Source organism: Tiliqua scincoides, chromosome 2 (genome assembly GCF_035046505.1).
Source record: "Tiliqua scincoides isolate rTilSci1 chromosome 2, rTilSci1.hap2, whole genome shotgun sequence".
NCBI lineage: Eukaryota > Metazoa > Chordata > Lepidosauria > Squamata > Scincidae > Tiliqua > Tiliqua scincoides.
Window position 1 is genome coordinate 192,796,012 of NC_089822.1, and position 114,711 is coordinate 192,910,722.

The 114,711-nt window shown below is 43.0% G+C and overlaps 1 protein-coding gene across 1 annotated transcript; it reads right to left on the reverse strand.

Moving 5' to 3' along the window:
• Window positions 1-3,784: 3,784 nt before the first annotated feature.
• PDGFRB (platelet derived growth factor receptor beta) lies at window positions 3,785-90,478 on the reverse strand. Its single transcript, XM_066615000.1, has 23 exons — window positions 90,215-90,478; window positions 48,658-48,865; window positions 44,336-44,623; window positions 43,155-43,421; window positions 42,243-42,385; window positions 39,664-39,838; window positions 39,010-39,202; window positions 37,292-37,407; window positions 28,623-28,749; window positions 26,736-26,941; window positions 25,507-25,601; window positions 23,232-23,364; window positions 21,463-21,567; window positions 20,535-20,645; window positions 19,892-20,045; window positions 18,411-18,580; window positions 18,060-18,169; window positions 14,943-15,065; window positions 9,625-9,736; window positions 9,225-9,324; window positions 8,999-9,104; window positions 7,361-7,605; window positions 3,785-7,042 (listed from the first exon to the last, which is right to left on the reverse strand). Exons 2-23 carry the CDS (start codon window positions 48,707-48,709, stop codon window positions 6,937-6,939), a joined length of 3,237 nt encoding a protein of 1,078 aa, XP_066471097.1. The 5' UTR covers window positions 48,710-48,865; window positions 90,215-90,478; the 3' UTR covers window positions 3,785-6,936.
• Between the last annotated feature and the right edge of the window lie 24,233 nt (window positions 90,479-114,711).

Sequence of the window (114,711 nt, forward strand, 5' to 3'; positions counted from 1 at the left end):
AGAAGTATATTCTCCAGAAACAAGTCCCTTAAATTTCAATGGCAATTTGATATAGTGTGTTTATCATCAGGGCCATGGAGCTGCACTAAAACAGACAGCGTACTGCCACCTACAATAAGGCACAGTCAAAAGCCACAGGTGACCATTCTTACTCTCTGAATGAACACAGTGGCAAACACAAGCCAACTCAAAGCCATTCTGTGTTATTTTGCATCACCAGCTTGCTGGGACAGGCTTAGAAGTCAGACGCCCTTTTAACACTCCCTGGAAACCACGTCAGAACAAAGACAAATGTTCTCACTGCATTTCATGCAAGGTGGTTTCATGGACCAATTCCAGTTTTACTTTCTTCCGAAAAAATATCACATACATTTGAATCAGTACTTGGCAGGGCAGTACGGGTAGATTCTCACAACCAAAGCAAATCAGAAGAGAAGACCACTCCTCTCTGAGCTTCTTCATGCATCAGTGTTCCAAATATTATTTATTTCAAATTTCCACCCTGCCTTTCAATCAAGTTATTTAATGATTCCTGGTTGTGAGGAAGCAAGATCAGAGCAGTGAATCAGAACTCAGTGGGCAGTTTCCTCTGTGGATGGATGCTATACAGCTCACATTGAAATTTTAATTATTCAATTGGTTTATTTCTCACGGCACAGTTTGATCATGGCAGCTTTAAACATTCCTTGAAAGAAAAGATAAAAAAGCTTTCCTTTAATTCATTGGGTTTGTATGAATGCTAAGCCTTTAAAAAAGTGCAAAACAGATTTGCATTATATCAGACTCTGAATGTAATTTCTTTCTATATAAATAATGCAAGAAGAGATTATCTAAAGAGGGGATTTCCTTTTGGGTAACTACAAAGCACATCAGTAACATTTTACAGTGCCAAGGGAACCAACTGCAATTCTCCAGCCTCTCTCCCGGTGTCTTTAATTTCTCCTGAACCACTTTCACTATTACTGAATAGCATGCCCATTCCAGAAAGCTGGTGAAACTATACTGTAGTGGGGGTGGGGCGGAGGCTTTGAATGCCAGTATTTGTCAACTCCCATTAAAAATACTTTGCTTAATTGCACTTCTGTCTCCCGTCCTTAAATTGTCAAAGGACCAGTTGGCCCTTGGAAGAGTGGACAAAGTAACTTGCTTGCAAATAAAGTCCACTGTGCTCTGGTTAACATAGCAACAAAAATAAAACTCTGCACTACTCTATTTCTTTTACTAAATAAAATACAAACACAGTCAAAACAGAAAAGGACAGACAGAAACTTTAAAAAAATTGTATACACATTAATCTCAAAAGCAGTTTAAAATATAGACATGTAACTCAAAACAACCATACTGTGACAATACTCCTCTGGTATACTCTGGCTACATAATAGTAGTGATAGGCTGGCAGACAGTGTGGAATACTGGATCCAATAACACTGAATAACTACATATTAAAATGTTATTGAAAGTTGAGCATTGAGAGAAAAGAATCCTAGAGATGAGACCAAAATTGCAAAAATAGATTCAATATACTTTTCACATTGAGCATGTTTTCAGCTAGAATGCAGGGATTTGGTTTTGACTCATCTCTAGCCAGTATTAAAATAAAAATGTAATGTAAAAACAAAAGCCCAAGCAAGCCAAAATGACCACAATGTAAAAATATAAATCATAAATTCCCTTTGGGGGGACAACGACAGACACACTCACGACAAACCTCACACAGGACAAATTTATGGCTACAAAATTCATAGTAACACGAGTTCATTGTTTCAACACCTTGTCCTCCTCCCTCCTCCTCTGCCCACACAAATTTTGCCATATGTCAAGGTCTGTCCTGCATAGAGCAGTTCAGATTTCTTCCATTAATGTGAAAGTTTATGAGCCAGAATCCCCTGGGGCCTGAAGTCATCTGGCAAGTGGGGCCCGGCAGCATTTGAAAAAGTGGCACCTAGCCATTTGGGGGCTGAGTGAAGGGAATGCCCCGTAATTGCTGGAGTTCCTTACTAATAGTTTTTTTTTTTTAAATAGCCATTTAGCTTTTGATTTGCCTGGCGAAGTTTGGAGAAGTAGCTTCAAAAGGCCTTCTGTGGGAAAAGTGAACCCTTAGCCTTGGCCACCTTCAAATGGTCCTAAGACCATCCTGCAATAGTTATGGGAAAGTTGCTAATGCTGCTTCAGTGGAGCCCTACCTTGGTGCTGCCACCTAGATGCTCCATTGGTCCTGGTTGGAGTCGGTTTCCTTGCAGAACTGTTAAGTCTTAGCTGCATTGTCTCACTATAAACTTGAAAAGTTATTCAGCTCAGTACAGCAGAAGGCAAATCAGGTTATTCATCCTTGTCCAGGAAGCTTGAATGCAGTAGAGCACATCTGCACAACATTACAGGTAATGTGCTAGATACAGCAAATGTGCATTTTAGGCTATGCTGAAACATCTTGATATGAAACCTCTGGGACAAATGTGAAATGTGCAATCCAAATTCTGATTAACTAGAGCAGGGGTGCTCACACTTTTTTGGCTCGAGAGCTACTTTGAAACCCAGCAAGGCCCGGAGATCTACCAGTTTTTTTACAATGTTCGCGCCATCATAACATATAACATTTATGTGTACAATGTATGTTGGTGTACCTTGAGCCCCACTGAGTATAACAGGACTTACTCCTGAGTAGACATGCCTAGGATTAGGCTGTGAGGCTGCAATCCTAGCCACACTTACCTGGGAGTAAGCCCCATTGAGTACAATGGGCCTTACTTCCGGCGTTTCCTCCCAGAGGCACCTGAAGGGGGGGGTCGGCACTCCGCGATCTACTCATTTTGCCTCGCGATCTACCGGTAGATTGCGATCCACCTATTGAGCACCCCTGAACTAGAGAAATTAACTGGGAGGGAAGAAAAAGTAGTCTATTCTGAGGACCTGAAAAGAGATCAGCTAAACTAGGACATAACATTTAGTAATCTACAAACATGCTGTGGTTAGAACAAAAAGTTCAAAAAAGCCTGGTATAGTGGTCTTACCTCCCAAGAACCCTCTCTGATATTGCTGCCTTGAAGTCTAAGACCTGTGATTTCGAGAGCAGCATAATCAAGAAGGTGGTGACTATATAGAAAAAGGGCTGTAATTCACAGTGTATTTAAAAGCTGAAGGGGGAAAGATGCACTTTATGGACTGGAAAGAGATCAACCCAACACTGGCCATGACTTACAGAATGTCCTCACTGATAATGGCTAGAGAATAAGAGCAAATATAACGATGGAAATAGAGTAGTGATGGTGATGGTCAGTGTTAATGTCTCATTTTTCAAAAATGTCAGCATTACAATAAATTGATAAATTGAAAAAAGAAAAAATAACCTTTCAAAAACCCATATATATAGAAGATATAGGTAGAAAAAAAGGTAGAAAAAAGAGAGCAGATGTAACTAGTTAGTTGGCAACCTTCAGTCTCGAAAGACTATGGTATCGTGCTCTGAATGGTGGTTCTAGAACAGCGTCTAGTGTGGCTGTAAAGGCCGATTCGGGAGTGACAATCCCTTCCACACTGGGAGCAAGTGCAGTTTGTCCCTGGTCTGTCTCCCTGGCTATGGGCCTTCCTTCTTTGCCTCTTTGCCTCAGTCTGTTGGCCAAGTGTCTCTTCAAACTGGGAAAGGCCATGCTGCACAGCCTGCCTCCAAGCAGGCCGCTCAGAGGCCAGGGTTTCCCACTTGTTGAGGTCCACTCCTAAGGCCTTCAGATCCCTCTTGCAGATGTCCTTGTATCGCAGCTGTGGTCTACCTGTAGGGCGCTTTCCTTGCACGAGTTCTCCATAGAGGAGATCCTTTGGGATCCGGCCATCATCCATTCTCACGACATGGCCGAGCCAACGCAGGCTTCTCTGTTTCAGCAATGCATACATGCTAGGGATTCCAGCTCATTCCAGGACTGGGTTGTTTGGAACTTTGTCTTGCCAGGTGATGCAGAGGATGCGTCCACCTGGCAGATGTAAGTTCCACCTGGCAGATGTAACTACTGTATCTGATATGGAGCCAGCTGCATTAACAAAAGCTAGGATTCAATTACAGTAAAATAGCTGAGACAGAGTCAAATGTGCAAGGGAAAAGTTAGGGAAGATTTGAAAAGCAGCTTTCTAACAAGTACCTTGATGGCTGAGGTGAGTTCAAACCTGATCTACACATTATGCAGAATGAGAAGATGGACTGAAACAGAATTCTGAATTGTACCACTTTAGTGCTAGCTCTGGACAGTATCACTTCTGGCTATATGTGGGAGAATCACATTTTTTATCCTCCTCCATTCAAAAAGACATTTGCATGTAGTTTTAACTATTATTTTTTATGAGAAAAAAAACTGCTGAATAAAAAGGCAGAGTATAAAATTTTTATATAAGTTTTACAATCCTCTATCTCTTTCATATTAGTTAATTACATGTATTTATGCAAATAATGCAATGCTGTAAACAATGTAAACTGCAGTGTGAAGTGGTATAGACTAGAAGTCTACCACTTCATCTGCATGATTTGCAGCAGGGTTGGCCAGCCCTAAGGGTGATGGAGGCAGCTGCTTCGGGTGCTGAGTTGTGGGGAGCAGAGAACTGATGTAGGGTGCCCTGCACCCTGCATCTGCCTGCCGCACCCCTTTGGCCTGCTGCCAATGGTGCCACTTTAATCAGCTTGTGAATCATCTTCTGGCTTGCTGAGAGAAAGTGGCAACGCACCTCTTCTTCCAGCACTACTACTGCAAGCAATCGTGGTGGGAATGCTGCAAGATGCAACAGCCCTTGCCCACTCCGTAAAAAGGCCAGATGGGCAAGGAGGAGGAGGAAGAGGCAGAACTTCTTTATACCTCCTTTTCGTACCTTCAGCTCTGGCATCACCTCCTCCTGCTTGTTCTGTCTGGTCCTGTTTAAACAAACTCACCTCAGCCCCCTCTCCTTGTGAGGAGGTGGGGAGGAGGCAACAGCACCAACAGCAGTGTGATGGTGGCACATGAAAATTATAGAGCTTTTTAAAGAAATGTTTAATGGGGGTGCAGGAGTGGCAAACCTGCCCCAATTCAGGAGGCCAATCCACTCAAGTTGTTCCTGACATATAGATTAGTCTCAAGGCACACTGGCACAGATTCTTCATGATCCACTTAAACAGCATGTATTGGCAACCTCAGCAACCTACTATCTCATTTAAACGTTTGGTTGACCAAATAGCCTCTGAGAGCACAAAGACTGATAGTCCCCTTCACTGGAAGAGGAAGGAGGAAGTGGGGTTGAATGAAGCAAAAACCCCTCAAAGTAACATTTTTCTACATTCTGTTTTGAAAAGGAGATGTTCCTCTTTCAGGTTGTAACTTTCCTCTTGATTCCCGAGTGTCTCCCAAGCTCAGCCCTCAAAATGGTTTGTGACTGCAGACTGATATGCGATGCAAGTCATGCCATAGGCATGATCTGCGATTTCCTTACAGACTTGAAGATCAACACTCTGCCTTGCCATTAGGGAAGAGATTTTCAGTTTTTTTCATTGTATGGCACAGACAGATAAAATTATCAAGGCAAACCAACAATTTTTTGAAAATTGACAAAGCACAACATGCTTCTGGTAGGGGGCTCACCCCCCCCAAAGGTCCTACTAATAAATGATCCTCCCTCAACTCCTGCAGCACATATGCAAACCATTCATAACACAATGTGTCATGGCACCGTGATTGAAAATTGCTGCACTAGAGGAAGAACAGAGCTCACAACCAACAGGTGTTATCAAAGACTCTCCAAGGTAAATCATACTGTTGCCTAACACGCAGTAAGCCTTTCATCCCACAAGGTGCACTGGAATAAGGAGATAGGTTTACAGTCTTTTTTCATCTTCATACTGGCCCTCATACTGGTATGTTCCCTTTATATGAGTGATATAGAGAAATGTGGAACTGGAATGTCTTGCTGTTGCCTTGGTTGAGTAATTTGCTGTCCGTCTCCATTTGCTCTCTGCTCTTGAGCAAGACAGATGCTGCTTTATGTCTAAGTCTCTAGTAGAATATCACAGATCCCAGGAATCTGTGGGTACCTATAGTCCATGGATATTTGGAACTGTCCCACAATTCTTTTGGTGTTGGGTCCCAAGCCCACGAACCCATGAAAGGAAGAGAAGAACTCAACTGAAATGCCTGAGTTTGCTCTTCTGTTGCATCCAGTCATAATAATGTATATTATCTTCTGTGAATGGAGAATCCATTTAGTGTTTACATACTGGCTAAGATTCAAGGCTGATCAGTTCTTCCTGTGTTTCATTAGCAACCTAAAAATCACCCTTGTGCATCCATTCATCTGATCATCCACATTTTTAGGACAAGTTTTCAGAGGTGAGACTTGATACTCTAGTGATCTAAGAAGTAATTCCTTGAGCAGCTGCTAGTCTTAAAAATAAAATTGAAAAAAAAAAGTTGAATAAAAGGAAGTATTTCCTCAAGAGAATTCCTTCTCTTTGACTTGACGCGGCATGGTCATGCATTACTTGAAGGAAACCAATTTTCTCTGTAAGTTGCTTTCTCCTTCAACATGCTGGTGTGCCTGTAAAATGAAGGCATGTGAAATTTTGCATCAAGTTTCATGACATCCTGGGTTAGCAGAGAATGTGAATAGAGAATGAAGTGCTGGATGATGGAATGAAAATGGTCCCTTTTAGGAAAAGCAAAAAGCCACATAAAATGCCATGCAACATAGTCTTTCCACTATGCTGATTCAGTCTACAATCTTATTGGTAGAAGTGGATCTACTGTTGGCCACAGTAAAGTTTTTTTTCTGGTTCCTGGTGTTCCTGCATTCCACTTTAGGTTGAAAAGGAAGGAAGGAAGGAAGGAAGGAAGGAAGGAAGGAAGGAAGGAAGGAAGGGCAGTTTGCAGCTGATGTGCCAGTCTGTGATTGGAACTTGCCCCTTATCCTACAGACACAGGTCTAGTTATTCTAGCAGTCTGCCTCCATTTCTGGTGCTTGTTCCTCGTCTTGCTGTGAGACAAGAGGGCTGTCACAGGATATGGTAGATGATGTGTTTGCTTCATTTAGTGTAGAACTAAAAGAGTGAAAACAAAAAGAGAGAATTTTATTTCTGCCTGCAGCAGGCACTATAAAACACACAGCTGCACAGTGTGGGTAGTGAACAGGCATACTATTTTGATTTCTGAAACAAGTTCTGTTTTTTAAACAACTTGCTAAGAAGTCTTGGAAAGTATATTTCTCCAATATACATAGGACATTTCCATTAGACTTTTCTGCTCTCCATTATTTTCACATGCCTGCAGAGTGTGCAATGTATACTTTCAAACTTTGGAAGTATGGAAGTGAATAATGTCCCAACAGGAGAAGGAATCATGATATTCAAATTTGCTACCTTGCGCAGCTGCTGGAGGCCTCTTGAGGGGTGTCATTGGCTCCTTCTGGTTTAGGGTCTGGCAGAGGAATGATGTAATCATTGTCCAGTTCATTCTGTTCCACAGCTGTGTAGAGGACAGAGCTTGAACTGGCATTAGAGTTAGCAGGAGACCTGGAATTGTTGAGTCCTACATTCCTGGGCCTTGTGCGGACAACAGCAGGATGGTCACTCTTCAAAAATTCTTCACTAACCTGTTGGTACTTCTGCTCTCAAATAAGGGAAAAAGGACAGAAAGGACTTGTCAATACATAAGGGGCACATGGAGTGTTCCTGCAAGGAGCATTCTTGGCATGTACTCTCCATCTTATGCAGAAGCTAGTTCTGTACTTCAGAAAACATTATGATGTTTCTGCATTTTACTGGTTCTAATGTCTACTGAACTTAAATAATGTCAAAGCCCTTCATTAGAGCTCTGATTCTGAACACACTTACTTAGAAGTAAGACCCAGTGAAATCTATGTAATTTATTCCCAAATAGACATTTTTCGGATCAGGCTACAATTATTATTATTAATGGTATGTATATATCACTTTTCAACAGAAAGTTCTCAAAGTGGTTAATTTTTACATATACAACCCAACAAAGGAAATGTGAAAGTAGACAGCCTGCTTTCAAGTGTCCACACTCTGTTTTGGGGCATAAGCCAGGTTGACAACATCCTAACATTAGTGTTCCCAGCTTCTTACATAAGCATAAACAAGACAAGAATAGGCTATTTGTGTTTTAAGATGCCACTTAAATATTGCATGATTATATGAAATGACTGCTTTGAGCAAAAAATTGAATTTAGATGTTCGCATTACCAAAACTGCATATTACAGTTCCTAAATTTAGTTTAAAAATTAATATCCCCTCCTATTCAGGAAGGTGCTCAAGGTGGCTTACAATATAAAACTTAAAAACAACAATAAAATAATTGCAGTCAGGTGATTTCTGTCTGTACCTATCATTTACATCTTCCCAATTTCCCTTTCCTTCTTAATGCTGACCATCTTGTTTGAAAAAACACACAAGCTGCGTATTTGAGATTGAAATACAGCTCAATGGAACACACCTATACTTGTATGGGACTACTGTATTCAAAAAATTCCAAGTTTCGTATTTTTTAAAAGTGACTTTCTAGTCTTTGAGTCTGCATTTGAAGAACACTTTTAATATTGTTCCTCATGTCTAACAAGTGTTACTTCTCCTATATAACCTAGCAAAGTAAGAAAACAAGGCCTAATTTAGAAATTAAGGTTATCTAAAGGCTTTTGACAAAGAGGCAAATAGTATGGTTGTGGAACCAGGCAATTAGCTGCATTGTGAAGTGGCACCCATGTGGTCTGAGTTGGTTTCCACAGCAAATCTGCATGCTCTTAAGAGTATAACTTAGAAATGCAAGTGGTAATGACAAAGCCAAAATCCACCAGCAAGTATTGACAGTAATGGACTCACCCTTCTAGCCTCCTTGGTTTTTCTGAAAAACAGTCCAATCTTGGAATTAATTAAGATTCCGGCCCCAGTACACAGATCACCAGTTATAAGCTATATTTGTTTCTGAAACAGGGCCATTCTTCTTTTCCCTTTATCACTTCAACCCAACAGTATCCCACCTTTTTATAACTTTCTGCTAGCAGGTTCCCCAGGAGGGCCACTAGTTGCAAGAAAGAAGGTCGTATCTCAAATTTCTCCTCCCAGCATTTCTGCATGATCTTATAGCTGGAGAGATGTAAAAGAAACAAAAATTGTTTTGAGAAATGCTGTACTGGTAGGAACGAGGGCATCTTCCAGTATGAAAAATATCAACGCTACATGCAAATATATCCTGCTAATACTCACATTTCGTTAGATGCATGCGTAGGCTTGGACATCCGATAGCCATGTTTGATAGCATTATAGAATTGCTCGTTCATAGGTAGTTCAGGGTATGGAGTCCCACCTGGGGGAATAAAAAAGGAGCTTCAGCAGAAAGGTGTCAAGGAACCCGCCCCCTCCTCCACCTTCTCATCATCAGTTCAGTAATGGCAAGGACAAATGGCTGTTGTTGGTGGCCCGTCCAACTTTGAGAGACGGGATTGGGATGAAGATACTTATGATGCAGGAAGAAACAAAGGAGACCTCTTTTTCATGTAGTCTATGGAAACTCACCCACATTTCTTTTCGTCTTGTACAGAGGAACTGTGAGAAGCATAATGTATCAAAAAGTAGCTAGAAGATGACACTGACTGATGTTGCTTACCCAGAGTGAATATTTCCCAGAGAAGGATCCCAAAGGACCACACATCACTCAAAGTTGTGTAGAGGTTATTGAAGATACTCTCAGGAGCCATCCATTTCAAAGGCAAGAAGGTCTATAAGAAAAATACACAGTAGGAATGCTTTCAAGTTGTTGGACAAGAAATCTGCAGTTGTCACCTCTATGCTAACAAGGAGATTATTTATTATTATTAACAGTATTTTTAACAGTATTTATATACCACTTTTCAACTAAAAGTTCACAAAGTGGTTTACAGAGAAAAATCAAATAAATGGCATCCTGTCCCAAAAAGGCTCACAATCTAAAAAGATGCAAATGAATACCAGCAGACAGCCACTAGAACAGACAGTGCTGGGGTGAGGTGGGCCAGTTACTCTTCCCCTGCTAAAAAAAGGAGCACCCACTTGAAAAAGTGCCTCTTACCCAATTAGCAGGGGTTAATTTCATTTTCATTTTTTAATGGAGCTTAATTTTGCAAGCATCAGAACTACCCTGTCTTTGATTTAGAAAGCTGTTTCTCATTTATGAAAAAGTAAACTATTATTTTTCAACTCTGCTCAAGAGGAAAGCAAAATGTAATTTCAAGCTGGCACTGAATCAAGCTGCATCCTCACCAGGACCACGGGAGCTGGCCTATCAATGGACAATGCAGCTCCCATTGAACAGCATGTTGCAGGGAGAAGTACACAAGTAGAGTTACTCTTTAACTCTAGTGCCAACACCTCCTTCCAGCCTGCTGTGGGTGAAGCCATACTGATACGCTTCCTTGCTCCTTTCCTCACTCCTTCCTTGCATGCTCCCTTTAAACAAAACAGGAAGCAGAGGACACATTGGGAGTGCAGCCAACATGTTCCATATATTATTATTAACAGTATTTATATACCACTTTTCAACAAAAAAAGTTCACATTGTGGTTTACAGAGAAAATCAGACAACTAATGACTCCCTCTCCCAAAAAGGCTCACAATCTAAAAATCCTGATTTGTTTAAAGGAGCTACATGAGGAAGGAGCAAGATAAGAGTGTAGGGAAGTGGACTAGTATCACTGTTGCCACCTGCAGCCTCCCCCCCAAATCATGCAGAAGGCTGAGATCCACTTCCCTACCTACACATGTTGTTCCTTTCTTGTGCAGTATTTTAAATAAAACAGGAAGTGCAAAACATGCTCCTAACATGTCACACACTTCCTGTTTTGTTTAAAGTGATTATGCAAGGAAGGAGTGAGTTAAAGGGGATGGTGGCTGGATTACTGCCTCCCACGTGGATTTTTTAAGGGGAAGTGTATGCAGGGGAGTGGTGATGGCAGGATTTGCAAACATGCAGCTTAGGGTGAACACTGGTTACAAACATTCTTGACTTATAAAAGCAAGTCTAATATATTTATTACACTAGTTTCCAATAGGGAGAATTACTAGGGAGGTCACTCCCACAGAACTTAGGCTGTCTCAGTAGGTGCTATACACATCTCAGAGTCCCCCTCAGGTCAGACAACAGGCAATTTTCACAATGGAGAGAGGTGAAAAGCAGTGTGCCCCAAGGATTAGCCTTGGGACTAGTGTTTTTTGACTTGTTCATAAATGACCTGGAGTTGAGGATAAGCAGCAAGGTGGAAAAGTTTGTAGATGACACTAAGTTTTCTGGGTGGTGAAGACCAGAAGCTTTTGTGAGGAGCTCCGGAAGGATCCCTCTAAACTGGCAGAATGGGCAGCAAAATGGAAGGTGCATTTCAATGTAAATAAGTGTAAAGTCATGCACATTGGAGCAAGAAATCAAAACTTCTCATATACACTAATGGGTTCTGAGCTGTCTGTGATGGATCAAGAGCGAGATCTTGGGGTGCTGGTGGAAAGCTTGATGAAAGTGTCAGCCCAATGTGGGTGGTGGTGAAGAAGGCTAATTCCATGCTTGGGATCATTTAAAAAGAGATTGAGAACAAAACAGACAATATTATAATGTCATTGTATAAATTAATGGTAAGGCCACATCTGGGAAAATGCATTCAGTTCACCACATCTCAAAAAGGATATAGTGGAAATGGAAAAAGTGTAGAAAAGAGTGAGCAAAATGATTACTGAGCTGGGGCACCACCCTTACAAGAAAAGGCTACAGCTTTTGGAGCTCTTCAGAAAGAAGGCACCTGAGAGGGAGCATGATTGAGACATATAAAATTATGCATGGGATGGATAGATTGGATAGAAAGAAGTTCTTTTTTCCTTCTCACACAACACCAGAACCAGGGGGCATCCACTAAAATTGAGTGGTGGGAGAGTTAGAACAGGCAAGAGAAACTTTTTTTTAACCCAGTGAGTAATCTGTGAAACCTCTTGCAACAAAATGTGGTGATGGCCGAGATGCCTTTAAAAGGGGATTTCTTTAAAAGGACAGATTTCTGGAGGACAAGTCCATCACAGGTTACAAACCATGAGAACTATATGCGATCTCGGGGTTTTAGAGGTAGCCTATCTCTGAACGGACTAGATGGGCCACTGGCTTGATCCACTGGGGCTCTTCTTACGTTCTTATATCCTCAACATATATCCAATAGAAAAGATTGAGCTTAAGAAGCAAGATCTCTCTTTCTTCCCTCATTAGCTCCCCAGCCCACCCAAACCAGCTGGTTCTGTTTTTCTCACCATCTTTAGTGGCTTGCGTGCTGTTGTTATGCTACCATTACCCCAAGCTGAAAAGGACATTTACGCAACTAGCATCAAAAATAATCTCCAGGAAGGATTGCGAAGGGCCAAGGTTTCATTTCCTATTTAGTGGGAAGAGTGATAGGGTAAGGAGATGTGAGTTCTGTCCAAGTCCTACAGAATTACTCATACAAGGATCTTGGTTAAATTATTTTGGCCAAGTCTCAGTCTGTGCATTTGCACAATTGGGTCAAGTAAAAAAAGAAAAGGGTATTTTTGAAGATTTCTGTCTTGAGGTATGTAAGTAGTAGAATGCCTTATGTTTAGAGGGCCTTATTCCTTTGTATAAAGGAATTTTTATTTAGTAAAAATGGTTGCCACGATAAGTAGGACTCAAGTATCTGAAAGGCTGTCATACAGGGTGACCCAAACAAAAACAGAACCCACAAAACTTTGAATAAAACTGTTAATTTTAATTTTTCTTCTTTTTTCTTTCAGGGTATACAAGTCGACTTTGTGCATGAAATATTGGAACAATAATCTTCCCCAATATGTCTTGGTCAACCAAGGAAAAGTTTCTTGAAATTTACTGGACCTTTGTAGGATTTAATAAAATTTTTATGGGTTCTTTTTTTGGGGGGGTCACCCTGTACAACGGAGGACCAAACAGTTACAGGTTAGTAACTGTATTGGTTGTTCTGTATTGGGTATTCTGTGCACATCTCACAGTCTCACATCTGGGAATATGTCTGTGCTGACTACAAACAAGACCTTCCAGAACACTCTGGAAAACCAGAACACTCTGGAAAATTAGGAATGCTTAAGTCTTCTCCCATGCCCAGTAGCACTCCACATGTGAACTGAGGAGATGGAGTCGGAGCCTTCGCCATTCGGTTCTATATATTAACCTGCACAGAGCAGAGGGCTAAGGACACCCTCTATCATAATCCTTGAATAGTATAGGGATAGAAGGTGGGATGTGTGTTCTACTAAGTAGCTACTCAAAGAACAACTACAAATAAACAAACCTCTTCTAAGTGTCATCCTTGGGAGGGTAGTGACGTAGCAGGAAGTAGGATTAACAGATCATCAGTGACTACTGAGAACACACTTTTGCTGAAACTCCCACACTTACAGTCCCCATGTGTAGTACTTGATGAGAGCCAAAGGCAATGAGCTGGTCACTGCTCTGCACCAGCAGCAACAGTAGAAAATGGTATTGACTATCCACCCAAAAATTCATAGAGCAAAGACAGGATTGTGTTTCGTTAAATCTCCTAAAGGCTACAAACAGAGAATGAGAGCCTATAGAATTATTTAGTCCTTTCCAAATAAAATGCCATTCTCTTCTCTCAAAGATTGAATAGCCTTCTTGCTGGAGACAGAATAACCTGGTGTGACTTGTGAAACTGGGAGACCACCTTGGGATTAAAAAGCACATCAGGAGAGAAGAGCACATGTTCTTGAAGAATTGCAAATATTGGCATTTCACTGACATTCATCACAGTCAGGGCCACCAGAGCGATCACTTTATAAATAAGTCAATGAAGATGCCATAGTGTCAGGGGCACACAGAGTTTGTCAGACAAAGAAGCCAAGACTAGAGGTCAACCAGATTGGAAATTCTGGGTTGCATACAGAGACATATCACAGTCAAACCACTGAGAAAATACATCATCAGGCCATGGGGAAAAAATGGAGACCCCATTTGGTTGACAATATACTTAGTTAAGGACCAAGAGAACCTGTGATCCTTGAGAGAAGCCAAACAGTATGTGGGAATTCACCCTGAGATTGAGTCCAACTGAAGGCAAAGAAGGTAGACATTGCCCACTGTGGCAAGAATCAGAAGTGTATGAACTAAGTTTGGTGAGACTGGTGTGGAGCAATGACCATTGAAGTAGTCTTGCTGTCTGGTATATTTCAGATGACTCAGGAATCAGAGGGAGCAGAGGAAATGCATAAACCACTGTGAATGACCAAATTAGGTGGAATGCACTTGCTACTAACCTTGGGTCAACTGGAGCTCTGGAGAAGCGCATTTGTCACTCCTGGCAGTGACGAAGAGATCTATTGCTGAAGAGACTCAAGGATGAAACAGGTTGTTTGCCACCTCACTGAGTAGGTTCTACTCATCAATCGGCAGAGAGATTCTAACAAAGTATTGCTTCTTACTGTCACATAAACTGCTGTGAGGCAGACACACCACAGTAGAGAAACCATTGCCAAACAGATTTGTGAGGGCTTAATATTTTTAGAAAGTGCCTATGAAAGTATTTTCTTTCCCTTCATCTCTTGAACTAATTGCTTCTGGTTTCACTCAATTCACCATGTTATCTGAAGTAAACCTGATTAGGAACCAGCCAAAGAAGGTGCTGCATTATTTTAAGCATGAACAATCATTGAGAATTGCTTAGAAGAATCCAAGATGGTGGCACACATGCTGTTCAGTGAACCACACTGACACCCAGCCATTCAAAGCAGACTCTTACATATGTTTCAAGATTGCTAGATTTAAGTGGGAACCAACCTCTCCCTAATGAGTGAAAGGGAACAGGGCTGGAGTTAGGCCTTGATCCCAAATTCTGAGCCCAGCCACTTCCAACACAGTCTCTGTTCCCGTGTAGATAAATGATCACCCAGAGTCAAGGTGATCTCACTACTCACATTGCCTTTGGAGATGTAATTTGAATCCCGCATGATGTCTCTAGCTAGGCCAAAGTCACAGATCTTCACCAACTTTCCCTCACAGATCAGCACATTTCTTGCAGCCAGGTCCCGATGGACGCACTGTGTGACAGGGAAGAGACACATGACATACATTGTGAGTCTGATCATTGCTGATGGGTTCCGCAGCAAGGTTCTTTAGATCAAAGCAGCATTGAAAGGAAATAGTGTGAAATTGTAATGAGAGGCTGTATATATAGACAATAGTTAGGGTGAGTACATGTCCAAAGAGGCACACATGTAGCTCTCCTCAAAAAAAAAGGCAGAAAAATGTTCAAGGTTACTTCTTCCTCTAAGCCAGGGGTTTCCAAACCCTGGCCCTGGGGCCAGATGTGGCCCGTGGAGTGCCTCTATCCAGACTGTGGCCAGCCTCTGATCCCCTGAGAGCCTCTGGCCCAGTTGACCAAACACAACCAGAGTTGTGCTTGTGGGGTGGGGGAATGGGGGTCCATTTAAGTGTGTGTGCTTTATTTCTTGGGCTGTGTTGGTGCTTGGAGAAATCCTGGACATTTGAGCCCATTCATTCATTCATTCATTTCAGTCATTCATCTAAGTCCCATCTCTAATGCATTTATTTAAATGGTATAATTAATTCTTTTTCTGGCCCTCAACACCATGCCAGGTATTTGATGCGGCCCTTTGGCCAAAAAGTTTAGAGACCCCTGCTCTAAGCAATGGTTTGCTATTCAAGAACAGTTTTTCCTATTTCCTTTTTATTAATGAAATTTACTAGCACATGCATGAGGTTGTCTAGTCAATTGCACCAGTCCTTTTCCTTGGGGGAGTACCCACAATTAGGAATCCATGAACAGGAAAACATGACCCAGCCTTCTCCCCACCACACACTATCAAGGCTCTTTCCATTACAGTTGTACAGTTGTCAGGCTACCAAAACTGCAATGGAATGTATGCAATGGTGGCATTTGATTTCCACAGCTCCACAGAAGCAATAAGCAATACACAACACAATGGAGGAATTATCTCTATGCATATTGAGCCTCTATGAGTTGAGCTCAGTGTTTGACATTCAGAACTTCTGAAAAGGATCAGGCACACCTTGATTACACTTCCATTTCTCATCTCTTATTGGTCTCATTTTCCTACCAAGAGCTGTTCAGTAGCAAACTAGAAGTGCTTTCCAACAGTAGGTTTACTCTACAGTGCATGAAGCCACTTGTGGCATCTGTATTGACATGTGTCATGTTTCATAACAATGCTGCCTTGTGGGAATGCACCCTGGAAATAACCACAGTTCTTACGTGTGGTAACCCTTGGTGGTCAGTTTGTCTGCACAGGTTTCTTACCAATTTTACCATGTTTCCTGTTCTCATGCCTACGAGCAAAGAAATTTTTTAAATGGATTTCTCAACAATTATCAAGAATTATCTATTGTGTAACTTAAATGTTACACAATACACGAGGTGTGTTATATTTTCTGTGTGTGTTATCTTTTCTGAAATCAGCCCATCTGAAATGGAATCTGGATCTGTTTGTGGCAACATATACTACTTTGCAATTCAACCTGAAAGCAAATTTACATCATCCAAGAAGAGCCTAATGCCCAATACCAATACTTCTGTCCCAAGTAGATAGAGACTGTGGGTAGCTGATGGCTGCACAGCAGAACTGCATACTGAAACAGGGCATGGAATTCATAATCACTGCATTTTTAAAGCAAGATTTCTAGTTGCTGAGCAGTGCAATCCTATACTCCAGGCTTATTTGATGCAGTGATTAGCTCCTTGGACATCACACTGATGGCACACAGATGTCACACCAATAACATGTTGATGTCAAAATGATGATACAAGAATATCATAACAATGATGTGCCAATGCTGCAGTGATAATGAGCTGATGTCAGGACGCCACTCCTTAGCTTTGTCAATGTTTCCAAGCATGCTGGGATTTTATTGGGAAGGGAAGGGCCAGCGTTGCCAGAACAGGTTTGGCAGATGGCCCTTGTTACACCAGCATCGGTGTGCCATCAGCACGGCATTGTCAAAACAGGCTATGACAGACTTCATGCTGGTTTCCATGTGTTCTTGGCACAGTGTCTGAATAGGACTGGGATTTAAGATTGATAAAGGGTCTAAACTCCTGAAGATACTGCAGGAGCCAGAGAAAAACAAAAGCTCTATTTATTTGCAGTGGCAGGTAAAACTTCAGAGGATGCTTGGGTTTTTCCTCCCCCCCCCCCATGACTACCAGAACCAAAATAAACTATAGTTTCATTTATTTACATAATTTATATCAGCCACCAAATCCTGCTATTCTTGGCACAGAATTTGGCTACCTTTATTCAATTTGTTTTCGTTTTTTTAGTGCATTGTACGCACAAGCTTACAAGGAGCACTTTCTACAAGTGAAATGGAAAAACATTCCATCAGTCGGGAAGAAGCATACTTTCGAGAATAGTTACAATTTTTAATGGCATCTCTGAAATTCAACCTGAGCCCTGCATGCAAAATAGGTGCTATACAACTGAGCTATAGTCATCTCTTTATGACTTACCTTCACAGAGAAGAAATAAAAATTCTACAGCAAGAACATGCAGTCTAGCTTCTTGTTCACACACAGAGGTGTTTGGGTAAATATTGTCTGTTTGTTAGGAAAAGGGAAGCAGTCATGTCTAAAGGGTGATAAATCAGCACCTATTAACACATGAATCAAATGTCCTGCCTAGGCTCATGAAAGACCAACTGATGTGCTTTCCCTCTCCTTTCCGCATCTGTCTTGTTCCACAAACACAAATTCACAACAGGTTCTTCTCCCCTGAAGACAAGCATCCTTTCACACATTTTATTAATTCTGCATACACAAATTACTACCATTAAGAATATTTACATACCACTTTACAACAAAAGAGTTTGCAAAGCGGTTTACAGCAAGAGAAATGAAAAGATGGTTAACTATCACAAATTGACTCACAATCTAAAAAACCTAAGAGACCCCAGCAAACAGCCAGTGGAAAAGGTGCAACACTGGGATGAACAGGACCGCTGTTCTCTCCCTCCTAGATACACAGAGAGAGTCCTCTTTGCCTAGTTATACTTACATTTTTGGAAGCTAAGAACTCCATTCCATTGGCCACTTGGAAACTAATGCCAACAAGATCCATGTAGCTGAGGAGAGGGGACTCATTTATCAAAGTCACCTTTTCTGACACTGGAAAACACAAAACAGGGATACGAACTATGTTTGTTATTTGGCTTTCAAATATATTGAAGAGACTCAAAACTGGCCCAGAGCCTCTCAGGCATTCATAAAGCCCTTGAGACCAAGAAAATTCTTGAAGCTTTCCGCATTGGACCAATGATAGAATCACTAGAGAACAACACCAATAAGCTCTTCTTCATGCTGGCTCGCAGGGTAATGAGCCAGGTTGTATCCCCATGACTTTCCTTACCTGATGGTGAATAGCTGCCCAACTCATAGGTGGAGGTGCCATAATTAGAAGAGTCGATGTCAACATACTTGATTTCACCCTTCATGTCTGACATGGGCACATAATCCAAAGACTCATCCTTACTCATATCCATGTAGCCCCCATCACTGTCCACAGATAAAGCAGTAAGGCTGCAAAAAGGAAGGAAGTTTATTCAAAACGTGCTTTTGTGCCATCAGGACAGGGCTGTGGCAAAGAGTGGTTCAGATTAACAAACAGGAAGAGAGGAAGCACAACTCAATTGCGCTTTCTCCTATAGTTTGTCTATAGCATCCTAAGCCACCCAGATATAGGCAGAGAAAATACAATACAAATGAATCCATGGATAAGACAGCAGTATCTGATATTCAAAATTATTTCATTTATATATTTATTTAAATTATTTATATCCTACCTTTCTGAATAATCAGAGCGCACAAGGCAGCATACAACATGGAGGAAAAAACAAGTTAATAAAAATACAGCTAAAGTAATAGGTTCAGCATAAACTGAGTAGATAATCATGTATTTGCAATTAAATATGGTCATTTTGTATCAAAATGATAATTTTGCCAGAAAGTGCCTAAATAAATATTTATACAAAATACCTGGCATGCTTTCAGCAATTAAAATGTAGGCAACAGCATATGTATGCAACTTAAACAAACAGATTTGACAGTGACTTCTCAAATTTCCACAGAAAAGACTGACCTCTTAAACCAAAGACAAACAACTGTCAGCCTAATCGTAACTTGTGCTGGAACAGGCAGGCCAGCAGGTTTGGGGCCAAAAGCAGCGCAAGGGCAATCATTTCCCCTTACCCCATGTTGTGCTGCAGCAGCCCCAAAGGGTCTACTCAGATCTGCGCCACCTCAGGAGGTGGCGCAGATTCAAGCAGAATGGAGCAGCCAGAGGCTGCTTTGCGCCACCTGGGAACGGGGTCAGCATCCAGCATAACCGACTTCCATTCCCCGCCTGCCCATCGCCCACCCTCCCCCACCCCAGAATGCCTCCCAACCACCTCATCCCTGCCCTCCCCACATCTCCCCTCCAGATCCCTACGCCAATCAAGTTCGGCCAGCACAACTCACCCTGTCCCCGGGGCCTGCGGTGGTGCGGGGAGGCTAGCGCACATCCATGCGCCACCCCAACTCCCAGAAGAGTGGCGCAAAAGTGCTTTACAGCACTTTTAAGATGCTCTTGGGTGGGCGCAAAGGACTTGTGCTGGCCCAAGTCCCTGTTAGGATTGCGCCCTGAATCTGGTACTGAATCTAGAGAGTACACAACCACTGGGGGAAATTCACCTTTGTACTGAATATAACATGATGTTATTTTGTTTTACTAAGAGGAAATAATCCCCAAGTTTTTGTTTTAGTGTGCCAGAAAGATAATGACCCTGTAGATAGTGATAGAATAACAGCAGCATGCACAAAACCAAGAGGAGACTGTTAATTCATAAGCACCTCTGCACCCTGTCCTCATTAGGGGCATTCCCATATGTCTCTGCTTCTTGCTTGACTTTCTCACTGCAGCACTGCAAGAAGGTATGCTTGTTCCGGTGTAGGTAATCCACCAGGTCTCCATAGCGACAGTACTCCGTTATGATATAGATAGGCCCTGTGGAGAAGCAGATCACCTCTAGTAACGGAATCTAAGAATAGGTTTCTTTGCCATAAGGTCTTGACTATGGGTCTGTCACCACCAAAGTGGTAAACTTGTGTGGATTGGGTCACTGCAGGCTGCCAGTCCCTCTGGTGTGTACTCACATGACTGAATGGTACTCAAGCAAAAATCCCTGCACAGAAAAAAATGCCATGTGAAAACAGAAGTCTAGGCTAGATCTTTACTAGTTTTCTGTAGTGTGACAAGCTGGTTAGTGACAGGAGAGTTGAAAATTTGTCCCTCCCCTCCAGTAGCAGTCACAGGAATGAACAAGCCTTCTTCCTGTCTAAAGGCAGGTTGGCAACCCAGGTTAAGATGAAACCTAGTGATGATAAACTCAATGCAAGATTTTTAAACAAAATTAAGTGCATCAGGTCAGGACAAGACAGGATAGGGTGCAGGGACATGATTCAAGTAAAAAAAAAAATGGGATTAAACTGGTACCTCCTTTGGTGCAGGCTCCAAGCAAGTTGACAATGTTCAAGTGAGGCCCAAGGTGACTCATGATCTTTAGCTCAGACATCAGTGCCTGCTTCTCACTGCTTCTGGCAGTAGCTGTAACATGGACAGATTAAACAACATAATGGAGAACAAGAACTGTTTCAAGAATAAAAAGAAGGGAGTGACCGGGACACATCCCTGCTCCTTAGAAGACATTAACCTCAGAAAAGACTACCACTGGGAGATTAGTGGGAAGCCAATGTTTATGAACACCAATTTGGATATGGGCAGACAAACCATATGGCCAGATGGGCCACAGCTCAGGAAAAGACCACTTGCTTTGCACACTGACGGTCTCAGGTTCAACCCCCAGCATCTCTAGATACAGCAGAGAAAGATTCCTGGCTGAGACCCTGGAGAACTGCTGTCAGTCTATGTTGACAATACTGAAACAGATTCAGTATTCCAATGTGACAAACGTCCTATGTGACAAACTCCTTTTGGATTCTACACAAAGGGCATATTCACTTGCCCCACGTGGCACCACTAAAAACCCTTTCATGTGGCAGTATTCCATACAGCTGGGTGTAACACATGGTAAAAACAATGTCACGTGTCACAGTATGGAAAGGCGCCCTTATGGTTGTAATTTATGTGGCAAAATCAGATGTGAACTGAAAGTCATTCCACATTGCACTGTACATAAGAGGTGACTAAAAGTTACTGTGCATTTTGTGAAAATATTTTGCTTAACTGGCATCCTTTACATATACCAGAAGACCAAGGCCAACCACTGGATAGACAAAAAGAAGAGCAATGGGTGAGGCACATAAGTGGCAAAACACAACAGGTAGAAAAATGGGAGGTAGGAGAAGACACAAAAGCATTTGAATGTGCATATGGTGTAGGAAAGTGATAATCTCAGACTCACACTTAAGCATTTTCACAGCAACCCTCATGGTGGACTGTGAGTGGCTCAGGCTGTGGGCTATGGCTTCCACCACTCGTCCAAAGGCTCCAGAGCCCAGCGTGCGTCCTGTAGCAGAGACATGCACAATGTTTTATCTATCCAAAGGAACACAAAAATTCATCTACTTTAGGCCTTGCCAGCTGTAAACATGTATGAGAGGAGTCCACAGAGCAGCTGTATGGAAAATATTCAGCTCCTTACTGGAAAAATTCAACAGCATAAACTATTCCATTGGGAAATGACTAAGGTTGGCAGTTATGTTGTCTGGAAAAGAGCTGGTTTCCGCCTGACTGATAAGGCGCTAGTCAAGATGCATGAGTTCATGACACAAAACTCATTTCTTTCTTCCAAACAACACTGTATCCATTCTGAGAGTCACCACTAGATGGGGAGCAAATTGCAAATTACACAAAAGAGATGAGATTCAAAACTAGGAACTTCCTGAAGTGTCATTCTGCCTCTTAACCAGATCAGTTCTTAGTAATGTGGCTTATTCACAAGGAAGGTTTGACGTGCACAAATCTACCGGTTATGGGAATGTGTGCTTGAAAGATCATTAATTTAAATGAGAATCTATTTTCAATAACTGCATTTGTTGCTCACATTGAATCCATCAAACCGTGGGTTGCACTGCTAGCTACTCTCAAAAAAGATCTTTCCTGAATGATTAAAGCCTTCAACAAATGTTTTTTTAATCCCCCTTGCCCCTTTTCCATCTCTTTCAGTTTGCATAACCTCTCATGTAGTCCTGCTAAGCAACAAACCAGAGTTTAGACCTTTCTCACTGAAGTCCAGAAGAAAATCCCCCCTTGAAGGAGCTATCCACCCTGAGGGGAAAGCAACAATTGGAGCCAACAGCAAGTTCAGGAGAGACTATTTCTGTCAAGGCCTAAGCACTGGTGGAAAGGGTCAACTCTGCATATGCCATAGCCCCCCATTTGGATCATGTCCTATCCAGATTGGGCCCATGACCTGATATGGATTAGGTCAACAAAGAAGGATCTGGACATGTTTACTGACAGCTTTGACTCTAGGGGCAATCTCAGACATATTCCTTGTAGCACCAGCCAGACTTTGCTTTCCCCCTTAAGTCACTGAACACTGCAATGTTGCTGCCACACCACAGAAGTTTGGGGGACACATTTGACTGACCACCTTTCTTCTATCCCTCTCGTTTCAGTTATGGTCAGTTGTATCTGGGCATGCATGCACCTCTCAAGAAAGAACAACACTAACAACAATCAACATGTGTGGTCACTGGACAGATGATGACATTGAGCGAACTCCCTATAAGTGAGTGAATCAACCCCAGACTAAAGACCAGTCCAGAAGTACCCAAAGACAGGGGCAAATTGTGCATTAATTATGTTGGCCTAACACTACAATATGTCATAGTATTCTGGTTCCCCCTAGTGGTACATTGGCCATATGAAAGTAGTGTACTATTTATTCATGTGAGGGTTGATTTGGTGTGGCTTCTAAATTCAGAAATAGGGCTTTGAAGTACTAAATCCAGCTTTTACCATGTACTGGTTTTTAGTATCCTACTGGAGAGGAGTAAAGAAGAGGGTTCCACAAGGAACAGTAATGCTTTTGCTCTTTGAAGAACAGTAGTGGAAAAAGCACAGTTGCTAGTGCACCACATGTGGCTATCCAAGTGGGAGAAGATACAGTAAAAGGAATCTGTCCCTCTGATTTACATCCTTTCCCCTTGATGTTCCTCTTCTCACCCAGCACAAGCCTGTCCCGTGGAACCTCCCAGCTGGAGTCATACGGCAGCTGCATAGGGTCCACATAGATATATTCATGTCCATCAGAGCTGATTGATTCAATCACCTTCCAGCGGATTTCATACCGAGGTTTCTGGACAGAGGGAAAGCAAGATGTTATAGAGAATGGCTGTGCTATGTAGGTCACAGCAGAGCTTGCAAGTCAAAGCAAGAAGATCTCCACCTATTTTGAAAGGTGCATCATGTCTACATATATGCCCATATAAAAGCCTCTCTTTCCCCATAGACCAGGGGTGCCCAAAACCCAGCCAAGGGGCCACTTGCAGCCCTCAGGGACTCACAGTCCGGCCTGTGGGGAGCCTCCAATCTCCAATGAGCATCTAGCCCTCCGCAGACTTGCTGGAGCCCATACTGGCCTGATGCAACTGCTCTCAGTGTGAAGATGACTGTTTGACCTCTTGCATGAGCTATGGGACAAGTGTTCCTTCCACTGCTTGCTGTTTCACATCTGTGATGCAGCAGTGGCAGTGAAGGAAAGGCTAGCCTTGCTTTTTGCAAGGACTTTTATAGGCCTTGAGCTATTGCAAGATCTTCATTCATTTATACAAGTTCCATCTCTAATATATTCATTTATGTAAATTTATTCAAATTTGAAATGTAAAATTAATTCAGCCCCGACAGTGTCAGAGAGATGATGTGGCCCTCCTGCCAAAAAGTTTGGCCACCCCTGCCCTTTTATTGGAATCACAGAAGATCTGGCGAGGAGGTAGGATGTGGTGTCAGCAGTGGCCCCTTTAAGGGTGAAGACCTGGGCATTCAGCTGGGAGTGTGCTGCACAGCAGCTGAAGGCAATAGGGCCTTTAGACATCAAAGCACCTGATGAAGGGAGAGTTTGGTGAGGGTAGTAGAAGGAAGAGAGCTTGAGGAAGGGGAGATGGGATTAATGGACTTTGGAGACTGCTGGAGACACTAAGGTTGGTGTTTGGCTGCCATGCCTAAGACCTGTGGAGGACCAAGGAGCTGCTGTAGTGGCAGGAGGCTGCTGGCAGGAGAGAGGACCTCTGCAGAGTGAACAGGTGAGCTATCCTGTTGGTGGAGTCCAGCAGGAGTGCAAGGCAGAACTAGAGTCATTGTTGGGTAAAAAAGGGGAACTAATTTGCTAAAGTGGGCATTAATTCCCCAGGCAAAGCTTGGACTGGAAATCTGGCAGCCCTAAACTAAAGGAGACCTACAGCAAAATGGCCACAAACAACTGCACAATAAAGTGCAGTTCCATTGAAATCAGTGGGTCATAAGTTAGCACAGATGTTCTGGATTGCATACTGTATATTTTCTTCCAGAGAAACAGCAAGCAACAATTTGTAGACAATGAGTTATACTTCCTATGTAAAGTTTAATACATCAGAACAGGAGAGCACTGGCAGTTGTGGAAAATGTTTGCTTTTTCATCCTCAAACCTCACATTTTTGCTAACTTAGTTTTTGGCAAATTGGGTCAGGGTGGGGTAGGAAAATGACTTTTAGATTCTGGAAAAGATCTTGCAAGTTTTAACTTCATCCTACTAGCTTTGGTGAAAAGCTGATCTACCACAGACCTGGGGACTTTATTGAATCAGTGGATTTTGTATGAATCATTTTATTTGTATTTCAGACTTAACTTTCAGGACTGGCATATTGACAATCCATAGTAACATGAACTTCAGCATATCAGCTATGATTCTTGCCCCCCTCCCCCAGCATCTCCAACAGTTTAAGAGTTAAGACTTAACTCAGTCAAGGAATTGCCATTGGCATTCAGCAGGCATTCATTCTAAAAGCCATAAGTTGGTTTAAGATTGACCTGCCAGCCTTTGCAGTTCTTTCACTGAGGGTCAAACAACATGGAACATTAAGCATGTCATTAAGAAAGAGGATGAAAACTAGAAGGATCTCTTTATCCATAAAAAATTAGCCATCGAAGGGTGCGTATGATGTGTGCCCCCCCCCAACAACATTGATCCACTCCCCCCTGCTGTGTTCCCACCAAAATTTGCTCCCCTAAAGTGGCTATTTGCCCCAAACTGGCTATATGCAACAACTTACAGCTTTGGGAGCAAAGAGAAGAGCAATTTTCAGTGGTAAATTGAAATAAGGCGGAAGTGTAAAGCCTCCCCTTCTAACACACCAGGCTCCCCCACAGCTTCTTTCTAATATTTTTTTAAAGCCCATTATGCTAGTTTCAGTATAGCTTGTTCCTTAACACAGAGACAACAAAAGGAAGGCAAGCTCACTTTTACCTTTCGCCACACAGCAATGAGGATTACCAGGAAAAGAAAGATGAGCACCAGCAAGCCCAGGATGACTGAGATGATGATCACTTTAAAGGGCAAATCTGAAATAGTGAGTGCATATAAAATTCTTCAGACTTCCTCATTCATTCATGGTTGGAGAACCTCAATGTTATCTATACTTGCAGGATACTCAAACACAAATTCGTTTAGATTTCTAGGATGTTTTTCAACCACAGGACTTCTTAAAGTAGCTAATAACATCCAACAGTCACTTATAGAACAAAATACACACTCACTAATGACAGTTCATCTCTCACTGAGAAAGGAACAATTAACCATCTTATCCTGAACCTCTTGTTCTCTTCATTCAAACACACACCTGATTTCATGCAAACAATTTTGGAAGAGCATTTCATCTTGTAGAGATACTTTGCGTGAGATCTAATAGCAAGCAAGATCAAAAGAGACCGAATTAAGAGGCACAAAAATAAAATTTTGTGTTCCTTATGTTATATCTATTAGTCACTTTCTTTTGATCTTGTTAGACTGGGCACAACATGTTTGCTGTAGAAAGCAGCATGAAAAACCTCCTGCGTGTAGGATCCGGGCTCTCGTAAGAAACTGAGTCAAACTAGTACATCCTACATCTTGACCAGGAAGATTGAGACCATGCAAACCCCTCTCAGATATTACAGGAATATGTGGAAGAGTACAAAGCAGGACCATGCATGCCTGACCTCATATATATATAATAAGGTCTGAAAGGAGCCCTTTGTAGGGCATCCACATGATCAGGACTTCTGCTTTTTCAGAGGTTCTGATTGTGCAGGGCCTTCCACAAGTGCAATTGTATGCAGGGAGTGGGGTTCCTTTCCAGACCACCTTGTGAATAATTATTGAAAACTGAATGGTGAACAGATAGTTCCTAATAAATCAATATTAACAACTCACTGTCAGTTCTTAGACTAGTCAATAACTCATTTCCTCATTTTTTGCTGTCCCCCACAACTGCCTCAGACCTTGCATTTTTTTTTTTGCATGTCCCATCCCCTCCCTTGGAAGATGGGCTCTTTTCAAACCTGAATTGAAATTAACGAACAATATGATAAAAATGCATTGATGTGCTTGCCAGCTAGATGGCACTTTATATTTCCTTTGTCTCTCTCCAACTCCCAAACTTAATGTGTGTGTGTGCAGCACACACGCACACAATATACAGGAGATACAAAACTCACTGTGTGGGGCCAGGCTGATTGTCTTAGAGTGTGTGTTTAAGCTATTTTCAGTGGCACATCTTATGTAGACTGGCTCATCCACCCTGTAGAGGCGCAGCTTGCTAGAAACAATGTAAATCTTCCGGTCATCTTGGTATGTGGTGTTTGTCCGCAGATCCATCTCTTCAGAGTTGTTTCCCAGGATTTTAATAGTGTCCCTAGTACACCTGTTATGGAAGGCAGCAGTCACATTTCATTTGCTCATGCTACATCTGTCATACAACCCAGCCCATGCACGTTTCTTCTGAAGTAAGGACTAAATCAGATGGAAATGCCCCTTCCCTTTTATCGCCTTAAATAACACAGTGCATGAAACCTGAAATACCATGAAACTGCAGCAGTGACGTGGGAGCTTTTAGCTTTTTGTCCCTATTGTGGTCTCTACCTGGATTGCATTCACTGAAAGCCAATGGAAAGGACACAAGCAAGGGGACACTGCGGTAGGAGGGGAGCTGAAGCATCCCTACAACTTACTGCACTTTTGTGCCAATTTGGACCCTGGTGTGGCATTAAGAAAGAGAAAAATAAAACCATGTAACACATTTGTGGTAACATTTAATTTGGTCTTAAGTCTCACTGGGACTTACTTAATAATAAGCATGCACAAGACTGCAACCTGAGAATCTAATCTTGACCCACAGTTAAAGCAATGCAAGGCATAGCCTGGAGGTACATCAGGCAACAGCTTTGCTGATACTAAACAGGGATGGGTTTGACCAAAACCTGGATGGGAAACTACCCACAAACACAGTGCATGCTGCCTTGTGTCCCATCATGGGAAGATGTAAATGCAGCGATGATAAACTTCCAGCAATCTCTCCCAAAGTGGCCTAGGAAGTTATGACTACCTCCAAGAAAAAGCACACTCTGAGAAGCAAGGAACTGGATTGTACAAAGCTTGGCCTATTTGGGGGCAGATGTAAGTAAAACCAAGTGTGTGTCATTTGTACATATCTGGGAATGCACCCAGAAATAGGTGATTTCAAACTGAGTGGGAACCTCCATGTCAACATCAAATGTTGGGGGCAAACAATAATGCGGTTCTGTTGCCTACCCAACTTGTGAGCTTTTCAGAGACATTCGGCGGGTTCTACATGAACTACAAAACATTGAAAAATGGACTTATGTTCTAATTTATTCAGGGTATAGTTGAGGGGAAGTGGGGTGGAGGCCCAGAACTTTGCCTACAACAGAAACAGTGATGTCATCTGCAGGACCATTCATGTGTTGTCTCTGAAATGACCTTAGCCAAGAGCAGGCATCAAGCTCAGCAGAAGGTCCACTGAGAAATTTGTCCAGTGGGACATGCTACTGTCTAGCTCGTCATCTTTTCCAAAGGCTGCCTGAGAGGTAGTATGTAGCTCATGTGGCATCAGGTGACTCATTAAGGATCCTTCAACATAGCAGTAATTTCATTATTTGAGGATATTTTTGATGGCTACTGAACTGACAAAGTGAAAAGGCAGTCTCAGGGTGACAGTAGAGACTATGCTGTGTGCTGCCAGTGACTATGCTATCATGTGCTAACTGCAGTCTTCTCACAAACACCAGGACTTACCTTATACAGAGGCATGCTGCTGGTCAGTATTGCCTATGCTGACTGTCAGTGGCTTTCCAGGGATTTGGGCAGGAATCTTTCCCAGCCTGCCTGGGAGATGTTGGGAACTGAATCTGAAATTTTGTGCATGCAAATCATGCACTTTGCTACTAAGCTACAGCCCTCCATGAAAAACAAAGTCACCTGAATCTGTGTCATGAGATTTAAGGGACAGAATCCCATGTGCACATCTTCAACTCCACTCTAAGCACAATAATACCAAGTGCATTTTGTAGAAGCAACTTCCTCACCGTTTGTCATCTCTACAGTTGTGCCAGACCACCTGTGGTGAGGGCATTCCTTCTGAGATGCACGTTATTGTTTGCTCCCCATTGGCAGCGTTCCTGTTCGTTCTCAGATCAGTCACCTTGGCTGGAACTGGTTACATGGGAGAAAGGATATAAGACCACAAGTAACCGGTTAGAAGTCAGGAAGGAAAAGACTGGACAACTTTCATGATGGTCTGAAATATATAGTAGGATCCACTAAAAATTTATATTATAACTGGTATTTTTAAACTTATTCATAAATCACCCGTTGGCAACCTTCAGTCCTCCAGAAAGACTACGGTATCGCACTCTGAATGGTGGTTCTGGAACAGCGTCTAGTCTGAAGTTAACATTATAGGTGACAACAAATTATTCAAGAGGAGAAAACCTCAGGCCAATTCTGATGGGAACCAAATGTTACAAGGGGTACAAAAGGTTCCCATCACCTTGATTGCCTTTAAAACCATGAAAGCAGATATGGGAGAGATGATGGACTGAAGATGAGGGAATGCTTTATCTCTTTCTCCACCCACCAGACCTTCTCTGCAAATCTCTCTCACATCTGTTTTTGACTTTTTTCCTAACTGGGCTCCAAAACAAGCTGCTCAGCTAGTGGGAAAAATGTTGCATGTGGTACTAGAGAAGCAGAGGCAGAACAAGGGGAGTAGTACCTACTGGCTAGTGTTCAGTACATCCCTTCCTATTCTGCACTTCACTGATTTATGAGGTCAGCAGCTGAATGCAGGGGGAAAGAAACTGGTTAATATCTACTGCCATCATCCTAGGCTGGGGAAACCAGGCAGAGGGGGGCTGTCTGGGAAAGACCTTTCCCTCCTAGGACAGAATGAACCTACTAATTCTTCTTTAAAACCAAATCACAGTAGTAAACCCAGTGGTCCTAGAAATGGGACAACCCACTCAGTAATCAATAAACATAGTCCACACAAGTATAACTAGTTTATTAAAAGCTCAAAAGGAATAAAACAAATTGGGAGTGGAGAGAAGTATAACAGACTGATGGAAAAATGTCTAGATAGCCATAAAGAGATAGCTTGATAAAATTGGATGCAGTTACTAGAAATGCTCAACAGGGGTAACAGGGTAAATACTTAAGAGAAAACAGAAATCCTTAAAGGAGAAAGTTTGCAGCCTGACTTGGTGTGGAAAGAGTAAACAAAACAAAATTAATTCCCAAAGGGCGCAATCCTAACCCCTTATTTCAGTACTTTCCAGCACTGGCATAGCAGTGCCAATGGGACATGTGCTGCATCCTGCAGTTGGATGGCACTCAAGTGGCTCCTCAAAGTAAGGGAATGTTTGTTCCCTTACCTCAGAGCTGCATTGCCCCATGTTAGTGCCGGAAAGCACTGACATAAGTGGTTAGGATTGCGCCCAAAATGTGTTTAGCTAAAAAAAGTCACTACCACTAGCAGCCAATGCTGTCCCAGGAATGCTGGCCTTCTGCACTTACTGGAAGTAAGTGGGTATACCTTCCACAAACCAACAGCTGGTTCCAGTGGCAGACCTGGCAAAACATATCTCTCCAGGTGTGTGCAGGAACTTATATCAACTGTTTAGTGATGATACTAAATCAGATGGGGGTTACTCAATTAGATGAAGGGAAACCACCTAGCCATTCCAGCCCACTCCTCTACCTAGAGAGATGGGTTAAGTTCACCAATTAGCAGCACATGCCAGTTTCAGTAGGAGGGCTGGCTAAGAGCTATTGTCTTCAGCTGGTCCCAGATATGAATTGCAATTCATATCCTGCACATGTGGCTTTTTGGGAATACTGTTTCAAATAACTTCAGAGGACCATCCCAAGGCAATAGCTGCTGCATCCAGGATGCGAGCAACCTCTTTGGGAGGAGACAGAAAAGTCCAAAGTCCGGGGGGGGGGATGGGACAGGACTAGAAATGTTCAAAACTAATAGGCGAAAATGAGTGGAAATGTGGTATTCATCATAGGTGAGCATTTCTAGGGCAAGACCAGCTGATGCAAGAGGATTAAGACGCCTCTCCCACAAAATATTCTCTATTACTTCTTGTTGATTCTGGACCTCTGTACAGCTTTTAGTACTATTTACCATGGTATCCTTCTGAACCTCCTGACACTTATGCAGCTCATGGGCACTGTTTTACAGAGGCTCCACTCCAACCTGTAAGGTGGGTTTCAAAAATTGTGTTGGGGGACTGCCACTCGACCTCATGGTTGTTGGCTTATAGGGTCTATCAGCGTTCCATCTTGTCCCTCATACTATACAACTTCTATATGAAGCCACTGAGACAGCTGCACGGGTCCAGGGCTTAGAATGCAATGCCATCAGTGAACTATCTCTCACTTTCATTTCGTGCATGGAATCAGTGCCTGGCACTTGTGACTGAATGTGGACTATTAAACAGAACTTAACAAAGGGGTTAGTCAGTGGAGAGCTGATTCTGTATGGTTCACAGCCTGTTCAGGATGCAACTGCACTCCCAGTTTTGCTCCTGCAGACACAGGTGGCAGCTGTGGCCAGGCATGTCTTTTCCCAACTCTGGGTGTTGGATCAGCTACAGTCCTTTCTGAAGAAAGCAGCTCTGATTATAGTTATTCATCTACTATGCACTACTGCAGTGGTATTCAAACTGGGGCATTGCAACGCCCCAGCCTGAGGGCCCTGGTCTCTTCCCCTAAAGGAGCAGGGGCAGCCAGGAGGCAGGGAGGAGGCAGCAGCGCGATCCCCAGGAACGCACAGCTCAAGGGGGAGGCAGGGGCTTGGGTACACTTGCCCAAGCCTCCTGCAGCCTCAGGGGTGCAGAGAGCCCTGCGCGACCTTCTGCAGAGCTCCCCAGGTCAGGGAAAGTGGGGCAACTGCGCCTCGCCTCTGCTAAACTAGAAGCGGAGCACAATTGACGGAGCTGCAGGGACTGGGTGCGGGGAGCGAGTGCCTGCAGGGCTCCCCAGATCAGGGAAACAGAGTGGAGAGATCGCGCTACACTTTCGGTTTAGCAGAGCGCGATCGCCCCACTCTCTTAGTCCCTGCAGCCCCCTGAGCAGCGCGATCCTAGGGATCGTGCCGCTGCCTTCTCCCTGCCCCTGCTGCCTGCCCACCCCCACAAAGACTTACTGCGGGTTTCAAACTCCCTGAGAGTTTGAAAACTGCAGAACTACTGTAATTTAGCACTCTACTTGGGTTGCCCTTTAAAAAGACTGACCAGAAACTGCAGATGCTTATAGATGCTGGTCATTACCTACAAAGCCCTTGGAACCTGGGTACCTCCAGGACCATCTCCTCCCAACATCTATCTGCTCACTTTGAGGGGATACATGACAGGGCCTTCTTAGTGGCAACCTCCCAATTGAGGAATATCTCTCCGTAGGAGATCTGGCTGGCTGGCTCCAATGCTATCTGCCTTCAATCTCTCTCTTGAGTTCTTTTTAGTTCACTTGTTCCTTTTGTCCATTATGTTCTTTGTTGCTTTCGCTGTCTCAAACATGTGTCTATGATAGACACTTGTAAAATGATGCTTTATGCGTAACATACATTTAAAAAGTTTTTCTTCTTCTCCCAAAACAGTCTCAGGTAATCCAATGAAACTAATTTGCACGGATGTAGGACAAAGTAGATAGTACAGTATGTCATTAAATTATAGAGTCCATAACTCCCAGGATGTAGTAATGGCCATTAGTGTAGGTGGCTTTAAAAGGGGATTAGGAAATTCATAGAGGAAAAGTTTATCAGCAGCTATTGGTTACGCTTGCTATATAATAGTTTCAGAAGCAGTATGCTCAGGGTCAGCCCCCTAAGAGCATCCAATGCTGCTCCTCCCTCCATTTCCCATTTCTGGTCCTTGCTCATCCAGTCATTCTTTTTGAACAGCAAAGCAAGGGCAGTGAAGGGGGAGTAGCTGGGAGAAAAAAATAAGCAAGAATGTGCAGGAGTGGCAAAGCCAAAACATAAAACATGGAGGGAGGGAGTGGATGGAGAGCATTTAGGTCAGATATTTCAGATATGCTACTGAATATCAGTGGCTGGGGAACAACCAGAGAGGGATATTCTGACATGCCCTACATGTGAAACTCTAGAGGTATCCGTTTGGTCACTGCAGCAGACAGGATGTGCGGCACTTGTGTTGGAATTGCACAACAATGTTGTCACCTCTCCACAGCACACACACAGGACATAGTTTTAATATGTCCCTGTTATTTTTCCCAGCCTCCTTCAACCCACCAATCCCTAATTTCCCAATGATCATGTAACTGATTGCTATTATCTGAAATTATTGCCCAGCAGTCATTGTCGTGTACCTAATTCCTCCACATCTCTCTTCACCCTTCAGACAACTACATGGTTTATCACACCATGGTTTATCATAACCATGTGCGTGCATGCAAGAACATAAGCTATTACAATACTATTACAATGGTATCTGCTTAGCAAGAGACTATAAAAGATGCAAATCCGGAGCCCTGCTGGTGTTGGAAGGATCCCTATCTGCTAACTCTCATTACCACACATAAACAGCTGCAATGCAGGTAAAGCTTTTATTGAAGAGCATGAGTGACTGAATGAGCAAGACAGATGTAGGGTTACCAATCTCCTGGTCCCGGAAGGGCTTCCTTGCCTTTGAAAGCTGCATGGCAGACAGAAGAATAGCAGAGGCAGTCTTCCCTTTTGCTTCACTGGGCCTGCAGCTGTTACACAACTTTCTCTCAAGCAGCTTAAAAAGACACAAGGGCTATGTAACAACACATGGTGGCACCTCTACAGGAAACAGTTGGATTTGCACTACTCCTGCTGCTAGAGGAACTGATGTAGACTGTGCTTCCAATCTGCACTGCACTTAATGTGGAAGCCATTCTTGCCTCTATACCTATTGGAAGGCTGCCTGAATAGAAAGACACAGGGAAAGGAATGAGTAAAGATCAACATCTATAACACGTAGCTCCTATGTGCTGAATGCTTGGTCAGTGGGAATAAATGACAGAGTGTCACCACTAAGGTGCTCTTCCAGTTTCCATGCCTCAGCTCTTTTCTTCTGCTGGAGATGCCCTAATGCCTATATTTGGAGATTTACTTGGTGGCAATAATATTGTCACTGGGACACCCATCAGATGTACCCCTGACTGCAGTTACTGTTTATTCTGCTCCATCTGCTGAGGTCCTGACCCTGCAAGGAAAAAGGAGTCATCAGTATTTGGCCAGTAGCAGTAGCAATGACTTGAGAGAGCTGTCTGGATTTCGTCAAAAGACATGGCTGTGATCTCCACTTCCTTCATTGATGGATGGTGGGAGCATGTGTGAATTTGGGGTTTATGGCTAAAAAGGACCACCCTTTCCACCTAGGATATGGGACACACTACTACTACCTGCTGGGGAAAGGACTGATCTTTAATCAATATATTGCTCTCCCACATTGCAAGGGGGGAGGGATAAGGGATACATGCAAAGAAGTTAAACTTTCAGGCATGGATTTCCCCTTGCTTGCTTACCTGTGTGGATGCTTTGTCCTTGCATCTCCAGTTGTGGGACTGAGGTAGAGGTTCCTGATGTGTCTCAGGCATCCTAAGGTCCCTGTAAGGGGTTCTGTCTATTGAGTTCACTGGCAGTATTTTATCATACACTTCTTTTGCCTGCACAACATTGTGCCATACCAGAACAGGGCCAAGGTCTCATGAAGCACAAGCCACCAATAAAGTCCTGCTCCTTCCATGACATACCCCCCATTGCAACCCATTTGCACCAGAGAAGGTACATCAGTGCCTGGCTCTGCCAACATAACATTATGCTGGCATGACTGTACCTCTATGCCAGCACATCGATCTTCAGAATCTGCTATTGTAAAGAATCTTATTTGGATGCCTTTACTTCTCCAGCCGGCACAAGCCAGGGTTAAGATAGTGTTGAGGCTCAAGATTCTGTACATACATATAACTTTCCATAACACTGTTAGATGTTTGTTGTTATGATGCTGTCATGTGATGCATTTAATGATTTACATTTGGTGTGTTATGGCTGTTTCTTAGATGAAGTGTTTTTAGATGAAGTGTTTCAGATGAATTGGTTATTCACTTTCAGGATTTGAAACAGAAAAGCAGTATGTAATATAAATATATTGAAATAAACAAATACACAGAAAATTGTGCACTGTTAATCCCTGCTTTAAAAAAAAGGGCATTGCGGAGCTGAGGGAGCTAAAGAAAAGGAAAACTGACATGATTAGAGGAATCTTACTCAACTTTTAACATAATCCTTATAAACATACGAGTTTCTAGCCAAAAAAACAGAACACAACTGAATGGGAACATGACAGATGATTTAAATATTATGAACAGTGTAAGGAGAGTGAGCAGAGAGTTCTCTGTCAAAATACTACAACATGGGGACACTTAATTACCATGATTATCTATACAGTCAGGACAAACAAAAGGAACTACTTCTTCATGCAGTGCAGGATTAACTCATGTAATTCATTACAATAAGATCTGAGGGCTACTAATTCACATGCCTTCAAAAAGGAACTTTACAAATTATAGAGAAATAGATCTACGATAGCTAAAAAGACAAACCTCTACAACAGGGGTGCTCAAACTTTCAGCTTTAGGGATGCTGAACCTTTAACAAGTGTATAGAAGAGAGAATTGCAGCAGGTGCAACTTGTCATCCCACAGATGACAAGCTGCACCTGCTGAAATTCTCTCTTCTATACACTTGTTAAAGGTCCAGCATCCCTAAAGTTGAAAGTGTGAGCACCCCTGCTCTACAATCAGGAAGAGCATGCTCCAGATCACCAAATGCATAGAGGAAAACAAGGGCTGGCCCAGGCATGAGGCAAGTTGAACACTTCTTCAGGTGACCAATTGGGAGAGATGGTGGGAGCTGCCCCATATTGTGCACCCAGCTGCTGCCTGCCTGGACGCCAAACTTATCTCTTGCTACTGGAGAATGGGGAGAGCTTACTTCCCTTTGACAAGTCCAGTGCTAATGCTGTCACCATCACTTCCTAAGGAGGGACAGCTAGGAGCCCAGCATTTTCTCTGCAGCCACTAGAAGATGCAGAGGAGGCACCACTGGACCCATTAGAGGGAACTCACAGAGCAGCGCCAGCTTCCCTCCTGCCTCTGAGACCAGCACTGCTGTCTCGACACTTACGTCCTCTAATGCCCACAGAGGGAATGTTGGGAGGTTGCATTCCTTCCATCAACCACTAGAGGGAGTGGCAGCAGCACTGGACTTGGAGGAGGGAGGGACGCTCTCCTCATGTTCCTTGGCAGGCAGGTGAACAGACTCCCCAGCACACGCCATTCAATTATGCATTCTTGAGGGGTGTACATGTACTGGATGGGATAGGGCAATGGGCAGCAGAATTTGGGAGAGGTGGCAGAATTCAGGTGGTGGTTTGGCATGGACTGTCCCTGGGGAAACAAAAAAAATGGTTCTCTCTTTGCAAGCTTCCCATTAGCAGCTAGAGTGACTTTTCGAAACAGACTGATACACCGAATGGAACCTCTGCTCTGATCTAACAAAGCAATTCTTATGCTCTTAAAAATGGCCTGGTCCTTGTCCTCTCCCTGCATCAACTGAAATTTGGCAGGTGGACATACATGACAGGGTTTTTTTCCAGCAATTGGGACCCCTAGAATGTTATCCCAATTAGGCTCAAAGGGCAACCTCACTAAACTTCTAAGCATGATCTGAGCATGATTATGGTACATATGCTGCTCTTGAAAACTTTACTTGCTCTTTTAAGGCATTTTAGTTTCCTTGTGGTTCTTTTACCCTGCTAACATTTTAATAGCCCAATTCTAACCTGTGTTGAAACAGGTAGGCCAATTGGCCTGCGTCATATCCAGTGCAGGTTAGGAGGTGGCTATGGCAAAATTTGGAGTGAGGGAATATCTATCCCCTTACCCCATGTCGCATACCAGCCAGCCCTATGGGGCTACTTGGATCTGTACCAGCGAAATCGATGACGCAAATTCAAGCAGCCCAGTTGTAACAGCAGACTGGCCAGGAAGGCGGGGGGTTAGGATCTGGCCTAAGTTGCTGAGGCAGACCCACCCCCTCCCAGGCCTGGAGGGGACCTCTCCCACCCCCTCCCACCCCCTCCCAGGCCCACCAGACTTCTCTCCCCCACCCTACCCCTGTCCCAAAACACACCAATTCCACCCTCCTGTCACTGTCTCCAACCGCCTGTACAGCTGCCCTCGGCCAGCACAAACTTACTCCATCCTGGTGGCATGGGGGACGGACGGACCATGCACTGGCTCAGCCTGCTCTAAAGGAGTTGCAAATGAGCTTTACTGCACATTCGCAACACTCCTAGACCAGCGCAGGGGACTAATGCAGGCCCATCTCTCTCTCTGCACTGAGCCCTTAATTTTTAAAATTTTTGTATGTAAGCTGCTTTGTGGGTTTCTGAAAGAAATGGCTTATACAACCTCTAATAAAATAAAATAAAACAAACACTTGCGTTTACATGAGTGTTTGCGTGAGTAACCTCTTTTTCCATGGCCTGTTTCATAGCAGTTTTGGCCAGTGGAAGTGCTGGGGCAATACCCTTTGCATCGAGGCACACTTGTCCCTTGCCTTTGCACGGGCTGGGTCTAAATACAGACCACCTTCCATTGCCTATACAGGATACATTTTGCAAAGAGATGTGCTCACCATTTATCTGTAAGTAGAAGGACAGCTCCTGAGATTCATCTTCATGGAATGCTCGGACAGTGTAAAAACCTCCCTCACTCTGTTTTACTCTTACGAGGTTTAGGGTAGTTTGGTATCTGCAGGAAAGAAAACCTTAAAGCAATTAAGATGCTGGAGAAGATTTGAAGAGCAGAAAACCTGACATATTCAAAAGGGATATTTACACCCAAAGAGAGAAACCTATTTCTTTTTAGCCCAGTTAGGTTTAATGACACTTGCTATTGTGCTACTGGCTGTTTTTAATTGCCTTTAACTGTTTTTATATTATTGAGTGTGAGCTGTTGGGGGGGGGGGGCTAAAACACAACCTACAACTATTTTAAACAAAATAAATATTGTTGGGAGAATCCAGAAAATTAATATCATGTGTTGAACAAGAAACTTTCTTTGTTAAGATAGGAAAATGCCAAGTTGTCTTTATTAAACTACATGTTTAAAAGACAATATTTTGTGCTTTAGAAATACAGGGTAGCTATTACACTCATTACTTGCTGTACACACTTTTCTACATGCACACAAAAACACACCATTTCTAATCTACTTCTCTACGTGTGTAGTTGTGAGTTGTGTGCATGTAATACTTACTAGATGTTAATAGTCAGCTGTTTTAAATAAGCAGAAAGAGGGGCATGGATTCAGGCCCCCACATGCACAAGCTAGCACTCAGTGCAATCAAGGCTGACTATTGCAATAAACCAATGCTGGTGCACACACTCACAGTAGCAAAAGGAGTCACAGGTGTATCCCAAGGTGCTGGATGTGAGTCTTTCTACCCCACCCTTTGTACATATGGGATACAATTCAGCCAAGGAATGCATGTACTTGCGTGATCTCCTTCCCACACTGGGGAAGACACACGTGTGTATCCCAGTCAATAGTTACTCTGCTTCCTTGCTCCGAAGAAGTTAGAAGAGCATAGATGGAACCTGCAACAATTTTGCGAAGCTGACAACTAAGATGGGCTCTAGCTAAAAAGCTGACTATGCCTCCAACATTTACAACTCGATGTCAGCATTGCATCTGTGTCTATTCTTATACCTAATTTAACCTCCTGCAACCCAACCCAGTTCCCTAGGAAAAATATTCCTAGTGAATAGGTGCAAAGCCTATTACTTAGTAAACCCACTGCTGTCTAAATTCAACTTCATCAGTCTTTTCCAGTTGGAGCTGAGATGTCAGAGAAGAAAGGATTCACCATTCCTATCCCACATTCGTGTTTTATTTTTCAAGTAAGCCTCTACCCAAATGTGACAATGGAATAGATATGTGAAGGAAACATATGTACTGTCATGTCTAGTTTGGTGCCTATATCATGCCTGCATTATCTGGAGCCAACAGCAGCTGAGGGTGTGCAATTTAGATTGGGAGAAAGCATAACAAGAAAGGGTTAAACAACCCCAGACACTGCACTGCTTGCCTGATCAAATGATCAAACTTCCTGACACTGCTACATGTACATACAGTTATTCAGTACCTAGCAGGCTAGAGTTACTAACTGCACCTGGGAGGTGGGAATGGGAATGCAAAACAAAACTTGGCCATTTTGCATATATACACAAATTTAAATGTATGTAAATTAAAAACAGTTAATCCTAATGAGAAAAAAATGCCTAGTTGGCAAAAAAAGCCAGTTAAGCTGGTTTAAAATTGGTCAGGCCAATCTAACAACAGGAAGCTTACCTGGTTTCTGACAAATTCCTGCTGCTGATTGAAAATTCACTGTTGCTCTCTGAAGTCAAGGGCTGATTGTTCTGTAACCAGATGATGGTTGGACATGGATAGGCTTCAATCTGCACACTGAACGTGCGGCTTTTGTGCAATTCAGCAAATTCAGTGTCATTCAGATCAGTGAGGAAAGCGACAAAGCCACGTTCTGAAGAAGAAAGGGCAAAACAGAACAGAAAAGTCACATGGAAACAGAGTAATCTTCGGCTTCACCATCCTTTCCTGTGGAGTGTAGTGAGGGGGAATAGGAGAAAGCCTGCATAACAGGGCCATTGATGGGGAAAGGAATATAGTCTCGGCTTGAACACCTAAATGAATATCCAATTTTTGGAAAACTGAGCTTTGACTTTCATATTTTAAGAAAGCACTCTCATTCCCAAATCTAAGGAAAAGTTCTTTGGAGATGGATACTCTGTGCTATAGAGTGATGGAATCATAAGTAAAGCTCAGAACAGGTTTTGTGAAGCAGGTCAGCAATCATCTACATGACATGCTACTTAGCCCTAGTTTATTTCAGTACCTAAAATAGCAACACATGTTTGATATCTTAGGAAACTTGGAATCTGAACATCTCAAGTTGGTGACAAGCAAAAGTTTTGGCAAACATACCAACCACTTTGATATACTTTTCTTTCGTTTCATGTTGTTCGTGGAAGGTTTCAGTAGCCTTACAGATATATAGCCCTTCATCTTCTAGCCCTGCATTGTGGATGGTTAGGGTGGAACTAGTATGATGGCTGGTCCCTGGTAAAAATTTTGTATCTGGCTTCACTTTTTTGCCCACCTGCAAAGAACAGTGAAGAGAATACACAATGCAAGCAGCACTTGTGATACAGGAATTTAAGTTTATTACGAGTTTGTTAAACCCAAGTTTGCACCATTGCACCATTATGCAAAAGACTATGTTCAAAGTATTAAAGACACAAGGCATTAGGCACACCTGTCTGAGTTATTCAGGAGGGTACATCTTACTTCTCTACTAGTCATTTGCAATCTGCTCCTCCTACATCATAATTCAGGTGAATTGCTTATCAACAAATGAGTATATCTGATGATGGAATGTCAACAGGAGAAAGCACACTGCTGGAGGGTCTGAAATGCATGAAATTAGATGACCTATATACTGTTCTCTATCTTCTACACAAGCAGCAGACCACCTGCTCAGTCTCTTGCCTCACCAGTGGCATAGCAATAGGGGATGGTGGTGTGGCTCACCCTGAATAAAGCCATAAGGAGGTGCTAAGGATTTGCCAGTGTTACTCCTGCTCTGGCTGTGCCAGCCTCAGACATGCTGCAGGCCAGTTGGCAGGAGGCTCAGTTGTCACCAAAGTGTAGCAGACAGGCAGGACCAGCAGAACTAGCCAAAGCTGATGCACACCTGCGCCTAGAGCGCCATGTTTGGCTTCTTCTCCCTCTGGCAGCAAAAGCTTGGCAACCCAGAAGTGACATGATGATGACATCACACCACTGCCCAACTTGTGTTGATGAGCACCTGACTGGGTGAGGCCACCTTCCTCGGGATGCCACTAAGCCCTACTACCTTTTCAGTGTGTTTTTCAGTTAATTGGACAGCTTTCTCAGACCTAGCTAAGCACACACAAAACTTTCAAGCTATATTTTCAGACATGGAAATGAATTGTAGTAACTCCCTTGATGTTAATCAAGAAGTGGAAAACTGACCTCAATCACGTCTGCAAGGGAAGGAACACCATTTTGCATCTATGCCACAGAACCTTTAATGGCCAGAATGTGCTTGGAAGTTCTTTTGTGGTAAAAAGCAGCCTTTGGCAGACAACATGAGCACTTCATTAATTTCCTTCTCATTCTATCCCAGGTGCTCAGAGATGCATAAAATAGCCTCATTATTAATTTGTTGCAGTGAGGATTCTTATATAGTGGTGCTAGATTAGATGTGTGTTTGTGGAATTCCTGCATGAAATTCTGCTTCTCTAAAATCACCAATGATGGGGACCTTCATTACACTTGCATTCCAAAAGAAAAAAAAGAAAATTTCTGGATGAAGTTAATATCCTATGTAGCTCAATGTCATGTCACCGGATAGACAACTCTTGAGGCTTTAAAATAATATTATAAAGGGAACAAGACTCAGAATAATCTTGTTCAGACCTATCGTTTCTGCATTTAAAAAACTAACACTGGGAAACTCCATGTGCAAGTATTTCATCTTGGTGAACATAATTTATATTCCTATTCTAATCCAGAGATTCACATTTAACAAAAGACCCATTCCTGACTCCCATCAGAATTCTTTGGATCTCTCTGACAGTCAAATCCTAACTAACTTTCATGACAGTGCACACAACTCACCTGCTAGTGGCCAATTTGGAGCTGCCATCATAAATGGCAGTGGTATTGGTGGCTCACTGCCACAGCCAGCTACCCTGCAGGAGCACAGGTAAGCCAGTGTGGAGGGTGGGAGGAACAAGGCAGGGAAGGGAAATGTTGCTCTCAGACTTCATGAAAGAAGTGTCCATACAGGAGTTGGGTGGTAGATTGGGAGGAAGAGGGTGGATCTTGGTGGCAGCAACTTGTGCTCGGATCCTATCCGTATTTTCTCCCTTATTCTCCTTGGACTTAGACCAGCAAAATAGCTAGTGTAGATTCAAAGAGGCCCACTGGGGAAGTGAAGGCTTACCCTGAAGCCTTCACTTGAAGAGGCCTTCATGACTGCCTCCCTCACCGCAGAATGCAGTGTGTGCCCTGTTGGAGTGGCTGCATCAGCACTTTGGGAGTTAAGACTGGGCTTTGAATATAGCTAAGAAAACACAAAACCAACATTTTCACCAGTACTCCTCATACTCTAGTTCAAAGAAGAAAAGATTCAGAATCACTTGTGTGGTATGCTTTGAGTTTCCAAAGTGACACAGCAGAAGAAAGCTACAAAAAACATCTAATACCAATAGAGTAGTTTTACACTGATAACTTAGAACAGTCAGTTCAAGTCATAGGAATATGCATCATAAGTCAGTCATTCATCTTGTACTGACTGAAAGTGTGTTCACACTTGTGGCCCAACTTCTACACTCAATGGCTGCATCTTTGCTGTAAGTGCCTACCCTTCTACAGAGAGGCCTATGTCCTGTTAGCCCATCATACTTGCTAAGTTAAGATCAGGGAAGGATACAAAACCCAAAAAATAAACCAAAAAAGCTCACATGTTTGCTTACCAATAAGCCAGGATAACTCCAAGTGTAATCAATCAACTCAATGTCTCTCACTTCACATATCACAGTGATATTTTCACCTTGCTTCACAATGCTCTGCACAGCACTGATAGAAATGTTAATAGTGAAGGCAGGACTGGAGGAAACTATATAGATGAAAAATTCAAAGTAAGATAAAAGGAAACCAAGCCACAGAAACTTAAATAAGGATCAAGCTACATGACTGAAAATCAGCCCTGGTTGTGCACCGTCCAATACATGACAAAGTGGACTTCCCAGTGAGGGAGATGTCTGATGGTTGCACCACCAGCCAAATAAATTGCACAGCTGGTTCAATTTACAATGCATGATGAAGTGAGTAATTTTTTCAGATACATCATCATAAGCTCAAAAATGATGGCTGCACGACGGGCACATGGACAACATCATCATTTTGGACCCATTCCTATCCAACTTTGTAGCCTGAATACAACCGCAATGCAGCCCTGAGGTAAGGAAACAAATGTTCCATTACCTTGAGAAGGCTTTCATGACTGCCCCTCAGTGTAAGACGCAGCACACGTTCCATTGGCAAGGCTGCATCAGCGCTGGAAAGTTGGATAGGATTGGCCCCTTTGTCACCAGGCAATAGTGCAAGCTGACATCTATGCAGACATGGCCAATTTCAAATCATGTGAAACACCCCTGAACCCTGAATGGGCCCCGTGCCAATGGGTTGTTCTATACTTTGGGGAGCTAGGTGGACTGACTTCCTCTGCAGCAGGTTCTCCTTGCAATAGTTTGATGGGTGGAATCTTCCTGAATATAAGGCTATGCTGTTGCATTTCAGTGCAAAAAGACTGCAAGGGGAGGAGATATTGTGATTTTCACTCAGAAGATCAATTCATCTAACCATTCCCTTAGGCAAAGGCTCACCATGGATGATGTAGACATAGTATGGTATAGAGTCATACTCCTGTCCATCCAGTGTTGCTCTGCAGATGTAGGCCATGTCTTCAAATACCCCTTTAAAGCCTTGTCTAGGGTTATATGTGGCAGGAACTGGGTCTTCAATTCTCTTTTCATAAAGCGTCACTGGAGTGTTGGGGTCTGTCACACGACATGGGATAATGTTCTCCACATGACCTCCACTGAAAACAAATGTGTCCTCCATATTGCTAGGGAGAAAGGGCAAAGACGGATCTGTAGGAGGAAGAGGGGGGACAGAAACCACTTAGATAAAATATAATAAGCCAGCAGAAAGCATAAAAAAAGAATAAGAATAAGAGAACTATGAAGACAGCCTCAAATCACTGCAAGGTATATTCTTTTTGCTCCAACAACTCCTAATTCTAGCTAAGACAGGAGATAAATGGGGTGAATGCGAACAAGTGGTGTTAAGTATGTAATAACATATCTTTAGTGGTGAATCTGGAAGACTCCAGTAACATTTTTCTTTGTTCAACGTCTCTGGGCAATGCAGCATTTACTCTCTAGTTTGGACTTATAAATATACCAGTTCAATGTAATGTTAATTTAATTCTAATATATTTCCCTACAATGGATTATGGTCAGGGTGACCGGATGTCATAACTGCAAAAAGATGACAAGGCACCCCAAAATGTAGGACATGACAAAATAAAAACTAAAAACATTTGTATATTCATTTCATGTGGTTAGTTTAAATGCTACAATACTTATTATTAAATTTAAAACTATAGTACATATAATTTACTACATATAATTTATTAATTATAAGAAGGCTATATGCTGCATGCAGGGGCCTGGCTCACAGGAAAAAGGAGGGCATTTAAGTTCTTTTCCAGGACACGAGGCTCAACAGGAGGGCATGTCCTGGAAAAAGAGGACATCTGATCACCCTGGTTATGGCCAAAGATGGTTGGTGCTAAAGGGACATGTTTAAGGCAAGGACGGGACAGAGCTAGAAGGATGCATAACATTTTGTTTACCTACACCTCAAATCATATTCACTGTCCCATCTATTTTCATTCAATACCACTTTTGTAAAGACACTAGCCTTCCAGAGTCGCACACCTTCCACAAAGAGAAACACAGTCACACACTTAAAAGGAGCATGGATTCATAGACACCAGTACCTGGCACAAAAATGTAGATGGCTTTTTCTTCCACTTGTCCTTGTTTTGGGGGTTGGCTATAGGTACAGGAATAGTCGCCGGTGTGGAGGCCAGTTACATTCCAGAGTGTGAGGGTGCTAACAAACATGTCGCCTCTTTGGTCCATCATGGTGTCTAAGGTTTGTTTGTTGTCCTTTCTCCAGATAACCTCATTATGCCCAGAGCATGTCAGAGAAAAATTGCTGGAAAGACTGAGGATAACTTCAGGGTCATTAGGAAAAATCTCCAGAGAGGTGATTTCTGGCAATCCTTGAAGAAATTATTTGGAAAAAAAAAGTCATCAGGGGGACACCAAAGCCTCAGAAGGTCACACTGGTCAATAGTAGCATGCACACTGATGAACACAGGAAGTAAGATCAGGAATAAGTTCAAGTGTGCATAACATTTACATTTGACCTGCCTTAAAAGTTAAGCCGCAATTCTTTAGACAGAAGCGATTCTGAAATTAGACAGTAACAGATGTTTTACAAACAGTAAATCTATAGGCATACATCAAATAATCTTATGGCGCTGTAAAGGCTAACAAGTTTATTACAGCAGAAGCTTTTGTAGGCTTTAATCTACTTTGTTATTTTTGCTGCTGAACACTAACATAATTACCTCTCTGGAAGTGAAATAATCTGACCCACTTTCCCCACTTCATGTTTTATATCAAAAAGGAGGTAAGTTTGATATTGGTCTGAAGCAGTACAGTTGAATACTTCTTTGCACAGATGCATTTGGGCAGAATTAGATGTTTTGAAGAATGGGGTTCCATATTTGCCCATTGATGTCAGCATGATAGAAACAAGTTAATTCAGGAATCTTACACAGGTGCAACAAGTATTGTATTGGCAACCTTCAGTCTCGAAAGACTATGGTATCGCGCTCTGAAAGGTGGTTCTGGCACAGCGTCTAGTGTGGCTGAAAAGGCCAATCCGAGAGTGACAATCCCTTCCACACCGGGAGCAAGTGCAGTCTGTCCCTGGTCTGTCTCCCTGGCTATGGGCCTTCCTTCTTTGCCTCTTAGCCTCAGACTGCTGGCCAAGTGTCTCTTCAAACTGGGAAAGGCCATGCTGCTTAGCCTGCCTCCAAGCGGGCCGCTCAGAGGCCAGGGTTTCCCACTTGTTGAGGTCCATCCCTAAGGCCTTCAGATCCCTTTTGCAGATGTCCTTGTATCGCAGCTGTGGTCTACCTGTAGGGCGCTTTCCTTGCATGAGTTGCAACAAGAAGGCCTTACATTTACAGGGAAACCTTTTCTCTTTAGGAATGCCTTGGTACTAGCTTTTTAGTGTTCCATTTAAAGGGGGACACTATTACAGACAGATTTATTTTTACTTCACAGAAATGAATCTGATCACCCACTGCTGTTCAGAATCAGGCATTTTATTTATTTATTCTAAAATTTAATACCCAGTCTTTCTGATCTTAGAGAAGGAAGCTCAAAGTAGCTTACAAATTAAACAGCTAGAGAGTCTGCCACAGCGCATATCTCTATTGTGTGTTCTTACTAACAGATTGTATTGGAGAGATCTAAGCAAGTCTGGAGATGAGAGAGTAAAATCACAATACAACTAGAAATAAGGAAATCTTTGGGAAACGATAGGGCAGACGTCTTCCTGAACTACTTCCTATGAGCCCATCTTAGCTGCTGGCTTCATAGTTTTGTACAGAGTGCCTTCCCCAGTGCAACCAGACAGAATTAGGGCAGGCACATAGGAAGGATGTGCTATACTCCTCACTGTTTAATTGTGACCCCACAAGTATGTGCATTGGCTGTGAGAGAACACCATCTTTAGCCATTAGCAGTTTCCAATTGCATAGCACAGAACAAAGAGGGAGACCAATTTTGGAAGTCAGAATGTTTCAGATTAGAAATCTGCACTGTAATGCTGCTTTACAAAAATGCTAGCAGCATGCTAGCCCCTCACACAGTATTGCTGGTTACAAAATGTTCCCCACAAATATTTATTTTAAAAGATGTATGCTCAGCCTTATTCTCTCTAGAGACTGGAGGTGGCCAACTGCATATTCCAAAATACAATAAAACATAAAACACGCATTCAACAAAATACAGAAAACATCATAAACACCACAACTGAAGGACAAGAACAAAACCAAAAATCTGGAAAAACTGGAAAGAAGTCTTCACAGAGCAACAAAAAACAAGTACAGTAAAACTGTAAGAAGCTTTACTGTAAACCTGTAGTAAACTTGTAGGAAAAGGAGAAGTACAGTAAACCTCCCAAGGTTCCCTTCCTGCTTGAGATTACACTCGAGAAAAAGGAACAGCGTGGGAGACTCTGTTCACCCAGGGCCTCTGAGAAGAATTTTATCAGGGGGTACAAAGTTTCTTTTGGGCCGCTTTGCAAAGGGGGAGGGGTGAAACAGAGCAGGGGAGAGTGGTGACAGGCAAGCAGGGGCGAAGCAAGGTGAGGGGAGGGTAGAGACAGCTGGAAAAGTCTTTGGAGCCCAAGTCTACCAACCCATGTGGCATCAGTAGGGTACCCAGCATCCCCAGTCATGGTAGTGTCCCCAGCATCCCATACGGGCAACAAGACGGAGTAGATAGGAAAATGACAGATCCCAGGAAATTTCTGGGCCCCCTCCTTTGGCTCCTGGGCCCCCCTTTTGACCTTGGGCCCAGATACAAATTACCGCCTTTACCCCCCTCTCCTAGGCCCTGCGTTCACCTTGTTGGGTCACAAGTGTGCAGTTTTGCTAGAGTGTTTTTAATGCACAAATGAATGATTTAAGGCAATAGCAGTGCTGTTGTTCAGACATCATTCAAGCAGGGGATCAGCAAAGTAGAAAGGCAGCGCTTTGGCTTCAAGTGAATCAACACAAGCACCTCTAGTTGGTCTGCCAGACCAACTAGAGGGGACAAAGTCAGTTCAATTACACACAAATAAGTGCTTGAGTTTTCATTCTAAGGGCAGTCAAGTTTGATAATTCTGAACAATTTCTGCTCATCCTATCACAAGTGTTCACATTACCTGTGAAACACACAGGTAATGCAGAGATACTCCTATATAAGTTCCTTGCTGAATTTCAAATAGACAGGTACAGGAGTTATCATAAAAACAGAATTAGAAGTTTGAGCTTATAATTACTTTGTTCTGTGCTCATTTTACATTAAAGTCATAGGAAATGCAGTGAAAGTTCCCTGAGAAAGTTCCCTGAATGTTTTCAAAATGATAGATGCAGGAGTTCCCAAGAAAATGTAATACTTTTGTAATACTTATGTAATAATAATACTACTGAACTGTCGCATTAATACCATGTTGTAAACTTAGGGGGGTTTGGGGTGCTCAGAGTTCTTGGTTCTCGAACCCTAAAGCCCTCAAGGCCCCCTGTTCAGTGGTACTGCCACCACCCTGTACATGCCAGTCCAGGTACACTGAGACCCTCTAGGCTTAATTCTATCCCTTGCAGGCACTGAGCGCTTTCTCCAGTTCAAGCTTCAGTCCTCAAGTTACTAGACCTCAATGAACACTTGGTAGCTTGCTGAACGGCTAGGCAGGATTCTGAACCTTTGTCCCTAACAGCCAATGAAACAACTTAGTAAAAGAGATTTTAGTTTATTAAATACATAAGGTTACATAAGTTACATAAGGCAGTAAATGCTAGAGGCATAAACATCTAGGAAACAAATCAGCAATAAAATAATAAAGCTAGCTGGCTATCTCTATTAATCCCTAACTCTCACCTGGGTCAGCTACTCTTGTAAATCTCTTAGCTCCAGGCTACCTGTCAGGCCAGATACCCATGTTGGACAATGGAGCTCCCAGCGTGCAGGATGTTGCACCCAAAATCTCTGTCCAAGAAGGACCCGGACCCCCTTCCCCTCTTCTTCTAACTGCTTGGAAGCCTCTTTCCACACAGGGAAGACAAAGTTCCAGACAGTTAGACAGAGATAAAGAAAAGAAGGGGGAAGAAAAGTCAAACAAAAAAGCTTCTTTGCTTCAGTTTGGAGCGCTTTGGAGGGATCTTGCTTCCTTGAGGACTCTCTCAAGAATGGGATCACATTCAGTTCAGAATGTGATCTTTTCCAATCACTTGCATACTCCTAGAGCAAATCTGCTTGGCAACAACAGAAAAACAGAACCCGATTACGGCCTAGAACAAAATATGAAATGTCAGTCCTTCAAACCACAGGGTCCCAGTGCTAGTGCATCTGTCAGCATAATAGGATACAACTGATACCTTTCCTTTCTCTTCAGGCATCCTGTGCATCATGGGAGTTTCATGAGCAGCCCACACTTACATATTAGGTGTTTGTGCATGTTGGGGTATTTGCTTACCTGTGATGAAGAGAAGCAAGAAGATGATCATCTTTAGAGGAAGAACTAGCATAGTGATTGATGGAAGTCTGATTGATTGATGGAAGTCAGGGAAGTGCTCCCTGGGGCATTTGGTGGGCCACTGTGAGATACAGGAAGCTGTATTAGATGGGCCTATGGCCTGACCCAGTGGGGCTCTTCTTATGTTCTTATGATAGCAGGAGCTGCCCTGTTAGAAAACAAATTGTGATGAGAAGAAAATGGAAAGAACCCAAGCTCCTTGGAAGAAGGGTGGGGTTTAAATGTGACAGCAATAAAATAAAAAAAATTATTTAAGGCACTTCTTTCCTCAGTTGTTGCCAGCCCCTTTCTCAACATCCAGCATAGTCCTTCCATGTAGGTGAGTACAGACAACGGGCAATGAAATTCAAAGTACATAATCTTGAGTTTAAGAAAAGTTATCTTGCTTTGGATGACAACATTTTGACTATGAACAATGAAAGAGGGTCCTACACGGAAGGCATATCCGCACTACTGCAAATCCTTGATCTGGTTATGCACTGTTGATACATAACCAATCTCTGCTATCCCCCCCCCCCCACTATGAGTTGGTTGTACTGACTGCTCACTTATACGGGAATAAACCATGTGTTTCAAGGAGCAGATTGAAGCAATCTCCGGCATGATTGCTCAACTTCAGTTTGGAGCAATGTTGTCAATGGATCATCACCACAAAATTCCAGTTTAATGAGGTAAACAGAATCTTGCAGTGTCACTGTATTTTCTGCCTCATCTAAGGACCAACTTACTTTACCAGCTGGCTGGAGAGGAGAGAGAGAGAGCACGCAAATTACAGTACTAGTTTTTTGGCATGGTAACTAACTTCCGGTGCTCCAACACATTTCCTACTGATGTGAGAATCACTATGGCTTCTACCACTTCGCATGTGAATAGGACATTTCCAAATCGAACAACTTAGCAGACAACATTCTTTTTATAGATGAGGAACTGAGACTGAAATGCAAACCTGCCTGATTCTACACTTATTTAATTCTATCAGAAATACTATAAACGACACTTTTTCATATTAAAATAACAATGCTACCAATGTACAATAAAATGTGCTTCTCTTTAGTTGGAACTAAGCATTGCAGGAAGCATGGAGTTGCTTTTGACTCTTACTTATAAGCTGGTTTGTGAGATGAATTGCAAACCTCCAGTCCCTAAATACAAAAGCAGAGATATGGCTTTAGCTAATTATCCCAAGATTCATACTGAAGGATTCTGTAACAGGACATTATCCAGAAAGTAAGGTGTTTAGAGGTCTTATTCTCTTGTCCATCAAAAGTGCAATATTGTCCTATTTGGGGATGGCCTCTAGAGATTATTTTTAAGAACATTGTTTCTCAAACTGTGGGTTGGGACCCACTAGGTGAGTCGCGAGCCAATTCCAGGGGGGCCCCTAGTCATTTCAAAATTTTATTTTTAATATATTAGACTTGATGCATGCTATGTCACTGCATTTGCGGAAATATTACAGATAAAGATAAAAGTATATTAAAATATACTTTTAACAGGCTATTGTGTATATGCTTTTAACAATGATAGCAAATGGGACTTCCTCCTGGGTAAGTGCGGGTAGGATTGCAGCCTAAGATTATTAAAAAAGTTCCTGCTTCATGATGTCACTTTCGGTTGTGACATTACTTCCAGTGGGTCCTCACAGATAACTGTAAAAAGTGGGTCCTGGTTTGAGAACCACTGATTAAGTGTATTCATATATAGGCTGGCCCTCATTATCCAAGGGGATTCCGTTCCCAAAACCCCTGTGGATACCAAATCCACAGATGTTTGAATCCGTGAATTTTGGGGTTACCTTGACCCTCTGGACCTGTACTCCGGTCAGGTTTGGATGGTTACAGCTCGTACACTTCACAAATTCAGAACCAACGGGCAGGAGGTCTGGTCTAGAGGGTAGAGCCTCCGTCTGCCTGAAGATAACATCCACAAGGTCGCCAGTTCGAGGCCACCGGCACCGTGCGACCTTGAAGCAGCTGACAAGCTGAAGCCGAGCTATTCCATCTGCTCTGAGCATGGGAGGATGGAGGCCAGAATGTGAAGCCAGATCGGAATGAAAAACCTGAATGTAGTGGTTCTTGAAAGAAAGAACCTTCTTTCAATTGTAAAAATCCCTATTTAATAAGGGATTTAAATAAGCCTGCCTATGTAAACCGCCTTGAATAAAGTCTTGAATAAAGACCAAGAAAGGCGGTATATAAATACCTGTTGTTGTTATTATTATTATTATTATTCAAATCTAAAGGTACCGAACCCGCAGATAATGAGGACCGATCAGTCCTGCTTTTCAATTTGAAAAGTTTACAAAGTAGTTTATATAGTTAACTAAAAATGTTTCCTTGTCCCAAAATGCAAGAAATCACCCTTTCTTTTAATGCGTTCCAATGTCCATATGGAAATTCAAATGCTAACGCTATTCCATGTCATACATTTTAGCATGTCCCCTGATTTATTGAATTCTATGAAAGATGTGTCAACTTTCCTTGCAAGGAAAGTTTATGTTAGCATGTACACAGTAAACCTCTGCTATTTTTAAGCTTATCTTGTCTCATTTTCAATCTTGTTTTCTGTATTAATTGTTTATTGGACATTTTTGTATAGTCCATGTGCACAGTAGGAGCCTTATTTGGCCAAAATTATTGGAAAATGTGCACACCTACTATAGGTGTAAGTTCAATTGAATACCCACTGTATTCAATTGAACTTACACCTATAGTAGGTGTGCCTTACCTCCAAACATGCAGGAACCAGCTGTAAGATTAGGTGCACATTTTACTCCCATGAAACAAGGGGAATTTGATAACTATACTGGTCAGGTGTAAGATATCTCTTCGGGAAAGCTGCCCATAATTTAAATGTTCCTAATTTCTAATTACAGTTGCTTTCTTTATTCAGTATATTTCAAAGAGATATGTGAAACTGCTACTTATGATCAATTTCATTTCTAATGAAAACTGCCTTGTTCTCCTTCTTAAAAGGACACATGAGTGCATATGTAGACATATACCTATCTTTTCGAGTATCAAGCACAATTTATTAAAAATGAATTTTAAAAATCAATCCACAAGCAGACCAGACAGAGGTGAGTGGCAATAATGTGTGATACTGGTCATGAACTATCTACAAGTAGATAACCATGACAGGCACACTAAATTTTAAATATGACTATTGCATCAGTTACAAGTACTGCATGTTTCTGGGGCTCAACTCAGATCTTCTGTGGTACAGATTAAAGCAGTGTGAAAGCCAGAAAAATTGGGAGACTATGGTGCAACACACAGACCAGACATTATGAAAGAACAAAATGACAATGGGTAGTATGTGCTATGATATCAATACTGTCTCCATATCTCTGCATATCAATTTTTTGCATGCAGTCTAAATCACAACTATAAAGGCGCTATTCTACAAGGCACCTGGGCTGACACAAGTCCCTTGCACCGGCCCAGAAGTGTCACAAAAGTGCCACAAAACACTTTTATACCACTTGTTTTGTGCCACGGATGTGCACCAGCCTTCCTGTGCTGATATGGGTCCAGGGGAAAGGGTGAGTTGTGTCAGCCGAGCTCAGGTGACACAGGGGCCTGGGGAGGGCAGGGAGGAGGCGGAAGGGAAGCGTTTTGGGGCAGGGGAGGGTGGACAGGGAGCAGTAGAGCCAGGATCTGACAATTATGCTGGATCCTGACCCCGTTCCCAGGTGACCCAGGGCAGTCCTGGGCTGCTCAGATTTGCGCTGCCTCATCAGGTGGCACAAATCTGAGTAGACCCATTGGGGTCGCTGCAGTGCAACACAGGATAAGGGGAAATGTTTCCCCTTGCCTCCGGCTGCGCCGCTTTTAGCACCAAACGTGCGCTGGATGCAAGTTAGTATCACACTCTTAATGGCACAACAACAGAACTGCAACAGTAACTTAATTGGATACCCTTTACAGGACGAATGTATTGATATTCCATCAGGAACAGTCTTCCTTCAAATAACTACATAAGCCTGGTTGCATAAGATACTGGTTGCACTCCAGTATCTATGGCTGGCATATGCAATTAATGATGCAATGTCAGATTCAGTTGGGTTCCTGATCTTCAACATGCCAATTTCATCCTTTTATTAAAAAAAAAAAAATTCCTTAGCCTTTTCCCCCTCTCTTTCTCTCATGCTCTCTGTTAGGTCAACGCAAAACAAAGCAGATATTTGTGTTAATTGTTACACCAGGTAAGAATATTCCCACTTGTTCAACCATATCTCCATCCACAAAATAAATCTTTTCACTTGGCTCACAAAAATAATCACCTCAGTCATACCTTCTTTTCCTTTCCAAAACTGCAATTCACCCCTCACGTGCTGAGGTGAATATGTGGAAAAAGAAAAAATAGCCAAAGAAAAATGTAAAGGGGAAAGTTTCCTATTGCATAAAAATAAAGGAGACAATACCTGGGAAAAGAAAACAGCTTGAGGGAAGAGTGAACTAGAATTGCCTTAGGATTACAACTGGTTTAGCAAACAATTCTTGCTGCAGTGTTCTGCCTTTACAGCAACTAAAGGATATGTGGCTTTAGAAATACAGTGCATGTACTGCTAAATTTGCCCCTTAGAGTCAAAGTAGAGAGACAGTTCAAATGGAGCATTTTCCCAGTCACACAGAGACAGAGGGATCTGATTTTACAGCAAAATTGGTACACAGGAGAGGATTCTCCTCAGCCTCAAATGACTAGCTATGAGGAGGGCGTGAGTAATCCAGAGACCTACCAAAGTCCTAGATGAGCATTTTCTGGACACGAGCCTAGGCTTTTAGGTCTCAAGATAAAACTAGCAAAGAGTGGTGTGTACGCATGTGTGTGTCAGAGGGTCTTTTAACGATATTTTAATTGCATGCAAATTGAAAAATTTTATTTTGCTTTGCTGGGGGGGGGGGGTCTTATTATTTCTTTTACCCATGCAAGACTTTGGGCTGAGGCATGCTGTAATTCTAAATAAATAAATATTTCCTTGCAACTAACTAATCACAGCCTTCCCCTTCCCTCAGCAAAGTTAAGATTAAGGGCCTTTCTGGACAAGTGTTTCAAAGAAACGGGCAGATGTTGTTCAGCTGCACAGGAAATACAAACATTTTCCTTCCCTCAGTGGTGGGCAAATTCATTTTCCCGGCACTTGGACCACAAGATGATGTTGCTGAAAAATGCAACATCCCTCAGGCTATGCATTCCCAACCCTGGTAGAAAGACCTAGCATAAGTGTTATGAGCACCTACTGGTTAATGCCCATGGTATCACTGGTAAATGGAGAAACAGCTTTCTCTCTGCCCATTAATCATCCATAGTGAGAATATTTTAAGATATCTGTCAATTTTCAATTATTTTTCTGGAGACTGAACATTGCCTGCTGTTCCACAGTACCAGGAGTACACATGTAACCATCACAAGTTTGAAAACAATTTTATCGAACACCAGAAAGAGTAGGGTATATTTCCTTGGGGTACTTCCCTTCGCCCTTTGCTTTTAGCTGCATTCAGTATCCCTCCTCTTTTGCAATCACAACTGGAGCACATATGTACCCTGTTTAGTTTCTTTTTCTTCTGAGGGAAAGAAAATGGCAAATAGGCACAGTGCAGATGTTCCTCCTGCAGTAAGACTGTCTGTGGAGCCAGGATATTGCATCACTAGGCCAGATTGTTAGCACTTGCATGGCAAAAACACATTTTTACACACTGGGTCACAGGATGTGGCTTCCACACAGATGATAATCTCCTTTTAGAAATTAAACACTGGTGCTTGCCACAATAGTGCCTAATAGGTCAGTCATTAGTCTTTATCCTCACAACATAGTGGGAAGATGTTATCTACACTGCAAGGATAAAGGCTGAGAACTAGGGAATACCAGACATAACAGAGTCCTGTAACATCTCAAAGACTGTCAGCCCAATCCGATCCTGCACTGGAACAGGCAGGCAGGTCGACTGGCCCGCGCAGTATCCAGCGCAGGGTTGGAGATGCCTGTGGCACAACCCAGGACAAGAGGAATCAATTCCCCTTCCCCTGGGTAGCATGGCAGCAGCTCAAATGGGGCTACCCAGATCTGTGCCACCTAAAGAGGTGGCAAGGTCTGAGCAGCTTGGTACAGGACCAGGCCATCTAGGAGAGGGGTTAGGATCTGGCCTAAGTGCTGGATCCTAACTCCCCAGGCCCTGTCCACCTAGGCCCTGCCTTCCTCCCTAGAACACCCCCATTTTGCCCTCCCCCCACCTACCCTGAACCCCTGCGCTGGCCGAGGCAGGCTGGTGCATACTTAACTGTCCACCAGTGCAGCGGGGCCTGATTCAGCCTCCAGAGGCCGGCGCACATCTGTGGTGCTGGCCTACCTCCTCCCAAGATGGTGCAGAAGTGCTTTATGGCACTTTTGAGACACCTGGAGGCCTAGGGTGCACTTTGGATTGCACTCCGTGACATAGGTCCCACTTAATCAGATGGAAGTACTCTAGCCTACGAAACTTTATGATGCAATACTTCACAAGGAGTCCTTTAAGGAGTCCATGGGACTCTCTATTCCTGCTCCTTCCAACCCCTTTACTGTGACAGATAGGTTTGGCCTGGCAATTGGCATGGCATTTGGCATTCCTATCTCCAAGAAGGCTAGCTATTCCAGAAAGGGAAGAATACTTCCAATCTATAGATGAATGTTGCTAATGGATAATAGAGTTTCAAACAAAGAACAAGAGGTTGCTTGCATAAGAATGCCCAGCAGACCTTTAGGTTATCGAACCAGCACTGTAGCTCCTGGGGATTGTCCAAAAAAAGGAAAAATAGGCAAAAATAGGGCATTTGTCACACTCTTTTACACAGCTCTGAAAACATATTTCAGCTCCTTAGATCCTTGGTGCAAACATTTAGGAGCCCAGGTAATGAAACACCTGAGATTTTCTAGCTTTCATTTAGAATTACAACCCTTCCTTATTAAGATCATATTCAAATTTAAATTACCAAACTCATACTTTCATTAAGAGAAATCAGATTTTATTCAAGAAATTGATTTAAAAATTATTCCGTGCACACAATTTATTAGTATTACAAACAGATACTGATACAAGATGAAATTAGATAAATAGTTGCTATATAAGGTAATGTTTCAAAAGGACAGCTTTTATTATCTATCTTGGATAAAATGCATCTCATGTGGCCCATGTGGCTCCGTGGCATCTGAGATCAGAATATCAGGAACTGCTGCTTATCCCTGCACAAAATGTGTCACAAAATTTTTCCCCTACTGCCCTCTCTGATTACTCCCTTCCTCCCCCCACCAGCCTTGCTGATCTCCCCTGAAACCTGCCTATCTCCTTGTCACCACGTTCCTCCTCCTCTTTATGGTTCCCACATAACTCAAAAGGCAGAGAGGATGGGAAGGGAGGAAGGTAGTGGGGATTTGAGTTGACACTGGTGGTCTAGAGCTGCTCCTCTCTCCACATCCTCCTCCTTCCTACCATCTGAAATGGCACAGACAAAGAACTGGAAATAAGAGCAATCATGATGGCTCCTTCATCACCATGCTGCCACCAGGTCACTACCTCTAATGCAGCCATTTTCAACCACTGTGCCGTGGCACACTGGTGTGCCGTGAGTGGTCCACAGGTGTGCCACAGGAATTTGGGGGAAGGTCATTTATTAATAGTGCCAATGGGAGATGTGAGCCCCCACTGGCAGCATGGTGTACCCTGTCAATTGTCAAAAACCTGGTGGTGTGCCTTGACCATTTTAGTGCCTTGTCAGTGTGCTGTGAGATGAAAAAGGTTGAAAATCACTGCTTTAATGTGTCTCCTGTAGTCTTACCGAGTCTCATTAGCAGGCAGGCCTTGATCAGACCAAATAAAGCTGGTTGTTCCTGGTTCAAATTTCACTTCAGCTGTGAAGAGGTTATTGGTTCAAATTTCACTTCAGCTGTGAGCTGGTGGCTTTAGGCAAATCACAATTTCTGCTCCCCCGCTCATCACACTCTCTAATATAAGGATGATATTAATTAAATTTACAGTTCTATTTTCAGGATTAACAAGATAGTGTATTGTGAAGTGCTTTGAACAGTTGAAAGTGTTGTGTAAATGTTATCATATTTATATCCAACATCAAAGAAAGGCAGTATCCTCATCTCCATCTTAATCTGGCCAGAATGAACCCAGAAATGTAAAAAGGCGGTTTTGTGCCTATAATGCCATGGAAATCAAGAGCTATAAACCAGAAGTCCCACTGCCATGCCAAAGTCTTACACTGCATTAGCAGTGTCCAAAGACTGCGCCAAACTGACTGCAGGAACCGTTATTGAGCCATTGTGTCTTGGCTTCATGGTTGCCTGCTCAGCACTGAAGGGGAAATGAGTTTTAAATGACATGTGGTCATCAGGTATTTTTCTTATTCTGTCACTTTGGTTTGAATTAATTGATTTACCAGTAAACCCCAATGTGTTTCTAATTTAGTCAGCAACTTTCTCAAAAGTCCCAGATTTCTTTCTTTTCTGCTTTCCTGAATTCTGTTCACATGAAAAACTTACTTCCTGTTTACTTGGCTTTTGCAGCATTCAGATGCCATGATTCCTCTCCATCACTGAAAAATAATCCTGATTTAAAATAAGGATTTTGTTTTGGGACAAGTTTGAGTTCATTTCAATTACAATCTGAAATTAAAACTATATGTTGTGTATCATTAACTGAGACAAAAGTGCAAACTCTACAAACCATCTAAAAAACAGAAACTAGCATGTCAGAAGAATTGCCATTACTCAATATATTACCTAAAGCAGGTTTCAATAAGTGGCACACCTGGGGGTCAAATGCCCCAGGTGCCACCCAGAAGGGGGTGGCGCCATGACCCACTCCCCCATCACTGTTTTTATTGGTGTGGTCCAGACCTGCACTGACAGTGGCTGTCCTCCTGCAGCCACTGTTGCTGTGGTTCTGTTCCAATCTGAGGGCAGCTCTTTTCTCCTCACCTTTAAAGAAAGGGGAAGAGAAGACTGCAGCCCTCAGAATGGTCAGGTAGCTGCACCTGCCTCCTCCAATTTTGGAGGAGGCCAGCATGGTATGCAAAAGCTCTGATGGAGCCTTTTGTGCCACTAGCAGTGGCATGAAAGGCTCCATTGGAGTTTGGGCCACTTCCTTCCTCCCCCTTTTTTAAAAAAAGGAGAAAGGAGGTGGCAGCGCAGGAGTAACGGCGGTGATGACACCACAATTACTTCCAGGTTGGGGGGTGGCAGATGGGAGTAGCCCCCAGTGCTAAAAGTGCCAAGACTGCTACTGGTCTCAATATTCATTTTTATGCTTAATGATCCTTTGCTCCAGGCAGCTTTTTCTAGGAATTTGTGAAGACTCTTAGACTAATCCTATACACTCTTCACTGGGAGTAAATCCCTTTAAATTCAGTGGTGGTTACTATTGAGTAGACTTGAATAGAATCGCACTGTTAATAGAGTAAGGTGACACTGGATGTTTAATGTCAACCTCTGCATTCAAAATCATAAGACCTATTTCATAAGACCCATTTCAGACCTAGAAATCAAACACTTCTAAACACACACACACACACACACACACACACACACAGTTTGAAACAGAAACTATTCCATGACATAGTGGGACCTAGAAAATGGCACGAATGAACACAAGCTTAGAAAATATCAGGAAATGAAGAGTGTACAAATCAGCACTGATTCCTGACCTAGAAAGATTTCACATAGTTTAAAGTGGTATATACTAACATTCATCTTATGGTGTGAATACAAAGTCTACATTGCTAAAATCTTCCTTGCTACAAACTTTCCACATTAATAATATTCAGATGCGGCACGAAGTCAAGCAAGAGGCTCAAATTCACTATTTAGCATTACATACAAAAACTTAAAATGGGGCTTAGATTGAATCACCAGCAGTGTAAGAGGCAGTCATGACAGCGTTCCTGCCTTCTCATCTCTCCAGCTGTTTGTGTTCATAGCTGGTTTTAATAAAACTGCTATTTGTAAGAAAGTAGAGCTCATAACGCCAGCGGATGGCAATTTCTCTCTAGTCTCTCTCTTGTTTATCTGCCTTGGGGGACTGAGTTGAACATATGAACCTTGAGAAAAATATTGGGGTTTCCCAATCTCTATGAAAACACTCACCATTCCCAGCTTCGTTTTTTACAGTTTTTACTCAGTGACCAAGACAAAAAGAAATAAGAAAGAGGGAGCCCCTCCTATGAAGAGACTCTTTCCGTCTCTTTAAGGGGAGCTCCATGTGCCACATTATTCATAAACAGGAAATCTTCCTGCCACTCACTAAGGTTGCAGTTTCAGACTCTCTTATTAATGGTAAGGTTTTCGTGCCTACTCTGTGTTTCATTCAAAAGCCATGTGGATTCCATCAAACACAGCATGTCTAACCTCAGACAAATACAAATAATTAAGGTCACCCATTTGCATCTGGAGATAGGAGAGCATATCAGGAAGTTGTGGGGGAAGGTGTCTGTGGAAGAGATAATAAAAGGGTAGAAATGATAAACTGTAGTTAGGATAGGCTGTTGTGGAAGAACAGTGAAAAAGATGCTGGTGTTTGGTTTCTGGAGGCCTTTCGACTCCTAACAATGGTGTCAGGCAGCCCCAGGGCTGTGAGAGCTCACATTTAGAAATGCTGTTTTATAGTAATGCCAAATGCTGTGGAAATTGTCCAGCAAGCTCAAGTAAAACGTATCCTTACGCCTTCAGCGATAGTCATGTGCAATGTACTGACAATCACATTATCTACAATACTACCCCCCCCCCCGCCACAAGGACTGGGTCTGCTTCACCTCCTTGTTCATTACTTCATAGTAATGAACCAAGGTGCATGGCGCCTTGTATGTGCCCCTTACCAACGTAACAGCACAGTGCATACCAATACACTGGTACAACTGGCCTGCAACAGGTAACAATATGCTGCAGTTGCCTATTCGAACAAAATTGCTATAGGAGGAAATCAGAAAAGTACTGATTAGAAGCTGAATGGAAACATCAGCATGAGCAGTTTCAGGATTGTAAGAATTCCTATGTGTCAAACTCAACCATTGACTGGACAAACTAATTAATACTTAGCATATTGATAATATATCAGCATATTGCTTTTAGAGTGTGTAAAATGTTTCATATATATTAACTTGAGGTTGTGTTTACAACACCCTGTGAGAGTTTGAGGTGGGCAAACCTGAGACTGAGTGGCTTGCTTCAAGACACCTAGTCCAAGTGGCAGATGCAAGATTTGAACCAGGGAAGGACTGATCCATAGCTCAATCCCTTTATCCACTATGGTGTCCAATTTACAAAGCAATACTTCCTATCACACTATCTTTTCAGTTTCTCAGAAATGTACATAATGCACAATGAGTAGGCAGTACTTTTCAGATGCCATCCAAGTTACAGCTAAAACAAGACACAAAAATCCAAGAAAAATCTCAACATTCACACAATCTCCAACCCTGTTCACTACCAATGACATACCTTCCCTCCTTCCACATTATTCCTATAGGATTCATGCTGTAGAAACAAAGAATGCAATCCTGTATTCCCTTGCCTAGGTGTAAGTCTCAATTAACTCAATAGAACTTACTTTTGAGTAGACATGCATGGGATTACACTGTTTTCTGTTTTACCAGAAAAACATTTCTGGTAAAGACAATCATCCCCTTTTTGTCCCTGCTACAGGATTGCACAACTGGAAAATCATGGGAATTTAAAAAAAAAATAACAGAATTGTTTATTGTTTTAAGAGAGGAATGTGCCTTGGAGAGGAGAATGGAGGTCACTTCACTCTGGGGTACAGTTTGATCTGAAATGGAAACAGGCACAGCACTCCCTGAAAAGTACACTGGCAAGACAAAGCTGCTGCAATTCGATCAGCTTTGCACCATCTCAACAGCAGTGGTAGGTAGCATTCCCAACACTCCAACTGCACACAAACCCAGCTCCGGCCCACTTACCTTGGCAATCAACCGGTCAATGATTTCTTTTCTGCTTTTATCAAACAGACAGATGAGATCCAAGCCTTGCATTGTTTCTACACTGATAGAACTTTGCATTTCAGTTGTACTTAACTGAATCAAGCTCATACAGTCTTCGCTATGCAACAGCTCAGTGGTACACAGCCACAGTTCATAGTCACTGAATCTAGACACTTGTTTACACTAGCATCGCCTAGTGAAGTGGTTCCCAAACTGTGAGCAGTGGCTCCCTAAGAAGCCATGGAACCAGCCAGGGGAGCAGCAGAATCCTCACAAAATACCTGCTGCCTTATACAATATATAGGATTGCAGCCCTAATGGGGAGCCATGGTCAATGGCCCAGTAGGTCAACGGAGCTGCCAGTTGAAAACGTTCAGGAATCACTGCCTTAGAATAATATGTGGCAACTTGTTCAGCACTAATGCTTGAAATATATCAAAAGAAGTAAAGTTATTGCTCATCTGCATGCTTTAGATCAGCCATTTTTCAACCACTGTGCCGTGACAAACTGGTGTGCCACAAATGGTCCCCAGTGTGCCACAGGAGTTTGGTGGAGGGTCATTTATTAATAGGATCATTGGGGACATGAGCCCCCCACCAACAGCAAGGTGTGCCTTGTCAATTGTCCAAAACAGGATGGTGCGCCTTGACAATTTTAGTACCTTGTCAGTGTGCCATGGAATGAAAAAGATTGAAAATCACTGCTTTAGATGAATATAATTAACATATTTTTGAGAAAGGCGGTATATAAATATTGTCCTAAATAAACATATTTTATTAACATGATGGACACAGAGGTGGCGTCAGAAACTTGCCAGCTCAGACAGAGGCTGAAGGTCCTCGCTCATCAGAGGACCTCTTGACTGAACCAACCTTTGCATCTTCAAATTTCACAACTGCAGTGGCAGCAGTTTCTTCTAATGTGTAATCAGGGGGTGGGCAGAGGGCACAGTGTTTTGCCCCAGGGCCCTTACTGACCTGGCAGCACTGGGTACATGGCACAATTCTAGTACCCGGATATAAATTAACATTTTTTTTAAATTTATGGAATGATGAAAACTAGAAACACATCTTTTTTGAAAGGGGAATCTTAAAAAAAAAAAAGCACCCAGAGGTCCCACAAAAGTTTATTAAGAGAGAGAGAGGAGAGACAAACATCCCTGCCTCTAAGCTATACTGGATTTCATCAATATCAAGAGAGAAACATACTACAACCTACATTTTTATGCTGTAGTTTACAAGCTATATACTATAATGTGTTATCTTCTCTTCCCAATGTCATAGTCAGTCTGCTCAGTATAGCCTAAAAATGCTTACATTTGAAGACATAACCACTCAGGGATGGTAGCTCCCTTTGATCAATCATGTCAAATTGCAAACTATGGCCTAGTATCAAAAGACAGGATATGCCAGAGAAGAATGTGTGAGACTAGCATAGTTTACAAAAAAATAAAAAAAATAAAATAATAAAATAATAAAAAAAGCTCTCTCAATACTAATGTAAAGAAAGAGCAGATTGTTCTGATTTGAAGGGGGCGAAGTGTGGGCAGACACCAAGCACATGCAGCTCATTTTTTACATTTTATTACGTGTTTATATGGCACGGTTCATTTGGCTATTCATATCACAGTCGTAACTGCCTGTATTGCAACAATTCTTGAAGAATCAACTCAAAATTAAGGTTCCAACAGAAAAGTTAGGTCAACTCCAAAAGCAGTGTAGTTAACTCCAGATGTTACTAACTACATAAGACTTACTGCCCATTGCAAATTTTTGTATCCCACTATTGAATCATAAAGAGGATAGCTATTATTACTGTTGTTTAATCTTGTTGATTTATTACTTATACAAACTGACTCATTTATTACTCCCTACTGTCTGTGATTATCTTGTACGAGATTATTGTAAGGTATTTGCTCATGCTCAAAAATAGTCTGTGTGGGTTTAGGTGCAACAAACAAAATATTCTTGTTACGTGCCATGTAAAGACCATGGAAATTGCCTTGATTTTGTTGCATCTCTGACACATCTGTTAATATCTTGGTACATGCAAAACACTATCTCAGAGAAAAACACTTTATTCCTAAAGTTCTGCTGTAACCCTTTACATCTGGTTTTATTAATTTATACATTTTCAGCAACTGTGCTGTGGCACACTGGTGCACTGGGAATGGTCTGAAGGTGTGCCTTGAGAGTTTGGGGAGGAACATATACTAGTAGGGCCATTGGAGGATGTGAGCCCCCTGTTGGCAGCATGGTGTGTACTGGCATAGCTAGATCATATGACACCGGGGGCCATACATTTTTGACACCCCTCCCTACAACAAAATTAATCTGGGTTGAAAGTTTGGGTGGGACCCGGGGTCTACCCACCTAGCAAACCTCGGTTACAGAGGCCAAAGTTCAACCAGGAGCCTGGGTCTAGCCTCCTGGAACAGATGGCTTCAAAGGGCTCACAGAATGAGAGCCCAGGTCTACACAGCAGGTAGAGCTGGACTCCAAGTTCAGGTGGGAGCCTAGGTCTATCCATCCAGCAAACCTCAGCCACAGAGGCCCAAGTTCAACTGGGAGGTCAGGTCTACCCGCCTGGTTGATCTGGGCTCTGGAGTTAAGCGTGTTCATGCCCCACTTTTTGTGACATAAGGCAATTGTGTTTCCTTTTCTGGTTATTTGGCTGTAGCTTTTGATAGCACACAGATATTTCAATGCAGTTTGTTTCATTACATTCTACTGTAAATTATGCATCTAATGGTATATAACATGATGTTTATTTCTAAAAACCACAATTTTGGTCACTAGTGGTATCACCCTCCCACCCAGGGTGTCACCTTATTAACACCTTATTGGTTCCATGTTGTGTCATAACATCTCCTCATTGGTCCATTTTGAGTTAAGGAAAATCTACTTTTTGTTACGTAAGATAGTTGTATTTTTATTTTCTGGGTTTTTTGGCCACAACCTTTGATAGAATGGAGATATTTTGCTCCAGTTTTTTTCATTGCATTCTGCTGTAAATTACACATCAAATGATATATAACATGATAGTATGATTCCTAATAACTGCGATTTTAGCTATTTTGGTCACCAGAGGTGTCACATCCCTGCAGCTTGGCACCCAGGGCCCGCAACCCCCTCAGCTCCCCCCCATTTTGATGCCACTGACAGTGTGCCTTGTTAATTGCCAAAAAACTGATGGTGTGCCTTGACAATTTTAGAACCTTCTCAGTGTGACATGAAATGAAAAAGATTGAAAGCTGCTGCACTAGATAACACTGGTTCTTATACAGGTAGAGAAATGTGAGTCTTAAATCACATAATGTAGATTACCTTGATAAAACTGGATTTTCTTCAATTACAAGGTCATTCCTTCCAGGTATCTTCTGGCAGATATCCATCACCACTCTAATTTTCTGAATGGTTCAATGTGTGTTCATGCACTGTCTGTATATTGCTGAACCACTGACAAGATGCACATGGATAATTGGTACAAGATGACCAAGAAGTTGGCTTCTAGTGGGGGGGGGGGAGATATCTATGCATCCAGCTGAATGGCACTTGCAAGCAAAATTCTTTCCAAATACTGGTATGCTGATTCAGCAAGCCCGACATCTCTCAGCCATATGGAAATAGGCCAAACCTTGCTTTTATTCTTCTTAGCCAAACCTTGTACATACCCCTGCTAGCCAAATGGCAATGCACTGTTGCTGCTGCCACCTCCTCTTTTCTTTCCTAACCAGCTGTTTTTGGGAAGTTGCCAAGCAAACAAGCAGAGGGGAGAAGAATAGACTGCACCAAGTGGTTGACAGCCTCCACCCTCTTACATTGGCTTTAGGGTCAGCCAGCTGGCTGGCTGGCTGGCTATTGCTGGCACCACTGCCGCCGTCACCTCTTCCTGCTTGCTCTTAGACATCACGCTCTGCCCAGCCTGTTTGTTTAGGATTGGGCAGGAGCAAGCAGGAGAGGCAGTAGTGGATGGACAGCCCAAAAGGTAGGAAGAAGAAGAGTAGGGGAGCGCTTTTGTCATTCTTTTTGCGGAGGCAAGAAGCAGGAGGAGCAAATGTGTTCTATTGGTTGTGGTAGCAAGTGATCAAAACAGGATCACCCTCCTGCTACTTCCTAAAGTTCCACCACCATCAAAGCTTGTGGCAGCAGCTATGGAGGAAGACAGGCTGCCACTGCCCCAATCCTTGGTACAATACTTGTTCTCAGTGAGCAAGAGGAGGATAAGAACACTGACTGAAGCAACTAGGTGGGCAGTTGGTTGGAGGTGGAAGGCAGAAAGATAATGGGTGATGATCCCCTCCCGTCCACCATTCATAGTGGCCGCTTCAGTCAGCCTTATGCACAGGCTGACCCTGACTGAATATGCACAGTACTGATTTTTTTTTTAACAAAATAAAATGAATATAGAAAACAAACAGTTTAAGATGATTGTCAAAGCCTGTTCACAAAAAGAGATCTTAGAAGTATGGTTATAGAGTGGTGAGAAATGGACGGAGCATTAGCTAAACAGTCCAAATGTTCAGTTGTTTCTGAAATCTCAGAAACCTTGAAACAATCCTAGAAAATCAGAGCCAGCCAATGAATGTACGTATGTGACCCAAATTGAGGCAGCTGGATTCCTCCAGCAAAATTACAAAACTATAAACTTTCATGTTCCACATGCATCCCTCATTATCCGTACCTAATTTGTTCCTGAAAATAGCCCTTATCGCAAAAATCCAGATGAGTACAGTTATTGCATTGATTTAAATAGGAAAAAATTCTAACTCAATCCAAAGCCATCCCATGTTCACTCAAAAATCACCCTAAATGCCTGATAGAAGAAGAGGGATGATAGTGTTAGGCAGAGATGGAAGAGTTTATGTCTTTCGCCGTGTTCAGTGCACTTTGTGCCTCAAGTTTTAGTTCCAATCTATGAGCAAAAGAAATGTTTCATCTCTTTTCCTTTTTCCCCCATGAGTTTTTTTCCATCTTCTTCTGCACTTTCGATCTATATTCCCAATAATTTCCTTAAACATAGCACAAAAACAGATAAAAGGGAGCATGTAAAGCATGCACCTTGACAGTCAGTATGAAACAAGCAGGGAGACACACTACCCAACAGGCAGTGCATTGTATACAGCTGATTCCATGATCGTATAACTAAAGTTTTGGTACAAATAAAGAAATATGGTGTTCTTGGTATGTATAAGAGAATCTGTATAGTACAGATATAAGGGGAAATAGTGTATTTGTTTCTTTATCTCACTAAACAACAAAACTTCAGCTGGACCTTCACTGAATTTGAGCCACAAAACTACTGGATGGTCTTCATCAAATCTATTTTAATCTATTCAAATCATTGCAGTAGAAGGCAAGATTATATAATCCATGTCCCACACTGATTTGCAGTTAGGTGCAAATTTTCAGCAAAATGCAACGCAAAGAAATACGGAATAAGAGCATTATGTGACACAATAATGGGATAATCCTGAAGGATTACTAAATAGTAAAATATTTCAGACTGAATACAAAGTATTTTTCTTCGTTCCCTTTTTTAAATTTCTAGATCTTTTTTCTTATTTTATGAGGTCTCAGCCTGCTTGCACTTTCAGGATTTCCAAAATGCTTTGCTAGACTGAGACTCTGCCAAGTGAGCCATGCACAGCTGTTGCAAATTAAGAGAAAATAAAATACATTTTATTTTTGCTTTTAAAAAACAGATCTGAATCATTAAGTGAGATCACTGATGCCCATGTGTAATAAGGAAGTACTGCAGGAGCCATGCTATTATTTTGGCATGTACTGAGGACTCAAGTCAGGTTCTCATTTGACTACAAAGTTCTAAGCATTTCACACTTTTGGCGACAAATTGCTCTTTCTAGGACAAGCCAAGGTAAACTGTAAAAATCCCCCTTCATCTAAAGTATGAATCTGCCTTTGCAATAAGCACCAGACATCTCTCTTCCTGTCAACCTGGCTTCTGTGAGTCCATTTCTTTCCCACTCTATAATCCAAACAAATCAAAATATTTTTTGGACTGGAAACATCCGTTGTTGCAACATCTGTCCCCTGGGGTCCTTAAGTCCCATTACACCATGTTTACTCATAGGCCAGAGATTTTCATCAGAATGCCATTTTCCCATCCCAATGCTGAAGTCAAAAGGAGCATACAACATATGGGAAGGCTTTTACAAAATGCATAAACAACTGATGATAAAACACAGAAGTCTGAAATCTGAAACTGAAACCAAGCTGGGTTGGTGGTCTCAGGAGAGACCAATAATATATGAAAGTGTACACTGTCACACAAACTCTCAAGTATTCTCATTTTCCAGATAGCTTCAATTCAGAGATAACTCTCTCTCCTTACCTATCATTAACTCCTGTGCAAAAAAACCTGGAAAATACTGTCATTTGGGCCCAGGACAATCTGTCCACAGTTGACATGGCTGGTGACCCTTCTTATGAGGTTACAGATGGTGGGGGAGGGGGGAATAGGGAGATTCAGATCCCCCAAACTGGGAGCAAGTATTGGAATTGTGAGAGGCCTGACCAAACAAGCTAGACTGACTAAATGTCAGTATGTGTGAACCTGCAGGTTTAAATGTATGCCTGACCTGCATAATTCTTCACTCTTACAGAATTATGGTGGCTATCTTTCCCTTCGCTGAAAACAATAAAATAAGTTGCACTGCAGCTGGGCAGTACATATACTCTGTACTGATACTTATTTTCATGGCTGTGCGAATGGTGACAGTCTAAATTAACTTTTTCCTGATCTATACAGAACTTGCTAAAGAGAGGGAGAATTTGTTGCACTAATATTCCACCTGAAAGGGAAAGCACAACTATGTGAAAGTAAATCACATAGCCTTGAATAAAGTAAACCGCCTTGAATAAAGTCTTGAATAAAGACCAAGAAAGGCGGTATATAAATACTATATATTATTATTATTATTATTATTATGTGAAAGTAAATCACAAATAACAGCCGGAACATTTCTAGTCAAATACCAGATGCCTCAAATGATTCTGAAACTCATTCAGCCAGCATCAGGTTGAATATGGTTCTAATACATGACACTAGCACCTTTCTTGTATGTTTGCCAACAATGGATGGTCTTGGGGGTTTCTTTTCTAGCTTTATAATACTAAGATTTTCACTTTTTCATACAGACCTTAGAATATAAAATGCCAGCATTAACTTTAGATGGAGGCAAGCAGTAAAAATAAAGAAAAGAAACATGGGCTAACTGTGGTAACGAAGAACATAAGAACATAAGAAGAGCCCCACTGGATCAGGCCATAGGCCCATCTAGTCCACTCTATGTGGACTAGGTCTCCATTTGTGACCTAGGCTAATGAAGAAAGAGCTGCTTCTACAACTACAGAGCTGCTTCACTTGGCTCTCCAAGCCTTTTCCTGCTTGCTGAGAGTGAGCAGAAGAGAACTGGGGCAGCAGCAGCCCAACTCTTCCTTAAGGAAAATTCAAAAACGTGTTACTGCTTTCACCACCTCCTCAACCAATAAGTAGCTAGGATGGGCAAGGAGAGGCGAGGCATGGTATCTGAACCAGAGCCTGGGTCCCAATCCCTTATCTTGAGCTCTATGCAGCCTCCTTCCTCCATGCCATCCTATTTGAAATAAAAAGGATGAGTGGAGCATGCTAGGAGCTTGCTCCATTCAGAGTAAGAGGGCAAGGGGCAACTCCAGATCGGATTATCACACCTTGTCTATCCTTTCTCACCCAGTGAGTAGGAGGGTGAGGTGGCAGTGACAGAGGGGAGTCGTGTGTGTGTGTGTGTGTGTGTGTGTGTGTGTGTGTGTGTGTGTGTGTGTGTGTGTGTGTGTGTGTGTGTGTGTGTGTGTGTGTACAGAAAGCATGAAAGAGTGGTGGAACTGAGCTGTTCCAGGCAGCATCCAAGATTTGTCCAGGCCTGGTTCCTACTCTTAATTCTGGGAAACGAAGTACACCCTCCCCATAGTTAATAGCATTCAACACAAGTTTGTTGAAAAACTCAATGGATTTAACCATTTCAAGTAAAAGGCATGTGATATATGAAGCTATGGAGAATGACAGTTGTTCAGATGGAGATTTCGCTCTGGTAGCCTGTTTTTGACAGCTGCAGTGTTACGCCCAAAAACAAGTGGTAAGCCAAAGAAGTGCCAGCTGTCAACAAATACTTGCTGCTAGGTGAGCTGCAGGTGATCTGTATTTGTCAGATTTGTGGTTTTTTAAATACACAGAAATAATATCCATTGCATTAAGCAGCCCCAGGTTTTGTTGCTCAGTGCAGGGAGCCTGGCCTTTCAAAATGCCTGGCAAAGTGCTGGTAATGAGAAACACAGCTACAATTGGGAAGGTGACTACTGGAAACTGTGACAGGCCTTTTTCTCTATTATGCATTACTCCAGCTGTGTGACTCAGCATTTTTGATCATAATTATTTTCCCTTAACAAAAACAGACTGCCTCTGAGGCAGATGAAAGTAGAGTATGAATTTGTACAGGGTTACCTGTTTTGACCCTTGTGGATTCATGCCTAAAAGTGCAGGGTCAGGTTCACAGTAGAGGAAGAGGAAGAGTGTCTCAGAGTACACAGCTGGGCATGTGAATGGTCAGAGTAATATGTGATCCCATGTGAAAGTGCTTATGAGTCTATTCACCACTTTTCTTAGGGGAGCACAAAGCATCCCTATTCTACACTTTCAAGGGAATATACAAGATCAAGTCATAGCCTGCTTCCCTTCTCCCAGCCATCCCATTTGGGTCCATGTAAGAAGCTGAAAATAAATTGTCAGTGTTGTTTAAGTTTAAAATAAAATGAAACATCTGTTTGGCAAGGTGCCAGTGCTATAAATAATTCCTTCGATTCAGAGCCAGCATATTCACCCCACTCACTGCACATGCTTTCTTTTCCCCCAGCCTCATATTAAACAACAGTCCCATCGTGCATAAGGTTACTTCTGAATAGCAAGAACTCTTGGAACTGTTCGTGGGAAATTTTGGCACCATGGATGTGGACCAGTACCTGAGGATGAAATAGGAAACAGAAAATAGGAAACCAAGAGTTTGGCATGCCTCCACACAGAACAGTAGCCCGTGCTGTTCTTCTAGTCCATATCTAGACTAGGTCATATTCTACATGAGTACTATAGATAGATGGAAGTTAGGTTCAAGGCTTTCATCTACTGGTCCATATAGATCAGGACTGATCTGTGACCGTATTTCTGCTAGTTTGCATCTTTGCAACAGCTGAGATATGTTCAAGTTACAATGGCATCTGTACTTTCTCTTGGCATATGCAGGCTCAAATTGTCTTTTTCCTGTTGACTGATGAACTGGTTTTAGGAAGTGGAACAGCAGATTTGCCCTGACTCGCACAGTTACTTTTCCCGACATGCAATGTCCTGGACCCATCTTCAGCCAGAAGCACATCCCTGATAACATGGAATAAAGTTAGTATGAACTGGGCTGTGCACCAATACAGCCAGCAACAATTTCCATGGTTGCAAAAGTTATTTTTCCAACCACCACAATCACAGAATCACTGCTAGCTCTATTTGCGTACAACTAGCTCAGACTTTTCTCCATGTGAGGGTGTGCCAAAGGGTGGCTCTTTATTGTTCACACACAGGGTAAGGATTGTAATGGTATAAACCAGCCCTTTAATAGCAAGGGGAAGTCTCCCTGCCTGACACATTGGTTTCAGCTTCATGCATTCAAACACCAGTAATTAATCTCAGACTGCACACCTAGCTAAGTTCTTTCTTCTGTCCCTTCCTCGGGGTTCTCAGTCACAGAACTGTTGCGCTGAAAGACTAATGATCCGGTGATATTTTCTCCCAATATTCACAAGGCAAAATACCCTTCCCTGCATTCCAAAACCACACAATGATTCCAGGCCCCTTGCATTTAGAGAAAAGGAATTGTATGAACTAGGACAAAACTGTCGTCCCACTTCCTGATGGCAGTTCTTCAGCTAGTGAGAGAAAAGCCACAACTGTGTAGCATTTTTCAGTATGCATCGTTTTCACAAGACCAGTCACTGGTCACATTAATTCTTAAAAACTTTATTTTTATTTGATGGTAGTGGAGATATATTCCCATCACTTTATATAAATGTCATACTCTAATGGCAATCAGATACAGCAAAGAGAAAAATGTTACCGTGCTTCACTCATTGATGACAGGAATATTAAGAAAAGATCCCCAAGCAGTCATTATCACATTATTGCTGCTGCTGCTGCTGCTACTACTACATGAATAAAAGGTAGAAACTCATTGCTTAAGGTTGGCAAAACCCATAGTGTAACAATATTAAAAGTTAATAAGAATGGTCGCTACATGCTGGAAGAGTAGCAGCAAGGTACACTGGGGCTTCTTCAATGCATCCTCACATATTTCAACACAAAGAAAGAGAAAGATTTCAGCAATTAGGACAGTAGCTAGTCATACTTGCAGCTCTTTATTCAATTATTTATCTTGTCTCTGGCCCCATTCCAAAGTTCTTGGAATACAGTAGTGCCACTGATTTGAATCTAACAGGTAAGTCATATGAATGGCTTTGATAGCAAGGGGGAGCTGGATTTAATTTCCCAGTAGAGAACGATATGCTCAAAAGTGCCCATGCTGACCACCACCTACGGCAGTGGTTCTCAAACTCTCTGGGAGTCTGAGAACTCTGGGAGAGTTTGAGAGCCACTAAGTTCTTGCGCAGGTCGGAGGGGGGAGGCAGCAGGGGCGGGGGAAGGCAGCAGCGCGATCCCCAAGATCACACTGCTCAGGGGGGCTGCAGGGGCTTGGGTACACGTACACACCTCCCGGGGGTGCGGGGAGCCCAGCGCGACCTGCAGCAGGGCTCCCTGCAGTAGTGAAAGTGGATGGGGAGCCCTGCTGCAGGTTGCGCTGGGCTCCCTGCACCCCCGGTGATCCTGGGGGTTGCGCCGCTGCCTCCTCCCTGCCTCCAGGCTGCCCCCGCCCCTGCAGGGGCCAGGGCCCGCAGGCTGGGGCATCGCGACACCCCAGTTTGAAAAGCCCTGACTTAGAGCATAGGGCGTGATCCAACAAGGGGATCAGCATGCTTCTGCAAATTGATCACCCAGGTCAAACTGAAGCACCGATTTGGCTTGTATCATAAACAGAACAGAAGACTATCCGGTTGAAGTGAGTTAGATAAAAAAAAATCAGAACTGGATACAAAAATTGGTTCACCTGCTTGTGGAAAGGAGGCTGTACTTAAGGAAGCAGATAGAGTAATTCTTTGGTTGTCCAATAAATCTGTCACTGTTAGGAGGCTATGTTCCATCATCCTTTATTAACAAGGAAAATGTTTTGTTAAAGAATATAGGAGGATAGAACAAAAAAAGTGGGGAGAGACAGAAACTGCTACTGATGTGTAGGAGTGATGTTTCCTTAGTTACAATCACTTTAGCTTTGCCACTGTGGTGAAAACTAAACTAAAAACAGATTCAGACAAACTTCCATGCATGGACCAGCTGCAGCCATTCTCCAATGATAAACTGGATGGGAGTGGGAGGGAAGGAGTTGATTTAAAAGTCAAGAAGAGATAGCTTCAGGAAAAAAATAATCCACCCATCTGAATTTCCATCATTAAGAATAGCTAAGGAAGAGAAGATTAGGAACAAATTCCAGATGGTAAAAAGGATCTTAAAATTCAGCTTTATAAGGTCAGAATAAGGAAGCCCAAATTAATATATTTTTCCAACATGAATTCTACTAACCTGAGTCCAATTGGAAACCTTCTGTGTAATACAGATTTGTTAAGCTGCTGCCAAAAAAACTCTTGCTTGTGTCAGACATGCACTATGGTCTACTGCAGGCACAACACTAGCTTCTTGCAAATTGGAAGTTGGTCTCAGAATCAAACATTTCCCTGCCTTCCCTTTTCCCTTCTCCATGATGAATTTTTCTCATTTCTCTTTCCTTGTTGGCCTTAATCATGCTTTAGCTTTACATCCGTACAGACCACTAAGCATACCAACTAACCTCCCATTTTATCCAGGGTAAAAAGTGGATTTTCAAACCCTAGTTAACCCATTTTTACCTGGCCCACAGGTGTACACATTTGGTCCCTGTGCATATATGCAAGGTTTGGCAGAAATGGCTTAAGGGTGACCCAGTTACCATTAACCAGAAGTACTATGCAGACATTATGACTATGGTTACTGATTGCACATAGAGGAGAAGGGGCAATCACATCCACTGGCCCCAACCCTTCCTCCATGTGCACCCAGCATAACATCTACACAGGACACACACACTGACAGTGAAAGGTTCTGTCTGATCAAGAACCCTGCAAAAGCAGACTGCTCATCTCTTTAATGGATAAGCTGCTTCTTGTCTTTATTCCTGTTCACAAGATCTTTGGGCAGAGATTCTAAAGTCAGCTTGCCTTTTTTGGGAATGCTGATCAGGAATTTTATCTAACAATGTTCATGTTCTGTAGCTACAGAAGGTACTATTAAGGGGGGATGCCAAACGGTTCATGTTAGATCAGGGGTGCTCACACTTTTTTGGCTCGAGAGCTACTTTGAAACCCAGCAAGGCCCAGAGATCTACCGGGGGGAAGGAAGCGTCTGACAGACACCCCCTTTAATGTATGGAGCCCCTGCTGGAGTATATTCAGTTTTGTTGCTGCATGCCTGAAGAGCAGCTAAAGTGTCAGTTTCAGTGTCAGTTTAGTGTCAGCTAAATATGTCAGTTTCGTCTAGTCACTAGACGAAACTGACATATTAACAGTTTGGAGAGACAGGGCTCCGAGATCTACTCATTTTGCCTCGCAATCTATCGGTAGATCGCGATCCACCTATTGAGCACCCCTGTGTTAGATGAATCATTTATCAGATGTTGTACCCTTGCAACATATTTGCGGATATGAATCTGTGAAATGGGCAGGGAATAGGATTACATCCACATTCAGCTGACAGACCGAACAGGGCATACAACTGTGCCTACACTCACACAACTGTTTACATGAAGTCTCTGTATGTAAGATCAGAGACCCTGCTTATACATCCACATGTGTAGGCTTTATGCAGACTTTCAGCCAACTGTAGAGATGCTGGAGGCAGTGCCACTGGGTACAAAAGCACAGCCACAAATGTGTACAGTAAGCTTATATCCATGGATATGCCAGGTGAACATAGGCTAGAATTATTTCACTTATAGAGACATGCTTTGGTACATAGAGCAAAGGATGAGGTGCTGGGTCATTGGGGTTCAATTTCCAGCTCTACCTCTATCCTACTGGGTGAGAAATGCAGTAACTTCACCAGGACATTAACTTCCACATTCCTTATATCTTGAGAGCCAGGGTGGTGTAGTGGTCTGGGAATTGGACTTTGACCTGGAAGATCCAGGTTCAAGTCTCCCCTTAGCCATGAAGCTTCCTGAGTGACCTTGGGCCAGTCACTTTCTCTCAGCCTCATCTACCTCACAGGGTTGTTGTGAGGACAAAAGGAGGGGAGCAGCTGTGTACACCGCCCTGGGCTCTTTTGAGGAAGGGCAGTATTAAAATGTGAAAAATAAATTTATCCGCCTTACACACAACACACAAACACACAGTAACATTTTTGAGATAATTACTATTGTACCTTTACTCATCTGTTCAAGTGGGGTGGGGGGGCCATGCTGGGGAAGGGAGCTCTTGTGAAGCCAGCCAGCCTCCCAAGCTGGATCAGGGCAGACTGAAACAACAGGCAATTAGAGATAGTCTAGACATGAGGAAGAATCTCTTATTGGTAAGAGTTGAGCAGCACTGGAACTGAGTCTGTCTCATGCACTTGTAGACTCTTCCTCATTAGAGGTTTTCAAGCAGAAGCGGAATGGGCACCTGTCAGGGATACTGTAGCCATCTCCACTGAGCAGAGGGTTGGACTAGGTGACGTACAGTTTTAAGGAACTATTAAAACATTTAATAGTATTCACATTACTGAAAAATCCTGTCCAATGCCTGATCATATGATGTTTTTCACTATCATAGTTTTGGTGAGGATGAATTCTGAGAACCAGCCACCAAAAACTACAATATAGTCATGGCTCCAATTAATGAGCTCTATCACTAGTTACCTTCATCCTTATCAAGTTTGGACACAAAAAGCCTGAAGTTGTTTCTGCAATGTATTTTGGAACTGATTGGAAGTCCCAGACCTTGCTTAACCCATTTCTGCCCAGCCCACAGGTATACACATTTGATTCCTGTTGTGTATATGCCATGTTGGGCAGAAATGGCTTAACCTTTTCCTACTGCCTTGCTCCTTGTCACTTGCTTCCATCCATCCCTGAGGGATGGGGCCATAGCATGCCCAAGGTTCCAGCTTCCATACCTAGCCTGTTCAGATAAGGCCGGGACAAACCCCAATCTGAGTCTGTGGAGATCTCCTCCCAGTCAGTGGGAGATTATCTCACTGAGCAAGATTATGCTACTACTATAAGGCAGTTTTCTATTCCTGTTTGTGATAAGGATGAATAGTGATGTTAGTAGTTGAATGCCTTGATATTCCTTCAAAAGCAAGCTGAAGCCACCTTTCTCCCCAAAAGCTAGCATCTATCTGCAAAGCTCCCTATTTGTGAATAAGTATATACATTTGTATATTAAAAGAAAAGGAGTATAAAACAAATCTTCAATATAATGTTGACTGAGCACGCTGAAGGGCCTCCAGGAACCACAAAAAATTGAGGTGCCAATTGGAAAAAAAAAAGAGAAAGAAGGTAAAGAAGAAATTGGCCTGCTTGAGCCCCTAACAGTATTCTTAAGGAGAGCATTAGAATTAGGGAGTTGCAACATTTTCTTTCCAAAGCTGATTTTCTAGAAAAATATATTCACCATGCAAGCCAGGGGATATCTCTGGCCAGGATAATAAAATGATTCAACAAGTACCCCTTTTCTAAAATGGCATACTGGAAAGTCCAGCTGAAATGTTTGCATGACTTCCTCTTTGCCGACGATGCAGCTGTCACCGCCCTCTCTGCCAAAGCTCTCCAGCAGCTCATTAATTGTTTTAGCAAGGCCTGCCAAGACTTTGGACTGATAATCAGCCTGAAGAAAACACAGGTCATGGTTCAGGATGTGTTCATGGTTCAGACTCACCTCCCTGCATTGCAATCTCTGCGCATGAACTGGAGGTTGTCCATGACCTTGTGTACCTTGGCTCAACAATCTCCGACACTCTTTCTCTGGATACCAAACTAAACAAACGCATTGGTAAAGCAGCTACCACAAAGAGAGTATGGTCCAACAAGAAGCTGACAGAACATACCAAGATCCAGGTCTACAGAGCTTGCATACGCTTGAGTACACTTCTGTACTGCAGTGAGTCATGGACTTTGCACACGACAGGAGAGGAAGCTGAACGCTTTCCACATGTGCTGCCTCCAACGCATCCTCGGTATTACCTGGCAGGACAAAGTTCCAAATAACACAGTCCTGGAATGAGCTGGAATCCCTAGCATGTATACACTGCTGAAACAGAGATGCCTGCGTTGGCTTGGTCATGTCGTGAGAACAGACGATGGCCGGATCCCAAAGGATCTCCTCTATGGAGAACTTGTGCAGGGAAAGCGCCCTACAGGTAGACCACAGCTGCGATACAAGGATATCTGCAAGAGGGATCTGAAGGCCTTAGGACTGGACCTCAACAGATGGGAAACCTTGGCCTCTGAGCGTCCCGCTTGGAGGCAGGCTGTGCAGCATGGCCTTTTCCAGTTTGAAGAGACACTTGGCCAACAGACTGAGGCAAAGAGGCAAAGAAGGAAGGCCCACAGCCAGGGAGACAGACCAGGGACAGACTGCATTTGCTCCCAGTGTGGAAGGGATTGTCACTCCCGAATCGGCCTTTTCAGCCACACTAGATGCTGTTCCAGAACCACCATTCAGAGTGCAATACCATAGTCTTTCGAGACTGAAGGTTGCCAACTATACTGGAAAGCACAAGCTGCTGCAATGGGAGCTTGGGAGCAGCCCTGTCCTCCTTAAGCCTTGATTCTCTCTAGTAACAGCAGGCACTGCACAGAGAACATTCTGTGTTCCATAAGCCTCACCATCTCTCAAGGATATCAAAGCCACAAGACCGAAAAGAAGAAAACAAGCCAAGACTTACTCATTCCAGACCTGGCATACCATTAGCCACAGACACACAAAGAAATTCCAGCTTTTTTGAGAAATATCAAGCAGAAAGCTTTCTGCTGGGCTCTGCAGGAAGCTGGAATCAAACTCATAGGAGACAAAGGTAGTTCCTGTATCTCCCTTCCCCCACTCCATAGCTTTGGAGGCAATTTTAAATGAAAAAATGGTTGGAGAAGAAAGGATTACACAGCTCCTCTCCCATCATTCCTTTACAAACTTGAAATCTCTCCAGGTTGCTTTTGGTTTTTGAAAAAATAAATGTTACTTTGTGTCTCATCAAGTTTGGCACTGAGTCATAAGTGGGGAAGATGTTGCCTCAAACATAGAAACACTCTCTATAATTATATCAATATGGAGTCAGCTTGAGTTTTACAAAAATACCTGGCTACCTATATGCTCAAACTATACGCTCAACAGAAACAGACGCGATCATTCAGAGAAACAGAGAAAAGAAATTCAGGTATGACTGCTTGGACACTAGCTCAGGCTGAACAGCTACTCTTTCATGGGGTGCTCAGAACTGTTGAGAATGCCGGGAGGAGGAGGAGCCAACAGTGGATGAACAGACATGTCTCCAGGGGCTCCTGAGACAGTCTGTTTCCCCCCCAAAAAACTGCAGGTCTGAAGAGGATCTGAAGATCTTTATCAGGAGAGATAAGATCTTTCCACGATGCAGGTACCAGAGACTCTGAAAGCCCGACCTGGGGGGGGGGGCTTTCTTCTTGGAAACCAAATCATCAGGTACAGTATTGGGGGAGATGCAGTGTCTGCAATCAAGCTGCTGGCTCCGTGCTAAGATACCATATGGAAGAAAAAGCATGAAGCATAAAGTTGAAGTTGGAAATTTAAGATAAGTATGTGTTAATATTGTCCCCAGCTTTCATTGACTGATTTGGCTAAAAGCCCTGGATACAGTGAAGGTGTTAATGAGAAATTTTTTAAGGATGTTGAAAGTGCTCTTTATCTTTGTAGTGGAATAAATCGGTCGTGAAATATAATTATAAATATAATTTGGTGTGTGGACTAAAATCCAGAATTAATTGTGGACATAATTTTTATTAGACTTGAAAGAGTTTTGTCTCCTTGAGACTGTTTCTTTTGTTTTGTTTTTCTCCATTAATCACACTGTTATCTGTAAGAAAAATTCAAAAAATGCCTGACTGAAAAAACATGTGGTGGAAGTAAGGAGAATAATATGCTGTGGACATCTTGTGGATCAGAGAGAAATTGCAAGATGGAGCCTGTCCCAGATATTTGTACTCAAATGATCCTCAAAAATTTGGAAAAATTGCTCACAATAAGAAGACAGCAGTTGAGTTGGTCCTTGCAGATTCAAGCCAGTTTAAAGACTCTCTTTCAACAGATAGATGTGTGCAAGGAGCAATTGGAAGATGTGAAGAAAACAGAAGATAAACAGAAGAAGAAAGCAGAAAAGATTATGGTGAGGGATGAAATCATCATCAGAAGAGTAGATACAGAAATTAGAAGAGTGGAAAATCAACAGGGTCTAGAGGGGATGCTGATGGAGATTGAAACAGAGAAGATGGACAGAGTAACATGGGTGCACAAAATACAAAATTTGTTGGAACAACAAGAAGAAAACATATCCCAGTTAATTAAAAAATGAACATACCTTACACAGGAAAGTGTGGGCTTATTGGATTCTGTTATGGAGATAAATTATTAATTTATCTTTTATTATTATTTGGATTCTGTACAGGAGAAAAAATGGAAAGAAAGAAAAAGAAACCTGAGGGTTAACCTGAGGGTTAAAGAAAATTGGAGGATTTTATTTAGTTAATAACTGGTTTAAATTTACTTAAAAAATAAATATATAAGAAATTGATATATATGAATTAGAATTAATTACAAAAAACAGCGGGAAATGTTAGCGTGTGGATGAATTGTTTTATAGGTGGTTATTATGTTAAAGAAAAAAATGTAATCAGATTGGAGAATTAGATTGGTGAATGGTAAAGAACATATTATAAGAAATGGTTGGTTTTATTATAATTTGGAAATTAGATTATTATTATTTAATATTAATGAGTAATTGAACTAGTTGAGATGATAAAAAGTGAATATTTAGAAAAGATATAGGGAATTAGGAAAAATCTATTATATTTGATATAAGAAATATTTACAAATGAGTAGAAGAGTTAGAAGTAGATGGTAGAATTGTTTTATATGCTATATTTTGGTAATTAGATTATTTTGTTTTAATATTAATGAGTAATTGGAGTAAGTTTATGTTTGATAGAAAGTGAAAATTTAGAAAATATAATACAGGGCATTAGGGAAAATTTAGTATATATTATATAAATAAATGGATAAACTAATAAGAGGCAGAAGTAGATGAGTAGTAGATTAGGAGATATAGTATGATTAATGAGTAATGGTATATGGTATTTAGCACTCCTAAATGTATGTTATATGTTTGTATGTCTGTGTGTGTTAATTCTAAATAAATAAATAAATAAATAAATAAAAGAGCTGTTGTGAATGCCAATTCCTTCATGCATGGAGGGTATCATGGGAGAATCTACAATATGATCTCAGGTTCCAGCCAAAATGGAACTCAAACTGGCAGACAGTAGAAAAATCACAGCAGAAGAACACCCAGAAATAGAAAACGAGATGAATTACTAGAAGATAACAAAAAATGAACCAGAGAGAATGATCAGTCAGAAGGTACATCCTTTAAATCTGAAAAATATTCTTTTTACTAGAGGATGCAGGGCCGGCCTCAGGACCAGCAGGGCCCAATGCAGGGCACTTGTACAGGACCCTCCACTCACCAAGCAGCCATGGAAACTGCCCTAAGACTGGCCCTGAGTGGTAGGCCTGAAGGGGGGGCTGGGGGGCAAATGTCCCAAGTGCTGAGTCTACATGGCGCTCTAGACCACACGGGAAATCTTCTGAGGCTTTTAACGCAATCTTAAGCAGTACTTCTGGTTTTCCATACTATTTAAGAAAGTGGGGAAGCTTCAGAACTTTCTCAGGTGGTCCTGGTGTCACGTGAGGCTCCATAGCTCTCAGTAAGCGGGGGGGGGGATGGCGGCATCGTGGGAGGGGTGGCATCGCAGACCTTTGCCCTGGGGCAGGGCGAAAGACAGGTTCATTACTGCTGAGTTAATGTAGATACTCAGCTGTGTCATTGTGTCCTCTAGCATGAGGCTAGCAGTCTAACAACTTGTCATTTGCCATCATGCAACATGCTTCTCTTAATTGCCTCAGTAAGGAAACTAGAAAACAGTAGAATACTGAAATTTCCACCCTATCAACCTGTACAACATACACCATATAAGTCATTGCTAGTTTGATCCAGCATCTTTACAAAAGGAAACCCCAGTTTTAAATTTCACTGCTTACTTAGAACATATTCTGACTACTGCAAATCGGATCTCAAGTTTTCCTTTCCTTCTCAACTTTAAAAATTCACTTTTGCTAATTATCACTAGTGTAACTGCAGAATTTGAATCAAGATCTGAGATTTGGATCTCTGGAGACTGAAGAGTTAATGCCCTGATTTCCCTAGCTTGAAAAATTCTTCTACTAGCTGCAACTATGTCTTGGAAAGTTCCCAAGGCTGGAAAAGAAAAATCTGCAGTTCTTTGGGAAAGGGGACGGTGCGCGCTCCAAGTCTCAGACAAGCAGAACTTCTATTCTACAGCTTGTCCAGGGCAAAAATAAATCAATCCATCCAAACTGAGGTGGCATCCAGTTTGCAAGGGGAGAATGTGCCTTTAGAGAAAGAGACTCAAGATGGTTTGGTAGTTTCTCCTGGCTCTGATTCACAGCAAACCACAAGCAAACATACTTTCAGTATAAATAAGACAGTGTGTCTTGCCAGTTTAAGCAATTCAAACATGAATGTAGCAATTTAATTGGTGCCAATTACTGAGTCTCCGTAGCATTAAGAATTCAGTCACAGATCCTTAAAGTGCTACATTCGCTGAGAAAATGAAGGTGGTGCTCAAAGAAGTAGCCCTGCACAAACAGCATGGTTAGATTGACTGATTTGTCTTCTGGCTGTATTTTCCCACTAAATAAGTAGACACAAGAAAGGCTTATCCAAGCATGGAAGAGGTGGCACTGTGAAGTGTTACAAGGATCAGGAAATAGCTAGTACCTATTCCATTCCAGAATCATTTCCCTATTCCAGGACTACCTTCTGGGAAGCAACATTAAGGCATTAACTCTTCAATTCCTAGAGATCCAAATCTCTGATCTTGATGCAACCTCTCCTAATACAATATTTTGTTTTTATAGGATCTTGGGGTTTATGGTCTCTTCTACTGATCTGTTCAAATTCATCACCCCATTACTCATGACTAACAAGTTCATTCTCCAAAAGTATTACTCAAGAATATCAACCCCTTATCTACCTGCATGCATCCAGAAGTGGTCAAGTAATATAGTACACTGAATCTTGAGGAGAAGGCTATCTGCATTCAGTGTGTGCTGCCTGAAAAATCCAGATTCTGGTGCAGTTTTGTCTGTCTCAGAATCTCATGCTTTGTGCTTCTAATTCTCAATGGTTATGATGACAAGTTGGTAAATGAGGAAATGAGCATCTGCTGAATGTTCAAAAACAAAAGGCAATCTTGATCAGGACTTCCAGTGTCTTGGTGGCTCCTAATTCCTACGTTTACTTCTTAGGATATGAGATTTAAATTCACTTTGGCTTAAATAATTGTAAATGTAATTGGCAAGATTTCTCTTCTGCATTCTATCATTAATTTACAATTCAAATGTGGAGAAAAATAGTACACAGTGGTTCAAAGCATTTTTAAATAGTACGCAGTGGTTCACATATATTGTATATGGGTAAGAAACAATCTTTGTTCCATTGTCTCTACTGTTTCCAAGTTCAATAGGCTTATTTTTGAGGTTTTGCCCTCACCATCCATACTTTGCCAAAATACTATGAATTTTGGGGGGAAAAAATACACCCAGAGATTCTCTATTCAAAAAAATACATGCAAAGCAAACAAATGTTATGAAATGTATAGCTTGCATTATTTATTACCAACACAGAATGGAAGCATTTGTTTTCCACTAGAATTAAAGGAAAGAGACTCATATTAAGGAATTTGCAGAGATAACATGATGGACAAAAGAAGGTACATTCAATTTCCATCTTCATGCCAATAGCCTTACAGCACAATCCTATGCATGTCTACTCAGAAGTAAGTTCCATGGGCTCAGTTGGGCTTGCTCCCAGGAAACTGTGTATTGGATTGCAAAGCCCATAGAACCCAAAAGCAGAACTAATTTTCCAAACAGATTCTCCATTTTGCACATTAGGCAGATTCTTGAATGTAGCTGGTACCTCAAAATGCTGCTTCTGTTGTCGGATTTTTGTTGATAATGAAAATCTCCAGTTAAGATAGCCACCTATCTATATAGATTGTTTATTTGTGTCCAAACTTTTTGCCTGAGGACCTGAAAGAATTAATTTACATTTAAAATTTACATAAATAAATACGTTAGAGAAGGAACTTATATGAATGAATGGATTTTACTAAGCTTATTTATAACACACATAAGAACTGTAATAAAAACAGAAAAGGCAGGGGTAAAAATAACTCCTGATCACACACCTTCTGCCCAGGAAAAAGTACAAAACACATGGAGACAAACTATTCAGAGGCAGTCCTGAAGGTCTTGCAGTACCTCAAAGCATGAGGTACTGCAAGACCTTCAGGTCTTGCGATAGCTCAAGGCCTATAAAAGGCCTTTTGCAAAGCAAGGTCAGCCCTTCCTTTGTTGTCACTGCTGCTTTACAGATGTGAAGGCAGTGGAGGGAGTCCTTGGCCCACAGCTTGCACGAGAGATCATACAGTCAACCCTCGTGGGCTCCAGCAAGTCTCTGGCAGGCCAGCGGCTCGTTGGTCACTGGGGGCTCCCCAAGGGCTGGATTGGGGGTCCCCAAGGGCCACAAATGGCCCCCAGACCAGGGTTTGGGCACCCCTGATTTAAAACATGCTTGCAAAAAAATGCTAGACCACTTAAAGCACAATACATATCTGAACTGTTAAAGTACAATACACATCTGAAGATAAAGCAGTGAACCAGCAAAGAAGCTATCAGGCTAGCCAGCCAGACTGAAGGCCAGGTGAAAAATATATGCCTTGTATCCCCTTCTAAACACCAACAACAAGGGGGAGAGCTATGTACCTCTTGGGGAGGGGGGCATTTAGAGCAACTGGTGTTAAGACTGTGCTGCTAGCTGCAACTGTTCTTACCATGCATGAAGTAGGAAAAGAAAGGAATGTTAGATTAAATCCTTTCACAAATGATATTTTCTGATGTTAAAAGCAAGGGACAAGCTACCACCAACTCCTTTCAGCAACACTGCCTCAGACTGAACATGCAAGCAATAGTTTGGGTCCAAATCCTGATGTACACAGGCAAGGACTTCACTTTTCACACTAAGACAGTGCTTCTTGCACTGCATAAGAAGTCACTTTGGGGAGGGAAGTAGATTTTGTAAGTGGCATTAGTGGTTGCATGAAGTGTGCAGGTCAGAAATGATAATGTCCATGTGAAAAAAAGAAGCATTCAGAATAGACCAGCAAGTTTTGATGCTTTCAGTGAAATCCTACACATTTTTACTCAGAAGTAAATCCCACTATGTTCAAGGGGGTTTACTCCAAACTAATTGTGCACAAAATGCCCTATCTGCCTATCAGTTCAGAAAGGACTCCCAATTGCTGTTTCAGCATCTCAGGAAACAATACAGACTTCATACGTTCCCCCTCAAAGATTTTCTCCTTGGGATTTTTTTTTCTTTTTGTTCTTTGTTTAAACAAAACAAACTCCCAGAGTATTTGGCTCCAAGCTCTGCCTTACACTTATGTGCTGGGACAAGCCAGCCCAGAACAATCCCAAAGTAAGAACAAAGCCTGCATCATTTAAAATCAATGAGAACATTCTCAGATACTGTAGTACAGCTACAGGAGAAAAACCACAATTCCCAGATCACAGAGTCACAGATAAGTTTGGCTGTTTTGTGAACCTGAGAAAAACAACATCACCAGTGGTTGGGGAGCCATAAAATCAGAAGACTTGTTCCCTTTCACATTGAAATGGGGGTGGGGGAGGATAAGTCAATGGAGCTCATATTCATTTGGGAAACTAGGAAACCAATGGCTGAGAAGAGAACAGTCTCTTTTCACATTACAGAAAAGTAATGTGTGAACTGTCCAGTCACATATACTGTACAGCCAGCAGCAATTCCTACGGTCATGATAGCAGAGTACAGTGCATCCACAAAAATTGCTGCTGGCCGTATTGGTGATCAGCTCAGTTCCTATGTTACATTTCTCCATGAGCACATGGATGTTTGAGTTAGAACTTCTCAGGTATGAAAGGAAAGTTCACTGTGTGAACCTGCCCTTCGATGAAAGGCTAACAGTCCTACACCACACACCATTTTAATTAATACAAAGCATTAGAACATAATTACTACCATCTTAGATTTTGTATTCACTTTAACGGGGATTAGGATTTCTACTTCATCCACAAGTATGCATGGGAACAGATTTTTTTAACAACTGCTTAAACTAGAGATGTACTAAATATTTGCTGATTTCTATTTTCACTGGGATTGAGAGATCAGAAAGTTTTGGAATACTTCAGAGCTAAGTGAAATATTCCGAATTTCAGTTTTTAAAGCCTTACAGTGCAGTCTTGTGCATATCTTCTCAGAAGTAAGCCCTAATCTGTTCAATGACCCTTGTTCCTAAGTAACAGTCCAAACCTATGGAGGCTTCGCAGTACAGTGGCACTGAAATGACTGGCACTGTATCCTTTGGAGCCAAGGAGGCAATTGGAGGTCTCCTTGAAGTAAGACCCCATGTCAGGCCCAGGCAGCCGGTTCCCTTACCCCATGTCAGGCCCAGGCAGGTTGTATGGATCTACCCAGGTCTGCACCAGCTATTTAGCTGGCACAGAACTGAGGAGACCCATTTAGGGCTTTGAGGTCCAGGAGAGGGGAGAGGATGTGGTGGCTGCCCCTGTTGCTGCTGCAGTCCCTGCCCCCTCCTGGGCCTGAACCACCCCCCAGGCAGCCCTCCCCCTGTCCAGTTACACCTCCTCCCTACCCCCATTCTGCCCTCCCCCTGCCTCCCCACCATCCAATGGTTCACTTACCTCAGTCAGCAAGCACAGCTCCAGTGCCGGAGGAGACCTGCTGGTGTAGGCCTCTCCAACGGCAGCACTGGCCTCAGTGCAGCCACAATGTGCTTTATGGCATGTTTGCAACCATGTGCATGCCCATTCCACTGGCATTAGCCAGCAAAGCATTGAGCTGTGTGTCTAGGACTGCAGTCTAAACCTTTTACCCTAGGAAAAAAGTTAAAAAGTTCTTTTTGTATTGCATTCTCAGCTGTATGTTCACTTGACATCATATCATTTTCTCACAATATGTTTGCGTCTCTCAGTATGTGTGCTGTTTTCTGTCTCATTGTTGCTACTACCACCACAACCATGGCCAGCACTAGTATTGCTTCTGCTGACACAGCATCTTGTCTTTCATGCCACCGATGACACATTCTCAACTGTGGACTTTTTGTTTATTCCATTTCAACTACATCTTAAGATGTAAACAGAGTATTTTGTCAGAAAAGTGGGATAAACACTTTTGAAATGAATGACACCACATCTACCAAGTCAGAATGTCAGCATATCACTAATGTCTTTAAGTGAGGATGGGAAAGACCCCACCTGAAACCCTGGTGACCTGCTACCAGTCAACATATACATAGCATGCAAGACTCTTCCTTCTGAACATATGCTTGACACTGTCAGCAACTATCATTCTTGAAACATGAAACGGATGGTAGAATCAGTCCTGTCCCATCTGCCCTGTACTCAAAACTGGTGATCATTTCCAACACCAGTGATCATCTGTTCATAGGGTATACAAAGGTACTAACACAGCATGGAGTATAGCATGTGTAACTTGAGTAAGATGTACATTTTATTCCTGAGCAAGACACTTATTCACAATACAGAAGGGATACAGAGACAGAAGCCTGGTTCATGACCTTTCTAGATTCTGTAACTGACTATACATGATGCAGAAAGATAGCTATCAAAAGGTGTTTGAAGGGTGTTAGCTAATCCATATCAAGTGATCCTGAGTGTAGACTCCCTAATACAACAGTGAAAGAGAAGGTTAGGCTTTTTTGAAGAACTCTTGTGCAACCCAAATCTGTCCACATTGTAACATTAAGGATTGTTGGGTCTTTAACATAACAGAAATGAAATGACAACATTTCATAGAGGATTATATGGAAATACAGGCACATCCCTATATCTGTGAGGGATCTGTTCCACAAACACCCCCACCCCAACGAAATGGAAGCCACAGCTACAGAACACTGTTGACCCCTGCTAATTGGGTAAGAGGCACTTTTTCAAGTGGGTGCTCCTTTTTTTTAGCAGGGGGAGAGTAACTGGCCTACCTCACCCCAGCACTGTCTGTTCGAATGGCTGTCTGCTGGTGTTCTTTTGCATCTTTTAAGATTGTGAGCCCTTTTGGGACAGGGAGCCATTTAGTTATTTGATTTTTCTCTGTAAACCGCTTTGTGAACTTTTAGCTGAAAAGCGGTATATAAATACTGTTAATAACAACAACAACAACAACAACACAACTGTATTAATGGTGCCCCCCTTGCCACAGCCATTAACATTGTTTAAAAGCCTATAGGCACAAAGTTTTCTTGTTTAACAGGTCGCTATAAGCATTTGAGCTTATGACACTATGCGAGGAGGCTGCTGGCAGCCCCAATGCTTGATGAAACTATAAACAGGAAGTGGAAGTTAGCCACTGAAGTGCACTGATTGCACCCCATTGCTGGACTCACTGCTGAATCATAAACTGGAAATTTAAACAGATTTAAATAAAATTGTAATCCTAATTGAACTTACTTGAAAGTTAGTTGCATCACAGATAATCGAACTTCAAAAAAAGAACATGCTTAGGATGGGAGTGTTAATGTGAAATACTTATTTCTCTTCTAGAGATAAAAATCTCTCTTAAAGGAAAAGGCCACTTGCCCAACCCCATGACATTGGACAAGTTTCTGGAGGAAAAATCCATTACGGGGTACAAGCCATGATGTGTATGCGCAACCTCCTGATTTTAGAAATGGGTTATGTCAGAATGCCAGATGCAAGGGAGGGCACCAGGATGAGGTCTCTTGTTATCTGGTGTGCTCCCTGGGGCATTTGGTGGGCCGCTGTGAGATACAGGAAGCTGGACTAGATGGGCCTATGGCCTGATCCAGTGGGGCTGTTCTTATGTTCTTATGACAGCCAGTTGCATTTTTCACTAGCTGAAGCTAGCTGGGTAATCTTTAAGGGCATTCCCACACAGAATGCATTACAGTTGTCAAGCTTGGTGGTTACAAGAGCATCAGTATACCAAGATCCCAAAAAGCAGATCCTACATACGAAATACAGTTGGAAACAAGCACCCCACACCACAAATGCCTGTCTATCAAAGAGCAGTGTGAGGTCCAAAAGTACTCCAAGGTTCTACACCAGTTTAGATACAGATATCACAATCAGTTACAGGGGAACCAGCCTATTCATGGGATCACTGATGCCTCCACACTATTCTGACTTCAGCTTCAATCTGTTTGGCCTCATTCCTCCAACCACAATCCTGAAGCAGAGGCAGACACTCCTGGATGTTTGATCACAGAAACAGAACCAGGTGTCATCTGTATACTACTCATATAAAGATAGCTTTTTAAGGCATAAGGGTCCAATTCTATCCAACTTTCTAGTGCTCATGCAGCCATGCCAATGGGGTGTGTGCCACATCCAATTATGGGAGGGCAATCATGGAAGCCTCCTCAAGGTAAGAGAATGCTTGTTCCCTTACCTTGGGGCTGTATTGCAGCTACATCAGTGCTGGAAAGTTAGATAAGACTGGGCCCTAACTGAGGTGTATCATTTAAGGAGACAGTTTTCTTCCAGGAAGGTATTCACTATCTTGGCTAAAAATTCCCTAAATTTATTTCAGCTGGCTTTCACCAGCCATTATGGGAAAAGGTCCATAAGTGAAAAATAAACCTTTACAGTGCAAAATAAATTGTAAACATCCCTTAAGCTTGTCCTGTTCCTCCTGCTACTATCTGAGCTTCTCAATAGGCTCAAGCTTCCCTTCCACTCTGCCTCTAGATCAGTGATTTTCAGCCACTGTGCCGTGGCACACTGGTTTGCTGTGGATAGTTCACAGGTGTGTCATGGGAATTTGGGGAGAGTCATTTATTAGTGGGGTAATTGAGGGTTTTGTGCCCCCTACCAATAGCATGGTGTGCCTTGTCAATGATTTAAAAAAACCTGATATTTTAGCACCTTGTCAATGTGCTGTGACATGAAAAAGGTTGAAAATTGCTGTTCTAGAGATGTAGGAACTCAGCAGCCAGGTTTCTGAATTTGGTCTAGTTCTCATTAGGACTCCCCCAGAGTTGCCATACTCTGTTTGTATCCATCACTGCAGCTCTGAAGTCTTCTGATAGTAACCACTTCCCTTCCAATCAATTCACTGACAAACCGGAAGCTGCTGTATATCGATCTGATCATTTGTCCACCTAGGGCAGTGTTGTCAACACAGGCTGGCAGCAGTTCTCCAGAGTTTCTGACAGTAAGGACAATAAAAGATAGATGGCACACATATACAACTTTAAATTCTACAGCTCAGTAAGACTCTTTAGTATATCTGCCTTTTCTCTCTTTTTCTTTGAAAGCGGAGAATGACATATTCATGCCAATAACATCATAAGGAAACCATAACATCACAAAGTGGAGATTTTCTTTCTTGTAAGGATCACAAGTTCTCCATCTCAAATAACACTAAACATCTATCAAGATCATAATGGCAAATCATCAGTCAATCTACTGAAGCTCAATAAAAATCAGGTTTTTGATTTACCAACTGTGAAGACAGCAAACTTTATCAAATCAAAAAGAAATACAAGCTCTTTGCAACAGGACTGGACAATGTTTTATCTTTAAAGAAATGAAAAGGACAAAGGAGACATGTGATGGTAAAATACATAGAAATACATGACCACAAATAGTCAGATCTTGTTCAGACCTCCTTTTAAGTAACAAGAATACTGAAATGGGCTTTGAACACTTCGAGGAAGATGTGAAATGGTGGCACAACCCATATACTTCATCTCAGAAATCATTACAACAACCTTGCACACCAGCCCAGTGTTATTGCTGCCATATTATTGTCCAGGGTTGCCATAGAGGGGTTTACCAAAGAGACCATCCAGTGAGTTCAAACATGAACTGAGAACTGTACTGGGGATTTGTGGTTGGTAGCTTATGCATTTAACCAGTCTGTTACATCAGTCTGCTACATCATCACATCTTGGTGTTCTTTGGGTTCAGAGAGAAGGAGTACAAGAAGTGATGCCATTTATTTCACAGTATCTTATGGTGCATCTTATATCTTGAGAAGTATTTCTGCAAGTTCATATTGTCCTGTGCAAGACAGCTTCCTAGTCACTTGCAATTACCAGAGACTGTCTGCAAAGATGCTCCAAGCAGAATAGAGCCAATAGTTCTCAAACTTTTAGCACCAGGACCCACTTTTTAGAATGAGAATCTGTCAGGACCCACCAGAAGTGACATCATCCAGCAGGAAAATTTTTAACAATCCTAGGCTGCAATCCTACCCACACTTACCCAGGAGTAAGTCCCATTGACTATCATTGTTAAAAGCTTATACACAGTAGCCTGTGCAAAGTACAGATCTGTCGCATTTCACCGAACATAGTCATGTACCAGGGTAGCATCAAGTCTATTAAAAATATTGAAATGAACGGGGACCCACCTGAAACTGGCTCGCGACCCACAGTTTGAGAAACACTGGGTATGCTATGATAGCAATCTCTTTTGGTTATTTCAAGTTCTGTTAAGCTCTTTTGAAGAAGCAACGACAGACCTTCTCCTTTACCAGCAGGTCCACTGAGACCACTTCATCTCTTTTGCCTGGTACAACAAAGCAGCGCAAGGAGGGCAGAGTCACCCTTGTTACCAGCCCTCGCAAGGAGCACCAAGCTGCCCTCTCCGTTGGAGCCTGCAGGGATGCTGACTGAGGCCAGCTGGAGGCTCTCCACTGCTCCCCGTGGCTGCTGGGCTTCCCCCGGTTCTTTTGCAAGTGCCCGCGGACAGCCTGGAAGGGGTGCCGGTGCGCGGCGCCCGGGAGCCTGCAAAGGAAACTGGCGAGGCTCGGCCTTTGGCGAAGGGGCATGAAAGAGGCGCATCTGGGTTTGTTCAGTTTGCGTGCAGCCCGGAGAAGCCAAGAGGAGGCGGGCTGAGGAGAGCCGGAGGGGGCCGGCAGCTCGCTTACCTGCCTCGGCTCTGCAGGGAGGGGGGTCCCCGCTGTCCAGCACGCCCGCTGCCTTGCTGGTGCCTCCCTAGCGCGCGGGACGACCCTCCGGATTCGTCGCCAGCACCCAAGGCGCGCTCGCTCTCGTCCTCCCTGCCTGCTTGGCTGCTGCTTGGGGGTCCGGTCTGGTTGGGAGGGGAGGGGCAGGGAGGCTCGCTGAGGAAGCGGCTCCAGCGGGCAGACACAACAAACCCCTCCGCCCCGGCCGGGGAGGGCGAGGGGAGCCAGGGGCTGGCCGTGCGCTTGGAGACTGGGCTGGCGGGGCGTGTGAAGGCGCCCGGCCTCCCTCCTCCCCTTTCCCAGGATATGAGGGGATGTTTAGCAAATCCGCTGCCCACGCCAGCCGCTGACTCATGACGGGAGGGAGGGCGCCTGCCACTGACTCCACGGCCCGTCCCCGCCACGCTTCGCCGGGAGTAAGCCCCACTGACGGGACTGGCTCCTGAGTGGGCTGAGGCAGCACTGCGCGCCCCCACTCCTCGGAGGAAGGCGCGAGCCTTGCACTGGGGCCACGCCGTGGCGGGACCTGCTTGGCGCCTTAGCGCTCCTGGTGCCTGGCTTGCTGCGCGCAGTCGCGGAGCGGCCGTGCAAGGGCCCGAGTGGCGCAGCGCAGCGCCTGCGGCTTCCTATTGAGAGGCTGCTGAGGCCTCCGGCTGCGGCGGCCCCGAGCAAGTGGGCAGCGCGAGGGTTTTTGCTGGGCAGGCCTGAAAGCGCGCTGATGACGCAGCGCGTGCGAGCTCCCTGGATCCCCACCTTGGCCTTCCTGCCCCCGTGCAGGGTTGACAGTAGGCAAGATTTGGCGTCCCTTTCTGAATACCACTGTGAATCTCCATGCGCTGACCGAGAACAGTGTTCCTCAACCCGTGGTACGGGTCCCAACAGTGGTACTTGAGGTGATGTCTGGTGGTACGTGCGACACCCCCGGACACCTGCCACCTGGCAGCGAGACAAGCAACCAACAGCGGCAGGAGGCTTGGCTTGGTGGGCAGAGCTCCAAAGCATGCTTTTTGTGCACTCAAAAAAGGTCTCTCCTCCAACCGGAGCCTCTTACTGGTTGGACTAGATGTGGCATCTAGTCTCCCAAACCAGAAGTAACTGGCAATGATGTCAGCACCAGTTACTTCCAGTGCTACTTCCAATATGTGGACCATGAAAAGTGGTACGACAAAGGACAAACGTTGACAAACACTGACCTAGAAAAGCACATTGCACAGTTGATGTGAGATATTTTAAAAGAGTACCTAAATGGGTGCTGTGGAAAGGCATTAAACCCGTGTATGGTGCCTGAACATTCTTCATGAGGCTAAGACCAACTGAGTCAATGGCAGACCCAGGTTTGTGTGGCAGTCTTGTTTCACACATTATAATAGCAGAAAAGGGACCATTAAAAAGTGTCACCTTATTTTCCAAGCTGGGTACTTTTGTAGGTCACATTTATATAGCAGGTGGATGATGGGAACCATAAACATCTTCAGTACATTTGATACTTTTGTTGAACTTTGAATTTGGCAACCACAGTTTGCCAACATTTCTTGCAATACATAATAACGGCTGTGCAGTCAGGGGAGGCAGAGCCTCCCCTGTCCTATCCTATCCAATAAAAATAACCTCACATACTGGGAGAGACTAGAGCTTGGAGCAGTGACAGCTCAGCCTCCCCTGTGATTGCACTCATGCTCCACCCAGTTTTTGAGTAGTTGCACAATCACAGAGGAGGCTGAGCTGTCATTGCCACAAGCTATGGTCTCTCAGAGAGACTCAGCGCTGGGGTAGCCCCTAGAATGCCTTGCAGAGTGATGTCATTACACCACACCATACTTCTGCCTTGTACCTCACCACATATTGTAATAACAGCCCAATCCTATGCATGTTTACTCAGAAGTAAATCTCATCACACTCAATGGGACTTACTTCCAGGAAAGTGTGGATAGAATTGTAGCCTAACTTCACTGTGTCCCTCTTGATTTCATATGAGAGAACTAGGCAAATGTTAGCAATCGTTACACCTTATGAAAATGTACATATTTCAATGACATATCCCACTTTTTCTGTAAATTACGGGCAAAGGGGGCAGGTAACTGCTTCAAAAGTTCCCTTCCTGGTATAGGCTACACCAGGAAAGGATTCCAGGACAACTTCAGAGCAGCAGTAATTAGTGCATTTGAATGCTAACCTGTTAAGCTTCAAAATAAAAATATATGAAGACTTTTCAAAATGATCTAATTGTTACCCTGCACATGCCCGATCTCGTCTGATCTCGGAAACTAGGCAGGGTCAGGCCTGATTAGTACTGGATGGGAGACTGCTTGGGAATACCGGGTGCTGTAGGCTTATACCATAGTCTTTCGAGACTGAAGGTTGCCAACCATAAAAATTCTAAAACAAAGAACTTTGTTGCTCATTTGTTGCATGGGAGCCAAATGTCTTTCTCTGAAGAATCCCTTCCAGGGTGGGGGTGGGGGGGAGGAGAATACTGAATTCTCCCAACACTCCAACCCCATTATATTGTCACTAGGAAAATGTCAACCCTTTCCAGCTACTGGGAAAGACCACTGCAGTGTTTTAGACTGCTGTATGAAATGTGGTTGGGCAAGCCTCAGAAACTTCTAATGGGCAGCGCCCATGAGCAATACCACCCATCCAAAGGCTATCTTTCCCTCCCCTTCCCATGCCCTTCTATTTCATGGAACTTTTTGCTTTTGCAAAAAAAAAAAAAAAAAAGGTTTTAAGTCTGTATACATCTCTGTACTACTATTTTGATTTTAAAAAGCCAACTAGAGTACTAATATTTACCCACAGCAAACTTATCACCCTTAAGTTATGTAAGGATAGATCATGTTACCTTCATTAGATTGGTGCTGGTACTAGCACTAAGTAAAATCCAGTGTCACTGGTTTTGGTTTTAAGCACCTTGTACCCTAACTCAAATTAAAACCCAGTTGTGTCTTATTTAAGTACTGTATAAATGTATCGCTATGCTACTGATCAGACTGTAACTCTGAAAAGAGCTAGAGATCATCTGACCACCCTCACATCCAAGATACTCTGGTCCATTGTGGGGCAGGGAGTCTGATAATCTAGAGGCACTACAAACTTCCTTGTAATTTTTTCACACCTTAATACTGTTCTATTGTCTTATTTCATTGGCTGTTCAAAGATGCTTTCCCAACCACTCTTTAACCCTTTAACACTTGATCATTTATCATTTCCAGAAATGGACTATACCTTGCAATAAATAACTTTGTAAGTTTCTTTTAGCTATGAGTGAATTAAATGAACTTGTTGCTAAGTCTGTTTTAGTGTCTAAAGCAGATGTTGGGTATAGATGTTGCTTTCATGGTATAAGCTAGTGTTTCTCAAACTGTAGGTCAGGACCCACTAGGTGGGTCACGAACCAATTTCAAGTGGGTCCCCATTCATTTCAACGTTTTATTTTTAATATATTAGACACTTGATGCTATATTGCATATGAGTACTTTTGGGGAAATGTTACAGATCTTTACTTATAGCAGGCTACTCTGTATATTCTTTCAATAATGATAGTCAATGGGACTTACTCCTGGGTAAGTGTGGGTACAATTGCAGCCTAGGATTGTTAAAAAATTTTCCTGCTTGATGATGTCCCTTCTGGTCATGACATCACGTCCAGTGGGTCCTGACAGATTCTCATTCTAAAAAGTGGGTCCCAGTGCTAAAGGTTTGAGAACCACTGGATAAGCAATATTGCAAATGTGCTTCCTTATTTTGAAAACTGTTTTAAATCTCTAGAGGGCCTCTTTCAACAGCAAGATGACAAAACCCAAAATACTTTTGGGGACAGGATGTCTGAAGGTCAGAAACAAGAATCAGTAAAGAAAACTCAGGGGATTTTGGTTCTGTAGTTGTTACTGCACAAACCCTATGGATGTTTAATCAGATGTAAGTATCATTGTATTCAGTGGAGTGGGGCCCACCCAAGACCTTCTGATGCAGCATGTCAAATTTTGCAGCTCTTATCCCATGATGTTCCAGCCTCTGCTCCTCCCACTCGCCAATGCTCTTGCTCAATATGCTCCTCTCCCCCTCCGCCCGCATTTCCCCTTCTTCTACTGTCTCACTCATCCTTTTCCAATCCAGAGAATGTTTTGGAAACAAATGGGTGGACAGAGATGGGTGCCCTCCATCAGTCTGCTGTGACTGCTTCAGTTAGCTGCATGAATGGGGCAGCCCTGCAGTGGAGCTTACTCCCAGGAAAGGGTACTCAGGTTTATAGCCAGACAGCCCAATCCTAACTTGAGCTGGTGCAGTGAGGCCGCATGGCCTGCACTGTATCCAGCACAGGTTAAGTAGCACTTAGAAGTAAGGGGATATTTTTCCCTTACCCTACATAATGCCCCAGCTTGCCTTCTAGGGCTAGCCAGCTGGCAGACGTCCAAGTGGCCCTGTGTAAGGTTGCCTGGCCCAGGAGTGATGATAGGAGATGGTGGAGGAGGCCTCAGCTGATCCCACCCCCTCCCAATCCTGATCCACCCAGAAATGCCCCCTCCCCACCTCCAAAACTCACTCCCACCACCTTCTCGCAGCTCCTGCATCATTCGGTGTGATACCTCAGTTGGTGGCCAGGGGCGTGGACAGCGCAGGCTGTCCTGCTAACGCTGCCAGTGTGCGAACATGCACTACGCCATGTTCATGACAACTTTGGCCCAGTGCTTAAATAGGATTGTGCTGTCTGTCTTTAAAAACTTAATTAGAAGGTTACAGATGAACAGAACATTATCTAATAGAACAGTTTCTATATTCGTGTTATTTGGTTTCATTGTTACTTAGCTTTAGGTAGAAGTGGAAATTTCCAAGTTGTAGATCCTCCAGACATGGGACCAGCTGCAAACGCAGAGAAGTGTTGTCAGATTTCCTATAAAGGAATGTTGTGAACGGATGCCTGTCTATTTCAATGTGAAGAACCACGTGAATGGAAAGAATACACGCACATGATTATGTGTAATTGTAATTCCCATGATCGCAGAAGCTCTTAGAAAGGGCTGGTTTGCACGTGTGATGTTTTTCTTTGTCCACATTCACATGGAAAAAGTGAACCAGAAGTGCACCAAGAACTTGCATGATTTCTAGGATTTCCACACTACAGTTGTTCTAAAGGGGCTGTGAGACCATCCATAATGTACGTTTCATTGGGGAAGTTAAGTAAAATGAGGGAAAGCATGAAAAAGGTGGTGGTCTTTGGTCTTGCAAGAAAAGATCTTTAAAAATGATATACTTTATGGATGCTCCCTATGGACATCATAGTAATTTCTTGTCATTCTGTGCACACGGGCTTCCAGCTGACAGGCTTCTTCCTTCATGTGAATGAAAATGATTATGACATTAATAAGTAGGAAATTCAGTACCACTGCCACACATATGAACAAGTCCATGGACAGATTATCTAAAATGGAAATGGTCAACTTCTGCATCCTCAGAGGTCTATCCTTCAGGAGATGTTCCAGAGGCTGGGGAAGCATCAACTCCACGATGAAGTTGGCACCAACTAACAGTGAAGGGTTTCACAGTTATAGAGCAGAGAATATGTGCTTGAGCACAGCATCATACACAAATATGTAGTAACAGAGCACAGCACCACACACAGATATGATTATTTCCACCTAACATTTCCACCTAACAACATACAAAGAAGATGTACAGATCGTGTCTGATCATCCATGGATTTTGTTTAATGCAGATCCCTTGACCTGTATTGAGCTCCAATCAGGGACAACCTGTAGCCCTCTGCATGTGACCAGAGTAGAGCTCCGGTTATGTCCGGAGAGCATTCTGAGGCCTCCATGTGCTGCCTCTGCAGTCCTCAGAATGGACTCCCTGAGACCTTAGCACGTGAGGTTTAAAGGCCTTTGGAGGGCCAAGGAAGCCCTCCCCAGCCTTCCAAAGGCCTTAGAATATCACTCTCAGTTTTCAATGACTACCAGAAGTGGCGTTCTAAGGCCTCCATGGTCCTCCTCTTGGCCCTCAGAATGCTCTCTGGATGCAACTGGAACTCTACACTGGTCGCATTTGGAGGGTCAATGGTGCCAAATCTGCGAATTTCAGTATTCATGGATTTCTGCAAAGGGCTTGGGAATGGATCCCCCGTGAATTCTGATAGGTTACAGGTGAATATCACCTGTAATATTAAATGCAGGGGTTTTTTTTTTGCAACTAGAAAACTTTTGTAGTAGGGCGACTAAGGTCAGATAAAATTGCTATGGGGCCATGTCCAGTAACAATTGTCAGTTGTCCATTTTGATGTAAAAATTAGTATCTGACATCCTACAGTATCTCTCTCGAAGTATATATAGTATGTCATAACTGATATTCTTTAACTTGCTAAATGGAAGAGTTTACAGCATTACCGTGGCAGATTCCCGAAAAGGACACAACGTTGTTTGAGTGTATTAAAATACCATGACCAAGTTTAGATGACATCTAAAACAGCTACAACAGAGAGAACAACAATAACCCCATGGGAAAAGTAGGCTTTTCATGAACTGCCAGGGGACAGGGGTAGTTTGAATTGTGAAAGAACACTGCCTTTAGGACAGCTGAGACTAAAGCATCTTGAACCATTTAGCAGACTGGAAACTGGTGCAATATGGTCCCCAGATGAAAAGGCAAATGGTTTATTTTCTCTGCAGTGATAGCAGCGAATTCTGAAATGGAGCCCAGAGACAGACAGGAAGTTCTGGAGTGATGTCAGAAGATATCACATATCCAGGCACTGAATTACTGTTGCATAGAGTCCTGATGCCCATAACTCCCCTTCTGGACATTTCCCTTTGAAGAGAAGGGTAAATTCTGAAAATGTGCAGACTTTACATACTCCAGAATGAATGGCACATGGCTTATGTTATATATATCTATCTATCTGTAGTGCTGACATTTCTATCTCCTTTTTTAAAAGGGAGGGTGTGCTTATATTTTGTACTGTAGGGATCAAAGCAGGGCAGCCAAAGATAAATGACTGAGCTATGCAACACTATTATGGCAAGGATAAATCATTACATTTATCAGACTGGAAATTCCGGGGCTCAAGCTGCCTCAAAGCCCTGCCTTCTACACTAGAGGCCTTTCCCTAGCACCCCTTTTACAGAGCTGCTAAACATCTTACTCATGAGGCAAAGGCACTTTTTGCATCCTTTTCTTATTGCATGATTCTTCGACTCATCCTTGAATCCCTGGCTTGTGTTTTCAGTATCATCTTAGTGAGCTCTGGTTCATTTTGCGGCTACTTAGTAAAAGTTTTGGGGCATGGTAGTTTTGGGGCATGGTACCCTCAGTGGGTCATCTTCACTTGGAAAGAAAATGCACACATGAGGAATTCTCTTGCATCAACACTAATTTTCTTTATAGTCGTATACTAATTTTATGTTCCAAACTGTATAGCACATTGTTTTGGGGATCCTTAAGAAACAGTAAAAATACAGTCAGACCTCATTAACTGTGGTGGTTTGGCTCCCCAAATCCCCACGGTTGCAAAAATCCAGGGATGTCAGAATCCTCAGCCATAAATGATGTTTTTCCAGAAATGATGTAATTTTATTCAAATTGCACTACAGCCTAACTTTGTTACAGAAGATAAGACATACAGGGAACAGCCTACAGCACTTTAAATCTAAACAAAAATCACACAGGACAAATAAAGAAGACTATAGGCAGGTGTTTAAAGTTTAAAGTTTAATTGTACTGTACTAAATAACATGCTTCATTAAAATACTGTAATATGCATACTGTTACTATATTGTAAGTACAAACATTAGTACTGTACTGCAATTACTGTTTGCAGTACTGTAATAAATTACTGTTTATTCACACAACTTAGGACTGTACAGACAGCTCAGTTAAGGTACTATTGTAAACTACTGTAATATAAATAATTAAGGAACTTGCATAAACTTTCTGTCAGTGTCTTCCTAACTACTGTAAACAGCTCCATTAAGGTGCAAATTTCTTAAACATAACTGCTTAAAGAACAGCAGTTAACACTTAACAGTTAGTTTAAAGTCACAGCTTTTAATAGTGGTTCACATGGTTTGCTGTGGGTGATAGAACAGTCTGCCATTGTCCCTCTCCACCATTGCTCCTATTCCTGCCACTCAGATATGCCTGGAAAATACACAGTCTTGCTACTGATGCCATTAGTCCCAGGTGTGTCACCACTAAATATGGGGGTTCTATTAGTCCACTTACAGAAACTTTTCAGGAGGTTCAATGAAACAGATGTCAGGACCTGTGGAGATGCAGGGTGAGGATGCACAACTGCAAGTTTAACTTTAGTAAGAAACATCGTGATTGGAAGCTGCATAAGAACATAAGAACAGCCCCACTGGATCAGGCCATAGGCCCATCTAGTCCAGCTTCCTGTATCTCACAGTGGCCCACCAAATGCCCCAGGGAGCACACCAGATAACCTCATTCTGGTGCCCTCCCTTGCATCTGGCATTCTGATATAATCTGCCTCTTCCTTTTCTTTGCCTTGTCACATAAATCCTACAGTGGCTGCAGGCATGTTGTCATGTCTTGGGTGACATGGGTGGCTCTTTCTAGTGAAGAGTAAAAATCTAGCATCATGTCCTTCGATACTTGTGCCTGCTAAAACACCTCCATCAGTTTTTCCAGTGTCCAAAGTAGTGGCTCAGCTTCCTCCACATTTTCTGCATCATCCTTTTCATCTGTTGAGGGGCTCAGCAGGTCTCTGCAAGCTCCTCTATGTCTTCCTTTGCCATGTCAGAGAAGCCTTCCCCAACAAGTTCCCTGGTGACATCCAAGACAGCCCTGACCTCTCCAGCAATACTGGGGAAACCTATATCTTGGACAACCTCAATCCATAATGCCTTCCAGCAAGCATGGAGTATCTCAGCTTAATGGCATCCACAGCCTCTGCAATGAGCACAATCACAACAGCAACTATGAAGCCCTTCCAGAAGTCCATGATGCCGCACTCAGGATCAGCATCACAAGGGCAGTATGAGAAGAACCTTGAATGGCAGCCTCCTCTCATCAAGATACCACTTCACCTCAGAAACAAAGCAGTTGTTGAACCACATGGATGAAAGTAAACATGTCCCAAAATGAGGTTACGTAAAAACAGTGCTTCTTCTCTAACTCCATCCTGGTAAAGTGATAATTAACAACAGTAATACTGATTATTATTATTATGTCAGATACAATGATGATCTCAGCTGCACACTGACCCAGTTCAGATTCAAATATAAATATTTTAAGGCCACAATCCTATACACACTTCCCTGGGAGAACACCCCATTTAACATAGTGGGCCTTACTTCTGAGTAAAAAGAATGAATTGAGCTGTAAGAGAATTTTGGTAGATAGCAGATGTCTGGAAATAGAGGACCCATAGAAAAAGCAGGCTAACCGGGGGGGGGGGGGAGGTAATATCCAGTTATTAGCTCATGCACCACTTTCTGCTTTCTCTTTACTAGACCAGCAACTGAATGAGGGATACAAGCAGTTTTTATCTGCTTCTACCACCCCAGGCTACAGAGACCAGGTGGGGGAGGGGAAGCAGAGCACAAAAAGTCCCTTAGTCGCTGCACTTATTCTTCAGTAAGTGGGTGTCTTCTGGTTGCCAGCATTGAGCTCTCCCATAGCAGACCAAAAGTATAGCAGACAAAACTTCCTTCTGCTTGGACCTAAATAGCTTTGGGTTGATGATGTCTTCAATTTACCTGATTGAAGGAGTGGAACCCAGCTGACCTCACCATCCCACCCCTTTACCTAGATCAGCCATTTTCAACCACTGTGCCATGGCACACTGATGTGCCGTGAATGGGCCCCAGGTGTGCCGCGGGAATTAGGGAGAGGGTCATTTATTAATAGGACCATTGGGGGATGTGAGCCCCCATTGACAGCACAGTGTGCCTTGTCAATTGTCAAAAAGCTGATGGTGCGCCTTGACCATTTTAGTGCCTTGCCAGTTTGCCGTGAGGTTGAAAAAGGCTGAAAATCACTGACCTAGATAGACAGATTTGACCACCCAATGGCAAGGCAGCTCTCAGGCAGACTAGTTTTCTGCAGACTGGATGAATCCACACCTAAACATGGCTGAACCATAACTGGGGAATAATGGAGTTTCAAACAAGGGACAAAGGCTGCTTGCCAGCAGCTTTTTGGATGGTTGAACCTGTGCAGGAACTTCTGGGGAGTGAGAAGTGTCCAAAAATACAGACAAATAGGCAAAACTTAGGGGGAAAACAGGGTATTCATAACAGAAAATGAGTTTTAATTGGTTTGGCACATGTAGTGGACTTCAGTATACATTGATTAACCAAAAGGTGATTGTTTTGACTTTGGTGTAATGATTCAGGAAGCAAATACCTCTATTGAAGTCATTATTATTTTTTTGAGACTATAAAGTCCCAAGCACATTTATTTAAGGGTTATACACATTTCCTTTACCAGGACAGAGTTAGAGAAGAAGAGCTGTTTTTTTATATAACCTCATTTTGGGATATGTTTGCTTTCATCCATGTGGTTCATGCCAGGATGTTGTATTAAGGTCACACAAGCTGTAATTTGCAAAATGCCATGTCTCTTGTGTTTTGTTTAGAGTTTTGCCAAGTTTTCATGAATTCACTTTTTGATATGAAAACTGCTAGTTCAGGGAGAAGAGACAGTCCACAAAACCCATTCATTTGTACTCTTTCACACATTTCTTTTGCATTGGTTTGCAGCCATTGTTTCCTTAATCTGCTGCTGCTTCAACAAGCTTTTTTTTTAAGGATTGAAAAAATATTGAGTAACTAGGCCAGTGTTCTCCATCTTGCCTCACTGTACTACAGCAAAACACAGCAGTCCAATTCTACTCCTACATACAGTACTTCTATGGCATAACGGGGAGGTACACACCCAAATGCACATGCCATTGAAAGAGATGCATTGCAGATAGATGACATCTACACTCAGATTCAATGTGCAACCAAATGTGGATGTCATTCATTTGCACTTCCAATGCAATGCACATCCCTTTCCACGCTCTAACTCAGGGGTGCCCAAATCCCAGTCCTGGGGCCACTTACGGCCCTTGAGGACTCCTAATGCGGCTCTCAGGGAGCCCCCAGTCTCCAATGAGCCTCTGGCCCTCTGGAGATTTGCTGGAGCCCACACTGGCCTGAAGCAACTGCTCTCAGCGTGAGGGCAATTGTTTGCCCTCTTGCATGAGCTGTGGGATGAGGGCTCCCTCCACTGCTTGCTGTTTCACATCTGTGATGCAGTAGCGGCAGCAAAGGAAAGGTCAGCCTTGCTTTGTGCAAAGCCGGCCTAAGCTATTGCAAGACCTTCATTCATTCATATAAGTTCATCTTTAATATATACATTTATGTAAACGTGTGTAAGTTTATTCAAATTTTAAATGTAAATTAATTCTTTATTCCCCGGCCCCCAACACAGTGTCAGAGAGATGATGTGGCCCCCCTGTCAAAAACTTTGGACACCCCTGATCTAACTCAACTAGTAAACTGTGGATGACTACCTAGTTTGGGGTAAGGGACCATTGCCCATCTTATCTCAGCAAGAGGGTGCCATTCCTGCTTCCCCTTGACACCAGGTTGTTGTTTTTGAACTGTTAATTTAAATAAAGCTTAAGTGATAATAACTGGAGTGGAAGCTGTGCATTTCCTCATTGTCTGTTTAATGTTCAGACAGTTCAGAGTTGATGCGTTCAGTTGACAGTTCAGTTCAGATGTGCTTCTGTTTCTCATCTGGAAGGCTCTTCTATTCACTGATCAAGTAAACTGTGGGATCCCTATCATTCAGAGTAAAGTTTTACCATGGACAGTTCAAACGAAATGAATCACTGCACAGCAGGGGGAAAAAGTGTGTGATGCTCCCACCCTACTAAAATAAGCTTTCTTACATTCACATTGCATTATAATAATTACAATAACACATCCACTTAGAAGTGGACTTTTCTGCTCCCAGAGCTCTTATTCATGTAAGTGCTTTTCATTACTAACTTGGTGGGAGAATTCATGTTCTCAGAGGCAGCAGCCCAACTTCAGTGTGAATAATAATAGCAGTGCTTTCCGGTCACCAAGTCATTTCAGCACATCTGGAGCCACTTACATTCCGGAAAACTTAACTGTTTACTAACTAGTCTATTGCAGATTGATACAAGCCCAAGGAAGGGCAGGCAAAAAGTGCTCTGCCACAGTCTGCCTTGCTGCTTTGGAGACAGAGCAGCAGGGATGTGCTGATCCACCACAGCAAGACTTGGGTTAAGTTCTGAGTCTCCGCTTCCTTTGACTCGACTTGTGCACGAGTTTTAATGGGTGGCCTTCCTGAAAGTGACCTTTTTGGGTTTCTGTTTGACTCAAGTCAGAGTCTTTTCAATAAACAAGTCAGGCACGACTCCAGAAGAAAAGAAAAACTGGGAGAGAGAGAGAGAGAGAGAGAGAGAGAGAGAGAGAGAGAGAGAGAGAGAGAGTTCTCATTTAACACTCCCCTAATATCCCCATCCCATCTGTAAACAGCTCTGCTGTTCTTTACAGAAAGTGCCAATCGGTTCGTTAGGAACCCCAGCAAACACTTATTCCAGAGAAAAATGCCCAAGTCCTGAGTTACTTCTGGTTTCAAAATAATGTGTAATTTGAGTTTTTTTAATTACAAAATAATGTGTAATTTCCAGGAAAATGCGTGTTTGGCAACTCAAATACAAGGCTAACGAGTTGAGTAACCTGTCTTTGCTCTCTAGTCACATCAAAACCAGGGCTTGTGATTTTGTAGTGATTCACTCCATGTTTCCAGAAAGATTAAAATAAGAATGCTTAAGCCTAGAAACCACATGTGGGGTTATTCAGATTTGGCACTAGACTGCAATGATTAAGAGCCCAATCCTGAGCTTGCACCTCATCAGCAGTGAGTGTCACAAACATGCCATAAAGCACGTTTAATGCCTCAGCACCGGAGACATTCCAGGGTGGGGGCAGGTGAGGGAGGGTGGGGAGAGGGTGGGGAGGAGGCATGCCGGGGCGAGAGTGGGGTGGGAAGGAGGCAGAACTAGTAGAACTCTGCTCTACTGGATCCTGAGCCTCTGTGTCAGGTTCACCACCTGACACGGAGGCTCTTGATTCTATGGTGACCCAAGGGTGCCATAGAATTAAGTCATTGTGCAGCTACATCCCTTTCCTAGGGGAAGGGGATGAATGTCTTCTTCCCCCAAGGAGTCAGTGGTGGCTGCTCCGTTGTCCCCCAAGGAGTCAGTTGTGCTCCGGGTGCCACAGCAGCCATTTTCAGTGCCACAACAGCCCCACACTGCAGGCAGCTCAGGATTGGGTTGTCAGGCTGCAATTCTATCCACCCCTACATGGGAGTAAGCCCCATTGACTATAATGGGACTTACTTCTGAGTAGACATGCCTTGGATTGGGCTTTAAATATCTCAGCCTACCTACCTCTGTGGGATTTTTGACTTTGGGGCTGAAGTCAAACATTATGAAACCTAATTGCTGTGAACTCCCTTCCTTCCCTTATCAATCATACATGGATTCCTATTCTCCCTTCCATGATTGGCTGTATCCATAGTTTGCCATTACAATTCAATTAGGTGATTAGTGCTAACCAAATTTGTTTTCAAATCATGGTTTGCCAAACTACAGTACTATACTTCAAACCATGGTTTTAAAGCAGGGTTTCAAGGCAATCCCTAGTTAGTGCAAACCATGTGCACTCAATTCTGACACCAGGGTAGGAAATTATAGTTATATTACTGAAAGGATGGGAATGGCACAGGAAAAGAGAGAAAAGGAAAGGAGGCAATACACGAGCTCTTGACATGTTCCCAGTCTCCCAAACCAGTGATGTTTGGGAAATGTTTCCTGAATTGAACCTTGTGATGGATTCTTCTTGGATTTCAGTGAATGTTTTGTAAAAGAGATGCCCCGCCTTCAGCTGGAACTATGTGCTTATTATAGCCAACATCTTCACTGTCTAGTTCATGTATTTAATGCAGCAGACTCTTCCCTAAGAAAGTTCATATAATACATGTGTTAGTATTTTATTTGCTACTGCTCATTGTTATCCCTCCTTCAGGAGTTCCAGTGGGGAGTGGGAGTTTACTTTTATAAGTTTAATCATATCCTTCAGGGTTGGTTTACAGACTACATTTCACATGCAGCCACTTTAAAGCTTTCCCAGTGGAAGCTCTGATGACTGTATGTGGGCTCCTGGAGATCTCATTTTAGGGCGCAACATGGTTTTGTGTCAGTGTAACGTTACACACGCAATAAAATGCCAGTGGCCTTCAAAGAAGAAAGGCAGTTTTGAAAGGTTGGATTTGGACTGAAGAAGTGGCAGGGAAAGGGTTCTTCTATTTTCCCTTTAGTTCAGTTTGCCACTTCCCTCTGCCCCATAAGATGCTTCTTCCCCATGGGGTTTCAAATATATGTGTATGACAGAAAGTGGTACAGAGGATTTGGAGTACAAAAGCAGCAGACAGGGAAAGCATTATGCATCCCCCTTCCCACTGCTTTTCCACTCCAATTTGTTCATTACTGAAGCTGTTAAAAAAGAGGGGGGTCATCAGAATTTTGTTATATGCATAAGATGTAGTTAGGACCTCTGAATAGGCATGAAACTCTCTCTTCAGTTGTTTTGTTTCCCTTAAGCAGAGAGACAGGAGGAGTTCATCTCTCTTGATTGCAAGAATGAAAACAATGCAGTCTGAATACTTGGAATTATTTGAAGGGAGATGGGAGCAGGCCTCCCTCTGTGACCATTGGCACACTAGGGACAAGCTGTTCATAAGTATGTCTTGAGATGTGCTGGCGGCCAGCCGAAGCTCTGACATGGGGCATTAGCCTCACCAGTTACAAAAATCAGGAGATGATGGGACCAGATATATAGGTACTTAGATTACCTTTTTTTCCTCCTTTCCATTGCCTGTATTACTTCATTTATTCCTGCATAAGAGGGAAATATTCGGAATATATATGTCTGCCCTTTAGCCTAATCTGGATAATCAGATGAAAAGCAACTGTGAAAAAGAATTGATTTGGGTAGAGAAGAGTTGCTCTTGCATTATACAGCTATAATGTATAATAGCTGGGGGGGGTGACTGTGACCTTTGCTCTTTAACAATAAGGGACTGTTTCTCAGTGCACCAGTTTGATGCCTGGAGATGCAACACATATACAGTGGGCCCTCCTTATCCAGGGAGGTTTTGTTCCAGAACTCTGCTCGAATGCCAAAAAACGCAAGTGCTCAAACCTCTATAAAATGGCATAGTATTTGCACATTGTGGGCTTTAAGACCCAGAGGCTGTGGCAGCCAGCCTGAGTGACAGGCTGATTGGCTGCTCCTATGTAGAAGCATCTCTGGGCTGGAGGAAGCCACCAGGTGAGGCACTGTGAGAGGCAGAGAGGGAAGCATGGCGAGCCAGTGATGACAGCCAGGGAGGAGGAAGGAAGGAAAGAAGGAGAAAATGGGGCATTTTTTAAAAATAGGTATTTTCACTCCACTGGTGGTTGAATTTGCGAATGCAGAGTCCATGGATATGGTGGGCCCACTGTATAGCTAGACCTGTCACCACGGGCAAGGTCTTAAAATGTCAACTCAAACAACTGTGCCATTGATTGTTTTTCTGCTCTGGTCTGGAACAGTTTTTTTAAGACGACACACAGATCTGGAGACTGGAGGCAGGAAAATGGTGCCCCCTCTAGGATCAGGCCTAAAGCAACTACAGGTTGAGACTAATTATTCGTATGGGTTCCAAGCACTCACTTGGATGACAAAAAACTTGGATGGCACTATAGCAATTCAATTTTAAAAATAAAGTTTCTTTGCTCCAGTGATTTAAAAAGAGCCTTGCTGACCTTTATGATGTTAAAATAGAGTCATTAAGACAACAATCCAACAATCTCTCTCTCAAGGTGCTTAGAAATGCTTCACTCTGACCAATGCAAAGTGATCACCTTTCCTTCATGTGCTCAGGGGGAAGGGAGGGGTCGCCTGGAGAGAGAAGGACTGATGGATTGTCAGCCAGCTGCCTTCTCTCTCCCTCATTAAGGAGGCTACTGTTAAAGGACTGTTCAGTTTTTTAAACTGATTTTAAAGGGGTGCATTTTCCCCCTTCTCCAGGCATCAGCACATTTCTTCTCATTTGCAGGGGCCATTTGTGTTGAGTCAAATCCGTGTATAAAAAATCCGTGTATAAATAGGCTGGACCTGTATTTCATACTGCTTCTTGTTAAGGCCAGCACAGCCCAATATTGTCTCTGTGCTTCTCCTGCAGGACTGTACAGATCTAAGAAGATTTTTTTAAAAGCTTGTGTGGAAGACTCTGTATATCTCTCAACTTTTTCAGAGAAACATAGGACCTTTCCACACCATCTTTTTTTTCTTTAGAAACCAGCACTCATTAGTTTTTCATATAAAACTTGATCTGCATGCATCTGGCCCAGATAGTGTTTTCTGTATTCATATTTTCTTAACAGTCAAGGTGAGCTTCCTTCTTCCTGGGCACAAAACAGATTTCTCTCAATACTGTGGATTCCTGTTAAGTTGGAATTAAGTTAAGACTGCAGCAGAAAGCAGCAACTCTTCAAAGTGACATTGGGCCTGCAGACTCATATTTTTACATTCTGTTCCATTTTCTGCACCTTTTTGGAGTTCACCGCTTCTTTTTTTCGGTCTTCTCCCAACATTGTAATCACATTTTGTACAGCCAATATGTTTCATATCTTTCAGGCTGCCACTGCAAGCAAAGCCACTCTATGGATCACAGAATTGTCTCTGTTCTTGTCAAATTTTTTAGTTCTCAGTTCCCACAAGGTGGCAGTGTTAGTTCAGCCATGTCAAAAATGACTGGGCTAATTCCAGAGAAAGACACAAAATAGGCAACTTGCTGTCTTATTGAATTGACTTTGGTTGACTATTTGAGCCTCCCAAGATTTTTCTACTTTATTCTGGCTAGAGCATTGTGTGAGATTCAAAAACCCTGGGTGCCAATTTCCTAAGACTTGCCTTGGAACTATGACTTTGGAAGACACAATCTTTGAGGATCTCCTTTCTCCTCATTAGCTCAATCACAGGATTATCACCTTCCAGAAAAGACCAGAACATTACCCTTAAACCAGCTAGAACTAGAAGTTGACTAATGGGAAGAAAAAATTCTGGCCAAGCTATTCTTGCTGGGTGTGTGCATGCCTGCTTGGATATCACAAAGAATTTCTGCTTGGATATCACAAAGAATATCACCTTTCTCTGTCATCTCCCTTGTGTGACCTCTCTCTTCTGTTGTAAAGTGAAATGTACATTTACTGTATTTATATTCCACCATAAAACATGATGTGCATCTCTCAGTCACCATACAGGTGATGTGCATCTCTCAGTCACCATACATACACCAAGCCAGCCAATGTTACAGCCCAGGCGTGTCCAGATTAGAGTGCAATCCTATGCATAGCTACTCAGTAGTAAGTCCCCTTGTAAGTCCAATGGGACTTACTCCACAAAAAGTATATATGATTGCAAAAAGTATATATGATTGTGCAGCTGGCCATCTCTCAGGCATAGAAGGCTGCACCACCCTAAGCAGCCAGGTTGAGCATGAGAACAAGTATTCCCTTCACAAAGAAAATGGGCAGCACTCTGCAAATGCTTTGTGGGCTTTACTGTTAAAGTCCCTTCTGGGAAAGCTCCTTTCTTCTGAAGGAGGAAACTCTGCACATGCTCAGAGACACACAGCCTAAGTTGTAATAAAATAAAACTAACTCACCCATTATTGCCCAGTAGATCCCTGCCTGCCATCGAGCCACCCCAAACCCGCATACCTCGTCCCATCTGATGCTGTAGATCTTTGTGTCTTTTCATTCTTTACCCTACGCTTGCTTTGATCTCCACCTCCATTGATCTGTGTTCTTGCATCTGACAAGGGATTGTGAGCTAAGGCCCCAGACCCTCTTCTTTAATCTGCCCTTGACTGGCTGTAAAAGATTAGGGAAAGGACTGATGCATCTAACTCTGAGACAAAAACTCCTTAGTTTGCTACTAGCTCTTGATTCAGTTAGCAAAAATCAGGTGGGGGGGGCACTGCTCAAGGCCTCTTAGAGCGTATTATAAAGCAGACACTGTTTGCAGTAGGGTTATCCTGAGAAGTTTGTGGAGGGACTGGGAGGCCTTGTGTTGAAGCTGCCATGAATACACCACCGCTGGAAAAATACTGGAAAAAAGTGTCTGCAATTTGGTGAAACATGGTAAAGAATTGTCGCCCCTCTGATTGTCACAAGCACAGGTGCTGGGAAGGGGCATGCGTGCGAGAGAAAGGCTTCAGAGCAGTTTTCTTCATGCTTTCTTTTGCAGCACCATGATTCAATAATTTACATACTACTTGCAGAAGGTGACTGTTGTCATATCATCATCTCAAAGATGCATGAGAAGCTAGACCCAGAGCCCAGCTGGGATGAGAGATGTGCTGGTCTAATTTTTGTCCTGGATTTATATGATTCATAATAATAAATTACTTGTGCTTAAGTACCATCCTTTCCCACTATGCTAAACATGCAGATGAAAGATTTACCCTATCCCTTTACCTCCTTCTCCAACACTACCTTCCTCCTCTTCCCCTCTCATTCACTGTTGCCCCCCTCCCACTTCCCATCCTTTCAAAGGGCAAAGAGGACAGGGAAGGATAACAGAAGAGAAAACAGAAGCTGGGAATAATGGCCTAGAGTGGCTGTTCTCCTCTTTGCCTTCTGACAGGGTGGTGAGCTGGGCAAGCAAAGAGGGTGGTTTTGGTGGTGGTGAGAGATCAGGACTGGCCCAGCAAGTAGGGGGAAGTAGAATCCTGCCCTTACCACCTATAGAGCCACTTCAATTGGTTCTCCAATCCTCTTCTTACTCTCCTGGCAGCCCATCGCTTCCTCTAGGCCAGGGGTGCCCAAACCCTGGCCCTGGGGCCACTTGCGGCCCTTGAGGCCTCTCAATGCGGCCCTCAGGGAGCCCCCAGTCTCCAATGAGCCTCTGGCCCCCTGGAGATTTGTTGGAGTCCACACTGGCCCGATGCAACTGGTCCCAGCATGAGGGTGACTGTTTGACCTCTTGTGTGAGCTGTGGGAGGAGGGCTCCTTCCACTGCTTGCTGTTTCACATCTGTGAGGCAGCAGTGGCAGCAAAGGAAAGGTCAGCCTTGCTTTGTGCAAGGCCTTTTATAGGCCTTGAGTTATTGCAAGACCTTCATTCATTCATATAAGTTCATCTTTAATATATTCATTTATGTAAACTTATGTAAATTTATTCAAATTTTAAATGTAAATTAATTCTTTTCTTTTGCCTGGCCCCCGACACAGTGTTAGAGAGATGATGTGGCCCTCCTGCCAAAAACTTTGGGCACCCCTGCTCTAGGCTAATACTGCTGCTGCAAACAATGGTGGCAGTAGGCCTGCATGAAGAGGTTGCAGAAGCTTGGCTTTGCCTTCTTGCTCACCCAGCAAGGTGGAGCGGGCACAGCAACCCTACATTTCCTTTCTTGTATATCTACCGAGGCTCTGAATGGATCACTATAGACTGGTGGTCACACTAGGGCTCATAGTAGGTCTGGTCCTGTAACAAATATCTATCATTTCAAGAATTATTTGAGTTCCCAGTTAAGGAACTACATAAGTCATTTCTGCCCAATGTTGCAACAGGGATCAAATGTGTATACCTGTGGGCTGGGTAGAAATGCGGTAAGGAACCTGCCTCAGACTGTTCTAGGGTTGTCAGGCTGGAGCCTGAGGTAGGGCTTGGTGATGTCACCAGTCAACTTTTGAATGAGGAAAACTCATTCCCAGGAGAGGGTCCAGAAGCCTAAACCTGGTTTAAGATCAAGTATTGCTGCTTGAGAAAAGAAGCAAAAACCTGGAAGGTCATTTCTGGCAAATTGGCAAACCTAGGATAGATTATTCTGTGTTGCCACAACACAATATGCTTCATCTGCAAGACTAATGGCCCACCTTCTCAATCCTCCAACAGTTATCTAGTAGAGTGGCTTTTTGGGGAATCTTCTCTTTAGGATAGCTCCTTATGGCTTTTTCAAGTCACAGGTGTACTAGTTAGTGTATCTAATCCCAGTTTTCTATACATTGCCCATTTATATGACTGAAGAGAAAAGGACCACATCACAAGGAAACTGTTCCTCATCGTGGAAGGATAAGTGGAAGGAAGCATAGAACAATGTATTACATATCTTTCCCCCCCCCCCAATGGCTTCCCACCTGTCTAACTGTGTCCTAAGGTTTGAACCAAGAGCACTCAAAATCCTTTTCCTGGTATACCCAATTCTTAACACAGAAGTTGCATTGCCAGCTATCATAACAGACACTGATGTATTCAGAGAGGATAAGCCTTTTTCAAAGGAGCCATTTGTGCTAGTGCCATCCTGACAGCTTGCAGTATTAATATGTGTTAATTATGCATTACATGAAGTGCTTCCTCCTTTTTGTCATCAGTGACTGCCTGCTTACCTCAATGCTGTAGGCTGTTTAATTGGATGATCCTCAATCCTTTAAAAAAGAAATTCTCTGTGCTACATTTCCACTTTTAATGAAGAAATCCTACTGACAAAAGAACATAATTAAAAGAAGCAGGAATGCGCTCTTTCTGGTCTGCATTTTCTTCTCCCCCCCCCCCCATCTGCTTTTAAAGCCTTTTCTTTCACCCATTATGTCTAATTCATGTACTCTCCCCTTAAAAATCTCTCCCCATCTTGCCAAATGCCTGCTATAAACTTGGGCTAGAGAACCTATGCCCACTTTAAGCCCAATTAGTTGCCCCAGGTACATCACATCCCCCTCTACTAAACACTACCACTGTACCCCTGGCACCAGTGAAAATGGTAGCTAGCCTGTGGACCAACAGGGCCCTCCTCCCAGTTTCTGAGGCAGCAGTCCTTCCAGTATTGCAGCACCCCTTCAGCTCTCCACCACCTAACAACCTAAATCCAGGCAATCCATTCATTAGTCAGTTGGGTAGTCCATTAGTTAATCCACAAGTCAGTCTACCAGTTCATTGTGCATCCACCAGTCCATTGGTCAAGTTGCCAGTTAATCAGTCCAAAAGTCCAGAGAATCAATCCAATAAGCAGAGCCATAAGCCAGTCCATGGCTGGCCGGCCTCCTGCCACTGCAACTATAACCCACAAACTCTCCTTGCATCAGGTGCTCCTTATATCCTGTAATAGCCTGACTGCCTCTAGTGGCTGCAGCTGTGCAGCACACTCTCTGCGGAAAGCCCAGGCCTTAACCCTGTGTTCCCCAGATTCACCAGAGCACACTGCTGACACCACATCGTATCTCCTCACCATATCTTCTGTGATTCCAGTACACTCCCCTCCTCTGTTTCTCCATTGTCTGGTTTTAGTTTGTAAACTCCTTGGGGCAGGGACTTATTTGTCTATATAGCTCTGTGAGGCACCATGTGTAGTGATAGTGCTGTAATAATAATTTACCTGACTGGCCACACTGGCTTTCATATACCATGCATAGAACATGCTCATCAGTGAAGCACTAACTGGGACTGCATCAGAGCTGTCGTTTAAGGAAGATGTTCGCCATGACAAGAGCAGCTCCTCTCCTCTCTGGGTCATTCAACTTCTGATGCACACCATTATGGACAGATATGGAAATACAGTATCTTTTTGACATCAGAATCTTCTAGCTATAATTTCTACATAGACAAGCAATATTTCCTTCTGAACAGGGAATGTGATTTTCTTGTTTCCTATTATTAGGAAATAGAAGCTTATTCCTTAAGCTATGGTTGCCAATCTTGTTTTTAATCAAAACTGTCCCTTCTCCTGTCACTGCTTCTAATGTAGACATGGAAAAGATGTTCACATTTCAAGGACCAGTGTCTGTCTGTCTGTCTGTCTTTTACGTATGTGATGTCTGCTAGTGAGAACAGTTCATAGTCTTTCACTTCCACCAGAGGGCCTTTGTTTTGAAAATGTGCCTTCCCATGTTGCTTTTCCAGTAGGATTCTGGATTTTTTTTTCAACATGTCGCATAAAGCCTGCCTGCTTAGCCATGTACATTGAGAGTCAGAAGTGGAACGGGCAAAGTCAATCCCATCTTTTAAACATTCTGCTGCCAGTCATGTAAATATAAAAACAGAAATAATGTATATATCCTACTGACAGATGGTGTAGAAAAATGTAGATTCAACATCCTGTACCAGCAGGGTCTTTCAGATTATCTTGAATATCTGGCATTCCCTTTTAATATCCACTTAAATCAGTCACTAGCCATTTAAAACAATAATCCTCTGGAGATATTGTGGGCCTAATGCTAACAGGCCATTGCACCTTTGGAACACACATTCTGGTGGTCCAGTGGCCTTTCTGGTATCACAAAATGAGATGTACTATTGGGTGCAACCAGGCTGCCACTGGAAACAGCAAGCAGCAGCAGCTGTGGAACAGTGGCATTCAAAGATGCCCCACGCCAGAAAGTTAGAGCAGGGAGGCGGGTGGAACAGGGAAGGAAGAGGGATGAATGGGGTAGGGACCAGGGCAGGGATGATGTGCATTGAGGGTAGGAATGGGTGGCTCAGCTGATATCCTATCCCCCTTCCTGGCCTCAATCCACCACCAGGAGGCTTGCACTGTATCCAGCACAGGATTGAGGCCAGAAGCAGCTTACCCAGAGGCAAGGGGAAACTCTTCCTCTTACCCCTGGGTAAGGGCTGCTAGCTCCAATGGGTCTCCTCGAACTTGCACCACCTCCTGAGGTGGCACAAGTCCAAGGACAGCAGAGCGGCTTGAAGCCGCTCCATTCTCCCCGGGGACAGGGGTTGGGATCCAGCATAACTGCTGGATCTCAACCCCATCTCCCTCTCCTCGCCCGCCCGCCCCCAGGGCCACCCATCGCCCTCCCTCCCCCTGCCCAGGAACGCCTCCCTCCCTCCTCCACCCCCTGCCATGCCTACATTTGTCACTTATGTCGGCTCTGCAGGCCCAACACAAACACTGGAGGGGAAGCCGGCGTGGAGGCATTTTCACCCGGCACTTCTGGCAGGCCAGCAAGTGCAGGCCGACTCTTCTCAGAGCACCGGCCTGGCTTCCCCTTGAGGAGGCACAAACGTGCTTTACAGCACATTTGCAACCCTCCCAGGCCAGCGCCGGCATAGGCCACAGTTAGGATTATGCCCAAAGTCTTTATGTCACAGTCCTTGCAGAGGTATCTCCCTTTCAACTCTCCTCCTTTGGTGCCTCAGGTTCCTTGAGAGGGGAAGAGGCTCTATGAAGCTACATAAAGTAGCTTCATAGAGCATCCACAAGTCTACCCTTCCACTTTCTTATCAGCACATTATTGGCCAGTCTCTTATACCTTCCCATTCCCAGCTGTACTCATTTCCCCACCATTCCTGTCTCCTTGTCACCCTGGTGACCTGGCAGGAATGGCAACAAGAAGCCTTGCACCTTACAAGTAAGTCAGGATCACTCATTGGTTCCTGCAGTGGCTACTACAGCATCCTTTTGGTCATTTTGAGAGTAGTCTCAGTATTGATGTTGTTTGTCCCAGAGGCAAGGTGCACCACATTGGGCTGCCAGTGCTCAAGCTACTGTGGCGCTGGACATATCTACATTTGGATTTCCATATAATGTCTCCATAGAATGCCTATGAATAGATTTATTACATAGAATGCCTCCACTTCCATCCAACCTTGATTACATACACAAATGCCACAGGCTTGCAACTGATGCAAGTCAACATTTTTCAGGATTTTGCAGCTATGGAAGCCCTCAGATTTTGTGCATACTGTAGAGTAATCAAGCCATGTACATCTTTAGGTTCCCCAGTTACAGCTTCTCTTCAAATATAATTAACTCATTTAATCTTTAATCTTTACATGATAATTACTCTTTTTTATTATAGGAAGTGAGGTTGGATGTGGAGTCACTTCTGAAAAGACTTTTTTTACTGGATGTTGCACTGGAGTTTGGTTATCTGGTCATGAAGGGAAAGTTACAAAATGGTTAAACTGGTTGTGCACATGGCATTCTTTTTACAAAGGGTGATTGTGGCAGATGCTCAAAGAGTGTATGTGTTTTCATGAACAAACTTTTCCAAACATAGTTCTTTTCTGTAATAAAAGAGACCAAAAGGAAAAGATATCAGTGGATCTTTATGGCTCTATTGTCTTTCCAGCTCATCTCTCTTGTCCCATCCCACCAAAGTAAACTTTCACCACAGAAAGTACTCACATAGTCATGGAGGGGAGGCTCTTAAGCAGCTAGCAATTGTGTATCGCATTGTAGATATTATCTATGTCCACATGGAGCATGAGAACCAGAAAGACATGACATTCTGGGCCCCTGTATGTCATTTTCTGCACAGCACTTCTGCATTTACAGCACACTCCCTATTATTTTACAACCAAATTCTTGGAACATATCTAACACAAATGTTAATTTTTTCATGCTTCAGGTTATGGTACCCCA

Excerpts from the sequence above, each read along its gene's own strand:
- PDGFRB (XM_066615000.1), bottom strand. The coding sequence starts at position 48,709 with ATGCTAGTTCTTCCTCTAAAGATGATCATCTTCTTGCTTCTCTTCATC. Across the intron at positions 28,750-37,291 it reads CTTCTACTTACAGATAAATG|TTCCAGCCAAGGTGACTGAT; the intron begins GTGAGCACATCT and ends CCATGTAACCAG. Across the intron at positions 9,737-14,942 it reads ATTACATCTCCAAAGGCAAT|ACCTTCTTGCCTTTGAAATG; the intron begins GTGAGTAGTGAG and ends TTTTTCTTATAG.